The 144,179-nt window shown below is 43.1% G+C and overlaps 1 protein-coding gene across 1 annotated transcript; it reads left to right on the top strand.

Annotated features, from left to right (window-relative positions):
* Positions 1 to 33,584: 33,584 nt before the first annotated feature.
* Positions 33,585 to 90,271, top strand: CLEC19A (C-type lectin domain containing 19A). The gene is made up of 5 exons (XM_075284775.1): positions 33,585 to 33,742; positions 38,424 to 38,589; positions 42,692 to 42,785; positions 45,080 to 45,212; positions 86,860 to 90,271. Exons 1-5 carry the CDS (start codon positions 33,634 to 33,636, stop codon positions 86,937 to 86,939), a joined length of 582 nt encoding a protein of 193 aa, XP_075140876.1. The 5' UTR covers positions 33,585 to 33,633; the 3' UTR covers positions 86,940 to 90,271.
* Positions 90,272 to 144,179: the final 53,908 nt, after the last annotated feature.

Below are 144,179 nucleotides of genomic sequence, written 5' to 3'. Positions count from 1 at the left end.
ATCAAATTATACTTACCAAGTCCACGAGTGAGGGTCAGGCTGGATCCTCCGAGAAGTCTTCTCCTTGCAGCGTCCCCGTGGCATCTTCCGGCTCTGAATTCACTCTGCCAGGCATCGGGCCTGGGCAGAGCCGACTGCGCATGCCTGCACTACAAGCGGACATGCGCAGTCGGCTCTGCCCAGGCCCGATGCCTGGCAGAGTGAATTCAGAGCCGGAAGACGCCACGGGGAAGCTGCATGGAGAAGACTTCTAAAGGTAGGAGAAGAACCAGCGTTGATTGGCCGACTGTATAGCATTCGGCCAATCAATGCTGTTTCTGCATTGAACTTTTACATTCGAACAGAGAGTGGTACTCGATCGAGTCCGAGTATTTCGAATACCGTAGTATTCGATCGAATACCTACTCGATCGAGTACTACTCGCTCATCTCTACCAGATTGTAATTCCTGATACCCCAGCTGTGTTGTGATGGAAAACTGTCTCTCTAAAGTGCAGGTGTCTCTCTGCTTTGAGGTGCTCTCCTCTTTTGCTCCCCTCTCCATAGATATCTATTGTATAGATTTCATCAGTGGCAGAAGGAGGCAAATACGTGAAGAAACAGACACTTTTTTTTCCAAAAGAAAGTCTATTACAAAGTTTGCTATCTCCATCTGGACTACGGATTTATGAGAAGATAAGAAAAGTATCCTGACTCTTTAACTTGACAATGCCATAATAGTTTACTGAAAAATTGGTTTGATAAATCAGACAACTCGTTTAAAATGTCTCCAGATAGGGAATTCATATCAACTGACGGGTTCCACATAATACAGGTAAGCTCGAGGACAGTAGCTCGCTTAGTTACAGCTGGAATTTCAGCTTCTAGAAAGGAGAAGAAATACCACTGGAAAAATTATTAGCAAGACAGTCTGTGCTACCATGTGAGATCTGATTACACGCTAAGCTCCGAGGACTCACGGCCTCCTCCAGCCGAGAGAGTCGGACAATTTAAGCAACCTTCTTTTTATCTGAGTGGGCGACATTTCACATAGAAATAGGCCACTTTAAGTGCTCCACTGGGTATGAACCTAATTTAGAGATATTGATACTGCTGCCTCAGTTGGTAAAAAGGAATTGCTGGGAAACAGTCTGAGGCATTCACATAACAGACTTATGGATAGTGCACAAATACAGGGTCAATGTACTGTCTATAATGTATATATGCATATATACGTATAATTGTTCAAAAGTTTTAGGCAGGCATGGATAAGGTTGCAAAGTGAGAATGCTTTCAGAAACAAGTGTTAATTGTTTATTTCGAAAATTTTAGTTGTACTAAAGATAAATCTAAATCAAATCAATACTTGGTGCAACCATCCTTTGCCTTCAAAGCAGTATCAATTCTTCTAGGTACACTTTCACATAGTTTCTGAAGGAACTTGGAAAGGAGGTTGTTCCGCACATCTTGGAGAATGAAGCATAGATCTCCATGGATGTAATCTTGCTCCAGTCCTTCTTCTTCTTCATTAATTGCAGACAGACTGGATGATATTGCTCAAATACTTCTGGCTGTATGGGGGCTATATCATCACTTCCAGCACTTTTCCTCTAAAGGGTGGTCACTCTGCAAAAATTGTTCAGGAAGGGTTTGAGGAACATGACAGAGTTCAAGGTGTTGACTTAGCTTCCAAATTCTACAGACCACAATGCAAGGGATGTGCTGGAAAAAGTAGTCAGATCCATGGATGATCCAAGAAATTAAAGCTCATTTTCTTTCCAAGTGAATGAAGCAGACCTGCTGTTGCAACAACCCCGTGGCGAAATCCAGGGAGCATGGAAGTAGTAGTCAGTCACAGTTGGGCCCACAGTGTCTGCAATAGGTTTGACCAACCCCCCAGTACTTCCTGTAGTAAGCCTTCCTGAGCCTGATGGTGGTTGAAGTGACCTTAATGCTTAATGTGGAATACAGGTCTCAGGAGATTATTTTGAATGGTGCAACAATTCATGGTTTACTTGAATTAAAGCAAATAACAGCAACAGCAAATCTCTGATGAAATGCAGGCGCATTTCTTAGCAAGCACAATGCTGGAGCTAAGAGGTAAGAGGAGTAAAGGTTCTCCCTGGGCTCAGTCAGTATCTTCCTTCCTTTCATAATCTCTGTAAAAAGTGTGCTCTCAGTCGGCAATGCACAAGCTGCAGGTCCTAAAAAGCTTGGCCAACCTTACCAGAAGAGGAGAAGGGGAGAGACAGAAATATGAGGAGTAGAGATGAGCGAACAGTAAAATGTTCGAGATTCGAGATTCGTTTCGAGTAGCCCCTCAATATTCGACTACTCAAATCGAATATCGAACCCTATTATAGTCTATGGGGGGAAAATGCTTGTTTCAGGGGTAGGCAACAGTCGATCAAATTACACTTACCAAGTCCACGAGTGAGGGTCAGGCTGGATCCTCCGAGAAGTCTTCATCCGTGCAGCTTCCCTGCGGCGTCTTCCGGCTCTGAATTCACTCTGCCAGGCATCGGGCCTGGGCAGAGATGACTGCGCATGTCCGCACTACAAGTGGGCATGCGCAGTCGGCTCTGCCCAGGCCCGATGCCTGGCAGAGTGAATTCAGAGCCGGAAGACGCCGCGGGGAAGCTGCACGGATGAAGACTTCTAAAGGTAGGAGAAGAACCAGCGTTGATTGGCCGACTGTATAGCATTCGGCCAATCAATGCTGGTTCTGCATCGAACTTTTCCATTCGAATAGCGAGTGGTACTCGATCGAGTATTTCGAATACTGTAGTATTCGATCGAATACCTACTCGATTGAGTACTACTCGCTCATCTCTAATGAGGAGTATACAGAATTAAATGAGTCATTTTTTTGTGAGGAGGAGGGTGGATAGTAATTCCTGATAACCCAGCTGTGTTGTGAAAGAAAACTGTCTCCCTACAGTGTAGAAGTCTCTCGGCTTTGAGAAGCAGTAAACAGGGATGCAGTTATCCTTCTGGATGTGTGAAAGTAGGGTCCCAACACGTCTTAGTAGAAGAATGTACTTCACACGAGTATAGTGAACTTCATCACTTTTTATTCGTAGGTATATACAGTGTAGAGTTAACGTTTTCCGTCGATAGCGACCTTCTTCAGACGCTACATAAATGTAAGGACAAAAATGACAAGATATTACAAACTAATTATCAAATGTATATAATAAAGCACCGTGAAAACAAAGAAAACCAAAAAAAAAAAAATCAAACAAGTGATACAGCACACCAATAATCATACAAATGTACAAAAGTCATGCATGGAGTTCATGGAACAGCAGGTACGTATAACATGAACTTCCATGTGAAATATAAATTGTAGTCAAGAAAAGGTACAAAAAAATCATATCTAAAGTAGGCAATGCATGTAATGATGTAAACTCACTTAGTGTCAGGCATAACTATGTGGTACTGTGGGTAAATACAGTAGTCTCATGTAATGTTGCAATTATATGCATAATATATCATCTGATATATATCTATAGCACGGTACCACGGGAGTTACACAGACATATCGGTAGAAAGGCTGTATATTGATGTTACAGTCTTGTATATGTACAATAAAACAGTCATAAACCACAAGAATGAAAGCTAATACTTCAGCAAGAATAGGCTCGTTGTCCAGGGGACGCTTACCTCACGAAGAAAACCCAGTTTGGGGCCGCAGGTAAATAATTTGCCAATGGTAACGTTGGTGGAGTGGTATCCCAGCCAGTAGTGCACCGATTTTAGAAAAAGCTACTCAACGAGCCACGGAATCCGCCTGAAGAAAGGACAGCTTGCTTCTTAGTGGGAAAAAGAATGCTAGCGGTCTCCATAGACCACCATTGTGAGGGGGCAGATTATGACGTGGATTACGCGCCATAATCCGCCCCCTCTGTGTCCATGTGAACGGGCCCTTATTGTTATCACAGGGTTACCAGGTCTGACAGCAAACAAACCTGTAATCTAAGTATGCCCCCTCCCCCCCTAACAAACATGATATGCCAGAGCACAAGATCAGGAAGTGTTGTCATGTGGATACAAAAACTTTTTTTAAGGGAGGTCTGTAACATCTACCTCTCATACACATAAAGCACTATACTATAGCTCACCATTATTTGCTACCATTAGTAATTCTTGTGATCTTGTAGACGTAATGATTGAACAGCGTGAAACAGAAATTGTAGCAGTGCTGAAACTCCTTAAGAACAGCAGTTGAAAGCCAAGAAATGTAAGGGAGTGTTCAAAGCAGATGGATGGAAACCTTTGAAGAACACTTACATCAGAGATAGGTAAAAGAACATTAAATGTAGATGGAAAATAAACAAGAAATTACTATATATGGATGATATCAAAGACAAAATATTTAGCAGCATTATAATGCCTGGGAGACTTATTGGCACAATATCGTGGTATCAGCTTCTCCCTCTAGTTGTCAAAACCAATGTTTGAGATAGAAACAGCAAATCTTTTAAAGAGGACCTTTCATCACTTGGGGCACATGCGGTTTTATATACTGCTAGAAAGCCAACAGTGCGCTGAATTCAGCGCACTGTCGGCTTTCACAATCTGTGCCTCAGGTGAAGAGCTATCAGTGCCGATACTGTAGCTCTTCACCGTCAGAAGGGCGTCCCTTCTGACGGTGAAGTCAGTCAGGAACGCCCTTCCTCGCAGCAGTGCCTATAGCGCTGAACTGTGAGAGCGGGGAGGAACACCTCCCACCCCTCCTGATAGTGCTCAGCCATAGACAAGTACTGGGGGAAGCTTCCTCCCCGCTCTCACAGTACAGTGCTATAGGCGCTGCTGTGAGGAAGGGCATTCCTGACTGACTGTCAGGAACACCCTTCTGACGGTGAAGAGCTACGGTATTGGCACCGATAGCTCTTCACCTGGGGCACAGATCGTAAAAGCCGACAGTGCGCTGAATTCAGCGCACTGTTGGCTTTCTAGTTGTATATAAAACCACATGTGCCCCAAGTCATTAAAGGGGCTCTATCACTGGGAAAAGTCATTTTTATCTAAACACATGCTTGCATAGGCTTTAGAAATGCTATTTCACACTTACCTTTTGTATGTAGATTGCTTCAGTGGTCTCTGAATAAGTCCGTTTTTATTCATATGCTAATGAGCCTCCAGCCAGTACAGGAAGTTCCCAGCAGCCTCCTCTCTCCCATTATCTTCTATGTGTGTGAAGCAAACAGGAAGCGAGTCATCAGCAGCAGCAGGAGCCGTCTCCCATAGAAGACAATAGGAGAGGTGTGCACCTTCTATCGTGCACTAGTCTAATTAGCATTAGAGATGAGCGAACAGTGTTCTATCGAACACATGTTCGATCGGATATCAGGGTGTTCGCCATGTTCGAATCGAATCGAACACCACGTGGTAAAGTGCGCCAAAATTCGATTCCCCTCCCACCTTCCCTGGCGCCTTTTTTGCACCAATAACAGCGCAGGGGAGGTGGGACAGGAACTACGACACTGGGGGCATTGAAAAAAATTGGAAAAAGTCATTGGCTGCCGAAATCAGGTGACCTCCATTTTAGACGAATAGTGGATTTCAAATCCGGGTCATATGAGAATGTGAACTTTGTGACTATGAGACAGGGATAGCTGTACAGGCAGGGATAGCTAGGGATAACCTTTATTTAGGGGGGAATGTTATTAAAAATAACTTTTTGGGGCTCTATCGGGTGTGTAATTGTGATTTTTGTGAGATAAACTTTTTCCCATAGGGATGCATTGGCCAGCGCTGATTGGCCGAATTCCGTACTCTGGCCAATCAGTGCTGGCCAATGCATTCTATTAGCTTGATGAAGCAGAGTGTGCACAAGGGTTCAAGCGCACCCTCGGCTCTGATGTAGCAGAGCCGAGGCTGCACAAGGGTTCAAGCGCACCCTCGGCTCTGATGTAGGAGAGCCGAGGGTGCACTTGAACCCTTGTGCACCCTCAGCTCTGCTACATCAGAGCCGAGGGTGCGCTTGAACCCTTGTGCACACTCTGCTTCATCAAGCTAATAGAATGCATTGGCCAGCGCTGATTGGCCAATGTATTCTATTAGCCTGATGAAGTAGAGCTGAATGTGTGTGCTAAGCACACACATTCAGCTCTACTTCATCGGGCTAATAGAATGCATTGGCCAGCGCTGATTGGCCAGAGTACGGAACTCGACCAATCAGCGCTGGCTCTGCTGGAGGAGGCGGAGTCTAAGATCGCTCCACACCAGTCTCCATTCAGGTCCGACCTTAGACTCCGCCTCCTCCGGCAGAGCCAGCGCTGATTGGCCGAAGGCTGGCCAATGCATTCCTATGCGAATGCAGAGACTTAGCAGTGCTGAGTCAGTTTTGCTCAACTACACATCTGATGCACACTCGGCACTGCTACATCAGATGTAGCAATCTGATGTAGCAGAGCCGAGGGTGCACTAGAACCCCTGTGCAAACTCAGTTCACGCTAATAGAATGCATTGGCCAGCGCTGATTGGCCAATGCATTCTATTAGCCCGATGAAGTAGAGCTGAATGTGTGTGCTAAGCACACACATTCAGCACTGCTTCATCACGCCAATACAATGCATTAGCCAGTGCTGATTGGCCAGAGTACGGAATTCGGCCAATCAGCGCTGGCTCTGCTGGAGGAGGCGGAGTCTAAGGTCGGACCTGAATGGAGACTGGTGTGGAGCGATCTTAGACTCCGCCTCCTCCAGCAGAGCCAGCGCTGATTGGTCGAGTTCCGTACTCTGGCCAATCAGCGCTGGCCAATGCATTCTATTAGCCCGATGAAGTAGAGCTGAATGTGTGTGCTTAGCACACACATTCAGCTCTACTTCATCGGGCTAATAGAATACATTGGCCAATCAGCGCTGGCCAATGCATTCTATTAGCTTGATGAAGCAGAGTGTGCACAAGGGTTCAAGCGCACCCTCGGCTCTGATGTAGCAGAGCTGAGGGTGCACAAGGGTTCAAGTGCACCCTCGGCTCTCCTACATCAGAGCCGAGGGTGCGCTTGAACCCTTGTGCAGCCTCGGCTCTGCTACATCAGAGCCAAGGGTGCGCTTGAACCCTTGTGCACACTCTGCTTCATCAAGCTAATAGAATGCATTGGCCAGCACTGATTGGCCAGAGTACGGAATTCGGCCAATCAGCGCTGGCCAATGCATTCTATTAGCCCGATGAAGTAGAGCTGAATGTGTGTGCTAAGCACACACATTCAGCACTGCTTCATCACGCCAATACAATGCATTAGCCAGTGCTGATTGGCCAGAGTACGGAATTCGGCCAATCAGCGCTGGCTCTGCTGGAGGAGGCGGAGTCTAAGATCGCTCCACACCAGTCTCCATTCAGGTCCGACCTTAGACTCCGCCTCCTCCAGCAGAGCCAGCGCTGATTGGCCGAATTCCGTACTCTGGCCAATCAGCACTGGCTAATGCATTGTATTGGCGTGATGAAGCAGTGCTGAATGTGTGTGCTTAGCACACACATTCAGCTCTACTTCATCGGGCTAATAGAATGCATTGGCCAGCGCTGATTGGCCGAATTCCGTACTCTGGCCAATCAGCACTGGCTAATGCATTGTATTGGCTTGATGAAGCAGTGCTGAATGTGTGTGCTTAGCACACACATTCAGCTCTACTTCATCGGGCTAATAGAATGCATTGGCCAATCAGCGCTGGCCAATGCATTCTATTAGCGTGAACTGAGTTTGCACAGGGGTTCTAGTGCACCCTCGGCTCTGCTACATCAGATTGCTACATCTGATGTAGCAGTGCCGAGTGTGCATCAGATGTGTAGTTGAGCAAAACTGACTCAGCACTGCTAAGTCTGCATTCGCATAGGAATGCATTGGCCAGCCTTCGGCCAATCAGCGCTGGCTCTGCCGGAGGAGGCGGAGTCTAAGGTCGGACCTGAATGGAGACTGGTGTGGAGCGATCTTAGACTCCGCCTCCTCCAGCAGAGCCAGCGCTGATTGGCCGAATTCCGTACTCTGGCCAATCAGCACTGGCCAATGCATTTCTATGGGGAAAAGTTAGCTTGCGAAAATCGCAAACTGACAGGGATTTCCATGAAATAAAGTGACTTTTATGCCCCCAGACATGCTTCCCCTGCTGTCCCAGTGTCATTCCAGGGTGTTGGTATCATTTCCTGGGGTGTCATAGTGGACTTGGTGACCCTCCAGACACGAATTTGGGTTTCCCCCTTAACGAGTTTATGTTCCCCATAGACTATAATGGGGTTCGAAACCCATTCGAACACTCGAACAGTGAGCGGCTGTTCGAATCGAATTTCGAACCTCGAACATTTTAGTGTTCGCTCATCTCTAATTAGCATATGAATATAAACGGACTTATTCAGAAACCAGTGAGGCAATCTACATACAAAAGGTAGGTGTGAAATAGACTTTCTAAGGGCTATGCAAAGGTGTGATTAGTTAAAAATGACTTTTCCTAGTGATAGAGCCCCTTTAAAGGTCCTCTTTTATGACAGGGTTATTTCAGATACCTGTGGTCACCACTAGTGGGAGCTCAAAGCATACTTATTTATCTAACGACTATAGAGTTCAGAGCTAGTTGCATACATCCATTTGCAGTTATCCCTATTGGTGCACTAGCTGCATGCCATTTATCTCATTGAATACTCTCAATCATCTCATTAAAATTAAAGATGCTGGGTCAAGCATTTCTGACCACTGCCGCCATTCAAACTGGGGTACACAACACCCCCGTTCTCATGATCAGGGTCATTGCCATGCAAGCCATGCAAGTGTTTACCCCAAAATACATATAAATCCATAATAAAAGGAAATTAAGGCTTTGCAGGTGTTTATCGCATTTAATACTTGAGATGTGAGATTCTGTTCAGATCGAATTTTCCAAAAGTTTCGGGCTCGACCTGAACCCAGAAAACACTATTATACTCTACTGTCTTTTCATACCCCTGAACATAATAAGTGATGGTACGCCATCATAACCAACAGTTATACCTATCTTGCCTCACTTCTCCTGGGCATACACCTGGCATCTGGTGGTCCTTCAAGGTCCTCTTCTGGCCTCTGGCTGATTGTATGTATCCCAGGGTCACCACTGAGGCATGTGATTGCATTAAAGCACCATGATATAGGCACACCCCAGTGACCGCTGGCTGAGGCCTGTGATTGATCTAGCCAAGCGTGATGTCGACCAGAGGCCGGAAGAGGATGCTGGGGACTGCCGAAAGCCACAAGAATTCACAGAAGAGGTAAGGCAAGGTAAGTATAACTGTTATGTTAGTGCCCCTCCCAGGGGCTTCCGCTCTAAAGTGACCCCAGAGTATAATAATAACATTTCCAGTTTATGCACAACAGCTCCTCCTGAAACAAGTTGTAGAGCCAAACTTCACAAATATTTGTCAAAATGGATCTTGTGCGGTTCACCCATCTCTAAAACATGGGGCTTAAGTGCCCTGATTTTTATCAGCCAGAAGTTGGTAAGTATTCCACCAATCACAGTAGGTGCACACTGCTTGGTCTTGTGAATGTCAATTCAACCACTGCCGTATGGTAGGATCACTGTCACAACCAAATCTCCATATTATTAATGCAATGCATTATGGTGTTTAATAGAGAATTACGAATTTGCATAAAGTCACAACAAGCTACAGAATACTGAGATTATTTGTACTGTCGTACTTGCCTAATGCCCTGGCACATAAGTAGTTAAGTGATCGAAAGAAGCATCCACGGGAATGCTTTTACCATTGTTTGTGTATTTATTATTGTCATGAGAACACTTTACGGTAATTGCATTTCTATGAACACATGCTGCTTCTATCATTTATTGGTAATAATCCATTGCCTTCCATTTTACAGGAATTTTTCTATAGACAATTTTCAAGTCAACATTTCCCTATGTGTGCATCTTTCCAGCTGGAAGGTGTAGACCGTATTACATAAGTTGACATTATTCATACCAAAGGGTAAAAAAAACAACAACACTTTTTACATTCTTTTTGTAATTAAAGTCTTTTTTTTTTTTTTTTTTGGTAGAGTTGGAAGGGACCTCAAGGGCCATCGGGTCCAACCCCCTGCGAGTGCAGGTTTTCCTAAATCATCCCAGCTATATGTTTATCCAGATTCCGCTTGAAGATTTCCATTGATGGAGCGCCCACCACCTCCCGTGGCAGCCTATTCCACTCTCTCACTACCCTCACTGTCAGAAAGTTTTTCCTAATGTCTAATCTATATCTCTTTCCCTTTAGTTTCATCCCATTGCTTCTTGTACTTCCTTGTGCTAATGAGAATAGGGTAGATCCCTCTGCACTGTGACTACCTTTCAGATATTTGTAGGCTGCTATTAAATCTCCCCTCAGCCTTCTCTTCTGCAAACTAAACAATCCCAGTTCTTTTAGCCGCTCCTCATAGGACATGGTTTGCAGACCTTCCACCATTTTGGTTGCTCTTCTCTGGACTTGCTCCAATATATCGATGTCTTTCTTGAATTGAGGCGCCCAGAACTGTACACAGTATTCCAGGTGTGGTCTGACCAGGGAAGAGTACAGCGGAATAATGACCTCTCTTGATCTAGATTCAATGCTTGTCTTAATACATCCCAGAATTTTATTAGCCTTTTTTGCAGCAGCACCGCACTGTTGGCTCATGTTGAATTTGTGATCTACTATTATGCCCAAGTCCTTTTCCCCTATGCTATCACTTAGTTCTATTCCTCCCATACTATATATGTTTTTTACATTTCTGTTACCCAGATGTAGAACTTTGCATTTGTCCCTGTTAAATACCATTTTGTTCGCCTCAGCCCATTGTTCCAGTGTGTCTAAGTCCTTTTGAATACACTCTCCTCTCTAGTGTTGGCTATTCCTCCTATCTTCGTATCATCTGCAAATTTTATGAGTTCCCCAATAATTCCATCGTCCAGATCATTTATAAAGATATTAAAAAGTACTGGGCCCAGAACAGAGTCCTGCGGCACCCCGCTTTTGACTTTCTTCCAGTTCGATGAGTAGCCATTTAGTATTACTCGTTGTGCCCGATCATTAAGCCAGTTGTGAATCCACCTAACTGATTTTTTGTCAAAGCCATACTTAATCATTTTTTCAATAAGAAGGTTATGTGATACTTTATCAAATGCCTTACTGAAGTCAAGATATACTATGTCCACGGCATTCCCTTGGTCCAACCATTCAGTGATTTTGTTGTAGAAGGAAATCAGGTTAGTCTGACAAGATTTATTGGTCCTAAAGCCGTGCTGGCTGTGGTTAATTAATGCCTTCCCATCCAGGTACCGAAGTAAATGTTCCTTGACAATTTGCTCAAAGATTTTTCCTGCTATCGAGGTCAGAATTACCGGCCTGTAATTTCCTGGATCGTCCCTTTTCCCCTTTTTGTAGATGGGGACAACATTTGCCCTTTTCCAATCTAAAGGGACCACTCCTGTTTCCCATGACTTACCAAAGATTATAGCAAGGGGTTCTGTTATTTCCTCTGCTATCTCTTTCAGGACTCTAGGGTGTAAATCATCTGGTCCTGGGGACTTGGTTTCCTGTAACTTGGCTAAGTGCTCTCTTACCAGACCTTCGCTTATAGTCCTCCTTCCCCTCATCTCCATCACCATTAATGTCGATATTTCCATTAGTTTCTTGGGAGAAGACGGATACAAAATATGAATTTAGTAGCTCCACCTGCTGTTCCACCATGTTAACTGTTTCTCCTTTGTCATTCTTCAGGACTCCAATGGTCTCCTTCACTTTTCTTTTGCTTTTAACATATCCCCAAAATCCTTTTACCTTACTCTTTGCCTCTTTTGCAAGCTTCAATTCGTGATCAGTCTTAGCTCCTTTGATGCTTGTCTTGCAGAGTCTGCAGACTGCTGTGTACTCTTCCTTAGGTATAGTTCCCATCTTCCACTTTTTGTATGTTTCCTTTTTCCTTTTTAGCAGGTTATGTAATTTTTTGGTCATCCATCCTGATATTTTTAGGTGCTTCCCATTTTTCTTCCTTCTAGGTATTGTTAGTTCCTGTGCTTTAATGATTTCCCTACGGAAGATTTCCCACCCTTCATGTGCATTTTTGTGCTTAAGAATTTTGTCTCTTCATCTCATCTGAGAAGTTCATATGGGAATTGACAGTGCTGGGAAACATTCCCTCCCTGAGGAAAAGGAGACGATCTACTCTCAGTATTCACTTAGGCCCATTGCACAAGGGACAATGTGGAATGGAAAATCTGGCCCATACATCGGCCCATTGGGTGTCAATGGTGTAACTAAAGTATTGTGGGCCCCAGTGCAATCTCTGACTGGGCTCCCGCCTCCCACGTTTTTGAGATGGATGAACCTCACAAGATTCATTTTGACAAATATTTGTGAAGTTTGGCCGTACAACTTGTTTCAGGATGAACTTGTTCTGCATAAACTGGAAATGTTATTATACTCTGGGGTCTCTTTACAGAATATTCTTTACAGTGGGGGCTATGGGTACTGCCGCGGTGTTCCTTAGACTTCAAAGGGATACAGCTATAGTACTCACAGCCGCCATTACCAAGAATACAATGAGAGCAATACAGGCATATATATGGGAAATAGCTGATCTCAGATGATCTAAAATTGATGAACCAGCTTAATGCTAGGCCATCAACTCTTAAAAGATGAATAACCCCTTTAGGCTAAGGACCCCCGTTGTTGAAAAAAAATTTATTTTTTTTTGCAGCGTTTATTTTTAGCCAAAGTACAATTGCTTACTTTATGTTATGCATTGTTTTTGTAGCCAGTCATGGGTTTGGCTAAAAAAAAAAACAAAACAAAAAAAAAAAACAGCAAAAACTGCAACAACAAAAAAAACAGCTCTTCCACAAAGTGGGGCCTTAGCCATAAAGGATTGTTCCAGTGTCTTGGTATTAATCACCTATTCTCAGGGCAGGTCATCAATAAGAGATCAGCTGGAGGTGAGACCAAAACCCAGGACTTCTGCTGATTAGACGTTTGAAGGGACCACGGCACTTGTGCTAACGCCATGACCCCTTCACATTGCATGTTGTCTGTTTTATAGTAACCATTTGATGTAATTACATCCTGTTCCCTTCTATGGGATATCAGCACGACCATTATAAAATTATAGAGTGTGATATAAATAGTGAAGAGGTCAAGGCGCCCACAAAAACACTGCAGTCCCTTCAAACTGATAATCAGAAGGGGTCCCGGGCGGGCCCCCACTGTTTTCTTATTGATGACCTGTCCTGAGAATAGGTCATCAATAGCTTGTAAATAAAATAACCCTTTACAAGGGTTATTCATTGAGGGTCCCCACTCCAGCCCTTAATAGTGGCCAAGGAAAAGCTGATTCCCCAGTAACTGTCTCACTTGTTAATATAATACATCACTGGCCACTGAGTGCTGCTGCCTGGAGAATTCAGCAGAGATGATCTCTTCTGGCAGTGATGTATTATATTTACAGATCAGACAGATATTTCTGCTGCCGAACGTGTAGTATCTTTAGAAGGGGCTAGTGGTCATGGAATCAGGTTTGTCCCGGCTGCTGTCATGATTCTGCTGGGCCCTGGCCAACTCCTGCTGGCCGCGGGCCTTGTCACGATCACACACCCTTCAACTGCTTTCATTACCAACCCAGTGTGAGTCTCCCTGCCTCCCTCCACTGTTCCATACTGTATACAGTACAGACAGTGAAGTAATGGGCATGCAGTAACTCCCAAAATCATAGATCACTATGATACAATTAGTTCCGGTCTGGCTTGCCCTGTGTGCATGGGATCTTAACATGAAACCTGCTGGGTCAGAGGGTCAGTAGAGTAGAAAAGTTAGGGACTGTTGCTCAGTGGTCAAAGGTGTTTTCAAATGAAAGTAAATGCTGTATTTCATTTGGAAATCGCAATCCCAGAGTCTGGAGGAAGAGTGGAGAGGCCGCTGTACACAATCCAAGCTGCTTGGTGTAAAGTTTCCACAATCAGTGATGGTTTGGTGAGCCATGTCATCTGCTGGTGTAGGTCCACTGTGTTTTACCAAGGCCAAAGTCAGGGCAGCCGTCTACCAGGAAATTCTAGAGCACTTCATGCTTCCTCTGCCCACAAGCTTTTTGGAGATTAAATTTTCATCTTCCAACAGGACTTGGCACCTGTCCACACTGCCAAAAGTACCAAGACCTGGTGTAATAACCACAGTATCACTGAGCTTGATTGGCAGCAAACTCGCCTGACTTTAACCGGTTAAGGACCGCCGTACGTAAATTTACGGCCTGCGGTCCAGGTACCTAAAGACCGGACTATTGTAAAAATACGTCCTGTCTTTAGGTACCTATTTCGCGGGGGGAGGGGTGCGGGGAGGATGGGGGTTAGGTGTTACTAACACCTAACCCCTTCCTCAATAACGTCCAGTCGGAACTGAGTCCGACTGGACGTTTTAACCCTTTCGATCGCGCTGTGAAACACCACGGCGCGATCAAAAGGCATCCGCCGACAATTGAAGCTGATCGGCACCCCCCGCGGCGAGATCGGAGGGTGCCGATAGCAGTAAAAGGTAGTCTGGGGTCTGGCCAGTGACCCCAGACTGCCCGGAGCCCCCACATACCTGGTGATCCTGCCAGGACCTTCTGATGTCAGGCTGTGCGTCTACACAGCCTGACATCCTGCTACGGAATGCCATGTGGGACACCTGCATGCTGTGTCTCACATGGCATTCTATATCAGCAAAGTATTGCTGATTGAAGTGTCCTAAATGGACACATGAAAAAGTAAAAAAAAATGTAAAAAAAATAAAATGAAGTGTATGAAAAAAATTAATAAAGTTATAAAGCCCAAAAATCCCTTTTTCTCAATAGAAAATGAATTATATAAAAAAAGAACTAAAAAGTAATAAAAACAATGCATATTTGGTATTGTCGCGTCCGTAACAATCTGTACAATAAAACTGAAATAATATTTAATGTACACGGCGAACGCTGGAAAAAAAAAACGGAAAAAACTCGCCGGAAGTAATGATTTTTCGCCATCTCACCATACAAAATATGCTATAAAAAGTGATCAAAAAGTCATATGCATCCGACAACAGTACCAATAAAAAGCGCAGGTTGTCCCGCAAAAAATAAGCCCTCAACCAACTCTGTCAACCGAAAAATAAAAATGTTACGCCTCTTAGAAGATGCGATGCAAAAAACATTGATTTATGTCCCCAAATGTGTTTTTCCTCTGCAGAACTAGTAACACATAAAAAAATACTATAAATGAGGTATCTCCGTAACCGTACCGACCCGCAGAATAAAGGGAAAATGTTACTTATACTGTACGCTGCATGGTGTAAAATTAAAAAAGTAAAACTCAATGCCAGGATTGATTTTTTTTTTTTTAAATCCAGCAAAAAAGGGTTAATAAAATGTATTCAATAAGATGTAGACACCCAAAAATGGTGTCATTACGAAATGCATCTCATCCCGCAAAGAATAAGCCCTTATATGGCCGTGTCACCAGAAAAATAAAGAAAATATAGCATCTCACAATGTGAAGACAAAAACCCTCAAAAATCGCCAAATTATTAGAACACAACTGGGTGCGTCATGTAGGGAATATATAAGCTGTGTGAGCGGATATCAGGGGACACCCCAGATTTACAGCTTATGAGGGAACAGACACCAGAAGTGACCCCTAAAGTGACCCCCAGAGTGACTCCCCCAATCATAGGAGCTACGGGGACATAGTAGGGAATTTGGTGTTTGCAATGTCCTCCGCACAGCTTATACATTCCCTCTTCGCCATCCGCTGTGCAGTCACGTCCGGGATACTAATACTCACTACACCCCCTGATAAATTCTTTGAGGGGTGCAGTTTTCAAAATGGGGTCACTCCTGGTACCCCATGGAATCCACTTTTCTGGTACCTTACAGGCTCTACAAACATGACATGGCGTCCAGATACCAAACATCTGAATCTGTACTCCAAAAGCCGCATAGCGCTCCTTCCCTTCTGCACCCTGCTGTACGTCCAAACTGCAGTTTATGACACATGTATGACACATGTATGACACTGGTGTACCCCGGATAACGGACATAATGTCATATGTGGGTATAAACTGATACTAGGGCACAGCCGGACACAGAAGGGAAGAAGGGTCATTTGGTTTTTGGAGCACAGACAGTTTGGTTTTTGGATGCCATGACACTTTTGTAGAGCTGAAACGCCAGTAATTTGGAATCCCCTGATAAATTACCTTATTTTGGAAACTACACCCCTGAAGGATTTATCCAGGGGTACAGACAGCATTTTTAACCCCCAAGTGTTGCTATAACTTTATATATATAACTATAACTGTAGTGGATTGTGAGAGGTGAAAATGACCATTTTTCCAGGAATACGTCCTTTCAGTGCGTAATATGTTGTGCCCACCTTGTATCAGAGATGAACGCTCTAAAAGCTGTTGTGCCTGGGATACCCGTTTAACAGTTTTTGGAGTGTCTCTGCTGACATAAGTCGGGCACAACATGTTGCACACTGAAATGGCAAATCTGTAAAATTTTCATTTTTAACTTCTCTATCAGTTGCGATTTCATTTCTGGAAACTAAATAAATGCAACACTCAAGGGTTAAAAATTCTCGCTACACCACTTGATAAATCCCATCAGTGGGGTAGTGTCCAAAATAGGGTGACATGTCTGCGGATTCCACTTTATTGGCAATTCAGGGGCTTTGCAAAAGTGGCAAAAAAAACCAAACTGTGCTCCAAAAACCAAAATAGCGCTCCTTCCCTTCTGTCCCCGGCTGTGCCCAAACAGCCATTTCTACCCACATATGGCATTAAGTACGTTATCCGGGGTACACCAGTGTCATACATGTGGGCATACACTGCTATTTGGGTACCCAGCAGGGTGCAGATGTGAAGGAGCAATATGTGCTTTTGGAGTGCAGATTTAGATTCTTCGTTTTTGGACACCATGTCACATTTGCAGAGACCCTAAAATTGCCCCTACAAAATGGGGTCACTTCTTGGTGAATTCCAGTTTACTGGAACCTCCAGGGCTCTGCAAAAACATCATGGCGCCCAGAGGGTCCCTCTAAATCTGTACCCCAAAAGCTAAAACGCACAGTGGTCCTTCCCTTCTGAGCCCTGCTGTGTGCCCAAGCAGCAGTTTACACCCACATATATAATTTTTTGACCCCCGGGATGGCCCACTTAATAGTTTTAGGAGTGCAGGTCTCTGACAACACAAAGTGGGTGCAACGTATTGGGCACCGAAATGGCATATTTTTAAAAATTTCAATTTTCATTTTGTACATTAATTTTTGGGAAGCATTTTAGGCTCAAAATGATAATACCCCTTGATACATTCCTTGACAGGTGTAGTTTCTAAAATGGGGTCACTTTTGAGGGGTTTCCATTGTATTGATACTTTAGGGGCTCTGCAAATGCGACATGGCACCTGAAAACTATTCCAGCAACATCTGCCCTCCAAAATCCAAATAGCGCTCTTTCCATTCTGAGCCCCAGCATGTACCCATACAGCAGATTTTGGCCACATATGGGGTATTTCCGTGTTCAGAAGAAATTGTGTAACAAACTGTGGGGGGCTTTTAATTCTTAAACTATTTGCAAAATTAAAACTATGGCGCTAAATGGACGATTTATTGGGAAAAAAAGTAATTTTTCATTTTCACGTCCCAATGTTAATAAAATCTGTGAAACACCTGTGAGGCCAAAATACTCACTCTACCCCTAGACAAATTCTATGAGGGGTGTAGTTTCCAAAATGGGGTCACTTATAGGGGGTTTCCACTGTATTGGTACTTTAGGGGCTCTGCAAATGCGACATGGGACCTGAAAAATATTCCAGCAAAATCTGCCCTCCAAAAGCCAAATAGCCCTCTTTCCATTCTGAGCCCCACCATGTTCCCATACAGCAGATTATGACCACATATGGGGCATTTCTGTGTTCAGCAGAATTTGTGTAACGAACTTTAGGGAGCTTTTTCTCCTTTATCCTCTTGTGAAAATTAAAAATTTGGGGCTAAATTGACAGTTTGTTGGAAAAAAAGTAATTTTTCATTTTCATGGCCCAATGTTAATAAAATCTGTGAAACAGCTGTAGGGTCAAAATGCTCACTCTACCCTTTAATATGTTCTGTGGGGGGTGTAGTTTCCCAAATGGGGTCACTTTTAGGGGGTTTCCACTGTATTGGTTCTCTAGGGGCTCTGCAAATGCGACATGGCACCTAAAAATTATTCCAGCAAAATCTGCCATCCAAAAGCCAAATAGCGCTCCTTCCATTCTGAGCCCCGCCATGTTCCCATACAGCAGATTATAGCCACATATGGGGTATTGCCGTGTTCAGGAGAAATTGTTTAACAAACTGTGGGGGGCTTTTACTCCTTTATCCCCTTGTGAAAATGAAAACTTTGGAGATAAAGTGACATTTTAGAAATTTTTCATTTACACATCCCAATGTTAGTAAAATCTGTGAAACAACTGTAGGGTCTAAATGCTGACTATACCCCTTGATGAATTCTGTGAGGGGTGTGGATTCTAAAATGGGATCACTTTTGGGGGGTTTCCATTGTTTTGGTACTCTAGGGTCTCTGCAAATAAGGCATGGCGCTGAAAATTATTCCAGCAAAATCTGCTGTTCAAACACCCAGTGTCGCTCCTTCCCTTCCATGCACTGCCGTGTGCCCAAAAATCAGTTTACACCCACATGTGGGGTATTTCTGTGCACGGGAGAAATTGCACAATAAACTGTCAGATGCATTTTCTCCTTTAACCCTTTGTGAATGTGTTAATTTTGGGTCTAAATGAATGTATTAGTGAAAAAAAATGAAATGTCTAAATTTCACTGCCATATTATTTTTATTCTTATGAAATGCTTAAAGGGTTAACAAACATCCCAAATGCTGTTTTGAATAATTTGAGGGGTGCAGTTTTGAAAATGGGGTAATTTATGGGGGTTTCTATTATACAGGCCTTTATAATTACTTTCAGAACTGAAGTGGTCCCTAAAAAATTGGTTTGGAGAATTTTCTTGTAAATCTGGAAAATTGCTGTTACACTTGTAAGCCTTGTGACGTCCAAAATAAATTAAAAGACAATCAAAAGATGATGCCAATATAAAGCAGAGATATGGGAGATAATATTTATTCATGTATTTGGATGGTATGACTATCTGCCTGAAAAGCAGAGAATTTCACATTTTGAAAATTGCAATTTTTTTCAAATTTCCATCAAATTTCCTAGTTTTTTTATAAATAAATGCAAAAATATTGATTAGTGTTTACCACTAACATGAAGTATAATGTGTTACGAGAAAACCATCTCAAATTCATTTGTGTAAGTTAAAGCGTCTCAAAGTTATTGCCATTTAAAGTGACACATGTCAGTTTTGAAAAAAGAGGCCTGGTCTTTAACATACTTTTGGGCCTGGTCCTTAACCGGTTAACCCCATAAAGAATCTATAGGGTATTGTTAAGAGGAAAATCAGAGACACCAGACCCAACAATGCAGATGAGCTGAAGGCTGCTGTCATATGACCTGGGCTTCCATAACTCCTCTGCAGTGCCACAGGCTGATCGCCTCCATGCCACATTGCCGCATCGATATCATCATTCATGCAAAAGCGGCCCCCACCAATTACTGAGGGCATTTACTGTCCATGCTTTTCATTTGGCCAACATTTCTGTGTTACATTATTTTTTTTACAGTTGGTTTTATATAATCTAATTTTCTGAGATAATGACTTGGGTTTTCCTTGGCTGTAAGCCATAAACCTCAACATTAACAGAAAGAAACACTTGAAAAAGTTCACTCTGTAATGACTCAGTATAATATATGGGTTTCATTTTTTAAATTGAATTACTAAAAAAAAAACGAAAACCTTTTTCATGATATTCTAATTTATTGTGATACCCTAGTAATTATATGAAAGAATGTTCATAGCAATAAAAATGCTAAATATATGTTGTATGAAATTAACAATAAAACTATAAAATAATTACATAAAAAAGGAGGAAATGTTCAAAAAAAAAAAGTCATACAGTAAATATTAAATAATTAAATACAATAATTAAATAAATGAAATGTTTCCACCCTATATATTAAATACAAATATAGCGAAAACAATAAATAAAAACAGCAAAGAAATAAATAAATAGATAAAAATAAATGCACCATCAAAGAATGTCTAGGAACTGTAAACAACACATATTATTAAGAGGGTTTGATCTCAACGGCTATTGTTTATAAGGTTGGAGTGGTCTGAAAAAACACATAGACCACCCATGCAGTGAAGAAGAACTCTACACCCTGAAAATATAGGTTATCTCTAAACATTCTCTAGGGATTCATTATGTCTAATAACGGAAACTGAAATCTGGTCTATTGGGGTCACCACAAAGCCATTGCAGTTGCACTTGTGATAGACTGAGGCATGCCTGACAACGCTATGCTTTATATATCCATTAGTAACATTTGTACTATATTTATTAATGTGTTCCCCAGATACTGGAGCCCACACGGGAATTCCAAGACATTGATTACATAGGTGCAAGAAGCATTGAGGATAGCCATCAGTTACTGTCCGTTATAAATCTGTTGCAATAGATTGCAATGTTAAAAAATTAACGGACACTTGCTGTCCATTTTTTCTAACGAACAGAAAAGTCCTGCATTTAGGATTTTTTGGTCCACTGGAAAAAAACAGACTTCTGATGGATTGGGTGTAAACAGACAGTAACCGACACAAGATAAATCCCATTGAAATGAATAGAAACTTTAATGGATCTCTGACGCTTCAGTTAGTGTCCGTTGCTAAAATCTTGTAACGGACAATAGCTATAGACAATACTGACGGTCACCAACGGTAGTGTGAACGCCCCTGAACAGGGACATTTTCCTTCCAGTTTTTTATTTAAAGTGGAGGCTATTGTAATCCAATAGACTATTACAGTCTACTGCCTTAAAAAAAAGCCTGGGTGTGGATATGGCTGTCTTCTTCCCCAAGGACAAGGTACTCAAATTCTTTTCCCACAGTTTTTCCAGACAAAATAATACCAAATTGGTTGTTATTCAGGTAAGATTTGAATTTGTTAATGGACTCATGTGACCCACTCCAAATTATGATGAAATCACCTACGTACCTTTTGTAGTATATTATGCAATGGAAACAGGGATGATTATTGTAAATGAATAATTTCTCAAACTTCCAAATAAAAAGGTTTGCAAAGCTCGGTGTGAACCTCCTCCCCATGGATGCTCCACAAACCTGGAGAAATACCGTAGATGGAAAATGGAAAATATTATGTTCCAAAATAAATTGGATACTTTTGAGTATGAAACTCCTGTGGGAAAAGGGCATGTGCGAGTCAGACTCAAGAACTGTAGAAATGGCTACTAAAGCCTTGTCGTGGGGAATATTACTTTATAAAGATGACACATCAAGTGCGATCCATTTATAGGTTTATTTCCAGGTCATAGGAAGGAGGTCTTCAGTCAAACATGCCGAATCCTTAAAGGGGCTGGCCACTTTAAGACCAATATAAAGAGACAAATGTTATTGTTTGTATAATAAAAGAATATACTGTACAATTTTCCAATATACTTTCTGTATCCATTCCTCACGGTTTTCTAGATCTCTGCTTGCTGTCATTCATTCTGTTACTTCTAGAGGATAAAACTCTGACCATGGTCATGTGATTTACGGTCCATGGTCATGTGATGAGTATTCATTTCACGTGATATTATTATACAAACCATAACATTTTTTTCTCAGTAAGATAGGAGGGTAATTTGACTATATGTGTCTGCAAGAACATGTCTATATATTGGGAAATGTTGCAAGTTATCAGCCTCCCAGATCAGCTCACCATGTGCTCTTACTCCTGCCTGTCCTGCTCGCCTTGCCTCCCTGTTCTGTTCCTGTTTTCCTGGCCTCCATGTATGACCCTGCTTGCTTCCTAGACCACCTCTCCTTGACCTCTGATTCGGACACCTCGTGACCTCCACTGTATGACCCGGCTCTTCTGACAACTCTCTTGCTGCACCCCCTGTTACCTCATGACCTCTAGTGTACCAAACCTGGCTTGTTTGACTACGTCCTGACTACCCTTGGACCTCCTGTGTACTGACATGGCCTGTACAACTGTCCTGTGGTGCTTCTGCCATCCCCTGGCAATCACTGGAACGGCACTCAACTCTACTGACCAGCTTCTCCTATTTCTTCACCCACTGAGGTGAGTGGTTTTCAGGTTTTCTGGTTCCACTGCAACTTGGGGTGCGCTGAATGGGCGATGCTCTCTGGGCGGCTGCGTTCTGGGTCCCAGAATTTACCAAGTCCAACTCCACCATCAGGAGCTCAGGTGAAGACCTCTAGGGCCTGGTTTCATTCTTGTTTGGAGAGCATTGGTTACTCGGTGTTGTTTTGCCTTGGTGTATGTGGGATTTTGGTTGCCCGGGACTAACGGTCCACTATTGTTGTACTAGATTCCTAACAGTAAGCTTTTCTGTCCTGAACCCCACACCCTTGCTCGCAGTACGAATGACTAATTCCTGGCTTGATGTAAGGCACCATAGACCTCTTTTCTCATTAGAATTATTAGAATTGTTCAATTTCTGGGATTTGAATTTGTGTAGGCTTCTAAAATTGGCTACCACTAGGGAGTAAAATGCTACAATGTTACTCCCCCCCGTGTTAGACCATATAAAAGGTGGATTTTGGTTGGAGTTGGGTGGTGAAAGGGGGCAAAAGACATTTCTTTTATGGTCATTACAAAATCAAATCCAGAATTATGTGGCTTGCCTACAACTGAAAAGTGTCTAGTTAAAGTAAGATTTGTAATATAAGTAATGAGATTGATAAATAAATCTACACCAATTGTTGGTAGCAGAAGAAGAATCCTTTGGATAGAAGGCTCACTTTAGCTGGAGTTTCTTGTTTGGCCAAAGGACTGAAAAAAATCTGAAATTTTTGTGTGGTGAGAAGTTTCCCGTATGTGGTACATGGCTACTGGTGTGATAACTGGAGATAAGCCTAAGAAAGACACAGATGTATTAAACACAGAGATGTTTTAATGTTCAGATGTGTCAGCTGATGTGACAAACTCTTCTATCAGGTTCTTAAAAAAAGCTCACATATGGTGCTTCTTGGGGAAAGGTAGTGGGTAGAGATGAGCGAGTAGTGTTCGATCGAGTAGGTGTTTGATCGAATACTACGGTATTCGAAATACTCGTACTCGATTGAACACTATGCTATACATTCTGCCAATCAACGCTGGTTCTTCTCTTACCTTTAGAAGTCTTCTCCGTGCAGCGTCCCCGCGGCGTCTTCCGGACAGAATTCACTCTGCCTAGGCATCCGGCCTAGGCAGAGCCGACTGCGCATGCGCAGGCATGCCCTCGCATGCGCAGTCGGCTCTGCTCAGGCGTCGGGCCGGGCAGAGCCGACTGCACATGTCTGTGCATGCGCAGTTGGCTCTGCCTAGGCCCCAATGCCTAGGCAGAGTGAATTCCAGCCGGAAGAAGACACGGGGATGCTGTGCCAGGAGAAGACTTCAAGGAGAATCCAGCCGTCACTCGTGGACTTGGTAAGTATAATTTTATCGAATTTTGCATACCCCTGAAATGAGCATTTCCCCCCATCCTATTAATATTATAAAGGTGAAAGTTTGTGAGTTTGGATGTTTGTGGGTTTGTGTGTTTGGATGTTTGTTCCTCAATCACGCAAAACCCGCTCCACCGATTTGGCTGAAATTTTCCACAAACATAGTTACTACACTGGATTGCGCATTAGATTACTTTTCGTCACAATGGCGTAAATACGTTTTTCCCAGGACCCCCACAAAACACAAACACATCACTATCTCTGCAATCTCACACACTTTGGACCATAGCAAGCCACAAAATTCATATTACCCTCTACAGCAGAGGTCAGCAACCCCTGGCACACGTGCCAAGAGTGGCACTCCTGCTATATTTCACTGGTATGCCAGCAGCACAGGACCTGCAAGAGTTAAATGAAGTCCAAGCGTCCCTTCAGTGCTCTGCTAGAGCTGAGGTATAAGGACACTCCCCTTTGAGAGGGGTGCAGGAAACCCAGGGGGTGGAGCTTAATCGCTCAGTCTCTGCCTGCTATAGTGATCTTGCCATTTGCACCCTGCAAAGATTCCCTGAGGAGGACAGGAAGCTGCTAGCAAAGTGAAACTGAAAAACACACAGTGTCAGGATCTTGTTTTATTGAACTCTTTTTTGCCAGCAGTCAAAATGGAGTCTTTTGTGTTTCCTGTCTGTGACTTACCCTGATTTCCTGATTTCTCGATTATTTAGCATGTGTGTTCTGATTACCCAGTTGCCTGAGTATTGGTTTCAGAAGTCTGTCTTCTGCAAGGTCCTCAAGCTTAAACTGACTGTTCCAAGTTGGTTAGTTACCTGCAAGTTGGTTGCTACCTGGAACCACTACCCCCAGCAAGTCCTCCTGCTACTAAGACTTTGCTATTCACCTGGTCCACAGGAGCCGTGGAACTACTGATCCCAGCAAGCCCTCCTGCTACAAGGACTTTGCCACCCACCCGGTCCCAAGGAGCCGTGGAACTACAGCCTCCAGCAAGCCCTCCTGCTGAGTATAGGACCACTGCTTCCGGCCAAGCCTCCCTGCCTTCCACAGAACAGACTGTAATTCAATTTGTATATTACTATTGCTAGACTCACTGTTCCCAGCCATTGGTCTCTAGAAAATAGAAAGGGTATTGTGACACACAGGTACATAGGATTACTGTTCTCATTAATGTCCGGCATTTGGGGTTATTAGTTTAGTCTTAGTAACTCCATGTGCCTCACATTAATAGGAATAAACCCCATCATGTCCCTCATATTAACCCCTGTGTGCCTCATATAAAGGTTACTACTATGTGAGACATGGAGGTACTAATAAAAGACCTCAATAATGAAGATACTTAATTATTACCTCCAAGTCTCTCACATATCAGTAACTCTTACACAAGGGTTAATGCGAGGGACATAATGGGGTTAATTGCTATTAATAAGAGGTGCATGGAGTTACTGAACTGTCATACACAGGGCCAGACTTTATGTTGCTTGCTCAAGAGTATCCTGTGCCCAAAACTTACATGTACTGGCGGAAAATAACAAATCATACAATGTCGTATATCGAAGTATATTCACTTGAAATACCTCTGTCCCAAAGACACTATGTACAGTTTCTCAGAACACCATATAGCAGCTGAAGTACAAATTAACTTCAACACAAAAGTCTCACGTATTCTCAGAATTACAGCAAAAACAAGATACAAAGTTACATTCCATATCCCATACCTTATACACAGTACTAAAACCTTACCCGCGCCTGTATATACCCACTTCTACAATCACCGCAGACGAAGTCGCGGGTACCAGCTAGTATACGATAATGGGGTTCGAAATCCGTTCGAACAGTCGAACAGTGTGCGGCTGTTCAAATCGGATTTTGAACCTCGGACATTTTAGTGTTCGCTCATCTCTAGTAGTGGGTGCAGGGGATGATAAGATGGAGATGTCATCTTTGTGTGCAAGTTGACATGGTTAAAGTGAGTAGGTGGTAGAGAAATGGATGTGGATTAAACTACCTCAGAAAATGTATTGCTTAAATGTGATGAACGGGTAGAAGGAAGATCTACTGTCAGAATATGTGATGAAGGAATTATGGTTGTTGTATTCTGAGGAATCTTGTTAATTTGAACTATAAGGGAAGCTCTTTGGGGGTATGTAGGCCTGCTGATAAATTGTCTTTAATGGAATTGGATTTAGTTGATCCCTTTACGAGAAAGCTTTGGTAAAAAGACACTTTACTGTAGGCTCATCAGGGCTTTGATGATACAGCTAATGCCTTACTATTGTTGAAGGGATTGGTGTTGGCTGCCTTGTTGGTTGGTCTGGATATTTGCGAGTTGAGCCAAAATTTGATGTTATTTACATGACAATCTAACCAGTCTTTTTTTTTTTTAGCTTTAGAATTTATCTTTCAATATTTAATGTTCCCTTCTCATTTTGATAAATTTCACAGTGACATGTATTGTGCGGGGATTTTAATAAAAATCACCATTTGCACGATTTGGGTGAGCACAGATCTTTTCTTCTTCCTTTGATGGTTGTTTTACAGATTATTCAGAGCTATCTTTGACTGTGCTCTAAGGACGCTAAGTACCCTTTCCTATGGCAACTTTAACCCCAAACTTGTCAAATTTATGCTTTAATTGATGTGACCAATCACAACAATGCAATGTGAGAGGCCAGCTATAGTTGTTCTCCTAACAGCTCTCGCTTATACCTCATGATATTTTTTTTCCCATACAGGATTATACTATGTGCCACTTGGTTCTGTTCTCTTGTTATTTTTAAAAGAATGATGCCTTTGTTATGTTTGTCAGGGCCACGGATATGGAGAATATTAGATGGCGCAAGTCTTCCTACTGAAACCACCTCTTTTTTCATCTCTGCACCATCCCCTGTGCAGTGGGAGTTGATCCTTCCATTCCACTGACCTTGGCGCATCTCCGTTCCCAATAAAAATTGCTAAATTGGCTACGGCCTTGTGTTGGCTGAAGAAACCCCAGAGTATAATAATTTATTGCAAAGCATGGCGCTGAAGCCATATTAGTTAATCTGAGATTAATCCTCAATTTGGGATATATCTGGCTGAATCTGGGTTCTGACAAAGCAGTTTGCCCATCTCTATTTCCATGTCATGAGTGTCACCTTTGAGTTGTCATAGTCTAAGGGTCTGTGAAGCATTTGTAATTTTTTGTAATCTGACAATCTTTGGTAATTTTTTGTAATCTGAGGCGCACTGGTACACCACTAATCATTGTTACTCTTCCGACCACATAGTATAATAATCAGAGCCCACCTCTCTTGGGCCTTTCTCAATGTCTTTCTGAGTCCTGGGTGACATCAGCAGTCCAAACAATGAGGCCTGTGATTGGGCCTTGGTGGTCACATGAGGTTCTTCGACATCATGACACTTTGACACAAGCATTATGACATTGACATGCCTCATGTGACCAATGATGCTCAATCACAGACCTCATAAGTCTCCAAGGACCGCTGACATCACTCAGGTGGGTGGAAAAGGACCAAAGATGCCACGAGGGATACCTGGAGAGGTGAGAAAAGGTTAATACAACTATTTGTTATTTTTCAGCACCTTCCCTGGGCCTATACTTGTTATACTCTGAGTATAATAATAGCACTTCCAGTTCAACAAAACTGGCTCGCAAATCTCAAGTGGTCGCTAGGGTTGAGCCGATTTTGACTTTTCAGGATCGATTTTAAAATCCGATTTCCGATCATTTTTCATTCAAACCCGATCTCGATCCCAATTCCGATCCCAATGCAAGTCAATGGGATTTTTTTTTTAATCGGAGATCGGATTTTAAAAGCAATCCTACCCCCTCGTGTCCACTTACCTCCAGAGATGGCTGGTCCTGTGCCCCGTGCCTTCATTCTTCGCCTCGCTGCTGCTCCACGCTGCTTTTCTTCCTTCGCTGCCCCCTCCCTGCCAGGTTAGGAGAGTGTGGGCGGGTTAGGAGAGTGTGGGCGGGTACTGGAAGGGGAGACGTCACGTCTCCCCGCCCTGTACCCGCCCACACTCTAAGCCACAAGCCCTGCCTACCTAGCACTTTAAACACTAACCTGGGAGGCGGGGCAGCGAGGCAAGAAGAAGGAGGGCACTGAGCAGCCATCTCTAGAGGTAAGTAGCTGCTAAAGATTTAGTTTAGCCTTCCAGTCGACTGAATGGAGGCAGCCAGCGCACAGGGGGTTAAGGCTGTGTGTCGGCTGCTTCCATTCATTCCTATGGAACTGCAGCGGAGCCTTCACACTAAATATACATCGTATAGTCAGTGTGAAGGCTAAGCAATGCATTGTGGGAAAAGTCACCGTTCTCGATCCCACATAAAAAGATTCGGAATTCCGATGGCGATCGTGAAATTTTCTCGATCACCGATCGGTATCTGATCTTTTCCGAACACAATCGCTCAACCCTAGTGGTCGCCCATCTCGATTGCAAATACTACGTAACCTTTTCAACCTTAAAAGTCTGCATTATTTGTAAGGGAGATACATACTTAATAATTATGGGGGAAATTGAGGAAGCGCCTAATTCTTTGCTAAGTTATTAGTTCATACATAAATCAATGTGCTTAAAAGTCACATAATATTGTATCATCTAATGTTGAAAAGACCACCAAAGTGGAAGTTGTAAGTTTCATTTAACTCCTGTAACTCACCATGAGTTACCAGAAACCCTATATAGAGGGAGTGTTGAGTGCCACCAAAGATATATGGTTAAATAAAGCACTTTTACACTTCTAGGACCCATATGCTGTGTCACCTCTTATCTGACTTTGTCTCAGTTTACAGTATGTTACTCTCTACTTCATTCTATAGGCATCTGCAACACCCACTTCACTCCGCTGCATAGTCCGATAATCAGTCCCATTCCACTTCATGTTATCACCGGCAACCTAATGCAGACTATTTGTGTTCCCCATCTGGTTCTATGCATGACAGTATCTAAATAGCATTTTATGGGCTCTTTCACAAACTTAGAATTCTCCACAGGGATATGTCATCATATACAGAAGGATATGTGGTGAGGAAGCTGTAAATATACTGTGAAATATCTGTTCGTGCCAATGCAACATTGCAACAAACTATTGAAACCTATTTTAGCACTGTATGGCACAAATCTGCTGTGGTGGATCCTCCCTTGCTTTGGTAATATTTTCTATAAAGTGTAACAACTAAAAATTAAATTTTACACTATGCCAAGTATTAGCTCCCTCTGCCACCCCAAAATATTGCAATTTTTGACATTTAGTGAAATCTCCTGCTTTGGTTGGTGCGTGATTTCTGAGCACTGCATTCATGGCTACTCTATCAAAAATGTCCCATGCATAGGAGCCCTGTTTACTGGTGAAGCAACCAGGTAGCAAGAAATTGTAGGCCTCTAAAAGGTGATTAATTCTATTTAAAAATGAAATTTTCTTGCCCAGGTATATACACACGTGGACAAAATTGTTGGTCCCCCTCGTTTAATGAAAGAAAAACCCACAACAGTCACAGAAATAACTTGAATCTGACAAAAATAATAACCAAACTACACGTTGACAAGCCACAAAGCTTCTGGGAGAATGTCCTATGGACAGATGAGACAAAAATCGAACTATTTGGCAAGGTTCATCAGCTCTATGTTCACAGATGGAAAAATGAAGCTTGAATCTTGAAAAGGACGCTGTCCCTACTGTGAAACATGGAGGAGGCTCTGTTATGTTCTGGGGCTGCTTTGCTGCATCTGGCACAGGGTGTCTTGAATCTGTGCAGGGTACAATGAAATCTCAAGTCAATCAAGGGATTTTAGAGAGAAATGTGCTGCCCAGTGTCAGAAAGCTTGGTCTCAGTCGCACGTCATGGGTCTAGCAAAAGGATAATGACCCAAAACACACAATTAAAAAACACCCAAGAATGGCTAAGAGGAAACATTGGACTCTTCTGAAGTGGCCTTCTATGAGCCCTGACCTAAATCCTATTGAGCATTTTTGGAAGGAGCTGAAACATGCCGTCTGGAAAAGGCCCCCTTCAAACCCAAGACAACTGGAGCAGTTTGCTCATGAGGAGTGGCCCAAAATACCTGCTGAGAGGTGCAGAAGTCTCATTGACAGTTACAGGAATCATTTGGTTGCAGTGATGTTGTGCAACAAAATATTAAGCTAAGGGAACCATCATTTCTGTCCAGGCCTGTGTCATGAGTTTTACTTTGTTTTTAAAAAAGTTCTGTTGAAGTGAAAAGCAATGCCTGACTTTCATTTGTTCATTTTCATCAATTTTTTATTTATTATTACTTGTCAGATTCAAGTTATTTCTGTGACCATTGTGGGTTATTCTTTCATTGAACAAGGGGTACCAACAATTTTGTCCACGTGTGTATATATGATCTCACAAGCAAAAAATCTTCATACTCGCTATTTTTCCACAACTACACTAGTATATTAGTTCTATTCCTACAGCACTCTCACCAGTAGTTTGGACTATGAGTTGTTAGTGTCCTCCATAATAAAAGATGGATTCCTCATAAGAGGCCATACTAATAAGAAACTTTACGCCTTATCAGAGACAAGCTAAAAATGAAATGCTATGGTAGAATGGTGATTTATAAAGATCTGGTCCAGTAGAGTAGTCTACCACATCCCTAGTAACCCACAGTTTTTATAAAACACCTTTGTGTTATTACCTTGTTGCATCACCTATGTGCAACAGGCTACAATCTTCTTTGTGATTTTGCATGTTATTCCAGCTGCTAAGCAATGCTGTATAGTCTAAAATGCTGGAAAATGTCAGACTTTACATGACATGTGGTCCTGGTTTACACCCTGCATATTCAACATGCAAATATAATCACGGAAACATGTTCAGGTATGTGAAGGGTGAACATCAAGCAGAAGTTTGTCACATGGAGCAACTGGCATTCATCATAGGGATTGCCTACGGTGACCTTGCTTTTACATATATTATATCATGTACTGTATTTTGGATCTTCTGCAAAGTAAAGAGGTTCAAAATGTTAAATGGAATTTAAAGGTTTTTTTTCTGGGCTTGGAAAAAAATTAGCCGAGGGAAAGAAAATGCCATAAAATAAAAAATAACTATTACTCACCTGATAAATCCCCTGCCTCTCCAGTTGCACCACTCCTGTGTCCCCACTGGTCTTTGTTCCTTTTCCGTCTATTCCGTACAGTGGTGATGTCTCGTAGACCTGTGTAATGACTGAAGCCAATCTCAGATGTGATGCTGGCATGTGGGGTCACATATCACCCCTGCCATTGGACATGGTGGGAGGGCAAAGCGAAGGAGCAGAGCATAGATATTTATTAGGTGGGTGATGGCTTCTTTATGGCACTTCCTTTAGCCTATTTTTTTTTACAGTATTGGAAACTTCTTTTCCATTCACTTTTTGGATATGACTTGCTTTCTCCTGCTCTCCTTCCCTTCCTTCATCTGTCTTTACCCGTATCTCTCCCTTCCTTTCTCTTCCCCTTATCCCACATGCCAGCTTATTTTTGGGTCATCATAACTTTACATTCTCTCTAGAATATTGTGAGGTGTCCTTCTCTTTAGACATAGAATATTTACAAGCTTGTACCTTCAAGACTGCTGATATGTTCCTTACTATAAGGATTTTCCACAGGTTTGAGCTCATCACAGAACTTCTCTATTGTCAGGAGATAATTCTAACAAAGATGGATTGGGTCACTAAATGAGAAATTGTGGGCATAAAAACATCTGTGAAAACATTTTAGGTAAGTTTGGAAAAAATGCTGCAGAATGTTTTCTGAACTAGAAGTGTTATAGTTTATTATTGTAAGAGAAATCTAAATCCCATCACTATTTGGTGTGACCTTTATCATTTTACCTTCCATCAATTCTTCTCTGTACACTTGAAGACAGTGAAGGAACTTGGCATGGAGGTTGTTCCAAACATCTATAGAATTTTCCGTGGATGTAGGCTAGCTCCAATTCTTCTATCCCTTCATGTAATCCCAGACAGACTGGATGATGTTGAGTTCAGGGCTCTGTCAGGGCCATATTATCACTTTCAGGACTCCTCCTCCTTGTTCATTCACTTCGTTGTGTTAAATAAGAAAAATAAACTGTTAACACTTCTATTTCTCACAGCATTCTTACCTTGCTGAATTTTTCACACCATTTTGTTATTGTTGTGATGAACATACTAAGGAAACACATTTATTGAAGAACTGATATCAGGGCCTCAATTCAAGATTGACCTTGTACTACGCGAGATCGTACCGGCCGAATTTACAAACAAGTTCAATATTGTGAAATATAGACAAAAGATTACTCAAAGTGATCCACGACTTGTGAGATACTATAGCAAAAATGTCAGTAACCAACAACAGATGACTGTACAAGAGAACTTAAACCGGGATTTTGTTGAATGGTGCCAGCAGAACCACCTCAGGATTAATGCTGGGAAGAACAAGGAGATGGTGGTGGATTTTAGTAAACGAAGAAGTGCTCCGACCCCGGTGGAGATCCAAGGGACATGTATTAAGATAGTCAGGACCTATAAGTATCTGGGTGTGCTCCTCAACAATAAACTAGACTGGGCTGATCACCTGTATGTGCTGCACAGAAAGGGTCACGGCAGGCTCTACCTGCTCAGGAGGCTGAGGGCCTTCGGAGTCCAGGGCCACTTCTTAGGGCCTTCTTCAAGTCTGTGGTTGCTTCAGCCATTTTTTTCGGTGTGGCCTGCTGGGGGAGCAGTATATCAACCAGGGACAGAAATAGACTTGACAGGCTGATCAGAAGGGCCAGCTCTGTCCTGGGGAGCCCCCTGGACCCAGTACAGGTGGTGGGTGACAGAAGGATACTGTCCGTGGTGACCTCCATGTGTGAGAACAAATCCCACCCCATGTATGGGACCTTGATGGCACTTGGCAGCACTGTAAGTGACTGTATGCTTCACCCCAAGTGTGAGAAGGAGCGCTATCGCAGGTCCTTACTTCCAACCACGACCAGACTGTATAATCTACATCAGTCCAAGCGAAGATCACTCTGCACAGAGAACTAATGATTATGATGATGACCATGAAGTTTTCCTTCTCTCTTCCGTTCCTTAACTGCTATGGACTCCTAGTATATCTTCTCTTCTCAGCATATGTGTGCCTACGTCTGTAATATATTACTGTGTATTATCCTGTATCTGTATTACTATGCTGCTGTAACATGCTGAAATTTCCCCACTGTGGGACTATTAAAGGATTATCTTATCTTATATACACAATACGTTTTCTATGGTGGACAGATCCTGCCCTTTCAGTCAAAGCTGGCTGTGAAACAGCCCAGAAAAGATCCCACACAAGTGATCACTAAATAGGTTGTGCCTTTACTTTATTCGAATATACATTCATTTATATGACGCATGTTGGGGACCAGCCCTGTCCAATATTTTCGGTCATCATTTGGCATCATATCATATGGCCTTCACTTGTAGATGAGTAGATGGATGCCAAAGGTTGTATGCAAAGACTAAAAGTGGCACCGTCCAACAGTATACAATGTATTAGCACTTTGGTACAAACCAAGCAATCCCAAAAATTTTGGAATCCTTTTGTGATTGGGTATCATGATGAACAGCCACCATGTAAAACCTTCACAGTATGGAGGAAACAAACTGCCCGACAAAATCCAGTAAAAAAGTTACTAACGTGTCAACTGCAATTATGGCTAAATAAATACCATAGATCTTCCTAATTCCCCATCCTAAGGCTAACAGATTTGTCATGCAAGTCACTGTGGGGTTTGGGCCACACTTACAAACTCAGTGATTGTATTACATTGAAATTCCTCTTCACAAATGGCTTGGGTCAAAGGGTCATTTCTTCTAAGCTAAACCATGGACCTAGTGGGGCAGTGAGATTTCACTGTTCGGGAGCTGGTAAAACACTAGGAGAAGTCCGTCCAGCCTATCCCACAAGTGGTTGACACTTTGGAGGGGTGTGTTCTGCATGAGGAGTACATCTGCTGTAGGAAACTTAATGTGCACAGAAAAGCCTTCCAAGTCTGACTGCAACACTTTTTGACATCTCACTGAAGCGGTCTTAAAACCTGAAAATGAGGCACTGTCTGACTGCGTCCCTGCAATGGGACATGCTCACAGCCCTTGCATTAATCATACTAACAGCACAAGCTTTCCCCCAGACCGAGATTAAACTCAGTCAAGGTGAGTGCACTCCTTTTTTATTTTTAGGACCCTACATATTGAGTTAATATTCTATAACTCTGTCACATAATACTGACATGGATTCAGTCCATCAGTTGCTGCTACAATACTTACCCTCTAGGGTTGCTACTGTATATGGAATGCTTTAGTCTCTTTGATAATATAAGTTTCTTATTTATATCTTTTTTTATCATTAAAGTTATTTCCAATATTTTCCAATGGCAACATTAATATATGTTGATATGATATATTTGTATTATTTCAGACATAATGAAATGAGCTCAGTTTAGGCCATTGTATGATATGGGAAGTTGTATCACTATGCAACATATGTAGCAACGCCATTACACTGAAAGGTCTTAGTTATTAGTGAAGCTCCATTTTTCAAGTTTAAAGTAACAAAAGGCTATGCCCTATTGAAGTGTCTACTGTATATAGCAATTATTGTGACTATCCGCTAATGGGGGTTTATATCACTATGGCTATCCTCTAATGGAGTCTTTAAATAGTAATTATTATGACTATCCTCTAATGAAGTGTTTACTGTATATAGGAATCAATATGACTATCCACTAATACAGTGTTTACATAGAAACTGCTATGACTATCCTCTAATAAAGCATTTATATAGGAATCACTATGACTATCCTCTAATGAAGTGTTTATAGTGGAATCACTCTATGACAATCCTCTAATGGAGTCTTTACATAGGAATCATTATAACTATCCTTTAATAAAGCATTTATATAGGAATTACTATAACTATCCCCTAAGTGTTTACTGTTTATAGGGATCACTGCGACTACCCTCTAATGGAGTGTTTATATAGAACTAACCTCTAATGAAACATTTATATAGAAATGCATGACTAGACTCTAATGAGACATCTATATAGGAATCACTATGACTATCCTCTAATACAGCGTTTACGTAGGAATCACTATGACTATTCTGTAATGAACGGTACCATACAATATATAATATATGACACAGTTATAATATGTATATACAGTATTTTATTAAACATAGTCAAAGTCTTTTCAATTCATCAGGGTCCTACAAAACATGAGTATTGTGTTGTTTATATTTTTTATAATGGTAAGCAATGGCTATAGTACTGTACAGTTGTGTCTGTTTTTGACGTATATTTAATGATACTCTTCAAACTTGTACACTGAATGTAATCCCTGAACACAGTGTGAATAGAGCCTAAGCTATTGGTCTCCTGCCGAACTCAGTAGAGGATGTGGTTGGTCCATGGATCTGTTCTTGAGTGAAAAAGTCAACCATAAAGAAAGTGAAATTTCCCACAACTGTGTGTGTGATTATTATTGAAATGCCACTGCTTGGAAAGGAGGCAAAGTATTGATAGAAGGGATAGCTGGTCATACAATGAGGCTTTCAAAACTATAAAAATGTGGCCAGAGAGAGGAAATCTGTTGATCTTTGTTTACCTGGCTACAGTAAGACATCTCTGTCTGCTCACATGTCAAGCAGCCAAATGTGTCATACACCACTAAGGACATCATTGCTGCAATCAGCAAAACAAAGATCATTGGAGACCTCGAGATTGATAACTGATGAATATAGATTCTGTTGTGTGTTTATACTATTCTTTGCCCCTGGTCACATTTTCTAGGATATCAGAAAACCTCTTTATGGCTAAGGCCCCACATTGTGGTAAAACTGCTTTTTTGTTACAGATTTTATTGTGTTTTTATCAGCCAGAGCCAAGAGTGGGTTGAGCAGAAGGGAGAAGTATAAGAGCTTCCTTTATATTTCCATTTGCTTGGAAAAACCACAGCAAAAGTTGCAACAAAAAAGCAGCTTTTTTGCTACATGTGGCCGTAGCTTAATATAGTCTTTATAGTGCTGTAAAAGTGGACTTTGACTTAATTTGGATATATAAAAAACGAAAACTTGATAATCTTCAGTAGTTGATACCTTTTTAACAAACATTTTCCTTATACTTAATTTGGATACTGATGTCTTGTGTTTTCACCATTGTGTCTACAAAATTGACAGATTGGAAACACAACTATCTCAAGCTGCTCATACACTAGAAATATTAAAATGGCTACATAACTTGCCAGTCACAGTTGGCTTGTTGTTCTGCAAACAATTACATGTGTTAAAATGCTAAATTGTAGACAATTGGACAATCAATTTCCACCTATAGCCAGCTACTTGTAGACCCAACCCACTGTGAATTAGAGGGATTACCCAACGTACAAGGGCACTGGATAATGGATAGTTTTCCAATTGCTGGAACTCCCACCACTGATATCTCCATCGATCACAAAAACAAAGTCCCATGTTCCTCAATTTGAAAGAAGCACATGTTCTCCATGTTCTCTGCATTCAACTCTTTTAGTGTATCAAAGATAGCTAAGTGTTCTACTTGGCTGTCTTCAGCAGTCCCATCGAGTGTAATAGAGCAGCATGGGACATAACAAGTGGCATCATTGGGTGTCTTAATGATATTCAACTTTATACTGAAGCCAACAGGGTTTACCCACCAATGCAAATTAGTCCCTATCCACCAGCTACGGAATAAGTAGCAGATTGGGATGAAGAGAGGAGTCCAACCACTGGAACCCGCACCATCCTCTCAGTGCTGTACTATCTACATAGGTCTCATAGGAAAAAAATGGAGGAGGAGTGTGTCTGCTCAAATACTACTCCATTCACACTTAGGTGCAAAATTTCCTGTTTTTGTTTTAGTGGGGGTCCTGACGGTTAGGATGCCACTGTTCTGCAACTTGTCCTGTCTAAGTTTCATTGGCAGGCAAAGCCATACAGTCAATACAGTACAGTATGCAGGGGCAATAATATATTCAAGTGAATTAACTTGAAACAAAGAATCCTCTAATGGACAATGTTATTTTAGGAACATGGTACAGTAGTTTAGAAGGTGTTTAGTTACCATTTGTGTAAAATATTGTACATGTTATTATGCCTTGATTTTTGCTTGCCTTCTAGCAGCCAGCATAAATCCATCACATCCCAAGGGACATTTTCAGTATTTCCAAGAACATTTGAGACAGACAAAATGGAACGTAGAGAAATAACATACAGAAATTTACAGCTAGCAGAACCATCTTAATCTCGGGTACTTCTGAATTAGAGAACTTAGAAGAGGAACACAAGTGTTTGGAGGATTTGCTTGGATATTTCTGGATCTATGCCATTACTAAGTTTGTCAACATTTCAGTTACGAATATTGGCAGCAATGCAAATTATATGTCATATTCTCTCAATTTTACTTAAAGAGCAAGTGACACCAATTTATAAACATAGCAGTGATAATGTTATCAGAAGATATGTGCAAATTACAACATCCATCTATAATGGACAGATGTGGCTAAATCTATTTATCTATTTATCTATTTATCTATTATATTCTGTATTATATATTGTGAAAACTTTCTTGAGATGACTGCTCAAAATTTCATTGAAAACTGACTTCTAGAGGGGCGACCCTCTCAAATTAGAATACCAAGATATAGTATATAGGATACAAAGAAGCTGAAAAACCTTGACAGAAAGATTTAGTCTAGGTGGGTGGATGGTCTTTTCAGAGAGGTGGTCCTATGGAGAGGCTTCATTTATTTATATGCTAACAACTTCTATGGGATCATAACTTCAAACCAGCTACCATGAAGACCACCTGAGATACTAAGCCAGTGCCACATAGCTAGGAAATTCTACATCGCTTTTGGCAGTCCATCATTTCTTCTCCAGAAACTGATAAGCTCCATTGGTCCTTTAAAGGGTATTCCCATAACCCTTGTTCACCAACCTACAGGCTCTGTGCTCTGTTCACTTCCTGGTTTTCTCGGCACATTGGTGGGCGGGATTTCACTTGCTCTGCTGCTATGTTTGCAATTAGTAATGAGGGATTGGTTGTAAATGCATTACCACAGTATGAAGCTGATGTAGCTGAGCTGGATTTGAGTCAGCTTGCATTACATACAGTGGTACCGGACTCCCTATCTCAGCCTTATCAGCCAAATTCAATTAAACCAGCTGATAAGTGGAAGAGCTAAAGATAGAGTTCAGAAATCCCGGAGCTGTCACCTCCCCTATCTGAGGAGCTCTGTTACTTGTCAGACATAAACAGCTCAGAGCTGCTGCTGAGCACTCAGCCCCTCCCTCTTGAGAGCAGGCAGCTCTGTCACTTGGGAAATGAGCAGATAAGCCCATTGGCCATAGAAACTGAGTGTAAACAATGAAGTGAATAAATTAAGATAACGGCCAAACAAAGCAGTTTTGATAAAGCAATGTATTTAGGAAAAGTCTTAAATCCACATAAACTAGCAGTATAGAGAGGATCCTTGTTATGGGACAACCCCTTTAACTTTACTTTAATGCCAAGTGGTTAGGGCTGTCCGGTAACATAAGATGTCATAAGAATGTATCAATGTCATGTACAGTGAAACCTCTCCAAAAGACCACCAATTTTATGACAAACCCCTTACCCAGAAATATTTTGCAATAAGATTATTCCATTAATTTAGAAGGAAAACAAGCCTTGAGGCTAAAAATGCAGATCTGTTTTGCAGCAGCTGTAGTAAATGTAATGGACACAATGTATACAATATATACACATGATGTAATATATGACTGCTCTGAAATAATAAGGCTGACAATATAATCGCTTTCTCTTTTTGTGTCTCAGCTTTCACAGATATCAGCCAGCCATATACATGTCCTCTGTTTTGGACCGAGTATAACGGGAACTGCTACAGGTTCTTTCCAATAAATAAAACATGGGCAGAAGCAGACTTTTACTGTGCTGAGTTCTCGCTCGGCAGGACGACTGCCAAATTAGTTTCTGTCCACAGGTATTGTATATAGCCGCTTCTCTGCAGGAGCCAAAATATGAGTGATGTTTATTACTTTCAGCTTCTATCAACTACGTATATAATGTGCATCAGCACTGCAAAGGCATAAAACAGCTCGACTTTACTTCTCCATAGTTACCTTTGCTTGCAATAACTGATGTCTGTAGAGTTCTAGACAATACAATGGGAGATTTGGGGAGGAATTTAAAGAAACAGTCCAGGAAATATTTATATATCATGCCTACTGCATAGCCTGATGGTCCATGAAGGACTCAAAGACTCAAGTTTGGTGGACTTTGTCATGGACTGCCCCATCATGCCCTGAACTTTATGTAACACAGAGTATTGGTTTTGCTGAAAGAGTTCCTTTAACGTGTAGCTAAACTTTTGGACAACTTTTGATTTTCTGGCAATATTTTTGTCATTAATAGAGATGAGCAAACACTGTTCGATCGAATATCAGGCCGTTCGTATTCCAATCGAATACCACGAGGCAAACACTAAAAATTCGATTCCCCTCTCACCTTCCCTGACGCTTTTTTTGCACCAATATCTGCGCAGGGGAGGTGGGACAGGAACTACGACAATGGAGGCATCGAAAAAAAAAATAAAATAAAAAATAAAAAAATCGGAAAAAGTAATTGGCTGGCTAAATCAGGTGACCTCCAATTTATACGAATGGTGGATTTAACATTCGGTAAATTTAAGACTGTGAACTAGGTAGGGATAGAAATCCCACTGGATTCACGAAGAATGCTTGAATGTGTGTTTATTTTAAAAAAGTATACATTGCTTGGTGCAGTAAACGTTTTTGGCCTTTCTAGGCCTTCTTCAGACTTGGTATAATATATGCAGTTGATCCGTGGTGAAGTGTAACTTTGTGCAAAGCACAGAACTTAGGGCCCGCCTGATGTTACGGGACACGTGCTGGTGCAAGGCTCAACTCACCCCAAGGGCCAAAAACACTGCTGGTGAATTTTGTTCAATTCCAAAGGACTCTGTGTTTAGATTTGGCTCAGTCACAGCTCCAGAACATGCCTTGGAAGGCAAGGTTTCCTATAGTGGCTCCATCTCAGCAGGATGATGATGATGATGGTGATGATGATGATGAAGCTTGGTTAAATCTGGTGTCGAAAGGGAAAGTGGTTCCTGATCTACATCTAAAGTACTGGAGCATGTTGTTTGGACTATTAACACCTGATCAGAACCCTGTAGAGGTAATGTAGAGTCCGATATTAGAGGACCATTACCGGTAGTAGTGGTTGCAGCCAATTCTCCCCCTTTGCGGTCCTCTAAATAAAAGTTACCCCCAGGACTTGATGCCAAAATGTTATAAATTTTCCAATCAAAATCAAGGTCAATGTCTGGTTCCTCACTCCAATCCACTGCATCAATCCCACACAATGAGAGTGATTACCACATCACACACACAATGACAGTTCAGGCTGGGTACTGTTGAATTTCCCATTGCCTATTCCATCTGTGATCGTCATGGGCAATGTGATTTAAAGGGGTGCTTGGTAATGTTTCTTTAGCTTAAAATTTGGGTTTCTGTCCATCCAATTTGGGAGGAAAGAAGGTTTCCAGGTATTTTTCAACTTTCATAGTGGTTTTTTGAGTGTGGAAAGTGTTCAGTTGATAGGTTGTGATGGTGGGGTAAAAACTGTGACTTGGGCGTGTTAGATGCCCCCATACATGCTTCCCCTGCTGTCCCAGTTGCATTCCAGAGGTGTTGGCATCATTTCCTGAGGTGTCATAGTGGACTTGGTGACCCTCCTGAGTCGAATTGTGGGTTCCCCTGAAACAAATGTTTTTCCCCATAGACTATAATGGGGTTCAATATTCGTTCGAATAATCAAACATTGAGGGGCTATTCAAAACGAATAACGAATATTGAATATTTCACTGTTCGATCATCTCTATTTATTAATAAATTTTGGCTCCTTTCTGTGAAATCCTGCATCCAGTTAGTGAAACACAGCTACTCAGTCAGAGGCAGGAACAGCTCTCAATATGGTATAAAGAGATGCAGGATTGCACAGAAAGCAGCCAAAACCTGTAGAGAAAGTACATCATTAAATTTATTAATGACACAAATACTACTGGAAAATCAAAAGTTGTCCAGAAGTGTAGTTACGTTTTAAAGTAGAGACTCCACATTATGGAATCGCAGTGTTTTATATTTCAGGTGCGGTTGTTCGAGCCAAAGTCAGGAGTGCCTTGAAAAGAAATTGAAAATTTAAAGTAAGCTCTTAGACATTTCTCTTCTGTTATATTCACTTGTGACTTTCACTCAAAAACACTCAACAAAATCTGCAACAAAAAAGCTGCGTTTCCACAATGTGGGGCCTTAGCATAAAGCGGTTTTCTCATCTTGTAAAATAATGATGTTCACTAGGATGATAATGACTGAGATTTTGATTTCTGGGACGACAGCTATCCTGACCCATTGTTGGTGTAGTGAAATATCCCTTTCTATATATTTCCTGCATAGTCAGGTGACCACGAGTACCCATGAGCAGGGAAAATAAAGAAAGGGGTGCAGTCCTACCACCAATGCTGCAGCCGCCTTCATTCTCAGGGCCAGTGGGATCAGTGGTCAGAGCAAATCATGAGCAGATAGCTCCTACTATAGACCAGCAATTCCCGACACCTAGGAGTGCCTTGGAAATCCACCAGGGGCCTACAACAGTCTGGTTGGGAAGATGGCCATATGCATTTATGCAACATTATGTGTGTCCTTAGGATAATTTTTGTCTTTCGGTAAAGACTAACAGAGAAAAAGGCACAACACCAAAACTGTGTCTCCTTAATTCTCAGGATAAGTAGGGGTCCTACTATCTCCCACCAATAATAATGTTATGGCATATCAAAGTGAAATGTGATCATTATTATGATGGGAGTAACCCTTTAAACAATATGTTTCCATTTCATTACCAATACAATGTATATGAATAAATATATTCTACATAAAATATATAACTTTTGACATACATTGTATGTTGTACTGGTCCCAATTTATAGCCCATATTATACTCCAGAGCTGCATTTACAATTCTTCAGGTCATAATATCTCATAATAACCTATTTTCAGTGTTTTAGTTTTTGATAAGAAATAAGTTTCTACTTGTGTAGTAATCTACTACAACAAAAAACTAACTTGTCTGTTGAATTGTAGATACGTCAATCAGTCAGTCATGCTGACTGTTGCCAATTGTATTGCCAATGCTCTACGCTTGTGAGCATACTGCCTTTCCCTGCAGATTTAGCTGCCTGGTTTCCTCTGTGAGTGATCCTATTCCTTTAAGGATTATTATACTTACCTGCTCAGCTTCCATTCATACCCGACATGTAGGTTTTTTCTGTCCGCTTGAAAAGTCAGACATCTTTACGAATGGACACTTAAGGACAGGCACGGAGTGTAAAACAACACACCCGATGTCCATTTAAATGAATGAAAAATGTCACGGACACAGCTAGTGTCCGCTGCTAATGTCCATGCAAGATTTTGAATGGACATTCGCAGTGGACACTACCTGTCGGACACTGACGGTAATGTGAACGCTCCCTAAGCCTACATTAACATAATGAAATTTTCCTGATCCTTAGCAACCTTCCAGAGTCCCCACAGCAAAGCTCATATTCCCATATGGGGATTAAAGGGTGAAGACCAGGGAGTCTGCATAGACAATGCTCCAAGCCATACTGGTTTGGTAGCACAATGGGCCCACAATCCGCTGCCCATTACACCAGTGGTGTCCAGAATGAAGCTGCGGGCTGCAAGACAGAAAGTCATGAAAAGTCAGGCAAAATAAGTAATGTAATAGATTTACAAAGTTATGCAACTTTCTATGTAGATTCAGACTCAGTATCAAGGTGGACTTTGATATTTTAGCGTCTTACATAATGAATATTCCTCTAACTGTGCATGTTTTATGTAACACAAATAATTAGATCCAAACGATAAGGTATCGGTATACAAAACATGACAGCAGAGGTACCAGGGTCTGCTACTTGGGAAAACCACATGTGTGAAGGACGCATGGATGTATATAAGATGATATAGTGCTACCTAACAGTTTTGTATGTTTTATCTTCTCAGCTGGGAAGAAAATATTTTTGTGTTTGATCTTGTGAACAGCCAAGTCCCAGGAATACCCACAGATATCTGGATAGGATTAAGTGACAGAAGACAGGTATGGATCATATTAGACAGGTATACATTAGTGTTGTCCTTCTATTTATACCCCTTATACCTCTTCTAGTGCACCATTATGGCTGTCAGCTGAGCTAATCCCCGCAAATTTCTCTATATTGAACCCATACTAACCCACGAGTCCTACCAACCTCCCTTTCAATCCCTACCCAGCAACATAACCCCACTCCTCGTAACCTCATCCATTGACCATCTGTGGATAGATGACATAAGACACACCCATCACCTCATGCCCAGGCCTTCCTCTCTCTCCAGAAAGGCTGCAGATACAGAACCCATATTGCAGCTGACTGATGTGAAGCGCATGAGCCTGGTGCCTGGAACAGCAGGATGACCATCACCGACACCAACAATACTATGGACCTGTTCCAATATCTGCCAACATCAATGAACAAGGTTCTGGCGTAGACCTGTCAGAGTCCCCACTCAAGCCAATGACTATGGCTTGACACCCCTCACAAATTAGGCAAGATGATGTTTTCAAAAGTACCCACAAGTATCTCATACCTTCCAGAGTTTCCATCACACAAATGACCAGGTACCATCTGGGCTCTCCTCCACTATGCTGATGAGCAGGTACCATCTGGACTCGACGACCCCACAGTAAGACTAGCTGATGTGGTGGGGGTTTCAGGTGGATTACGCATGGATGGAAGTCATCTCCCTTTTACCCAACATGAACAAAAAGTAGACACCGAGCACACTCATAGTGCAGATAATCATAAATATTCTGTGGCAATTTGAAAAACCCACAAGTGACAAATAGACCTGATTGGCCTCTCACCTAATGTGACTGTGATCCCGTTCACAGTTACGTTTAGAAGATTGATGACTAGGTGGAGGGAGCAGCACGTCACAGGAACACCAATAGGAAAGGACCAGGTGTGAAAGAAATTTAAAAAAACAAAAGGACCGCGCTCACAGGTCAATAGATTTATTGGGAAAAAACTGGGGTGCACCCCAGTTTTTTCCCAATAAATCTATTGACCTGTGAGCGCGGTCCTTTTGGTTTTTTACATTTTTACCCAACATGGGCTACACTGAGACAATGCACCCACCAGAAGGCACCATGACGTACTGTTCCTACCCTGCAGCCCCCCATCCGAGGAGTGAACCCCTTATCCTTCTCCTCTGGACCATACTACCTGTACCACAAACCCAACATTTTCATTGTTGCTGTGTTTGTCATGTACTGCCGTATTGCTCTGAAAATGCCATACCTACTTTGCTTTACCCCTATCCCCATTCTCCTGTGCTCCTTGCTGTATTGACTGTTTTGTGCCATACTTTCTGCACATCCCACCTCCCAATTTTTTTTGCTGCTATGTTTGTGATGTAATGCTGTATTTCCTTGAAATTGCCATACCTCCATCTTACTTCACCTTACCTATACCAAAACCTCATTTTGTGTTGCACTCCTTGTACCAATCTATCTATTTAGATTATCCTCAACTAATTTTCTGGTGTAAATTATAGCCAATTCCCCTTCCCAGCCCATCTTCATCCCTGTCCCACTCTACCAACTTTTTTTTTGCAAAACAGCAAGTGTGGTTCTAAGTGGGAATAAAAATTGTGAATTGACCTATCTATCTGCAGTGCTGGGTTCTGGTGATCGACTCCCTTTAAAGGATAAATAAACTTTTCAAAAACTTTTGACATGTTATAGAGACATGTTGGAAGGTTTAATGAGTGGAAGTCTGGGTGGTGAGACCCTGTTGGTAGAGTAACTAGTTGGAGTGCACCTTCATCTTACTTTGGCTCTTCTCTCTGCTGATCGTGCAGTGCAGTGATCGTGAAGCTAATGAAAGTTTAAGGGTATGTTCACATGTTGGATTTGGCACTGATTTCTGCCCCAATTTTACACCCATTCTTTACAATGGAAGGCAGAGATCAAAGGAGGATTCTGAAAAAATAAGAATCCTGCTCGATCTTGTCAGGGATTCTGCAGTGCAGGCACTCATCTGATCAGCTCCAGTCAACTGAGGCTGATCAGCGAGTGAAAACCTCAGCGGGAAAACCAAGAAAATAAAGAGGAATCTGAGATAAAAGTCTGTCTCAATTCCTCTAAATTTTCTGGTGTGAACAGGGGACTCAGATTACAGTCTTAGTCTTCAGCTTTGCAATAAGAACTGTACCCTTTGGTGGTGCCACAAACTAAATGCTCTACCAGGTTTCCCTGCAGAATGCCATTGTCGGTGACCGCCTGTGACAACCAATTCTCCATGTTTCTATCTAATGTTTTACTTTGTATCATTCATTGTATTTTCTGTAAAGGAAGGTGAGTTTGAGTGGACAGATGGCACACAGCATGACTACAGTTATTGGGATGGAAATCAGCCAGATGACGCCAGCAACAGTTCCCCAGAAGATGAGGATTGTGTACAGATATGGTACAGATACTACAGTGGTAAGTGCAGTAGAAATTTCATAGGATATTTTTAGGAACACAATGACGGATATATTGTACTGCTATTAACCATTAGATGTGTATGGTTTGTATGTTTTATGGCAGCATGGCTCTTGTGTTAACAGAAACACCATTTTTTTGTGTAGAAAGGAGATTAGTTAAGTATGCAGGTTAGATGTCATATCTAGACATTGACAAGTGTCCGCACCTTGTAGAGTTGTATAGTGCGCACAGCTGACTGTCTTACTCTACAGCCACACCAAGTACGTACATAATGGTACCACATGGCATTTTCTGATGCATTTCTTGTCCATAAGTGCCAGCACATTAATAACATTTACACAATATTTAATAGGATCTATAGCTATATTACACAGAGATGTAATAGGGCCACCATATAGGTAAATGAGTGGACTAGTGTTCCTCTATATTATTTTTATTTCATAGAGAGCTTTTTCATATAGATGTTGTGGCATAGAGCAATCCGACTGTATATGCATGTCATACGTTCCAAAATTGACAGCCAAATCACCAGTAGATGCCCTTAGGGTGGCTATGACCATTTGGAGGAAACCATGGTTGCAATTCTTACCCCCTTCTGTGACATGGGTATGCATCATGCCCCATTTTTGTGAAGTGACTCGCACAAAATGACAGAGAGTCCAATGGATGCAGGAGCATTCCACCAGGTCCAGGAGATTTGACAGCTCTTCCAGGGCTCTGGGAGGTCACCATTTTTTTTAGGAGCCTCACTGATTTTTCAGGGGAGTTGGCAAGTATGGTATGTGCAGGCAGGGGCATAGCTGTAGTGAATCACCAATAGCAGTCACTACTGGACCCGGACCCTGAGGGGTCCTGAATGATCCTTCTGCCACATAAAATATACCACTGTTCTAAATGGAACAAGGTAGGTAGGGGAGCCATTACAGATTTTGTATTGGGCAAAAACACTAAGTCTCTGAATGCAGATATTGTCCCTAGAAGCATTAGAGCAAATTTCATATACCAGTCTTAATGTGACTGGTGCAGGGAACAGGAGATTAATGAAGAGCATCACTCTACTGGCATAGATTTTCATTCTAACTCATGCCAGAAAACTGCTGGATGTGGCGTAGACCAGGTTTTGTGGCACATGTTCGGCAAGATAAGACTTTGTGCCAAATGTGCACCTCAATACCGTGCCTCTACGCCAGAAAACTGGCATTGAGGAAATGATGAATTCCCCAGCTGTAAATGCTCTATAAACTGCCAAACAATCACAGTGCATGTGAGAGTGTATGAGCCCTTATCAATGAGTTTACGCAAGTCGCAACAAGTAGTGTCCGCTGTAGCTGCTACAATACCAGGGCCTACCATCCTACGTTATACCATATTCATCTATATTCTACTGCACTGTTCTGTACCCCACTACTAGTGATAGATATACGAAAAATAAATTATGTAGGTTTACAGTCCAATAACGCATAAACTGCATTGTATAAAGCAACCAATCAGGGCCGGTTTTAGACAAACTGTGGTCCTGGACAAAATTAAAAGCGAAGCCTCAAATGCTGATATACCAACAACGCCATCACATTTCTATTAGCAACCCCTTTAATAATGCCCCCTTTCTGTCTCCAAAATAATAAAAACCACCCCTCCCACACACAATTCAAATAATCACCATTGTACCGCCTAATAGATTTTTCCTGCTGATAAACGGTTTCCCATATCAGTAATAGCCCCCCTCTCAAAAAATAGGGCTCCAATATAAATAGTCCCCCTTATTAATAATAGCCCTCTCATAAAGAATAGTTCATCTTATATATAATAGTCCACATTATCTCTATTAGCCCTCTTATAAATAATAGCCCCTTTAACAATACCCTACTTATAAAGTTTCCCTCTTTTAAATAAAAGTGACCACATTATAATAGATTTTAAATAGTTCTTCCCTTATAAATAATAGCCCACCTTATATGTTTCCCCCTTATAATAGCCCCCGTATATATAATTTCCTCTTATAATAGCACCTCTTATATATAACAGTCCACCATTATAATATCCCCCCTTATATATAATTCCTCTCTTATAATAGCGCTCCTTATATATAATAGTTCCCCTTCTATAGTAGCCCCCTTATACCTCTTATATATAATGGTCCCCCTTTATAACAGCCCTCTTATATATAATAATTCCCGTCTTATAATAGAGCCCCTTACGTATAATAGTTCTTCCATTAGAAATACTAGCCCCCTTATATTTAATAGTTCCCCCACTATAAATATTAGCCCCCTATAAATAATAGTTTGTTCCCTTAGCAGTTAATCCCTTTCCTTTACCAGAAAACAAATATTTTACTCACAATGAGCAGAGCAGCCAAAGATTCTTCCTGTAGTAGTGGAACAGGTGGCGCCATGCAGTGATGTCATCACGTCCTGTGCGCTACTGGGAGTCTTCTATGGCGGAGCAGGGACTTTTCAGCTCCCTGCTCTGACATAGGATTAGGCAGTATTGGCGTGCACAACACAACACACCGATACAGCTGTGGAGCTCCTGGGATTCAAGTCAACAGGGTAAAAGCCTAATGGTCCAAATCCCAGGGGCCCCGGGAAATTGCACAGGTTGACCCCCCCTAACGCTGGCCCTACATCCAATGATTTATCTATGTTATTAGGAAAAATATGCTGCATTAGGGGACAGTGCCAAGGTGAAGGACTATCTTGCTGCACTCTGATATCTCTATTGATAATCATTTGAAGAACCATTACCCACGAGCTTCATGTAGTGTCTGAGCAATGACGTACCTACCAAGGAGACTGGGAAGGCAATTGCTATGGAGTGCAGGAAAGAATGAGCCCCCGATCCCTCTCACAACACTTCTGCTTACTGCTTGCCAGCTGGACTTGTGGACTCTGTTTTTATCGAATACTTTAATTACTGTTTTTTTGGAAGGGGAGTTAAATTCTGACTTTTGCTATGGGTTGCCATGATTTCTATACACACTCCTTCTTCTGATCCATGCTATGGCAACCCTTGACCATCTACCCTGATATCGCTATTATTATTTATTTTTTTAAAGTATTTTAATAATGAGCCACATATTCATGACCACAGCTGTTGTCCAGATGTGTGACCATCTTCTAAGCAGACATGGTTCATGTTACCCGCTTATCTGTGCAGAAGTTCATTCGTATCATCAATAACTGGAACTTACAGGGGTCTGACATGGTTCATGTGTAGTTTCAAGCATGATTGAAAAATAATGCAATATAGCAAACAGACATTGAACTGAGGGGTCACAGTAAGCAACAGTGTTATATTGAAGATAATAACATTTTGCAGAGGCCACAGTACATATGATATTAGTGTACTTGTGGTTATTAGTACACTGTATCATATTAATGGGGTTGTCCTCATTTTCAAACACCCTATTAGTGATTTCTGAATTGATAAAGGGGAGTTACAAAGAGTGTGTCTGACTCTGGATGACCCATGAGGTGTCATTACATGAACCATTCACTGATTTTAATGGGAACTGTGTAATGGTTTTCTTCACCCTGCGGTGGCGCTGCAGGGATGTTCAAACACTTGCTTTTGGATTCTTCTACATATAATGGATTGATGGGGTTTCATGCAGTGAGACATCATGTGATCATTAACAGTCCAAAGAAGAAAGCGGCACTATCGCTTAAAATAAAAAGTCATAGGTAGATCTTGTAATTTAAGCATCATGTTCAAGCGGTCCAATATAAATCTTCAAAGTGGTGCTCAACATCCCTTAATAGACGAACAATATCAGAAAAAGTAGAAGGAAATAAACCGGGGGGCAATGGGGCCACACGGTGGCTCAGTGGTTAGCACTGCAGCCTTGCAGCGCTGGAGTCCCGGTGTTCAAATCCCGCCAAGGGCATAAAACCATCTGCAAGGAGTTTGCATGTTCTCCCCGTGTTTGCATGGAATTCCATCCCATATTCCAAAAAAAGACATACTGATAGGAAAAAATGTACATTGTGAGCTCTATGTGGGGCTCACAATCTACATTAAAAATAAATAAATAAAAAAAAAATAAACCGGGGGGCACTCAGCCATCTGAAGATATTTCTTAAAACTTAGTTTCCTTTATTAGAACATAGTAGTTAAAACAAACCAGGAGGGAGAAATGACATACAATGGCGTGGGAGACACCATGTGATTAACTTATGGTCAGGGGATCATTGTGGACAACTTTCCTTATTACCTACCTTATACTCCTGTCATATGCACCCCTTCATGGGGACTTATGGGGCTCAGCACATAGGTGGTTGTATACTTCAGGGCACACTAAGGAATGACAGGAATAATAAATAGCGAGATTTGGTCTGGGGTCTGAATTAATTTAGATTTGGGGATTACATTTTTTTAAAGTCTTGCATGATATCTGATTTTATTTATGGATCTGCTCTCAGGTTAATGCCATCATACTGCATTTTGGACTTATACAGTATATCTACTAATATATCTGATAACGTGTGTGGTACAGTTGTTGAAGCCAGAAATTTTGACCATTTGTTGGGTCGGGAAGGGAATTGTACTTCAATATGGCACAGCTATGTACTATGTACTATGCATACCTCCCAACCATCCCGATTTCCGCGGGACATTCACGATTTCGGTGTCCTGCCCCGCGATCCCGGTTGGCGGGAGGTATGTCCCGATTTCAACTCAGATCTGCGTCAGGACGCAGATCTGAGTTGAATACATATGCGACTAAAGCAAGGAGCTGCCACAGCTCAGCTCCTTGCTTTGCCGTGGCGCTCCAATTAGTGGCTGTGTAAGCGCGATGTGATGATGTCACATCGCGCTTACAACTCTGTGAGTGAAACTGCGGAGAGAGCAGCGAGGGGAGCGAGGAAAAGGTGAGTATAAGTGTTTTTTGTGTTAAACATTGAAGTGGAACATAATGAAGGGGGTCCATGAAACTGGGGGCAGATGAAGGGGGGGAACGGCATGAATCTGGGGATGGGTGGAGATGGGAGGACATGATTCTGGGGGCAGAGATGGCGAGACATGAATCTGGGGGCAGAGATGGGGGGACATGAATCTGGGGGCAGAGATGGGGGGGCATGATTCTGGGGGCAGAGATGGCGGGACATGAATCTGGGGGCAGAGATGGGGGGACATGAATCTTGGGGAAGAGATGGGGGGACATGGTTCTGGGGCAGAGATGGGGGGACATGAATCTGGGGGCAGAGATGGGGGGACATGAATCTGGGGCAGAGATGGGGGGGACATGAATCTGGGGCAGAGATGGGGGGACATGATTCTGGGGGCACAGATGGGGGACATGAATCTGGGCAGAGATGGGGGACATGAAACTGGGGGAGAGATGGAGGGGGGACATAATTTACGGGTGACTGTAGGAGGATTATACTGTGTGGGGGCAGATAAAAAATGAATGAGAATGAGCATAGTCAACATAAAAATGGGCAGGGCTAAATTTGCCGTATGCCACACACTTTGTCCCTCTTTCAGTTCTTAAAGTTGGGAGTAGAGATGAGCGAACAGTGTTCTATCGAACTCATGTTCGATCGGATATTAGGCTGTTCGGCATGTTCGAATCGAATCGAACACCGCGTGGTAAAGTGCGCCATTACTCGATTCCCCTCCCACCTTCCCTGGCGCCTTTTTTGCTCCAATAATAGCGCAGGGTAGGTGGGACAGGAACTACGACACCGGTGACGTTGAAAAAAGTAGGCAAAACCCATTGGCTGCCGAAAACATGTGACCTCTAATTTAAAAGAACAGCGACGCCCAGGTTCGCGTCATTCTGAGCTTGCAATTCACCGGGGACGGAGGTTTCCGTCCAGTTAGCTAGGGCTTAGATTCTGGGTAGGCAGGGACAGGCTAGGATAGGAAGGAGAAGACAACCAACAGCTCTTATAAGAGCTAAATTCCAGGGAGAAGCTTGTCAGTGTAACGTGGCACTGACGGGCTCAATCGCCGCAACCCAGCTTTCCGCGGATCCTGAATGGAATACAGTGACAGTGTATTCCCGTATACCCGATATATACCCCCGATACCCGTTCCAACGGTGTGCCCCCCCCACCTTCACCCCAGAAATACCCTGCAAGTCCACTAGCAATAGAATTGGGGCTATATACACCCACTATTTTTGCTACTGCCATATAGTGCCATTGTCTGACTGGGAATTCAAAGAATATATTGGGGTTACATATCACTTCAATTCCAGGGAGAAGCTTGTCAGTGTAACGTGGCACTGACTGGCTCAATCGCCGCAACCCAGCTTTCCCAGGATCCTGAATGGAACACACTGACAGTGTATTCCCGTATACCCCATATATACACCCCAAATCCCCGTTCCAACGGTGTGCCCCCCCACCTTCACCTCAGAAATACCCTGCAAGTCCCCTAGCAATAGAATTGGGGCTATATACACCCACAATTTTTGCTACTGGTATATAGTGCCATTGTCTGACTGGGAATTCAAAGAATATATTGGGGTTATGTGCACCCACAATTTTTGCTACTGCTATATAGTGCCAGTTTCTGACTGGTAATTCAAAGAATATATTGGGGTTACGTGCACCCACAATTTTTGCTACTGGTATATAGTGCCATTGTCTCACTGGGAATTCAAAGAATATATTGGGGTTATGTGCACCCACAATTTTTGCTACTGCTATATAGTGCCAGTTTCTGACTGGTAATTCAAAGAATATATTGGGGTTACGTGCACCCACAATTTTTGCTACTGGTATATAGTGCCATTGTCTCACTGGGAATTCAAAGAATATATGGGGGTTACGTGCACCCACAATTTTTGCTACTGGTATATAGTGCCATTGTCTGACTGGAAATTCAAAGAATATATTGGGGTTATGTGCACCCACAATTTTTGCTACTGCTATATAGTGCCAGTTTCTGACTGGTAATTCAAAGAATATATTGAGGTTACGTGCACCCACAATTTTTGCTACTGGTATATAGTGCCATTGTCTCACTGGGAATTCAAAGAATATATGGGGGTTATGTGCACCCACAATTTTTGCTACTGCTATATAGTGCCAGTTTCTGACTGGTAATTCAAAGAATATATTGGGGTTACGTGCACCCACAATTTTTGCTACTGGTATATAGTGCCATTGTCTCACTGGGAATTCAAAGAATATATTGGGGTTACGTGCACCCACAATTTTTGCTACTGGTATATAGTGCCATTGTCTCACTGGGAATTCAAAGAATATATTGGGGTTACGTGCACCCACAATTTTTGCTACTGGTATATAGTGCCAGTTTCTGAGTGGAAATTCCCCAAATAATTTGGGGATTCATTCACCCTACATCTCAGGCTCTTGCCATATTCACCCAGGTTGTCAGTGCTGCACCAGCTCGTTCCCAGACAGCTCGGCCCGAAAAACACGTTACCTATATAGAGGATTTGGACAATGAAGACAACATGTTCTAAATCCAATGTCTGCACCTTCTCCAGAATTAAAATAAAGGCAGCGTTTGACTTTCAAATAGCACTGCACAAAGGAAGATCTTATCAGCTTGTCTCATGACATGCTACTAAAAAGTGTCATTTGTGTATCTTAATGTAAATATAGTTGTATAAGCTTTTTGGGTTTTAGGCACTGCCAAGTTATTTATTACCACCCGCTCCCTTATAATGATGATGACGCCAAAGTCACTGTGGGTGTTCAGAGCTCACAGCTTTGGTTGACATTTGTCTTGCTCTCTGTCGGTACCAGCTGTCTTTTTGGATACCGTAAAGTTATGTTGACTTTATTAACAGCTATAGAAGCTTTAGGCAGGTTGTGACGGTGTGTAACCCTAACAACACTAAGTGGGATACACATTAATAGTCAGTCTATGTACGCTAAACGTATCACTGAAGTAATTTTTTTTCCCTCTCCCCTAATATAAGAAAGAAACAGACATTAGACCTAGACCGGGGTTCGAGGCTTGTAAAAATCCAGTATTTGTTCTTCATGATGTGAAATATGTGTTGAAAAGCAACCCAAGATGAAGTCAGCCATGTGTGCCAGTGTGTTACTTGGCATGCCTTTGCTGGCCCCAACTGTAAGGGTCACTCTCCATTTCCTCCATTTTCCACTCCCCTTCACACCATTTGTGGTGAAGCAATGGGATGCACTGAAGTGCACCCTCTAGCCTCGTGTGGGACAGGGACATCAGATGCCACTCCAACCCCCTTGTCTTCCTCCGCCAGCCAACGGTGCGAAGATGAGAGGAGTGTGCTCTGAATGTTTTCTGCCTAGCAGAGGCTAGTTCTCACTTACGAAAATGGCCCCACTTTGACCTGTATATCAGGCACCATGGTGTAGGTTTCAAAGAAACATGGCACCAACAAGTTGAAAACGTGGGCCATGCGTGGACCGTGTTTGAGTCTGGCAAGCTCCAGATCTGCTACCAGGTTCCAGCCATTATCACAGGCGCAAAAATGCCAGGCCCCAGGTGTAGCAGGGAAAAAAAAATGCCATCTCAGCCAGGATGGCATCCCTGACCTCAGAGGCACTGTGCTGTCTGTCCCCCAAGCTGATGAGCTTCAGCACCGCTTGCTGACGTCTCCCCACACCAGTGTTTTAGCGTTTGCCGCTAGTAGCTGGGGTGGAGGTTGCAGCGTCGTAGGGTTTCAGTCTACTCCTGCCATGAATTTTGGCCTGGGAGAGGAGATAGGCCACCCCAGTTTGCACCCGGGGACCAGACTCCACCACATTCACCCTGCCTGTCATTAAAGATAAGCACTGCAGCATCCCTGACCACAGGCGCTTGTCCATGTGTCGGTGGTCAAGTGGACCTTGCAGCAAAGTGCAGAGCTCTGGGCCCGACTGATGTTATGGGACACATGCAGGCGCAAGGCAGGGACAGCACACCAAGAGAAGTAGTAACGGCTAGGCCCAGCATAGGGAGGTGCCCCAGCTGCCATCTGCTGACGGAAGGCCTGGGTCTCCAGAAGCATAAACAAACACCAACATCTCCAGGGCCAGCAGTTTATCGATGAGGCTGTTAAAGGCTTGGGCATGGGGGTGGGTTGTGTTGTACTTCTGCCTGCAATGAAAAGCTTGGGAAATGTGGAGTGGCTGGGAAGAGGCGCATGATGGTGCAGGCCAAAAGGGCGCATGAGGGTGAACTCCCCAATGTGTCAGAGATAGGTGTGTAGGTGTCCTTGCATCATATACTTGCACCATATTTGGCTTTGGAAGTTAAATTTGTGCCAAAAAGTGGTTAAGACAGCGATCCATCAGCTACTCCCGTTACACTGTCTAGTGAAATTACCATCTTTGGAAGTGGACCACCACTTGTAAGATCCCAAAGGAAGCAGGCAAGAGATGTGCAGTGCAGAAAAAAAGATGAGAAAATAAGTGTAGGCTGTAGAGCACAGAGGGATCGGAGAGGACAGAGCTGGTGTCGGCCAGGTATTCCCACAACATGCGCCTATACTTGTCCCTCCTGGTGACACTAGGCCCCTGAGTGGCAGTAATTTGTCCAGGGGGGCCATTAACGTGTTCCAGACCTAGGAATAAGTCTTCCAACAGGGTAGAGTTTTGCATGCCTTTGCTTCTACCCACTGTTTTTGCTGCTTAGCTTCCCTCTACATCTACACTGCTTTAGCCCCTAAACATCACCCCAGTTTATGCCTTTGCTTCTACCCTGTTTTTTTTGTTGAATTAGCTTCCCTCCACATCTACACTGCTTTAGCCCCTAAACATCACCCCAGTTTATGCCTTTGCTTCTACCCTGTTTTTTTTGTTGAATTAGCTTCCCTCCACATCTACACTGCTTTAGCCCCTAAACATCACCCCAGTTTATGCCTTTGCTTCTACCCTGTTTTTTTTTTTGTTGAATTAGCTTCCCTCCACATCTACACTGCTTTAGCCCCTAAACATCACCCCAGTTTATGCCTTTGCTTCTACCCTGTTTTTTTTTGTTGAATTAGCTTCCCTCCACATCTACACTGCTTTAGCCCCTAAACATCACCCCAGTTTATGCCTTTGCTTCTACCCTGTTTTTTTTTTGTTGAATTAGCTTCCCTCCACATCTACACTGCTTTAGCCCCTAAACATCACCCCAGTTTATGCCTTTGCTTCTACCCAGGTTTTTTGTTGATTTAGCTTCCCTCTACATCTACACTGCTTTAGCCCCTAGACATCACCCCTGTCCATGTGGGGTCGGTGGCCTCGTCATCCACCAACTCCTCTTCCAATTGCGCACTGGCCCCTTACTGCAAACCGCACATGACTACAGCTTGCCCTGATGGCAACTGTGTCTCATGATCCCCACTTAGGTCCAGACAAGTCGGTGGCGGGTCCAAAACCCCAAAATTGGAAGGAAATGGCGGATGCTGCAGTATTTCTAACACCTGTTCCTGGTGCTCGGGCCTGGTCTGTGTTGTACCCTGCACCCTGCTTAACGCAGCTGCCATATCCGACGTTGTGCTGAGCGCATGCTAATGTTTCGTGTCCAGTGCAATGGATGGGATGGGATTTCACATAAGTCTGCCACCCATGGCCACTCATGGTTGAGCAACTGAGGGAGTTGACTTTGACGAACCCGAGGGTTTTGGAGTTGGAACTACATCAAAGGTCTGTGCTGCTCACACACTCTGCTCAACACATGATATGTTTAGTGCCAGCAGTGTGGAGACGTCGCACAACAGCCGTTGTTCCAGCAGGTACAGGCGTTGTAGGAGTGCATAGAGGCTAGCAGCGGCAACTATAGACTTTAAAAACTATCCGCACAAGCGCCACACTTTCACCAGTAGCTCAGGAACATTGGGGTACCTTTTTCAAAAGATTAGCAGCAATGAGTTAAAAACGTGGCCCAGGCATGGAATATGTTGCAGGCTGCCAAGCTACAGAGCCGATCCCAGGTTACGGCCATTATCACACATGACAACATGCCTGGGCCCAGGTGCAGTGGCAAAAACCACATTGCTGTCTCATCGAGGATGGCATGACTCACTTTGTAGGCAGTGTGCTGTCTGGCCCCCAAGCTGATGAGCTTCAGCACGGCCCGCTGACGTCTCCCCACACCAGTGTTGCAGCGTTTCCAGCTCGTAGCTGGGGTCAATTTAACAGCGGAGGAGGGTGGTGTTTCAGCCCTCCTCCCAGAAATGTTGTGTGGGGAGACAAGTCAGGCCACCACATTTTGCGACCCGGTCCACGCCTCAACTACATTCAACCACTGTGCCAAAATTGAAAGGTAGCGTCCCTGTCCGCATGCACTTGTCCATTCGTAACTGGTCACGTGGAACTTTAGGGCTAAGCGCTGAATTTAGGGACCGCCTCATGTTTGGGGGAAAGTGCTGGTGTGGACGGCACAGTGCGGTGGCGCAGTAGACACTCTGCCCAAAAAGGGCAGAGTGTCCCCCAGCCGGGATTCCAACATCTCCTGGGCCAGATTTCTTGAGATGAGGCCGTTGAAGCCTTGGGCATGTGGGTGGGTTGCGCTGTACTTTAGCATGAAATGAAAGGCTTGGGAGATGGGGAGTTGCTGGGAAGAGGCGCATGATGGCGCGGGCAAAAGGAGAAATGGCAGGAAAAGGTGAGGATGAGGGTGAACTCCCCAAAGTGTCAGAGGCAGATGTGGAGGTGTCCTGGCTGCTGGTCTGGACTGCAGCGCCAGCCCTGTCAACAGTGGGAGAGGCAGTGGCCGCCAGGCCAAACGAGGAATATCCTGCGCTTGCTCTCACCCACTGAGCCCAGGGCTTGCCTTCCAAATGATGGCACCCGCAAGAGGTGGTGAGATTCCTCTCTGCAGATCTCCAACCCATCTTGGACTTGCAAATTGCACTAAATTTGTCATGTAACTGACATGTATATGATGAGTCTATCCATTGTCTGTTCATTTTGGTGAAAGTCAGCCTGTCAGCTGACCGACAGCTGTGCTTGTCAGTGATGATGCCACCGGCTGCTTGTACCCCCAGTTTTTGCTGCTTAGCTTGCCTCCACATCCACACTGCTTTTGCCCCTACACATCACCCCTATCCATGCCTGTGCCTCTAGCCATAAGTCTGCCACCCATGGAAACTCATGGTGCAGAAAGTGAGGGAGCTGACTCTGAGGAACCCTTGGGTTTTGTAGCTGGTACTCCATCAAAGGTCTCTGCTGCTCACACACCCTGCTGAACATACGGTATCTAGGGTTAGAGCGTGTGGTGACCTCGCACAACAGTAGGTGCTTCAGGCAGATGTAGGCCTTGCTGGAGTGTATTGCGGCTAGCTCCAGGTACTGTAGACTTGGGAAAGTGGGTGTCCAAGTGCCACACTTTCACCCTTAGCTCAGCTAATTTGGGGTATGTTTTTAAAAATCATTGCACCACTACATTGAACACGTGGGCCAGGCATGGAACGTGTTGGAGGCTGGCAAGCTCCAGAGCCCTCCAACAAGACAAAAAAGCCTGGCCCCAGGGGCAAACAAATTGCCATCTCATCCAGGATGGCATCCCTGACCTCAGAGGCAGTGTGCTGTCCGTCTCCCAAGCTGATGAGCTTCAGCCCAGCCTGCTGACGTCTCCCCACACCAGTGTTGCAGCGTTTTCAGCTCGTAGCTGGGGTCAATCTAACAGCGGAGGAGGAGGGTGGTGTTACAGCCCTCCTCCCAGGAATGTTGTGTGGGGAGACAAGTCAGTCCACCACATTTTGCGACCCGGTCCATGCCTCAAGTACATTCAACCACTGTGCCAAGATTGAAAGGTAGCGTCCCTGTCCGCATGCACTTGTCCATTCGTAGCTGGTCACGTGGATCTTTTGGGCAAAGCGCTGAACTTAGGGACCGCCTCATGTTTGGGGAAAAGTGCTGGTGTGGACGGCACAGTGAGGTGGCGCAGTAGCCAGCAGGCCCAAAAAGGGCAGAGTGTCCACAAGCTGGGACCCCAACATCTCCTGGGCCAGAATTTTTGAGATGAGGCCGTTGAAGCCTTGGGCATGTGGGTGGGTTGTGCTGTACTTTAGCCTGGAATGAAAGGCCTGGGAGATGGGGAGTCGCATTGCAAAGTGTGTAAACCACACTCAGTTTGTCCTCGACCTATACATTTAGAAATTATCTCCCCCAGCGAGGAACGTGGCCTCGATGGGGGAATTTTTCTAAGGAAGCTAGAAAAGAGGGCATCTTGGGCCTTGCTGGCTCAGGTCTAGCTTTTGTCATGCAGCTGTCTTCTGCCTCTGGACATCCCTTTGCCTCTAGCCACCATTTTCCCTGCTTAGCTTGCCTCCACATCCACACTGCTTTTGCCCCTAGACATCACCCCAGTCCATGCCTTAGCTTGTACCCCCAGTTTTTGCTGCTTAGCTTGCCTCCACATCCACACTGCTTTTGCCCCTAGACATCACCCCAGTCCATGCCTTAGCTTGTACCCCCAGTTTTTCCTGCTTAGCTTGCCTCCACATCCACACTGCTTTTGCCCCTAGACATCATCCCTATCCATGCCTCTGCCCCTAGCCATAACTCTGCCACCCCTGGAAACTCATGGTGCAGAAACTTTGGGAGCTGACTTTGAAGAACCCTTGGGTTTTGTAGATGGAACTCCATCAAAGGTCTGTGCAGCTCACACACCCTGCTCAAGATATGGTATTGTAGGGTTTCAGCGTGTGTGGATGACGGACAACAGCCTGTGTTTATACAGATGTAGGCCTTGCTAGAGTGTTTTTAGGCTAGCAGCGACTCCTGTGCACTTGCAAAAGTGGGCGCACAAGCGCCGCATTTTCAACAGTAGCTTCGGTACATTTGGGTATGTTTTCAAAAAACTTTGCACCACTAGGTTAGACGTGGGCCAAACATGGAACGTGTTGGAGGCTGGCAAGCTCCAGAGCCGCTACCAGGTTCCAGCCATTATCACAGGCGTAAAAATGCCAGGCCCCAGGTGTAGCAGGGAAAAAAGAATGCCATCTCAGCCAGGATGGCATCCCTGACCTCGGAGGCACTGTGCTGTCTGTCCCCCAAGCTGATGAGCTTCAGCACCGCCTGCTGACGTCTCCCCACACCAGTGTTTTAGCGTTTGCCGCTAGTAGCTGGGGTGGAGGTTGCAGCGTCGTAGGGTTTCAGTCTACTCCTGTCATGAATTTTGGCCTGGGAGAGGAGATAGGGTACCTCAGTTTGCACCCCGGGACCAGACTCCACCACATTCACCCTGCCTGTCCTTAAAGATAAGCAGCATCCCTGACCACAGGCGCTTGTCCAAGTGTCGGTGGTCAAGTGGACCTTGCAGCAAAGCGCGGAACTAAGGGCCCACCTGATGTTGAGTGACACGTGCTGGTGCAAGGCGGGGACGCCACACCGGGAGAAGTTGTGACGGCTAGGGACGGCATAGTGAGGTGCCACAGTTGCCATCAGGTCCGGGAAGGCGGGAGTTTCAACAAGCCGGAACGCCAACCTCTCCTGGGCCAGCAGTTTAGCGATGTTGGCGTTCTAGGCTTGCGTGGGTGGGTGGTTAGCGGTGTATTTCTGCCGGCGCTCCAATGTCTGAGAGATGGTGGGTTGTTGTAAAGAAGCGCCTGATGGTGCCTTTGATGGTGCAGGAGAAGGAGATAAGACAGAAACAGGGGAGGATGAGGGAGAAGTCAACAAAGTGGCGGAGGCAGATGAAGTGATGTCCTGGCTCGTCCTCTGGAGTGCATCGCCAGCACTGTGAGCAGAGGCAGTGGCATGAACGGCGGGCGACGTTTGTCCTGCCGTTGCTGCCTGCCACTGATTCCATTGCTTGGATTCCAAATGACGGTGCATTGAAGTGGTGGACAGGTTGCTCTTCTCAGGGCCCCTACTTGATTTCGAGAGGCAAATTGTGTAGACGACACTATATCTGTCCTCGGCGCATTCCTTGAAAAAACTCTACACCTTCAAGAAACGTGCCCTCGATGGGGGAGTTTTTCTGGGCTGGGTACAAAAGGGAACATCTTCGGACATTCTGGGTCTGGCCTGGCTTCGGCAAAGCAGCTGACCTCTGCCTCTGGACATGTCTCTGCCTCTAGCTACCCTTTTTGGTGCTGCACCTGCCTCAACATCCACACTACTTTCCCAGCTTGACATCCGCCTTGTCCAGGTGGGGTCGGTGTCCTCGTCGTCCACCACCTCCTCTTCCAACTCCTGTCTCGCCTCCTCCTCCTGCACAATGCGCATGTCAACTGGCTGCCCTGACAGCAACTGCGTCTCATCGTCGTTGATGAGGGTGCGTTGCTGGTCATCCGCCACCAAATCGACCGGAGATGGAATGGAGGAGACTCTAGTGTTTGAGCATCTGGACACAGATACTCGTCTGTTAGGTCCGTGGAATCGCGAAATGGAAGGGCAGGTTGCGGTACAGTCAAAGGAAGGGAGAACAGCTCTGGGGAGCAGGGACAGTTGGGGTTATTGTTCTGGGAAGATTGGGAATTTTGGGTGGAAGGAGGACAAGACTGTTGGGTAAGAGGAGGTAGAGGCTGACTGGCTGGTGGACAATGTGCTTTAAGCGTTATCCGACAGCCATTGCAAGACCTGTTCCTGGTTCTCGGGCCTACTAATCTTTGTACCATTCAGCCTAGTTAATGTGGCACTTTTGTGCAAAGCGCAGAACTTAGGGCCCGCCTGATGTTAAGGGACACACGCTGGTACAAGGCTCAACTCACCCTAAGTGCCAAAAACACTGCTGGTGCAAGGCTCTACTCATGCCAAGGGCCTCAATCTCTGCTGGTAGCTCAGCTTAAGGTCCTGTAACTTTGTTTGGAAGGGCTCATGTTAAGGGCTAGAAAAGTGAATTTTGGAAGGTCTTACCACATCACACACACACACACACACACACACACACACACACACACACACTCAAAATGACAGTTAAGGGTGAGGGCTTTTGGAATTCCCATTGCCTATTCCATTTGTGGTTGTCATGGGGAACGTGATTTAAAGGGGTGGTTGTTACTGTTTGTTGAGCTTAAATTGGGGTTTGTGTCCATCCATTTTGGGAGTAAAGAAGGTTTCCAGGTATTTTCCCACTTTGATAGAGGTTTTTTTGAGTGTGTAAAGTGTGTAGTTGTTAGGCTGTGATGTTGGGGTAATAGAGGGTCTTTGGTGTGTTAGATGCCCCCAGACATGCTTCCCCTGCTGTCCCAGTGTCATTCCAGAGGTGTTGGCATCATTTCCTGGGGTGTCATAGTGGACTTGGTGACCCTCCAGACACTGATTTGGGTTTCCCCCTTAACGAGTATCTGTTCCCCATAGACTATAATGGGGTTCGAAACCCGTTCGAACACACGAACATTGAGCGGCTGTTCGAATCGAATTTCGAACCTCGAACATTTTAGTGTTCGCTCATCTCTAGTTGGGAGGTATGTACTATGTACGGTAATCTCGTCTTATAGTCACTCTTCATTTTTTATCTGTATCATACATCTTCCTGTTAGACCAAATATATATTAGTAAAATTTAGGGGAGAATAACTCCAAGATCAGACTATACCAAGTTCATTAGTAGTCTGTTACCATAGCGACACATTGTGCAGCATGGGAACAGTTTTAAAGGAATCCTATCATTAAAACTAATTTTTTTCTGCCTACCACGTCGGAATAGCCTTAAGAAAGGCTATTCTTCTCTTATCTTTAGATGTCTTCTCCGCGCCGCCATTCGGTATATAATCCAGTTTTTGTCGGTATGCAAATGAGTTCTCTCGCAGCACTGGAGGCAGGCCCCAGCGCTCACACAGCACTGGGGGAGTCCTCAATGCTGCGAATGAACTCTCCAGCGCCACCTCCATCTTCCTCAGGAACGGGTCTTTTTTGTGTCTTCTTCCGGCGATGGCTTCAAACTTCTAGGCCTTGGGCAGTCGACTGCACATGCCTGCCAGCCACAAGAAAATGGCCGCTTACAATACTGTGTAAGTGGCCATCTTCTTGTGGCCGGCAGGCATGCGCAGTCAGCTTTGCCCTAGAAGTTTGAAGCCAACGTCCGGAAGAAGACGTGAAAAAAGACCTGTTCCTAAAGAAGATGCTGCAAGAGAACTAATTTGCATACTGATGAAAACCGAACGGTGGCGTGGAGAAGACATCGAAAGGTAGGAGACGAATAGCCTTTCTTAAGGCTATTCCTACGTGTTAGGCAGAAAAAAATAGTTTTAATGATAGGATCCCTTTCAGTTAAGATTCTCTGCAAAGATAAGGATTTTTGCATTTTAGATGCTTTGGAGTAAAAAAAAAAAAAAAACATTGGTTGAGAAGATAGACTTAGCCTTTAAACAGTTAGAACAATTAGAATCACTAGATAAGTTAATTTTGTAATTACTAATTAACCCCTTGATGACATCTGCCATACACATACAGCGGATGTGTGCTCTGGAGAAATGGCACAGGCTCAGGAGCGGAGCTTGTAACATGGGCAGCAGGTGCCTGACTGTTATACAGCAGTCATCTGCTACTATCAGCTGAGATTGGTGACAGCCATAGTCAATTGTAATCATGGCATCTAAGCTTCTGGTATAACTACTGTATATGGTGAACAATATAATGGGAGAGGGGGTACAACTCCCAAAATTAGCACCCACAAAAAGATGGACTAAAAAGTGATCAAAAGTTGTATGCCCTCCATAAGGGTATCAATAAAAGTTATAAACACGTTATGGGTGCCACAGTATGCCAATGTCAATTTATTTTTTCATTTTTTTTTAAAGTAGTAAAGCTTAAAAAAAAACTATAGAAATTTGGCAATACATATACATTGGGCAAACAATAGAAACAAGACCCCCCCCAAAAAAAAAAAAAAAAAAGAAACAATAGAATATGTTGTTTTTTTTTCCTACTCGAACCCACTCACTTTATGGTTTTACAATACATTTTATGAAAAACTGAATGGAGCCATTAGTCTGAACCTGGCTCCAACTTCTACTCACACTCTGACTTGGGGGGGTATATCCTCAGCCTGAACGACCTACTTTGCGCTCCTTACGGTGGAAAAAGATCCCAATATTGTTATTGTTGAACAGAGGTTTAATTTAAAGATAAAGCGTTTCGGGGTTTACTAGTACTGCACGTACCACCCCTTCATCAGAAACCTAAACTCGCTGGAGATTTTCTACATATGGCGGTTTACTCCTCGCTGACCTACAAGATCTGATGAAGGGGTGGTACGTGCAGTACTAGTAAACCCCGAAACGCGTTATCCTACTAATATTATAAATGTGAAAGTTTGTGTGTTTGGATGTTTGTGAGTTTGGATGTTTGTTCCTAAATCACGCTAAAACGCCAGCTATAGACTCACACACACACTGCCTGCCATTTCCTGCCTCAACCTGCCTGCACACTCCTTACTGTCACCTCAGGAGTAGCCCTCACTCTACTCACTCACATTTACATATAGCTTTCCACTATACATACACAATACAACACATCACATTGTAATTACATGTATCTCCTATCACTGCTATATACAGTACCTGATACATATATACTCCTGTACACAGGCTGTATATACTATATAATTACATGTATCTCCTATCACTGCTATATACAGTACCTGATACATATATACTCCTGTACACAGACTGTATATACTATATATTACATGTATCTCCTATCACTGCTATATACAGTACCTGATACATATATACTCCTGTACACAGGCTGTATATACTATATAATTACATGTATCTCCTATCACTGCTATATACAGTACCTGATACATATATACTCCTGTACACAGGCTGTATATACTATATAATTACATGTATTACCTATCCCTGCTATATACAGTACCTGATACATATATACTCCTGTACACAGGCTGTATATACTATATATTACATGTATCTCCTATCACTGCTATATACAGTGCCTGATACATATATACTCCTGTACACAGACTGTATATACTATATATTACATGTATCTCCTATCACTGCTATATACAGTACCTGATACATATATACTCCTGTACACAGGCTGTATAACACATCACATTGTCTGTATCACAACATACACAATATAACACATCAAATCACATTTGCTAGCCCACCAAACTTTTTAAAGCACTTTTACAGTTTCACACGTCTGTGTCCGCCCAATACTCAACTCACAGCAGACGAAGTCGCGGGTAAAAGCTAGTCAGTGGCGTAACTACCACCATAGCAGCGGTAGCAGCTGCCACAGGGCCCGGGACATTAGGGGCCCGGTGACAGCTGCTACCGCTGCTATCATTATGCTCGGAGGTCTTTTCGGACCCCCGAGTATAATGATCGGGGCCCCTTGTTGGTGGAATACTTTCCATCAACAGGGGGCCCCGAAGCTGCAGCAACGGCTGAGACACAGGAGCTGCAGCTCTGGCTCCTGTCAGCGCTGCAGGACGCTCTCCCTCTCTCCCCCTCCCTTTCTCTGCTGTCCTCTGCCCACCAATGAGAGGAGGAGGCGGGGCTTATCCCTGCCCTCCAGCACAGAAGAGAAGAGGAAGAAGCTGCTCTAGGAAAATGAAACTGAAGCTACACAGGTACGTACTGGGGTTACTTATTACTATCAGGCATTTGGGGGGATTACTTGTGTTTTAGTAACTCCATGTGCCTCATAGTAATAGCAGTTAACCCCATCATCTCCCTCACATTAACCCCTGTTTGCCTCACCATAAGAGTTACTGATATGTGAGACATTTGGGGGTAATAGTAATGAAGATACTTTATTATTACCTCCATGTCTCTCACATATCAGTAACTCTTATGGTGAGGCAGACAGGGGTTAATGTGAGGGAGATGATGGGGTTAACTTCTATTAATATGAGGCACATGGAGTTACTAAATTGTAATGCACAGGACCAGATTTTTTTTTATCCACAATTTGTCCTGGTATAGCGGTCAGCGGTGACAGTATTTAGTCCTGTAGGGGCCACTAAGGGACATAATACTGTGTGCAGGGGGCCACTATTGGGTATAATACTGTGTGCAGGGGCCACTATTGGGTATAATACTGTGTGCAGGGGCCACTATTGGGTATAATACTGTGTAATGGGGCCACTATGGGGGATAATACTGTGTGCAGGGGCCACTATGGGACATAATACTGTGTGCAGGGGCCACTATTGGGTATAATACTGTGTAATGGGGCCACTATGGGGCATAATACTGTGTGCAGGGGCCACTATGGGACATAATAGAGCGTGCAGGAATGCGTAGGAGGGACTCGGTCGAGATCTTCGGTGTCGGGGGGCCCCATGTCAAAAGTTCGCCACGGGGACCCGCCATTCCTAGTTACGCCACTGAAGCTAGTCTTTATATAAAACCTCTGTTCAACAATAACAATATTGGGATCTTTTTCCACCGTAAGGAGCGCGAAGTAGGTCATTCAGGCTGAGGGTATACCCCCCAGTTCTATTTTCAATACATTATCGACCTGAGTGTCGAAGGAACCGAAGACGCTGCCCTATTGAGACGGTGAACCAATACCTAACCACTCCTCCTGGCAAAATTAAGGGGTGCTTAACTGGTTTATATGGTTACAAAAGACTGTAAAAACCAAAATCCTATTTAGCGCGGTCCAATCTTCTAATAATTTGTATTTTTTTTGTATCTGACTTCTTCATAAATGGGTCAGTCAGGGTCAGTCAGAAGCAGAAGTATGGGCAAACTGAACAATTTTGGATTTGTCCACTTATGAAACATTTGCAGTGGGTTTACCAAAGCATTAAAACAGCCCTGTTTACATTTGAAGGACAGCTCCCACGTGTCCATAGGCCACTTTTGTCCATGAAGACTTCCAGGCCTGTCATAGGAATATAACTATGTAGTGAAAGTCCCATAGAATGCAATACAGTTGAATTGCAGTTTATGGGACATGCAACCCAAGCCTTGCAGGTTCAAGCTCCCTAAGGTGGCTAATAAAATAATTAAAATAAAAATAATAAAATATAAAAATACTAGCCTTTGCCCGCGACTTCGTCTGCGTGTTATTGGCGTGGATGATCTGCCTATATTCAGAAAATTGCTGTCTATGATTTGCCTGCTCCAGCGTTTCAACAGCTCTTAAGCTGTCCTGCTGCTGAACTTGTTCCTCATGCCGTGCCTGTGATTGTTCGGCATCTCAGCAGCTTTCTGGGACACCATATAATGAGCGTGTTGTATAAAAATAATAATAAAATATAAAAAAACAACATCTTATGCATCCCCATATATAGACATATACCGAAGCTATGGGTGTAAGAATATGGCAATTAATTTTTATTTATTTTTATTTTTTTTTTTGCAAAGTTTGGGATATTTTAAGGGGTTGTGAAATATAAAAAACTATATAAAACTGTATCCCTGAAATTGTAACGACCCATAGAATACAGGTGACGTGTCATTTTGGCTGCGCAGTGAACTCTGTAAAAACAAAGCCCATAACAAAGACGCACAAATGCAGTTTTTCTCCAGTTCTACCCCAGTCTGATTTTTTTCCGGCTTCTTAGTACATCAGATGGAATAATGAATGGTACCATTACAGAGTACAGTTTGTCCCGCAAACTTTAAGCCCTCATATGGATGGTGGGACAAAAAAAAAATTGAAAAATGCCTGTGGTGGGAAGGGGTTGATAATTGAATAATATAATATACAACAATTAGTAATTATATTTCCGACTCTGACTCCACCTAAAACTGGCCCCAACGCCATCATCACAGCCTGGCTATGACCTTGGAAATTGGGGAGGAAAAAAATAAATAAAAATAAAAAAAATTAAGTGCTCCATGGCTTAATATAAGCATCTTGTCTGCTTGCAATCCTAGATGCATTAGAATTAGAGATGAGCGAACACTAAAATGTTCGAGGTTCGAAATTCGATTCGAACAGCCGCTCAATGTTCGTGTGTTCGAACGGGTTTCGAACCCCATTATAGTCTATGGGGAACAGATACTCGTTAAGGGGGAAACCCAAATCCGTGTCTGGAGGGTCACCAAGTCCACTATGACACCCCAGGAAATGATGCCAACACCTCTGGAATGACACTGGGACAGCAGGGGAAGCATGCCTGGGGGCATCTAACACACCAAAGACCCTCTATTACCCCAACATCACTGCCTAACAACTACACACTTTCCACATTCAAAAAAACCTCTATCAAAGTGGGAAAATACCTGGAAACCTTCTTTACTCCCCAAATGGATGGACACAAACCCCAATTTAAGCTCAACAAACAGTAACAACCACCCCTTTAAATCACGTTCCCCATGACAACCACAAATGGAATAGGCAATGGGAATTCCAAAAGCCCTCACCCTTAACTGTCATTTTGAGTGTGTGTGTGTGTGTGTGTGTGTGTGTGTGTGTGTGTGTGTGTGTGTGTGTGATGTGGTAAGACCTTCCAAAATTCACTTTTCTAGCCCTTAACATGAGCCCTTCCAAACAAAGTTACATGACCTTAAGCTGAGCTACCAGCAGAGATTGAGGCCCTTGGCATGAGTAGAGCCTTGCACCAGCAGTGTTTTTGGCACTTAGGGTGAGTTGAGCCTTGTACCAGCGTGTGTCCCTTAACATCAGGCGGGCCCTAAGTTCTGCGCTTTGCACAAAAGTTCCACATTAACTAGGCTGAATGGTACAAAGATTAGTAGGCCCGAGAACCAGGAACAGGTCTTGCAATGGCTGTCGGATAACGCTTAAAGCACATTGTCCACCAGCCAGTCAGCCTCTACCTCCTCTTACCCAACAGTCTTGTCCTCCTTCCACCCAAAATTCCCAATCTTCTCAGAACAATAACCCCAACTGTCCCTGCTCCCCAGAGCTGTTCTCCCTTCCTTTGACTGTACCGCAACCTGCCCCTCCATTTCGCGATTCCACGGACCTAACAGACGAGTATCTGTGTCCAGATGCTCAAACACTAGAGTCTCCTCCATTCCATCTCCGGTCGATTTGGTGGCGGATGACCAGCAACCCACCCTCATCGACGACGATGAGACGCAGTTGCTGTCAGGGCAGCCAGTTGACATGCGCATTGTGCAGGAGGAGGAGGCGAGACAGGAGTTGGAAGAGGAGGTGGTGGACGACGAGGACACCGACCCCACCTGGACAAGGCAGATGTCAAGCTGGGAAAGTAGTGTGGATGTTGAGGCAGGTGCAGCACCAAAAAGGGTAGCTAGAGGCAGAGACATGTCCAGAGGCAGAGGTCAGCTGCTTTGCCGAAGCCAGGCCAGACCCGGAATGTCCGAAGATGTTCCCTTTTGTACCCAGCCCAGAAAAACTCCCCCATCGAGGGCACGTTTCTTGAAGGTGTAGAGTTTTTTCAAGGAATGCGCCGAGGACAGATATAGTGTCGTCTACACAATTTGCCTCTCGAAATCGAGTAGGGGCCCTGAGAAGAGCAACCTGTCCACCACTTCAATGCACCGTCATTTGGAATCCAAGCAATGGAATCAGTGGCAGGCAGCAACGGCAGGACAAACGTCGCCCGCCGTTCATGCCACTGCCTCTGCTCACAGTGCTGGCGATGCACTCCAGAGGACGAGCCAGGACATCACTTCATCTGCCTCCGCCACTTTGTTGACTTCTCCCTCATCCTCCCCTGTTTCTGTCTTATCTCCTTCTCCTGCACCATCAAAGGCACCATCAGGCGCTTCTTTACAACAACCCACCATCTCTCATACATTGGAGCGCCGGCAGAAATACACCGCTAACCACCCACCCACGCAAGCCTAGAACGCCAACATCGCTAAACTGCTGGCCCAGGAGAGGTTGGCGTTCCGGCTTGTTGAAACTCCCGCCTTCCCGGACCTGATGGCAACTGTGGCACCTCACTATGCCGTCCCTAGCCGTCTCAACTTCTCCCGGTGTGGCGTCCCCGCCTTGCACCAGCACGTGTCACTCAACATCAGGTGGGCCCTTAGTTCCGCGCTTTGCTGCAAGGTCCACTTGACCACCGACACTTGGACAAGCGCCTGTGGTCAGGGATGCTGCAGTGCTTATCTTTAATGACAGGCAGGGTGAATGTGGTGGAGTCTGTTCCCCGGGTGCAAACTGGGGTGGCCTATCTCCTCTCCCAGGCCAAAATTCATGGCAGGAGTAGACTGAAACCCTACGACGCTGCAACCTCCACCACAGCTACTAGCGGCAAACGCTAAAACACTGGTGTGGGGAGACGTCAGCAGGCGGTGCTGAAGCTCATCAGCTTGGGGGACAGACAGCACAGTGCCTCCGAGGTCAGGGATGCCATCCTGGCTGAGATGGCATTTTTTTTTCCCTGCTACACCTGGGGCCTGGCATTTTTACGCCTGTGATAATGGCTGGAACCTGGTAGCGGCTCTGGAGCTTGCCAGCCTCCAACACGTTCCATGTTTGGCCCACGTCTAACCTAGTGGTGCAAAGTTTTTTAAAAACATACCCAAATGTACCGAAGCTACTGTTGAAAATGCGGCGCTTGTGCGCCCACTTTTGCAAGTGCACAGGAGTCGCTGCTAGCCTAAAAACACTCTAGCAAGGCCTACATCTGTCCAAACACAGGCTGTTGTCCGTCATTCACACACGCTGAAACCCTACAATACCATATCTTGAGCAGGGTGTGTGAGCTGCACAGACCTTTGATGGAGTTCCATCTACAAAACCCAAGGGTTCCTCAAAGTCAGCAACCAAAGTTTCTGCACCATGAGTTTCCAGGGGTGGCAGAGTTATGGCTAGGGGAAGAGGCATGGATAGGGATGATGTCTAGGGGCAAAAGCAGTGTGGATGTGGAGGCAAGCTAAGCAGGAAAAACTGGGGGTACAAGCTAAGGCATGGACTGGGGTGATGTCTAGGGGCAAAAGCAGTGTGGATGTGGAGGCAAGCTAAGCAGGAAAAACTGGGGATACAAGCTAAGGCATGGACTGGGGTGATGTCTAGGGGCAAAAGCAGTGTGGATGTGGAGGCAAGCTAAGCAGGAAAAACTGGGGGTACAAGCTAAGGCATGGACTGGGGTGATGTCTAGGGGCAAAAGCAGTGTGGATTTGGAGGCAAGCAAAGCAGGGAAAATGGTGGCTAGAGGCAAAGGGATGTCCATAGGCAGCAAGGGCAAAGATGCAAAACTCTCCCGTTTCAAGAATTTTCCTGACTTGTTTCCCCACAAAACATTCCTGGGAGGAGGGCTGAAACACCACCCTCCTCCTCCTCCGCTGTTAGATTTACCCCAGCTACGAGCTGAAAACGCTGCAACACTGGTGTGGGGAGACGTCAGCAGGCTGGGCTGAAGCTCATCAGCTTGGGAGACGGACAGCACACTGCCTCTGAGGTCAGGGATGCCATCCTGGATGAGATGGCAATTTGTTTATCCCCGCTGCCCCTGGGGCCAGGTTTTTTAGCTTGTTGGAGGGCTCTGGAGCTTGCCAGCCTCCAACACGTTCCATGCCTGGCCCACATGTTCAATGTAGTGGTGCAATGATCTTTAAAAACATACCCCAAATTAGCTGAGCTAAGGGTGAAAGTGCGGCACTTGGACACCCACTTTCCCAAGTCTACAGTACCTGGAGCTAGCCGCAATACACTCCAGCAAGGCCTACATCTGCCTGAAGCACCTACTGTTGTGCGAGGTCACCACACGCTCTAACCCTAGATACCGTATGTTCAGCAGGGTGTGTGAGCAGCAGAGACCTTTGATGGAGTACCAGCTACAAAACCCAAGGGTTCCTCAGAGTCAGCTCCCTCACTTTCTGCACCATGAGTTTCCATGGGTGGCAGACTTATGGCTAGAGGCACAGGCATGGATAGGGGTGATGTGTAGGGGCAAAAGCAGTGTGGATGTGGAGGCAAGCTAAGCAGCAAAAACTGGGGGTACAAGCAGCCGGTGACATCATCACTGACAAGCACAGCTGTCTGTCAGCTGACAGGCTGACTTTCACCAAAATGAACAGACAATGGATAGACTCATCATATACATGTCAGTTACATGACAAATTTAGTGCAATTTGCAAGTCCAAGATGGTTTGGAGATCTGCGGAGAGGAATCTCACCACCTCTTGCGGGTGCCATCATTTGGAAGGCAAGCCCTGGGCTCAGTGGGTGAGAGCAAGCGCAGGATAATCGTCGTTTGGCCTGGCGGCCACTGCCTCTTCCACTGTTGACAGGGCTGGCGCTGCAGTCCAGACCAGGAGCCAGGACACCTCCACATCTGCCTCTGACACTTTGGGGAGTTCACCCTTATCCTCACCTTTTCCTGCCATTTCTCCTTTTGCCCGCGCCATCATGCGCCTCTTCCCATCAACTCCCCATCTCCCAAGCCTTTCATTTCATGCTAAAGTACAGCGCAACCCACCCACATGCCCAAGGCTTCAACGGCCTCATCTCAAGAAATCTGGCCCAGGAGATGTTGGAATCCCGGCTGGGGGACACTCTGCCCTTTTTGGGCAGAGTGTCTACTGCGCCACCGCACTGTGCCGTCCACACCAGCACTTTCCCCCAAACATGAGGCGGTCCCTAAATTCAGCGCTTAGCCCTAAAGTTCCATGTGACCAGTTACGAATGGACAAGTGCATGCGGACAGGGACGCTACCTTTCAATTTGGGCACAGTGGTTGAATGTAGTTGAGGCGTGGACCGGGTCGCAAAATGTGGTGGCCTGACTTGTCTCCCCACACAACATTCCTGGGAGGAGGGCTGAAACACCACCCTCCTCCGCTGTTAAATTGACCCCAGCTACGAGCTGGAAACGCTGCAACACTGGTGTGGGGAGACGTCAGCGGGCCGTGCTGAAGCTCATCAGCTTGGGGGCCAGACAGCACACTGCCTACAAAGTGAGTCATGCCATCCTCGATGAGACGGCAATGTGGTTTTTGCCACTGCACCTGGGCCCAGGCATGTTGTCATGTGTGATAATGGCCGTAACCTGGGATTGGCTCTGTAGCTTGGCAGCCTGCAACATATTCCATGCCTGGGCCACGTTTTTAACTCATTGCTGCTAATCTTTTGAAAAAGGTACCCCAATGTTCCTGAGCTACTGGTGAAAGTGTGGCGCTTGTGCGGATAGTTTTTAAAGTGTATAGTTGCCGCTGCTAGCCTCTATGCACTCCTACAACGCCTGTACCTGCTGGAACAACGGCTGTTGTGCGACGTCTCCACACTGCTGGCACTAAACATATCATGTGTTGAGCAGAGTGTGTGAGCAGCACAGACCTTTGATGTAGTTCCAACTCCAAAACCCTCGGGTTCGTCAAAGTCAACTCCCTCAGTTGCTCAACCATGAGTGGCCATGGGTGGCAGACTTATGTGAAATCCCATCCCATCCATTGCACTGGACACGAAACATTAGCATGCGCTCAGCACAACTTCGGATATGGCAGATGCGTTAAGCAGGGTGCAGGGTACAACACAGACCAGGCCCGAGCACCAGGAACAGGTGTTAGAAATACTGCAGCATCTGCCATTTCCTTCCAATTTTGGGGTTTTGGACCCGCCACCGACTTGTCTGGACCTAAGTGGGGATCATGAGACACAGTTGCCATCAAGGCAAGCTGTGGTCATGTGCGGTTTGCAGTAAGGGGGCAGTGCGCAATTGGAAGAGGAGTTGGTGGATGACGAGGCCACCGACCCCACATGGACAGGGGTGATGTCTAGGGGCTAAAGCAGTGTAGATGTAGAGGGAAGCTAAATCAACAAAAAACCTGGGTAGAAGCAAAGGCATAAACTGGGGTGATGTTTAGGGGTGAAAGCAGAGTAGATGTGGAGGGAAGCTAAGCAGCAAAAACAGTGGGTAGAAGCAAAGGCATGCAAAACTCTACCCTGTTGGAAGACTTATTCCTAGGTCTGGAACACGTTAATGGCCCCCCTGGACAAATTACTGCCACTCAGGGGCCTAGTGTCACCAGGAGGGACAAGTATAGGCGCATGTTGTGGGAATACCTGGCCGACACCAGCTCTGTCCTCTCCGATCCCTCTGTGCTCTACAGCCTAAACTTATTTTCTCATCTTTTTTTCTGAACTGCACATCTCTTGCCTGCTTCCTTTGGGATCTTAGAAATGGTGGTCCACTTCCACAGATGGTAACTTCAATAGACAGTGTAACGGGAGTAGCTGAGGGATCGCTGTCTTAACCACTTTTTGGCACAAAATTAACTTCCAAAGCCAAATATGGTGCAAGTATATGATGCAAGGACACCTACACACCTATCTCTGACACATTGGGGAGTTCACCCTCATGCGCCCTTTTGGCCTGCACCATCATGCGCCTCTTCCCAGCCACTCCACATTTCCCAAGCTTTTCATTGCAGGCAGAAGTACAATACAACCCACCCCCATGCCCAAGCCTGTAACAGCCTCATCGATAAACTGCTGGCCCTGGAGATGTTGGTGTTTGTTTATGCTTCTGGAGACCCAGGCCTTCCGTCAGCAGATGGCAGCTGGGGCACCTCCCTATGCTGGGCCTAGCCGTTACTACTTCTCTTGGTGTGCTGTCTCTGCCTTGCGCCTGCATGTGTCCCATAACATCAGTCGGGCCCAGAGCTCTGCGCTTTGCTGCAAGGTCCACTTGACCACCGACACATGGACAAGCGCCTGTGGTCAGGGATGCTGCAGTGCTTATCTTTAATGACAGGCAGGGTGAATGTGGTGGAGTCTGTTCCCCGGGTGCAAACTGGGGTGGCCTATCTCCTCTCCCAGGCCAAAATTCATGGCAGGAGTAGACTGAAACCCTACGAAGCTGCAACCTCCACCCCAGCTACTAGCGGAAAACACTGTAACACTGGCATGGGGAGATGTCAGTAGGCCGTGCTGAAACTGATCAGCTTGGGGGACAGACAGCACAGTGCCTCCGAGGTCAGGGATGCCATCCTGGCTGAGATGGCATTTTTTTTTCCCTGCTACACCTGGGGCCTGGCATTTTTGCGCCTGTGATAATGGCTGGAACCTGGTAGCAGATCTGGAGCTTGCCAGACTCAAACACGGTCCACGCATGGCCCACGTTTTCCAACTTGTTGGTGCCATGTTTCTTTGAAACCTACACCATTGTGCCTGATATACAGGTCAAAGTGGGGCCATTTTCGTAAGTGAGAACTAGCCTCTGCTAGGCAGAAAACATTCAGAGCACACTCCTCTCATCTTCGCACCGTTGGCTGGCGGAGGAAGACGAGGGGGTTGGAGTGGCATCTGATGTCCCTATCCCACACGAGGCTAGAGGGTGCACTTCAGTGCATCCCATTGCTTCACCACAAATGGTGTGAAGGGGAGTGGAAAATGGAGGAAATGGAGAGTGACCCTTACAGTTGGGGCCAGCAAAGGCATGCCAAGTAACACACTGGCACACATGGCTGACTTCATCTTGGGTTGCTTTTCAACACATATTTCACATCATGAAGAACAAATAATACTGGATTTTTTCAAGCCTCGAACCCCGGTCTAGGTCTAATGTCTGTTCCTTTCTTATATTAGGGGAGAGGGAAAAAAAATTACTTCAGTGATACGTTTAGCGTACATAGACTGACTATTAATGTGTATCCCACTTAGTGTTGTTAGGGTTACACACCGTCACAACCTGGCTAAAGCTTCTATAGCTGTTAATAAAGTCAACATAACTTTACGGTATCCAAAAAGACAGCTGGTACCGACAGAGAGCAAGACAAATGTCACCCAAAGCTGTGAGCTCTGAACACCCACAGTGACTTTGGCGTCATCATCATTATAAGGGAGTGGGTGGTAATAAATAACTTGGCAGTGCCTAAAACCCAAAAAGCTTATACAACTATATTTACATTAAGATACACAAATGAAACTTTTCAGTAGCATGTCATGAGACAAGCTGATAAGCTCTTCCTTTGTGCAGTGCTATTTGAAAGTTAAACGCTGCCTTTATTTTAATTCTGGAGAAGGTGCAGACATTAGATTTAGAACATGTTGTCTTCATTGTCCAAATCCTCTATATAGGTAACGCGTTTTTCGGGCCGAGCTGTCTGGGAACGAGCTGGTGCAGCACTGACAACCTGGGTGAATATGGCAAGAGCCTGAGATGTAGGGTGAATGAATCCCCAAATTATTTGTGGAATTCCCAGTGAGACAATGGCACTGTATACCAGTATTAAAAATTGTGGGTGCACATAACCCCCATATATTCTTTGAATTCCCAGTCAGACAATGGCACTATATACCAGTATTAAAAATTGTGGGTGCACATAACCCCCATATATTCTTTGAATTCCCACTCAGACAATGGCACTGTATAGCAGTATTAAAAATTGTGGGTGCACGTAACCCCCATATATTCTTTGAATTCCCAGTCAGACAATGGCACTATATACCAGTATTAAAAATTGTGGGTGCACATAACCCCCATATATTCTTTGAATTCCCAGTCAGACAATGGCACTGTATACCAGTATTAAAAATTGTGGGTGCACATAACCCCCATATATTCTTTGAATTCCCAGTCAGACAATGGCACTGTATACCAGTATTAAAAATTGTGGGTGCACGTAACCCCCATATATTCTTTGAATTCCCAGTCAGACAATGGCACTGTATAGCAGTATTAAAAATTGTGGGTGCACGTAACCCCCATATATTCTTTGAATTCCCAGTCAGACAATGGCACTGTATACCAGTATTAAAAATTGTGGGTGCACATAACCCCCATATATTCTTTGAATTCCCAGTCAGACAATGGCACTGTATACCAGTAGTAAAAATTGTGGGTGCACATAACCCCCATATATTCTTTGAATTCCCAGTCAGACAATGGAACTGTATAGCAGTAGCAAAAATTGTGGGTGCACGTCACCCCAATATATTCTTTGAATTCCCAGTTAGACAATGGCACTGTATACCAGTAGTAAAAATTGTGGGTGCACATAACCCCCATATATTCTTTGAATTCCCAGTCAGACAATGGCACTGTATACCAGTATTAAAAATTGTGGGTGCACATAACCCCCATATATTCTTTGAATTCCCAGTCAGACAATGGCACTGTATACCAGTATTAAAAATTGTGGGTGCACATAACCCCCATATATTCTTTGAATTCCCAGTGAGACAATGGAACTGTATAGCAGTAGCAAAAATTGTGGGTGCACGTCACCCCAATATATTCTTTGAATTCCCAGTTAGACAATGGCACTGTATACCAGTAGTAAAAATTGTGGGTGCACATAACCCCCATATATTCTTTGAATTCCCAGTCAGACAATGGCACTGTATACCAGTATTAAAAATTGTGGGTGCACATAACCCCCATATATTCTTTGAATTCCCAGTCAGACAATGGCACTGTATACCAGTATTAAAAATTGTGGGTGCACATAACCCCCATATATTCTTTGAATTCCCAGTCAGACAATGGCACTGTATACCAGTATTAAAAATTGTGGGTGCACGTAACCCCCATATATTCTTTGAATTCCCAGTCAGACAATGGCACTGTATAGCAGTATTAAAAATTGTGGGTGCACGTAACCCCCATATATTCTTTGAATTCCCAGTCAGACAATGGCACTGTATACCAGTATTAAAAATTGTGGGTGCACATAACCCCCATATATTCTTTGAATTCCCAGTCAGACAATGGCACTGTATACCAGTAGTAAAAATTGTGGGTGCACATAACCCCCATATATTCTTTGAATTCCCAGTCAGACAATGGAACTGTATAGCAGTAGCAAAAATTGTGGGTGCACGTCACCCCAATATATTCTTTGAATTCCCAGTTAGACAATGGCACTGTATACCAGTAGTAAAAATTGTGGGTGCACATAACCCCCATATATTCTTTGAATTCCCAGTCAGACAATGGCACTGTATACCAGTATTAAAAATTGTGGGTGCACATAACCCCCATATATTCTTTGAATTCCCAGTCAGACAATGGCACTGTATACCAGTATTAAAAATTGTGGGTGCACGTAACCCCCATATATTCTTTGAATTCCCAGTCAGACAATGGCACTGTATAGCAGTATTAAAAATTGTGGGTGCACGTAACCCCCATATATTCTTTGAATTCCCAGTCAGACAATGGCACTGTATAGCAGTATTAAAAATTGTGGGTGCACGTAACCCCCATATATTCTTTGAATTCCCAGTCAGACAATGGCACTGTATACCAGTATTAAAAATTGTGGGTGCACATAACCCCCATATATTCTTTGAATTCCCAGTCAGACAATGGCACTGTATACCAGTATTAAAAATTGTGGGTGCACATAACCCCCATATATTCTTTGAATTCCCAGTCAGACAATGGCACTGTATACCAGTATTAAAAATTGTGGGTGCACGTAACCCCCATATATTCTTTGAATTCCCAGTCAGACAATGGCACTGTATAGCAGTATTAAAAATTGTGGGTGCACGTAACCCCCATATATTCTTTGAATTCCCAGTCAGACAATGGCACTGTATACCAGTATTAAAAATTGTGGGTGCACATAACCCCCATATATTCTTTGAATTCCCAGTCAGACAATGGCACTGTATACCAGTATTAAAAATTGTGGGTGCACGTAACCCCCATATATTCTTTGAATTCCCAGTCAGACAATGGCACTGTATACCAGTAGTAAAAATTGTGGGTGCACATAACCCCCATATATTCTTTGAATTCCCAGTCAGACAATGGAACTGTATAGCAGTAGCAAAAATTGTGGGTGCACGTCACCCCAATATATTCTTTGAATTCCCAGTTAGACAATGGCACTGTATACCAGTAGTAAAAATTGTGGGTGCACATAACCCCCATATATTCTTTGAATTCCCAGTCAGACAATGGCACTGTATACCAGTAGTAAAAATTGTGGGTGCACATAACCCCCATATATTCTTTGAATTCCCAGTCAGACAATGGAACTGTATAGCAGTAGCAAAAATTGTGGGTGCACGTCACCCCAATATATTCTTTGAATTCCCAGTTAGACAATGGCACTGTATACCAGTAGTAAAAATTGTGGGTGCACATAACCCCCATATATTCTTTGAATTCCCAGTCAGACAATGGCACTGTATACCAGTATTAAAAATTGTGGGTGCACATAACCCCCATATATTCTTTGAATTCCCAGTCAGACAATGGCACTGTATACCAGTATTAAAAATTGTGGGTGCACGTAACCCCCATATATTCTTTGAATTCCCAGTCAGACAATGGCACTGTATAGCAGTATTAAAAATTGTGGGTGCACGTAACCCCCATATATTCTTTGAATTCCCAGTCAGACAATGGCACTGTATACCAGTATTAAAAATTGTGGGTGCACATAACCCCCATATATTCTTTGAATTCCCAGTCAGACAATGGCACTGTATACCAGTAGTAAAAATTGTGGGTGCACATAACCCCCATATATTCTTTGAATTCCCAGTCAGACAATGGCACTGTATACCAGTATTAAAAATTGTGGGTGCACATAACCCCCATATATTCTTTGAATTCCCAGTGAGACAATGGAACTGTATAGCAGTAGCAAAAATTGTGGGTGCACGTCACCCCAATATATTCTTTGAATTCCCAGTTAGACAATGGCACTGTATACCAGTAGTAAAAATTGTGGGTGCACATAACCCCCATATATTCTTTGAATTCCCAGTCAGACAATGGCACTGTATACCAGTATTAAAAATTGTGGGTGCACATAACCCCCATATATTCTTTGAATTCCCAGTCAGACAATGGCACTGTATACCAGTATTAAAAATTGTGGGTGCACATAACCCCCATATATTCTTTGAATTCCCAGTGAGACAATGGAACTGTATAGCAGTAGCAAAAATTGTGGGTGCACGTCACCCCAATATATTCTTTGAATTCCCAGTTAGACAATGGCACTGTATACCAGTAGTAAAAATTGTGGGTGCACATAACCCCCATATATTCTTTGAATTCCCAGTCAGACAATGGCACTGTATACCAGTATTAAAAATTGTGGGTGCACATAACCCCCATATATTCTTTGAATTCCCAGTCAGACAATGGCACTGTATACCAGTATTAAAAATTGTGGGTGCACATAACCCCCATATATTCTTTGAATTCCCAGTCAGACAATGGCACTGTATACCAGTATTAAAAATTGTGGGTGCACGTAACCCCCATATATTCTTTGAATTCCCAGTCAGACAATGGCACTGTATAGCAGTATTAAAAATTGTGGGTGCACGTAACCCCCATATATTCTTTGAATTCCCAGTCAGACAATGGCACTGTATACCAGTATTAAAAATTGTGGGTGCACATAACCCCCATATATTCTTTGAATTCCCAGTCAGACAATGGCACTGTATACCAGTATTAAAAATTGTGGGTGCACATAACCCCCATATATTCTTTGAATTCCCAGTCAGACAATGGCACTGTATACCAGTATTAAAAATTGTGGGTGCACATAACCCCCATATATTCTTTGAATTCCCAGTGAGACAATGGAACTGTATAGCAGTAGCAAAAATTGTGGGTGCACGTCACCCCAATATATTCTTTGAATTCCCAGTCAGACAATGGCACTGTATACCAGTAGTAAAAATTGTGGGTGCACATAACCCCCATATATTCTTTGAATTCCCAGTCAGACAATGGCACTGTATAGCAGTATTAAAAATTGTGGGTGCACGTAACCCCCATATATTCTTTGAATTCCCAGTCAGACAATGGCACTATATACCAGTATTAAAAATTGTGGGTGCACATAACCCCCATATATTCTTTGAATTCCCAGTCAGACAATGGCACTGTATAGCAGTATTAAAAATTGTGGGTGCACATAACCCCCATATATTCTTTGAATTCCCAGTGAGACAATGGCACTGTATACCAGTAGCAAAAATTGTGGGTGTATATAGCCCCAATTCTATTGCTAGGGGACTTGCAGGGTATTTCTGAGGTGAAGGTGGGGGGGCACACCGTTGGAACGGGGATTTGGGGTGTATATATGGGGTATACGGGAATACACTGTCAGTGTGTTCCATTCAGGATCCTGGGAAAGCTGGGTTGCGGCGATTGAGCCCGTCAGTGCCACGTTACACTGACAAGCTTCTCCCTGGAATTGAAGTTATATGTAAGCCCAATATATTCTTTGAATTCCCAGTGAGACAATGGCACTATATGGCAGTAGCAAAAATAGTGGGTGTATATAGCCCCAATTCTATTGCTAGGGGACTTGCAGGGTATTTCTGGGGTGAAGGTGGGGGGGCACACCGTTGGAACGGGTATCGGGGGTATATATCGGGTATACGGGAATACACTGACAGTGTATTCCATTCAGGATCCTGGGAAAGCTGGGTTGCGGCGATTGAGCCCGTCAGTGCCACGTTACACTGACAAGCTTCTCCCTGGAATTTAGCTCTTATAAGAGCTGTTGGTTGTCTTCTCCTTCCTATCCTAGCCTGTCCCTGCCTACCCAGAATCTAACCCCTAGCTAACTGGACGGAAACCTCCGTCCTCGGTGAATTGCAAGCTCAGAATGACGCGAAGCTGGGCGGCGCTGTTCTTTTAAATTAGAGGTCACATGTTTTCGGCAGCCAATGGGTTTTGCCTACTTTTTTCAACGTCACCGGTGTCGTAGTTCCTGTCCCACCTACCCTGCGCTGTTATTGGAGCAAAAAAGGCGCCAGGGAAGGTGGGAGGGGAATCGAGTAATGGCGCACTTTACCACGCGGTGTTCGATTCGATTCGAACATGCCGAACAGCCTAATATCCGATCGAACATGAGTTCGATAGAACACTGTTCGCTCATCTCTAATTAGAATCTGTTTACCTATATAATAGAGGTGATTTACATGCAGTCCGCCCCCCAGTAAAGTCACATCTGTATTCCTTTACCATCTATAAATCTTAATGCAGAAAATGTCTCTTGGCTACCTAATAACAGGTCATGCTGTCTGCACATATGTAACCAATGCACTCTTCAAGAAATTCTCCCTCCTTGGTGCACATCCATTAACCCTTTCCACACCCTGCAGACTACACTCCCATTGCTGTGTCACTGCTAGATGACAGCCATAGATATTTATCTACCGCACTGCCTTCTTCTGCTTTCATTGTGTGATATTCTAGAACATTCCAGGTTTTAGTTTTAGAAGCCTGTTATCATAGAGGGTGACATTATGTATCTGTGCCAATGCAATCTGCATCTGAGGGTGGATGTTTGACACTTCCCTATTAGCATATTTCATCTAAAGGTTACTCATTTGCATACCTCCCTTTAGATCACTGGAATTCAGAATTGTGTCACTTTTTTACTCATTTCCTTCCAAAATCTATTAAGCGGGTAATATTAATTTGTCATGACCAGGCTTGTGATATGCCGCTGTCTACCGCAGAGCAACTGTTTAGTAACGGACAGTAATAATCAGATTATGGCGTCAGGGGATTCATTTTGCTCTTTTTGATAGTTATTTATTTATTTGTATGTAGATTGTGAGTCTCATATAGGGATTGCAACATATATACTCGAGTATAAAATGAATTTTTCAGCACAGTTTTTGTGCTGAAAGCCCCCCTCGGCTTATACTCGAGTCAGCAAAAAAAAAAAAAAGTATTTTATTTTTTTTGGGGGGTGGGGAGGGGGGGTCTATGACCAGTCACAATATCCATGTATACAATCTCCCATAAAATAGTGTAAAAAAAATGCTTTAAAAAATAAAAAAATAAAAGTTCTAAATCCCTCCTTTCCCTAGAATAGATAAAAAAGTAGAAAATGACTGTGAAACACATACACATTAGGTATCCCTGTGTCTGAAAGTGCCCGGTCTACTGAATATAGGGGATCTGCAGTGCTCCTCCACTGTCGGAAACGGGTTAATAGGAGCACTGCAGATACCCTACATTCAGCCAGGCTGAATTCCAAGTGAGGGAAAAAAAAACAGTCCTCAAGCTCAGGGAAGGGGCAGACAGACAACCAAAACACCCCCTCCCCTTCCCCAGCACCCAGCAACTACTGAACCCAAAAACTCCAACTATTTTAATTTTTGAAATTTTACAGTAGCTGCTACATTTCCCCCCTAGGCTTATACTCTAGTCAATAAGTTTTCCCAGTTTTTTGTGGTAAAATTAGGGGCCTCGGCTTATACTCGAGTATATACGGCACATTTTTTTTTCCATTTTAAGGGTGCATTCACACTGAGTAAACGCTAGCTTATTCTGAACGTAAAACACGTTCAGAATAAGCGGCGTCTAAAGCAGCTCCATTCATTTCTATGGGAGCGGGGATACGAGCGCTCCCCATAGAAATGAATGGGCTGCTTCTTTCACTCCGTGCAGTCCCATTGAGGTGAATGGGGAGTGCCGGCGTGTACGCTCCGGCATGAGCAGAGCTTGCCGTATACGCCGGCACTCCCCATTCACTTCAATGGGACTGCACGGAGTGAAAGAAGCAGCCCATTCATTTCTATGGGGAGCGCTCGTATCCCCGCTCCCATAGAAATGAATGGAGCTGCTTTAGACGCCGCTTATTCTGAACGTGTTTTACGTTCAGAATAAGCTAGCGTTTACTCAGTGTGAATGCACCCTAAGTATGTCTTTGTAGAATGGGAGAAAATCCATGCAAACACGGGGAGAACATACAAACTGCTTGCAGATATTGTTCCTGGTGGGATTTGAACCCAGGACTCCAGTGCTGAAAGGCTGCAGTGCTAACCACTGAGCCACTGTGTTGCCCCTTTTTTTTGGTATTTTGTTATTATTAAAGGAATATCTAGGAATATCTAGTTTGTCACTTTAAGTTATTAGATAGGAAATAACCAAGAAATGAAAAATGGAATGGCCATTTTATGTAAGAAACAGTGCCACATTGTCCTCAGGCAGTGTCTGGTATTGCAGTTCAACCATGTTGTCTTAAATGGGGTGAATTGTATCAGGCACAACCCCAAATAAGCGGAACATTGCTTCTGGAAGTAAAGCAGACATTCATTTCTAAACTCATTCATCTCTTTCCAATGGAAATAATTGGCTGCAACCAGTGGTGAACCTAGCCTTTCTGCTGCCTGAGGTGGATGACAGAAAGCCCCCCCCCCCCCCCGCCGGTCTGAATAACAGGGGGGGGGGCTGCTAGTGGTAACATTACAGTGAATACAGTGGTGCAGTGCGTAACATTTTGTGACTTACCGGAGACGTCTCTGACTAATCGCTCACATTTCCCATCTCTTCCCTCTGGATTGCCATGACCACTTCTTCCAGCTGTGATTTGTCTCTTTAAGGTTTGCAACACAGACATCTTTGACTCCTCACTTCTCCAGGCACCTGACCCATATTGTCCTCACCTACACAACGCCCCTTAAAGAGGACCTTTCATGGGTTGGGGCACCTGCGGTTTTATATACTGCTGGAAAACCAACAGTGTGCTGAATTCAGTGCACTTTCGGCTTTCACGATCTGTGCCCGGTGTAAAGAGCTATTAGTACCAGTACCGTAGCTCTTCACCGTCAGAAGGGCATTCCTGACAGTCTGTCAGGATCATCCTTCCTCACAGCAGCACTTATAGCGCTGTACTGTGTGAGTGGGGAGGAACGTCCCCCCAGTACTCGTCTATGGACGAGTACTATCAGGAGTGGAGGAAGCTGTTCCTCCCCGCTCTCATACTACAGCGCTATAGGTGCTGCTGTGAGGAAGGATGTTCCTGACAAACTGTCAGGAATGTCCTTCTGACGGTGAAGAGCTACGGTACCGGTATCAATAGCTCTTTACACAGGGCACAGATCGAGAAAGCCGAAATTCAGTGCACTGTTTGCATCTGAGGTTTTTTGTCATATAATAAAAACATGATGTGAACCTAGCCTAAGTCACACTGTTAGAAAAACAGCATAGCTACATGTGTTACAATTCAGTTCCGTTTTTCCATCGTTTTCAGTTATAGAATAACATATAGCAGTGCCACTTGACACAAGTCCTGACCTGTTGAACCTCTCGCTATAACAACATATCTGAACCGGCCTTATGAAGGCTCCCAGGCTTGTCTGTCGATGGTTTGTATGACAGGCTGGTCAAAAATAAAAAGAATTAAAATTTCATATCATATCTGGATTTATAGATTCAAATAAATGATCTCAGGTAAACTACAGAACCAAATCAAGTCCAGTTAATGAAGTCCTATAGGAAGGGAACTGGTCAGCAGGTATACATACCATAGAATATGGCAAAGACCAAATATGCCCAATACAGGCAATTTAGTAGGCAATGAGTTATTACATCAGTAAAGGTTATGGATACTCCTAAGCTCTGATCAATTAGATAGTCAGTGAGCTCAGGCCTGCTTGAAAAGAAGGGGCAGTATATTGAGTCAGCAGTGTATTGCACCATAGGCCCTAAACCTTCTGCAATTTTTGGGGACAGACCCTTCCTTTGTATACAATGTGGTTACAGGGGAGAATAGTATTAACTAGTTTTCATATGGACAAGGAAGGAGAGTGAAGGAGAGTGAGGATCCATCCATCATACTGCAATTGTCTTCCTGGCGAGGAACAATAATTCACAGAGAAAAATTCTAGTGTGGTGTAACTACATTTATTCATCTAGAATAATGAAGAGGCAACTATCAGATAGGAGAACTATACTCTATTTCCAAAATGATTGTATATTAGGGCATTCTCATACCAGGTGCCAGAAATCTGAATGAGCATGAGGGCACCTAATACACCCCACGAGATGCCAACCCAATAAATTGGAGGGTGTCTGATAGCTTTTGTGCACCATATAGACTTGAATTACTATTATTATTTTTTATTAACGAAGGGGGAAATGTAAAGGGCTGATTCTAGGAGGTCCTGGAAAGTCTCATCTGTGAGGCCAGGGATAAGAGTTCTCCAGTATGTCGACACAAGTGTGTGAGATTGAGACACCTCACCTTGAATTAAATGAACATAACACCCAGAAATGACCCCCTGAGGTCCCTGAGACCGGAGTACTCCTAAAAGGGGATAGTTGGAGATCATTGTGTAAGGTTGGGTAAACCGGGTGTCTAATCTGAAGGAATTTTAAAAACTGGGTTCTCGGAATATTGTGTGTATTACTCAGGGATTCAAACATTGTATGCCCTGCCCATAGAAATCACCAAGGGATACTTTGTCGTTTGTGCCCATGATGGGGCATCAGGTAGACTAAGTAGCTCTGTCAGATTGGGGTTATGCCATAATGGAGTCTCTGTATATATATCTAGCGTCATGATATGAGACGCAGAAGGGAAAGCAGAGGTGACATGAGCAGAAGCAGGGATCATAAGCATATAGGGCCTGTTACGTGCTGGGGTTATTCCAGCAAGTAGTGGCCTATTAAAAAATAAATAAAAAAAAATTCAGGGTTCCACGGCTCACCATTCATGAGCAATCAGTGTAGATGTGCCCATTCTGATTTTAGTACATAGATATTGTTATTATTTCAGAATTCTGACATACATGTGTGAATACATTAAACTTGTGATATATATTACAAATATCACCTTGACACCAACCTGTAGACATTTCTAAAACCTTGTCAGTCATCTAACAGTCCATCAGGTGTAAAACAGAAAATAGTAGACGGAAAATGGGGGAGAAGGGAGATGCAGCTTCAGGAGGAGCTGTTTTCTGGATGCTAGGTGCCATGATATTTACCGTATTTTTCGGACTATAAGACGCACTTTTTTTCCACCAAATTTGGGGGAAAAAGAAGGGTGCGTCTTATAGTCCGAATGTGGCGCCTGGCATCTGCTGTACTAGAGAGACGGATGCCGGCAAGGGATAGATGCAGGTGCCGGGGCCTGAGACATCGCTGCGCTCCTCTGCCCTGCATGAAGCCAGCAGCGGCAGGAGTGATGCTATTCCCCTCCTCCGTCCCCCCGCCGCTGGCTTCATGCAGTGCAGAGGAGCGCAGCGATGTCTCAGGCCCCGGCACCTGTGATGGCGTCTATCCCTCGGGTCAGTATCGGTGGCCCCTTCTCCCCCGGGGCCGGTCCCCACCGGACCCGTACCTGTGAAGTTGCAGGCCGGCTCCTGCGCGGCGATATCGCAAGAGCCGACCTGTTCGGGTGACAGCCGGGAGCCTAATGAGGCTCCCAGGCCTGTCACTGCTATATATTAGTATTGCGGCTGGGTCTATGACCAGCCGTAATACTAATATTCAGAATGTCCCATAGACGGCAATACAGTTGTATTGCCGTCTATGGGACTTGCAATCAAGCGACAGCAGGCTCAAGCCCCCAGGGGGGAACAAAATAGTAAAAAAAAAAAAAGCTTTAAAAATATATAATAAAAATATGAAATAAATAAAAGTTCTAAATCACCTCCTTTCCCTAGAATATATATAACAGTAGAAAATCATATATCATAAACCGCCGGGTTTTTTTTCAATACAAGGTGATCTAAGCAATAGATATTCCCCAAAATGGTAAACTAAAAAGTACATCTGGCCCCGCAAAAAACAAACAAACACTCTATGCATCCCCGTACAGCTGCAGGGTCACCTGTCAATGTGGTCTTGCAGCTGTTGCAAAACTACAACTCCCATATATTAAATATTTTACCATTTTTTGCTTCAAAATTTTTTTTCCCTATTTTCCTCCTCTAAAACCTAGGTGCGTCTTATAGTCCGAAAAATACGGTAGATATAGATATGTATAATCTTTGCCAAAAATAAAAAAGGCAAGCTATGTAGAATGAATAGTTGCACCTGTATAGATGTGAGAAAAATCGACATAACATGACATGATAGAATTTATATACTTTTATACAATATATATATATATATATATATATATATATATATATATATATATATATATATATATATATTCTATCTAATTTATACAATTTATACAATTTGCTTTTCTCTCAACAGCTCTACGTTCCTGGAATGACAACAGCTGCAACCGTGAATTTCCTTTTGTCTGCAAGATCCCCTCTTTGCCCCATATGTGACAACATATCGCTTGCTTTGAAGAATTTTATACAAATGTTTACTCTGGGAAATTGTACATGACATTACATTCACTACTTAATTTAAAGCAAAAATGGCAACACAGAATATCTATATTTTGTTTTACAAAAATTCAGCCCACATCACGGAATTCCCATGAAAATGGTCTTTAAAAAACAATTCAAAAAGAGACTAATAGATCAAAAGCAGGGCCTGATGTCTGATATTATTAATATGTCTATAATTATAAACATCCTATTTTTTATACATTAAAAATGATTGAAAAGATTATTAGCAATTCATAATTTTAAAAAGACAGTGGCGGGGTAATCTGGAGTAGTATATGTAAGGGGGGTAGAGACCTGAAGGCTTCTATGTGTGCACTGACATGCCAATAAAAATTCTGTGTAATTAATAGGGTGTATAAAATTTGTGGTACAAATCCAATCTGACTTATAAATAGCAAAATTGATGTTGTGGTTTGGATCAGAAAATAAAGGAACAATATAAATGGAATATTATAAAGGCAATAATTAACTACACTTACAGAAATACTGCATAAATGTATTAAATCCCCTGGTATTTGACATTAATTCCCTTCATGTTTGACATTAAATCTGATATTACATATTAGAGCCCCTGACATTTGACATTAAATCTGATATTACATATTAGAGCCTCTGATATTTGACATTAAATATTCTGATATTATATATTAGTTTCGCTGATATTTGAATTTAGTTCCCCTAATATTTCACATGGGATCCCCTGATATTTGACTTTAGATCCCTTGACATTTGAACCCCTGATATTTGACATTAATTCTCATAATATTACACATTGAATCCTCTGATATTTGACATTAGAGCCCTTGATATTTGACATTAGAGCCCTTGATATTTGACATTAATTCTCATGATATTACGCATTGAATCCTCTGATATTTGACAATAGATCCCTTGAAATTTGACATTAACTCTCGGAATATTTGACATTCAAACCTTTGATATTTGACATTATATCCCCTGATATTTGACTTTATATCCCTTGACTATTGAACCCCTGATATTTGACATTAATTCTCATGATTTTACACATTGAATCCTCTGATGTTTGATATTAGTTCCCTTGATATTTGACATTAGATCTAGAGATGAACAAGTACTGTTCGGATCAGCCGATCCGAACAGCACGTTCCATAGAAATGAATGGATGCACCTGGTACTTCCGCTTTGACGGTGGCCGGCCGCTTAACCCCCCGCGTGCCGGCTATGTCCATTCATTTCTATGCTCATCTCTAATTAGATCGTCTAGTATTTGACATTAATTCTAAGAATATTTGACATTCAATCCTTTGATATTTGACATTAGATCCCCTGATATTTTTTTTGAGATTTCTCTAGATTTTCTGATAGTAAACATTAAACCCACTGATATTTGTTAATGAAAACTGAAGTAAAAATGATCGTATCCAATTAACAATTTACCTTTAGTCAAATTTTCCTGATCTGGAAAATTTCCCATTCGGTGATAGATCCCTGCACCCTGAGATTAGTCAGTGGCATCTTCTAAGTCTCTCACTAAATGAATGATTGAGAGCAATATATACACTGTATATAAAGCCCACTTGGGTTGGATTGTATTATTCGACAGTAAAACATATAGTGAATGGCTAGGATCTGTGACTAAAATTGATTTATCACATCCTAAATTCATTTATATTTTGAAGACACAACAGAGAAGAGATTAAAAAAACAACAACAACAGTGGGCCCATTGTGTTCTATAAAATTTTATTAACAAACCACCATAACTATATATAAGAACCAGGCCAAAACAAATACTATGTTTTAGGTGAAATTATTGGCCTTATAAAAATTATAGGGTGATAAAACTATATGTGCTCGGTGGATACACCAACTAGGTGAGCAAACTGATAAATGGAACAGCTCTATGTGCCAACTATACAAAGTTGCGTAGACCTAAATAACCAAAGGGATTGGGACAGAGGTATGTAACTGAAAATGGATAAACTCCTAGCAAAAAGAATGAGAGAAAACTCTCCAAAGGGAATATTTCTTCAGTTTTATCATTTTATTGCATTTTATATTATTTTTGATAAACACAAAAGATAAAGGAGATGTCAGCACATATTATTACTTGGTCAGAACCATCTCAGTCATGAACATACCTATAATCTCAGATACCATTGGCTCTTTTGGATGTCTTGTACAAGGAGCAGATTTCCACATCATTACTGCTCAAATAGTACAATTTTTACATCGTGCTATAATTAGATATGACCGGTCGCCTATCCGGACTTGTCTGCTTTAGGAAATATTTGTATTTCATGAAATAACAATTCTGAAGCACATTTAATAGCTATTACCATTGCTTTGTTAAAGGGGTGTGAACCTACACAGTCTAACACTGTCTGCACTGAGTAGGGATACACCCCCAGTTGGTACACCCAATTGTCAATTTATTCGCAAATGTCTAGATATCTTCAAGTCCTCTTTTTTGTTTCAGTAAAATAAAAATATGTAACTTTTCAAATAATCTTAACAATTAAAAATATTCCCAACATTTTCGTAGCAGATCTGTGTCTCCACAGTAACAGACTACAGGCAAACCTTGTGTAGTCAGGTCCAGCTGTCATATTACCTTCCATTATTTCCCTACCACTTACATAGTATATTTTATTAAGTAGTAGAGGACAGATGAAGGTGACAATTTTTTTTTTTTTTTTTGCAAAACTGGACTTACCTATACACTTATGGTAAATATAAATTCAACAGTGCTGCTAAACCTATTTATGGGTTATTTGCTCAGTTTAATCACAATCGTAAAAAAAAGTTTATAACGGCAAAAAAAAATGTATACTTTTCTATGGGTCCAAAAAAACTCTTAATTTCTATATGGCAGCCCCAATTATTCTGAAGCACTTGACCATTTACTGGAGTGTAACACTTTGTACCATGTATTCTATTATGTCTGTAAAAACCTGAACAACATTGTATACGATAGATGGATCGGAATAAGACCTAGGACCAAAAGTGGTCACTGGTCCCTACTACAAACACCCAGACTATGGTTATTGTAATAACATGGAGTATGCTATCTATCTGTACTGTACGTATTGCAATGTACTTTTTTACATCTGTGTATAACTCAAATATGGGCAACTTTGTGTCATGATGGCTTATCATAATTTATATCTTCTGAATGTTACCAATGAATGTCATTCTAAATACTACTTCACATATTAGCACAATACTGATTTTTACAATACTAAAGAAGCTTTGGGGCTCAGAGTTGTTCATCCTGGTATAAATGATCCAACTTAAATAAACAAGTATTTCCTCATACTGTACTCATACTTATTTTCTTGGATGTTTTTATGATTAAATTTACCTGATCACCCAACATCTCTGCTTACAGGCAAAGGCTTAGGTGGGTAAAGAGCTCTACTTGTAGGCATTGAAACTAACAGCTAACACCCTGATCCTTAACCCTCCCCCCCCCCCCATTGGAGTTGAGCTCTGGTGGCAGTTTTAACCCCTTGGATGTCGCAGTCAAACATGACTGCGACATCCAAGGGGTTCCGCCATCCAAAATGTCCCCTTAGTACCCCCGCAGGTTCCAATATATAGTTTCTGCAGCCTGGCACATACCTGGTTGATCCTGCTGAGAAATAAGGCAGTCAGCCTATGTGTCTGTGATTTTTTTCCAAATTTCCATCACATTTCCTTTTTTTTTATAAATACAAAAATATTGCTTAGTGTTTACCACTAACATAAAGTACAATGTGTTATGAAAGAACAATCTCAAAAACACTTGTGTAAGTTAAAGCGTCTCAAGTGTCTGGTCCTTAATGCACTTTTGGGTTGTGTCCTTAAGGGGTTCCTCCACCACCAACTGGTTGTATTGTTCAATAGGTGCCCTTTCACCGATTTCAGAATAGTTGGTATTTTTTCTCTATTCCCCACCATCCCTGAGCAATAGTTTCTGTTAATTTCTGTATCATATATGCTAATTAGGCTCTCTACTTAGGGACCACCCACCTGATGATAGAGAGTCTAATAAGCATATTTAGCACTTAAATTAACTGCACTGATTCCCCAGGAATAGCACAGGCTCTGCCAGGACTCATGTTGGTGACTTCAAAAGGTGTTCTTTGTTCTCTGCCCCTAAAATTCATTAATGAATTATTCTGTTGTACCTTTACCCAAAGATATCTTATCTTCAGAAACACATGAATTGGTAAAAAAGAAAGGCAGGTCATTTAAATAATCTATAAATAGCCCCTCCCCAATGGTAACCTAGGCAAATGTTTGCTTCATTTATCCCTCATCTTTCCTAAATTATTGGTTCTAGATTCAGAACTTCTTAACATAAGTGTGGGAAACTGGGCACAAAGAGATTTCACCTGTTTGCATAATATATGGTGGAACTGAAGAATTTTTTTATGGATAGCGGGGTCTTGCATTAAAAAATCATAAAAAAGTTGGTAAATAAAGTGTCACCTTGGTCGTCTCAAAGAGGTGGTCTTTTGGAGAGGTTTCACTGCGTTTACATAGCAGCAGTAAGAGGCCTACAACTTATGCTAAGCCTTGATTTAGTCAGGAAGAAGATGAAGCACCGCCAACGCCTGTCATTGCCTTGGTAGATAAAAGATTTTTATAATGAAGAACAATACATGGAAATATTCCTGACTAGAGATGAGCGAACACTAAAATGTTCGAGGTTCAAAATTCGATTCGAACAGCCGCTCACTGTTCGAGTGTTCGAATGGGTTTCGAACCCCATTATAGTCTATGGGGAACATAAACTCGTTAAGGGGGAAACCCAAATTCGTGTCTGGAGGGTCACCAAGTCCACTATGACACCCCAGGAAATGATACCAACACCCTGGAATGACACTGGGACAGCAGGGGAAGCATGTCTGGGGGCATAAAAGTCACTTTATTTCATGGAAATCCCTGTCAGTTTGCGATTTTCGCAAGCTAACTTTTCCCCATAGAAATGCATTGGCCAGTGCTGATTGGCCAGAGTACGGAACTCGACCAATCAGCGCTGGCTCTGCTGGAGGAGGCGGAGTCTAAGATCGCTCCACACCAGTCTCCATTCAGGTCCGACCTTAGACTCCGCCTCCTCCGGCAGAGCCAGCGCTGATTGGCCGAAGGCTGGCCAATGCATTCCTATGCGAATGCAGAGACTTAGCAGTGCTGAGTCAGTTTTGCTCAACTACACATCTGATGCACACTCGGCACTGCTACATCAGATGTAGCAATCTGATGTAGCAGAGCCGAGGGTGCACTAGAACCCCTGTGCAAACTCAGTTCACGCTAATAGAATGCATTGGCCAGCGCTGATTGGCCAATGCATTCTATTAGCCCGATGAAGTAGAGCTGAATGTGTGTGTTAAGCACACACATTCAGCACTGCTTCATCACGCCAATACAATGCATTAGCCAGTGCTGATTGGCCAGAGTACGGAATTCGGCCAATCAGCGCTGGCTCTGCTGGAGGAGGCGGAGTCTAAGGTCGGACCTGAATGGAGACTGGTGTGGAGCGATCTTAGACTCCGCCTCCTCCAGCAGAGCCAGCGCTGATTGGCCGAATTCCGTACTCTGGCCAATCAGCGCTGGCCAATGCATTCTATTAGCCCGATGAAGTAGAGCTGAATGTGTGTGCTAAGCACACACATTCAGCACTGCTTCATCACGCCAATACAATGCATTAGCCAGTGCTGATTGGCCAGAGTACGGAATTCGGCCAATCAGCGCTGGCTCTGCTGGAGGAGGCGGAGTCTAAGGTCGGACCTGAATGGAGACTGGTGTGGAGCGATCTTAGACTCCGCCTCCTCCAGCAGAGCCAGCGCTGATTGGCCGAATTCCGTACTCTGGCCAATCAGCGCTGGCCAATGCATTCTATTAGCCCGATGAAGTAGAGCTGAATGTGTGTGCTAAGCACACACATTCAGCACTGCTTCATCACGCCAATACAATGCATTAGCCAGTGCTGATTGGCCAGAGTACGGAATTCGGCCAATCAGCGCTGGCTCTGCTGGAGGAGGCGGAGTCTAAGGTCGGACCTGAATGGAGACTGGTGTGGAGCGATCTTAGACTCCGCCTCCTCCAGCAGAGCCAGCGCTGATTGGCCGAATTCCGTACTCTGGCCAATCAGCGCTGGCCAATGCATTCTATTAGCCCGATGAAGTAGAGCTGAATGTGTGTGCTTAGCACACACATTCAGCTCTACTTCATCGGGCTAATAGAATGCATTGGCCAATCAGCGCTGGCCAATGCATTCTATTAGCTTGATGAAGCAGAGTGTGCACAAGGGTTCAAGCGCACCCTCGGCTCTCCTACATCAGAGCCGAGGGTGCGCTTGAACCCTTGTGCAGCCTCAGCTCTGCTACATCAGAGCCGAGGGTGCGCTTGAACCCTTGTGCACACTCTGCTTCATCAAGCTAATAGAATGCATTGGCCAGCGCTGATTGGCCAGAGTACGGAATTCGGCCAATCAGCGCTGGCCAATGCATCCCTATGGGAAAAAGTTTATCTCACAAAAATCACAATTACACACCCGATAGAGCCCCAAAAAGTTATTTTTAATAACATTCCCCCCTAAATAAAGGTTATCCCTAGCTATCCCTGCCTGTACAGCTATCCCTGTCTCATAGTCACAAAGTTCACATTCTCATATGACCCGAATTTGAAATCCACTATTCGTCTAAAATGGAGGTCACCTGATTTCGGCAGCCAATGACTTTTTCCAATTTTTTTCAATGCCCCCGGTGTCGTAGTTCCTGTCCCACCTCCCCTGCGCTGTTATTGGTGCAAAAAAGGCGCCAGGGAAGGTGGGAGGGGAATCGAATTTTGGCGCACTTTACCACGCGGTGTTCGATTCGATTCGAACATGGCGAACACCCTGATATCCGATCGAACATGTGTTCGATAGAACACTGTTCGCTCATCTCTATTCCTGACTAATCTTGTTGGATTTCAGAATAGTCGTGACTCGAGCGCCTTCACAATAGGCTTTCCTTGAACTCTTAACATGATGATAGTTTGAGCAAATGTATGCAACCCAGTTCATCTTTCCACAGAATAGTCTTTATTTCTTGGAAAGCTACCTACTCTAGAGTGCTGGGATTCAGTGGGGGATAGAGCGTTAATGCCGGTGGAAATTTATTCAGCTATCTGAACTATGCGCCCTGGAAAATGTCTCCACTATTATATAGCAATTTATTATTGTTTCTGTGTTGGCCTAAGAACACTGTGCAGAGATAGGAGGTCTAGAAGACCGGCTTTTATATTGAAATATTTTGCCATAAGGGAATGTGAAAATTCACAGTAGTAAAGCATGTAATATGTATTGTTGGCAGTGAATTGCTGAATTCAGAATGAAGAATGCTTATTTGCTGGGTCACAAAGGTTCTCTAGAATAAATAATATGTGATCTCATATTAGGTTTCCATGAATGCATGAACACATGCGGCTCAGTAAAAAGTAAAAAAAGAAATAAAAGCTATCACCATATATAAAAATATCACCTGTGCAATCCGCTCCTGTACTGGGTAGATGCACATATGCAGATTGAGCTAGCTCCAAAAACCTTCAGTACAAGGGATGAAGAATGTCACCATTGAAAGCAACATTAGTCTTTATTATGGTGAACTACTAATAACACTAACAATAGTATAAAGACAGCACAGTAATGTCCCCACACACATAAAAGGAAAGTTTATCTACTGTGTATTGCACTTCATATGATATCAGGGATAGAGATGGGCGAAACTCTGAAGGTATGGGTGGTCTGAGACCAAGATTAATTTCAAATTGAACAAGATTATATGAGACACGTCATAAATTGGCTTAAAACATAGTGTAGAATACTGTCAGGGCTCCTAGGAGCCTATCTAATTTCTAGCTCTCTAAGGCAAACACAGCTTAAGTTATGTCAGAGAAAGTGACATTCTTATACTCTGGGGTCTCTTCAGACCCCAGAGAATAATAGGTGGTTCATTATGAACCAATTCACCCATCTCTAGTCAGGGGAAAGAATTACATTCTGAGTTTCAGTGCCAGGTCCTTATGGATTATAGATGTAAACTTCTGCCTGAGGTGCATTCTCTTCTCCCCATTGAAAGCATACAAGCCCTAATATGCACATTCATGGGGAGAATAGCTGTCAGATGAACAGGCATTTGGCAAACGGCTATTTAAGATGTATGAGCACCTACAGTCCTTATAGTGTGGAACTACAATGCATAGTGGTCAGCTTTTGAAGCCTGTGTATCTTATAACAGACATCTTGAATTTCCTAAGCACCAAAAGAAAAATCTGTAACAGGGCCCCACTGACCATGTGCTATTGATAATACTGGTGTCTTCTTATGTGGTAGGGGGTCTTATCACTAATACTCATGGCCTAAGTATGAAGGCTGACTCATTATATTCTATAGTTATATCCATGTAGTGTGCCACCCCCATCACTCAAAGTTAAAGGGGATAGGATAGGTTATCAACTGGAGATCTGTGGAGGTTCGACACCCATGACCCTCACAGATCAGCCTATTGAAGTGCAGTGGAAGTACCTTCATGCTGCTTCTGCTTCTCAGGCCATTTGAAATCATGTTCATTGGTTTCATGACCTGATCACCTGATCACAACTTCAAGTGAATGGGCTGAATTGTGATACCAGGCGGAACCAAAGTACAAATGCATAGCACTATGCTGGGAAAGTACTGAAGTGGATGCAATGCTCACGTGAACACTGAGACATCTTCAAACAGCTGATCAGCAGGGGGCCCAAGTGTCAGATTCCTGATGATCTTTAATTGATTACCTATCTTAAGGAAAACCCCTTTAATAGTGGTTCACGAGTTAAAAAAAAGTTGAGGACGTGGTGCAGACCAGAATGATCGTGCGTGGTGTGTCATCTTGGTGCTTATTTTTGATTTAGGTCTTAATGACTACATAAAATCGCCACTCAATACTACCAGACAATAGACATAGACAATAGAAATTATGGAAACTGGAATTCTGGATTTAATACTCTTTAGTTATTATTGCTAGTTTGTTGTATTTCTCTAAGTAGTAAAATCAGCGCAGACAACTGACCTATCACTTGGGTGACTTCACAGCTTTGTTTCCATAGATACTTTTGTAAATGACAAATCATATTGATTTCTTCCCGCTTTTCTTTTCTATACTAATAAGGATGGACTCGGCTTTTTAGGCGCCAGCTGTCTTAAATGAGCCTGAAACAAGAAAGAGCTAAAATCTCTGAAAAACAAGATTGCACGTAGAGATATTAGCAAGAACAATGTGAAAGAACATTTTACAGGTCCCAACAAACTTAACACTTCCTAAACCTCACAACTTAATATTTATTACAGGGGATGTTCTTCGTAATACAGTATCTGTATTAGGACATCCACATCCTATTAATATTATAAATGTGAAAGTTTGTGAGTTTGGATGTTTGTGGGTTTGTGTGTTCGGATGTTTGTTAGTCAATCACGCAAAACCCGCTTGACCGATTTGGCTGAAATTTTCCACAAACATAGTTAATACACCCCATTGCGCAATAGGCTACTTTTCGTCACAATAGCGCACATACGTTTTTCCCAGGACACCCACAAACCCCAAACTCACATCACTATCTCTGCAATCTCACACACTTTGGACCCCGATTTGGCTGAAATTTTCCACAAACATAGTCCCTACACTCGATTGCGCAATAGGCTACTTTTCGTCACAATAGCGCACATACATTTTTCCCAGGACCCTTTGGATGTTCGGATGTTTGGCGGTCAATCACGCAAAAACCGCTCCACCGATTTGGCTGAAATTTTCCACAAACATAGTCACTACACTCGATTGCGCAATAGGCTACTTTTCGTCACAATAGCGCACATATGTTTTTCCCAGGACCCTTTGGATGTTCGGATCTTTGGCGGTCAATCACGCAAAAACCGCTCCACCGATTTGGCTGAAATTTTCCACAAACATAGTCCCTACACTCGATTGCGCAATAGGCTACTTTTCGTCACAATAGTGCACATACGTTTTTCCCAGGACCCCCACAAAACCCAAACTCACATCACTATCTCTGCAATCTCACACACTTTGGACCATAGCAAGCCACAAAATTCATATTACCCCCTACAGCAGAGGTCAGCAACCCCTGGCACACATGCCAAGAGTGGCACTCCTGCCATATTTCACTGGCATGCCAGCAGCACAGGACCTGCAAGAGTTAAATAAAGTCTCTGCTACAGCTGAGGCATAAGGACACTCCCCTTTGCGAGATGTGCAGGAAACCCAGGGGGTGGAGCTTAGTCGCTCAAGTCTTTGCCTGCCTGCTATAGTGATAGCTCCTGCCGAAGCTGCTAGCAAACTGAAAGTAAGAAACACACAGCTCTCTTCCTTTACTTCCTATTCTCATTACTGTCAGGCATTTGGGGTTATTAGTTTAGTGTTAGTAACTCCATGTGCCTCACATTAATAGGAATAACCCCCATCATGTCCCTCATATTAACCCCTGTGTGCCTCATATAAAGATTACTAATATGTGAGACATATGGAGGTACTAATAAAAGACCTCAGTAATGAAGATACTTAATTATTACCTCCAAGTCTCTCACATATCAGTAACTAGAGATGAGCGAGTACTGTTGGGATCAGCCGATCTGAACAGCACGCTCCATAGAAATGAATGGATGCACCTGGTACTTCTGCTTGGACGTAGCCAGCGCGCTTAACCCCCCGCGTGCCGGCTACGTCCATTCATTTCTATGCGAGCGTGCTGTTCGGATCGGCTGATCCCAACAGTACTCGCTCATCTCTATCAGTAACTCTTACACTGGGGTTAATGTGAGGGACATGATGGGGTTAATTGCTATTACTAAGAGGCACATGGAGTTACTAAACTGTCATGCACAGGGCCAGACTTTATGTTGCTTACTCAAGAGTATCCTGTGCCCAAAACTTACATGTACTGGCGGAAAATAACAAATCATACAATGTCGTATATTAACCTGAAATACCTCTGTCCCAAAGTCACTATGTACAGTTTATACCAACACCGTATAGCGGCTGAAATACAAATTACATTCAACACAAAAGTCTCATGTGCTCTCAGAATTACAGCAACAACAAGATACACAGTTACATTTTATATCCCATCCCTTATACACAGTACGAAAACCTTACCTGCGCCTGTATATACCCACTACTACAATCACCGCAGACGAAGTCGCGGGTAACAGCTAGTCATATATAAAAGATAGCTGATCTAATGTGTGTACAGGTCCCTGGTCAGAGTCCATATAAAATCTATCACAAATGTAGCAATGCAATGAATCTGCTAGACAATGCAGCCATGATGGTGTGCCAGGTCAGGCTGTGTCCTAAACACATTGGAACATTTATTGGTTATTACTAGAGATGAGCGAATAGTGCTCGATCGAGTAGGTATTCGATCGAATACTACGGTATTCGAAATACTTTTACTCGATCGAGTACCACTCGCTGTTCAAATGTAAAAGTTCGATGCAGAACCAGTATTGATTGGCCGAATGCTATACAGTCGGCTAATCAACGCTGGTTCTTCTCCTACCTTTAGAAGTCTTCTCCGTGCAGCTTCCCCGCGGCGTCTTCCGGCTCTTCATTCACTCTGCCAGGCATCCGCTTGTAGTGCGGGCATGCGCAGTCGTCTCTGCCCAGGCCTGATGCCTGGCAGAGTGAATGAAGAGCCGGAAGATGCCGCGGGGACGCTGCAAGGAGAAGACTGCTCGGAGGGTCCAACCTGACCCTCACTTGTGGACTTGGTAAGTATAATTTGATCGAATGTTGCCTACCCCTGAAACGAGCATTTTTCCCCCATAGCCTATAATAGGGTTCGATATTCGATTCGAGTAGTTGAATATTGAGGGGCTACTCGAAACGAATATCGAACCTCGGACATTTTACTGTTCGCTCATCTCTAGTTATTACCTAGTAATAATAATAATAATAACATGTCACTGACCAGGCAATAATCTGCAAAAGCATCCAACAGTGATAAGGTAATATTGCTAAAAATTAAATGTAAGAACACATGGCCAGTTTTAGTAATGCAGTTTTAAAAGAAAAACCAGGCATGGATCATAAAGAGTGAATAATTCAGGTTTGTAGGGTCTATGTGCATTGATGCACGCACCCCTCACTGTACATGATAGTCTCTAAGGGGTCTGAGTTATGCACCTGTAGGCACTTCATGTGCCGCCATATAAGGTCTCTATACTTATACTGACAAATGAAACTGTACTATGACATTTCAATGATCCCGGACCCCTGGCCTTAAAGGGAGTCTCTCATCAGAACTCGGGTCATCAACCCAGCCCTGCAGATAGATAGGTTAGGGTCACCTCAGTCAAACAGTGTTCCCCTTATTACCATAATCACTGCCTTTGTTTCCAAGATATCACTGTTTCTATCAATATGCAAATTAGCTCTTTGGAACAAAGATGACATTGCCACTTAGCTCTTTGAAGTAATCGCAAGACTCTTATTTCTCCAAAGAGAAACTATCTATCTGTGGCTGGGTTGACATGTTAGATTCTGGTGGCGGACTCCCTTTAAGGGAGTATGTACACATTGTAGGGTGTCAGTTTGCTGAAGAGGGTGCTACAGATGTCCTACTACTCAGTGCTTGCAACAGCCAGAATCTTATTTGTATAGCAGTGTTAGGCTAGGTTCACATCTGCATTCGGGAATCTGTTTGGGGGGTCCACTTAGGTATCTCCGAACAGAAACCTAATCTACTTAAAAAAGCAGTTACCTGTTGAAACCTGCAGACCACACAGACTATAATGGGGTCCGCCAGGTTTCCGGTTGGTTTCCGCCTGAAATGGCTTAAAATACGGAGAAGGAGAAAAGAATCCCTGAATAGAGTTCCAGCGCTGGTGTGAGCCCAGCCTTACATTGTATAGCACTTTTATTAGATTACATTATATATGACACTATTATCTGACTACTGTATGGTGATATTTAGATATGATATGGCATCTCTACTCATGAACTGTATATTCTTCTTGCAGTATGTGGTGGTGGCAATGGAATATACTGGAGCATTGATATTTAGGCAATTGTATGAAAGTACTTATGAACGTACAGTATGGCCTTGTTATTACAGGAGGTATAATGATATAATATATTAATAGGTACTATAAATGATAGCCATTTTTACACTGTATTTATTTCTATTTATTTAACACATTACAGATATTGTCAGCACAAAATTCCGCTCTCAGTCTAAATTCCCTATCAGTATGTCTTTGAGGTGTGGGAAGAAACTGAAGTACCTTCAGGAAATCCACGCAAACATGGGAGAACATACAAACTCTATGCAGATGTTGTCTTTGGAACCCATGAGCCCAGCACTACAAGGAAATGGTCCTAACCAATGAGCCACTGTGCTGCCTTTTATATGCAGGGCAGTACTCTTGACACCACACATCATGAGGCCTGCCCTCAATCGAACATACCATAATGTTTTATCTTGTCATTCAGAATCCATGACCTTCACTTACCATGTGTCACCTATACTACTGTTGTCTTCTTATGTAATAGGGACCAATTGGGCCTCTCAGGCTTAAAGGGCACAAATGCTACTGCTACTTCTACACCTTGAATGACGTCTCTATTATGTCCCTAGTATCTCATAATTCACCTGTTATTTCGGCAATGTGATAAGGTTTTACTACTGAAACTTTAAACCAAGATATTTTGGCAGGTTGATGTCTAGTCGCAGTTGTTGTTGATGAGTAACAGTGTTGGTGAATATGACCATATTCATATTGGTATGATATGAAAAGACGGTAAAAAAATTCCGCTCTTACTGGCCAAGGACCCAGGAGACGTCCAGATATAAAATTTAACTTTTATTCATAACGTATAAAACAGTTACAAAAAGTAACCATGGAGTTAATAGAGTAGAAAAGTGCTACACGTTTCGGTACACAAGTACCTTCGTCATGGCATACCAACATACTAAACTCCAGGCTATTTAAAACACATAAGCCCTAAAAAACTCCGCCCTTAATTGTTAACCCACTATTAACCAACTACTAATGTAATACAAGGAAAACCTGAACATGATATAAAGAACACATCATTGACATTATTCTTATTTGTTATACATAACATGATTTTAATACAGTATATGTTCCTCAATATTGCATTTACCTCCATGTTATGGTCATCCCCAGCATCCAGAATGCAAGAAAACATATCTCCTTGTCTATATCCTCTCAAGTCACGTGATCGCATCAAGCATCACGTGACTCCTATTCATTCATATTGCCACGGAGGAGACTGCCCCCTTCTAATCGCCTATCACATGACCGGAGAAAACATCACATGATGTAAAAAGCTATATTTTTAGTGTGTGAATAAAATACATGTCCCGCATTATCCCACACAAGCTAATTTGTGAATATGTTACATGTATCAAATATGTCTAAGTCCCATAAGAATGGAAATATATTAACACTAAGTCAATTAACAAAGGAACAACTTATTAGGGTACAATGAAAAGTCTTTATTCAATAAATATACGACAAATCAGAACGTATATTCAATCCCTGCGGGGATCTAGTGCCTAGGCACATAATCCAATGTGCTTCTCGCAATAACACTTTCTTTTTCCAGTCTCCTCCACGCGGCGATCTATGGACCTGTTCGATAGCATAAAATTTGAAACATGTTAAATCACCATGATGGATTGTCAAAAAATGTCTAGATGCATTAGAAATGCCATCTCCACTTCTAGCATTATTGCAATCAGATATGTGTTCTGCCATTCTGATTTTGAGTGACCTAGTGGTACAACCTACATATAACAGATCACATTGCGTGCATTCAATAATATAGATCACATGGGTGCTATTGCAGTTTAAAAACGTTTTTATGTCATACGAGCGTTTTCTATCGCTACTTAGGAAAGTTTTGGTTTTCTTACCATATTTACACATATTGCAGCGATTACCACCACATGCAAAAAATCCTGTTAAATCCAACCATGTTCTTGTACCACTTCTGTCTTTACTGCAAAATCTACTAGGGGATAACATATCACCAATGGTCCGCCCCCGTTTTGCTACAAAGCGTATTCCTTCATCCAATATTTTATCCGTAATTTCATCAACCATTAGCAACGGTAAGTTTTTTTAAAAAATATTAATAACGTCCGTGAACTGAACACTATAAGGTGTCGAAAACACTAAATTAGATGTACTTTTGCTTATTTTATTAGAATCTTTGAGTAATTCGCCTCGAGATCTTTTATTAACTATATTTTTAGCTCTTGTTAAAGACCACTCTGGGTATCCTCTAGATCGTAACCTATTCAATGTAATTGCTTCTTGTTTACTATATTCACTATCTGTTGAACATGCTCTACGGGTGCGAATTAACTCCCCCACCGGAATTGATCTTATTGTGTGGTTTGGGTGATGGCTGGTTGCTGACAAAATTGAATTCCCTGATGTGGGTTTTCTAAATAAGCCTGTATCTACTCTACCAGTAGCATTGTTTCCCCTAAACTAACATCCAAAAATGATATTTCATCTGAATCAACAGAAAATGTAAACTTTAAATTCAATTTGTTAGAATTCAAGTATTCCACAAACTCTGGCACGGCCACTACATCACCCGCCCAGACGATGAGGACGTCATCTATGTAGCGGCCGTACCAGAGTATACTGTCATGAAATGGGTTATTTAAAGAAAAAATATTCAATTCCTCCCACCAAGATAAATATAAATTGGCCAGAGAAGGTGAAAAGGACGCCCCCATAGGGGCTCCTCTAATTTGTAAAAAATAATCCCCATCATAATTCAAAAAAATTATGCTGTAACAAAAATAACGTAACTTCCAAAATATACTCACTAAGTACCTCAGAAAATAAACTGTATTTCGATAAATGAAATGCTAGTGCTTGTATAGATAGATCATGTGGAATACAGGAATAAAGTTGCTGCACATCGCAAGTAACCCAAGAAGCACCTGGTTCCCATACGAAATCCTCAAAAATTTGTAACACTGCCTTGGAATCGCGTACAAAACCCGGTGCACGCAACACCAAGGACTGCAATAATTTATCCAACCAAACACACAAACTTTCATTGATAGAACCAATACCAGCCACGATTGGTCTTAAAGGTGGCGGTCTCACTTTTTTGTGTGTCTTTGGTAAGCCATGAAACGTGGCTACCACAGCATGTTCAGGAATGAGAAATTTAGATTGAGCCTCAGAAAAGATGCCCAAATCAACACCCTTCTTAACCAAATTTTTAAGTAACTTCAAAAATTCTACAGAGCTGAAAAACATACTTTTTTGTATATTCATATTGGTATGCCTATGGAAAAACATAGTTCATAGACAGAAATTTGGGTGTGACCATTTGAAGTTAAACATTAGTCTAGTTTGTTACCATGGAATTATCTGGAGACATCTGGAGCTGCCTCACTTTGCTGCAGTAGGAATTTCCAGGTCGATGAGAAAGGTTTGTATGGGACCTCACCCATCCCTTGAGTGAAAACAAGAAATGGCCATTATGACTGCACAAGGGAATTGAGCTCTTCTCTTACACTCGACCTCCAGATGTTCTTTTGACTTTTCTTGGACATTTCGCAGCAAGGAATGTCATTCAGTAACTCTAGAAGGTATCCGGTTAATATCCATTTTTCCTTTATGTAGCTCCTAATGCACACCAAAATGGAATGTAATCATGTTAATGCTCTAAAGAACAGGATTTTAACACTTTAATTCCTACAGGATACTATAGTACTTTTGTCAAAGTGAAAGTTCAGTGAATCCAGTGTAGGGGATTACAGTTATACCATGGATCATTACCGTTCTACCAGGACAATCATATCAAGGCCTCTGCCACATAAGGCACAAGTACTGTAAATGGAAGGTAAAGGCCTTGTTATGGATTTTGCATTAGAGCATAGGTGTTTCAAATTTTAGACCTAAAGACTGTACATATAAAATGTATTAAAATATACGTATATTGCACCTAAGTATCAATATGTAATACGTCAGAAATCTCAGTGCTGAAAGGTTTCCAGAATAAATAAAATGAAACTTACCGTATATACTCGAGTATAAGCCGACTTTTTCAGCACACTTTTCATGCTGATAAAGCTTTCCTCGGCTTATACACGAGTCAGGGTCCACGGAGCACAGAAAACTGGAAGGACCTGGAAGGGGGAGGTCCTTTAGTGCTACTGCTCTGTGATTGGCTTGTCATGAGGTCACGTGACTGTGATGTCATCAAAGGTCCTGTAGCCACTGGTATGTAACATCTGCAGATAAGGTCGAGTCTAAATCCTAGTAGTTCCGCCCACACCAGAGTCCGATCACATGGTCATGACGTCATCAGAGGTCCTTTAGCACTTTAGGATTTAGCATCTACCCTGCAGATGAGTGGTCAGGATTCATTGTGTCTTATGGAAGATGTCTGTTGTATGGAGGAGAGGACACTACAGTAAAGTGACACACAGGGACCTTCCTTTAGTTACTCTGCCTATTAATGTCAGGCATTTGGGGTTATTCATTTAGTTTCAGTAACTCCATGTGCCTCACATTAATATCAGTTAACCCCATCATGTCCCTCATATTAACCCCTGAATGCGCCATATAAGGGTTACTAATATGTGAGACACATGAGGGGACTAATGAAGGACCTTAATTATGAAGATACCTAATTATTACCTCCATATGTCCCACATATCAGTAACTCTTATGTGAGGCACACAGGGGGTTAATGTGAGGGACATGATGGGGTTAACTGCTATTACTATGATCCCCATGGAGTTACTAAGCTGCAATGCACATGACCAGACTTTTTATCTGCAATGGTGGATTTCCCCCCCTCGGCTTATACTTGAGTCAATAAATTTTCCCAGTTTTTTGGGGGGTAAAATTAGGGGTTTCGGCTTATATTCGGACCAGCTTATACTCGAGTATATACAGTAACTTTTATTAATGCTAAGTAAAATAAATCCACTATATGTCAAGGTATTTGTTAGCGACTGACGCTTCAGTGTTGGTTTACACCTGACCGCCACTTGGGGTGTGTGAGATATAACAAATCACTTCAGCCAAGAAAATGTATTAGTTATATTAATACTGTAAACATTAATGGAAGATTCATGGTGCTTCTATTTTTATTCTTAAAGCATCTCAATTGCCCCCAAATTGACAGATTAGATGTTATAGAATGGTGGGACTGTTTGTATGAACAATTCTACCATCCAGTATTTCTAACTATAAAGAGTATGGCTACCCTAAGCTATCTTTACCCCGCCCCCCTTCCCCAAGGAAACCTGGAAGCAAGTTTCCAAATTCCCTGCAGCGCCACTAAAATCTAAATCAACTTCTACCCAGTTCACATTAAATTTAATCAGTGGTCAATGTCACCCAAAGATATTTTTGGGCCTCAGGAAACACTCTTTATAGCTACTTTCCAGTCCAGCTTATTAATGTAGGTCCCAAAGGGTGAACTCTTTTTATTAATTCACACCACCATGTGTAAAAAGGACCTTTCACCACTTGCATTCTTTTATAGGTACGATTGTTCCCAGGCAATCATGTGTTAGTTTCAGCACTCAGTATGCTAGTTAGGCTCTCTACTGTCACATTGGCATTCTCTGTCAGTCTGCTCCATCCCAGGACTGCCCACCTGAGAGTAAAGAGCAGAATTAGCATATTGTGTGCTGAAACTAATAGCACCAATTGCTCAGGAATGGTGAGGGATAGAGAAAAAATTCAAAATTTGAAAGAATCCCGGAGGATGCAAAAATTGGAGTTAGCGGAGGTGGTGAAAGATCCTCTGTAAATGTCTCCTACAGGTCAACATCTGGATTATGGCTATATTTCCAATAAAAAAAATATATATATACAGTATACATATTAGGAAATTACGGTTTACTAAGTTCCCGGGCATACTATTTTATTTATGCATACATGTATTTCTAATCTTAGGAAATGAATTAATTGAACTGGAAAGTAAAGGCCAATATCTTACTTAGCATATGGTCAAACAGCCGTGGTGACTAGGAATAGATTTGCTTTGGGACCTGTTTATTATAGATTGTGATTACTGAATTTCTCTTGGGTTTATTTTGTGCTACTCTTTTAGTACGGTGAGTCACATCTTGAGCTCTATTCAACATATTCCATCATTGCGAGTGGATCCTTCTCTATAACAAATTGTTGTGAGATTCATATAAACATCATTCTTGGCAGAGATCTTTATAGCCCCATTTTTGGCCACAGATTGTATTTTTTAGTGGAAAAAGAACATACAAGAAGCAAATTACAGATTATAAAACCGAGGGATTGGTGCATATATTAATACCACATAAACAACAGTGATTTTATAGATCTGTGATTTTCTTATAGAAAGTTGACATTTTAGGATGTCAAATTGAGAAGGATTAGAAATATCAGCCATTTTTCTTCCAAAAGGAGAGAATCTGTAATGAACACAAAAGGACTGAATATTAAGGCATTTCATACGCCAGTCTTAATAAAGCCCCAACAGGACAAGGCTGAGTTATAAAAAGGTTCCCTGCAGCCTCTTTGTAAATCAGACGCACTCCCATGTGCCAGAATAGAGATCCATGCAAGTAAGAGACTGGATTCCATTATAACTGATGTGAGTTAGGTGCTTTCATGCCTGCGCTCATTGTCCAGTTTGAGCAATCCAGATGGTTTCCGTCTTCTGCCCTGCGAAAATGGACAGGAGACAGAAACCCAGTGGTCAGTTTTCAAACCCATTCACTTGAATGGGTTTACAAAGGTGACTTCCCGTGTGCGTCTTCTGCCTGTCCCCGGGGAAACCTTTTTTTTAGCTGGACAAAAAGTTGGACTTGCAGGACTTTATGTCCAGTTAATAAAACCGGTTTCCCTGCAGACAGGCAGAAGACATACACAATTTATACAAAGACATTAAAGGAGTATTCCCATCTCGGGCCACTTTGAGTGAAGAGGAGGCCAAGATTCATGTCTCCATTCACTGTAATGGGAGTGTTGAGGATAGCCAAGCAGACAGACTGAATGGATAACTGAATGGATAGAGTTTGGCATGAGCAACCACCATCCCACCCATAGTGGTCGGGAAGGGGGTCAGTGGGACCTGTATCTATTGGTTACTATGATTGTAGTTATCATTTTACAGCGAGCAGTGTTCTGGCTAGTAAACATATATTACTTATCATATTCTTAATTTACTATGGTTTTCCAATGTCCACAGAAAATATTGACTGTACGTGAATTTTGAAGAAGTTGCCCAGAAAATAATAAATGATCTTGGCAGTCCTGGGGGCCTTGCTACATATTTTGTATTGGGGCCCAGGAGTTTTAAATTACGCCTGTTTAATAGTAGCATACAGAACCAATTTTCTAAAAAATGCATAACAATTGTATCTAAAACATAGGTATTATTATGGTAATTATTGTTATTATTTTATATTATCCCTGTACACTTAATCATGATAAAATGGATTACATAGTTTTTGTTCAATCTTAATCGATTACCTGAAGATGTTTTCGTAGAATTTTCAATGCCTTAATTTCTTAACAACATATGAACATAGTTACTATGCTATGGAGGGATCTTTTTTCGACTCATCATTCTATACATTACATGGACAGCCCATTCATTTCAATGTGAACAGTATAATGTGTTCTTTCCTCTGTGATGAAGCTGCAGATAAATTGAACACTTTTTGCCATGTTCTGCTGCAGCTTAGATCTGCTCACTAGAGGTCCCATCAACAGGACTCCATTTCATTTTTTTTAGGAGAACATTCTAACACAAGGCTGGTCCAAAGCAGATAAAAGCCTTAAAATCTGTTTTATTTCATGTAATGACTAGAGCTAGATGAACCTTGCGAGATGTGATTCTGAAGAGACCCCAGAGTATAATAGTGATATGTGGGTGGTGAACCCCAAAAACTTCTTTTGGAAAACTTGAGTTTAATCCAGTTTGGTCCAAAATGGTTTGCTCATCTTCATCTTTAGTAATGACACTGGTAGGCTTTGTGCACACTTGTGTCTTGGATTTAGTTTATAACCAACCCCAGACCAATCACTTGTACAAACCACCGTAACCCTATGGACCTCATAGATTTACTTTGTGTCCATTGGTTTGATGAGGAGAAGAGAATATGCAGTTCATTCCCCATCAAATCTATGAATTTGGAGGCTACACAATGGATCCTGTGACACCAATTTGAACTCAGTATGTAATTGTAGTCTATTGATCTGATCCGTCATAAGATAGAAGACAGCTTTGTCTCATTTTTTTTAATTATAGTGAACAGTGTTTAGCTGTACACAGAATTTACTCCACATTCATTTGTCATTCTATTAGTCTTTCAGCTCGTTGTTCTGGTCCTATGAACGATAAGAACATTAGACTGATGTGAACTACGGTAACCCAAATTTTATTGTGAGGCAATTATTTATCAAATGAATAAAATATTGACCTCAAATATTACTTCTTGATATTCCTGTACTGCAGAAGAAACATTGTGATTCATCCCTTTTGGCTCTCTCAGTTTGGCCTAGCAAATGTATCTAGAGTTGAGAAAGCCACCTTCAGACACCTTTGGTAGTAGCTTGACTTCTTTGAAACCAAAAGATTGAGAATAGTAAAATTCGACATGGCTGTCCCTTCTTAACCCCATTGTCTGCCAACAAGGGATTCCAATATACATATTAGGCCCCATTCACACGGGGCACGGATGGCGGATTTTGGTCCTGATTCTGACGCGGAAAGCCGTGTCAGAATAGGGCCAAAATCCACCTGCCACGACTGTCGCTGCTTCCGAAAGTCGCGGCTTTCCGCTCCGGAGTAGGCACAAATGAATGGGTCAAGTCCGGAGCATACTGCTGCGAGACGGACGCCGCAGCTCAATGAGCCGCGGAATCGGCCTGAAGAAAGGGCTGCTCGCTTCTTTTTTCCATGATCGGAAAAAAAGAGCGCTAGCTGTCTACATAGACCCCATTGTGAGGGGGCGGATTATGATGTGGATTCCGTGTCAAAATCCGCCCCCTCTTGCCCCGTTTGAACGGGGCCTTAGATGGGTTGGTTGGTTCTGCAAAAAGCGACAACTTTGATTGACACTCAATTAATGTCTATGGCTGCCTTTATCTGGACATGATATACTCTGGTCTGAAGCCTTTGATTATAAACAGAAATGTTTTCATATACAGGATCGTGGAAATAACAAGAAATGGAAACACTAAGTATATTAGAAGTGACATAAATTAGAATTATACAACTAAGAGATTTTTATTCCTCTTTTTTTATTTCCCTTTTATTAAGTCTGCTAGAAGTGTAAAAGTCTTTTCATGCATGGCCTCAGGCTTAGTTATATTAAGCACAATGTAAATGATTTTCTCTTACTTCATATTCCCTCATAGATCACATTGCCTTTTGTCCTTGTGTCACCCTTTCCATTGACACAGGGAATATTCAGTGAAAACTGCATGAGCTGGCACATAAAAGACTATATTGGCAGGGAGTGGCACTGAAATGCGGCCATGTCTAGGACCAGACTCTGCCTTAACACCATTGCTTTGAAACTGGAATCTGTACAATTTTGGGATGTTTTCAGAACACTTAAAGATGATTTTTAAGAAGTATTTAAATGATTGTGCCAAAAGGTGTATAAAAGTATTTGCTCAGAACCTCCTTCCTCTTTAAATAGTCAGATTTCTCCTGCTCTCGTCTTTCTTTGCACTGAATCGAGGAAGTAATTTATTTGGATTGTAAAACATGACATTATACACATGGTATCTTAGTGGGAGCTTGCTGTCACTACTGTTACTATAGAAGATATTTGGTCGGTACACAATTCATTCCTCCAATGAATACTTGGTGCCAAAATACATTTAATAGCAAAATAATCTAAGGAATGGTTTTCTGAAATTTTAGACATGTGCAACAGTTTCAGCATTTTTAACTAAACATGTAGGAAATAAAGTTTAAATGGTCACTAACTTTTCAGACAACTTAGTCTCATTTAATAGACCAAAATGTAATGTGATTTATTTTAGAATGTTGTGGTGTTCTGCCTTAAAAACCTCACTAAAATGGATGCCACTAGGTGTCTCTCTCTTTCCTAATTTACTGATCACTCCCTGTTGCTAGGGCAAGTCTGTCTTTAGAAACCAACAAGCTCAAGGCAGGAATACAGGAAGTGGAAGTTCAGGGGTAGTCTTCTCTTCATAACCTCAGCATTCTCTGTCTATACACTGCACAAAGAGGAGTCTGCAGCTTCTCAAATCTCACAATGAGTGTAAGGAGAGTGTCTAGTGCAGCTAGTGGACAGATAACAAGCAGCTTATGTTATTTTGCTCAGATTTTACTTCTATGTCGGGGATCATTTTAGCTGCATCATAACCTATATTTGCTGTTCATTGTTCCGGTATCTACTATATTATGTTTACTTTGGTTTTTCTTACTTGCTTTTTAACAATTTTTCTGGTAACTTCTGGCAAAAATACATGTAAAGAAATCTTTAATAGTAATACCTGGAGAGGGGCAGACTTCTCTGTATTGTACATACCTTCTGCCTCAGAATGAAATCTAAAATGTGGTGCAGCCATAAAAGGGCAATTATCATCAGAAAAACTCATAGGACACCACGTATGAAGGCTTATAAAGCCAGAAAACAGAGTGCCCAGCACATATTTCAACTTCTGATGAAAACTTTGGTACCCTTTGCCTATTATCATATCTGAGATGCTGCTGATAACCTCTGCTGTAAAAGAAAATCACTTCAATAGAGTGCCAGTGACCTGCAAGTTATGCATGTGCTTTCTTCAGCATAGCTTGTAGAAGCACTGAATGTGATGGCTTCCCTATTTATTCTTTTGGTAAAGCAGCATAATTGGGTACACAGCCATGCAACTATTGGCCATTATACCTGAAGGGAAATGACCAAGATGCACAAGAAGCAATCCTATTGCAGCTCTATGCACTGTGTAGTGGTGCTGCCAAGGGAATTGCAGTACCCATCCTATTACTAGAATAGGAGTAGCCTGCAGTCTCATCCCGTCCACTGCTGTAACTCCTGGTGCCCTGAAGCTGCCAGAAAAGCTGCTTTGTATGAGGTCTTATTGTCAGAAACCCCATAGATCTCATACTGATACCTTAATCTGTGGATAGATCATCAGTATGAAAAATCCATTTGCAGCCGAAAAACCCTTTTAAATTATATTATTTCCACTTCAGAAACTGGTGCAGATGATCTAAGAAACACTCTGATCCTTTTGGTTTATTATAGCTGCCATTGTCCAGCAGCATCTGCTTTGTATGACACAGATATTGCTAATTACAGTTATCTGAATGATCAGAACTGACCGAATCCTCAGTAAGGGATAGAGACAGAAATAATTAGACTCATATCTTTGGCTATCCCTTTGTCAGACAATGATGTATTGAAATGCTTGTGACTGCCATACAGTTCTATCACATCATTCATACAAAGGATCATTTCCAATTACCACTTATTCCTCTGGTTTAGGTACTTTAGAATTTTCTAGAATATTAATATTTACCATATGTTATCTGTATATGGAAATACAGTTATAGCCCAGGTCTCTGTATCATACAGTTTGGGAGTCACGTAGCATGCCAGCTAACAATAACCATCCTTCCCCATGGGTTATTTAAGGAATCTCTGTGTACTGTAGTTCTATGTGTGGGTAGCATCGTATAGATCAGAAGAAACTTAAAGAGGACCTTTCATGTCCTCATGTATATGCAGTTTTATATACTGCTAGAAATCCGACAGTGCGCTGAATTCAGCGCACTATTGACTTTCCCAGTATGTGCCTCCTGACTGGCAATATCGGGGCTGTTAGTTTCAGCACCGATATCTCTCCACTGTCAGAAGAGCATTCCTCACAGCTCTGCGTCATTGCTGAAACTATATTTCTATTCCCAAAGCACATAACGGAAAAGCTAACAGTGTGATGAATGCTTTCTAGTGGTATATAAAACTATATATGCATGAGCAATCCTCTTTAAGGGGTTCTTCCCACAAATGATATTTATGGCATATCCTCAGGATTTCAGTGTATGGAGGGATCCATGAACATGGACAAAAATAGGACATTACCAATATTTTGACAGTCCGTGACAATGGACCATCAACATCACTGGCATGTGAATAGTCCCCATTCACTGACAAGAAATTTAAGAAATGGACATCACACAGCCGTTAATCACTGTCATGTAAATCTAGCCTTATGCTAATGCGACCACCCCGGGAGAACCGTGCAGGAGGCTGGACTGTCACGGTGACCTTATAGGCACCAGAACTCCCAGGAGAGGTGCACAGGGAAATAGGCAGAGTCAGTTAGATGTGACGCCAGTTGGAGTATTGAGACACCCGCTGGTCCCTGGGCTGGAGATGGTGATGTGGGTGCCAGTGCTCTACTCCAACAAAGAGCTTTAGCCCAGGGCTTAGCTGTAAGGAAGGCAATGTCCAGGCCAGGATCAGTAGAAGTGCTCACTGCTTTATTGTAACAGGCATCTGCTGGTCACTTGTCCTGTAACAGTGAGCTGTGGCACAGTGGCTTGTAGCTGGATGACACCTTCCCATGTATTAGCAGAGAGTCTAAGATGTCTGCAGATCCAGCTTCTGGCTTACTGCAGGGGCTCAGTTACCTTGTAGAGGTAGGTGCAGGCTGCCAGGGTTATAGCTCTGCTTAGCCTGATATAATCCTGTCCTCTTACTGATGGTGATGCAGGGCTCTGTCACAGCTTCTCTGTCCTGCTACTGCTGTGGAAATCCTCACAGCACAGTGTCTGAAACACAAGATGGTCACTGCCACACTTCTTCTTCCCTGGCTCTTACAGAACACTACTTCCTCTCCCTGCTATGACTATTTCCTGTTCCAGCTACAGATCCACTCACCATAGTGTGTGTTGCTATGGAGACCACAGCTCACTAGGACAAGTGATACCAGAGAACAATAGCTTAACAACATTACACAAATGAATACAGAATAAACATGGCAACACATACAAACTATCATAACATGTAAGGCACTTCTATGGCCAAATAACCATTAGTAACTCCTGTGAGGGGGTTACATCCCTCCCTTCTTGAATGTAGCACGTCCTCGGGCTACCAATAACACAGAAAACAGTCAATGGCTTAAATATCCCATAGTACAAAGTAAATGGAATAAACGTTAAATGGGTTAGGAACAAATAATAAACATAGAGGTAGAACTTTGGGCAGTCCAAGCATGGTGTCGCCACTATGGCACCAGGTATATGGCTTATTTGTTGAAGTGAAGATAAACAACAGTCTCCAAGGCAGATGATCAGCTGAAATGTACAGTCTACTATGGCTGATCTTGGCAAGTTCCTTTAAGGGCTGTAGCGAGCTGATGGTTTACCCTTGTTTACCCTTTGGGATCTCCTTTGAGAAATTGTTTCAGACTCTGAGGCCTCCTCTCTCTCAACAGGGAGTACCTGAGTATCCGGAGTCTCTGATACAAAGTCATCTGAGGAAATGGAGTCACTTGTTTCCCTTGACACAGAAGGAGTCTCTCTTTGCAACGGTGTAACCGTAGGTCTCACAAAGAAGTATAAGTTAGGGGAAGCCAGAGCAAGTCCTAATTCTGTACCATGTTGGCCAGGAATGGGTATACAGGGTAATGTCCGTCTTGGTTGTGACAGAGCGTGTGGAGTAGCTGGTAACCGACGGGTCACTCTAGGACTTGTATAAGAGGAGGGACAGACTTTGAGATCATCTCTAGACACTAACTGGGATGGACCTTCTCCATCCTCTGGAACAATTTTACACACTTTAGGGTTATCATGTGGTGCCTCTTGGACAACATAGGCGTTGTCTTCCCAACGATCCTCTAACTTATGATGCCTAACATGTCGTTTTTTTAGGACCTTATCTCCAGGTTGCAAGGGTTGAGCATTTGCTCCTTTGTCATACTGGAGAGCCTGTTTGTGTCTAGCCTGGTCCAGAGATTTACACACAAGTTCCTGAAGTTCTCTATTAACCCTTAGTCTTTCTGCTACCCAAGTGTCATTTGGTAAAGGTGGGGACCTAACCTCTGTAATCACTCCCATTTGGTGATCAGCGGGGAGCTGTCCTAACTGTCCTCTAAGGAGGTATGCAGGAGTGTACCCTGTGGAATCCTGTCTGGTGTTATTATAGATCTCAGTGATCTCTGGCAATAGCTCTGGCCACTCAGATCGTTTTTCACGGGCAACTGTTCTCAGCATGTTGATAATGATTTGATTGGCTTTTTCACAAAGCCCATTACCCTGGGGATGGTAGGCTGTAGTGCGGATCTTTTGACACCCATAGAGGTTGCAGAACTCTTGAAAAAGCTCTGACTCAAATGCAGGACCTTGATCAGTAAGGATCTTTTCAGGATAACCGTAGGGTCGCCCAAAATGTCTTTGGAATTCCCGAGCTGCTGTTTTACCAGTGAGATCTTTTACTGGGACTACAACCATGAATTTTGAAAAATGATCAATCATTGTTAGTGCATAAGTGTAACCTGACCGACTTGGAGTCAACTTGACGTGGTCAAGCGCTACTAACTCTAGTGGTCTGACTGTGACAATGCCCTGTAGAGGGGCCCGTTGGTTAGATCCTCTCCGCAAAGCACATTGTGCACAATCCCGGCACCACTGTTCAATTTGAGGGCGCATTCCCACCCAGTAGAAACGATCCTTAATGGTTCGTTCTGTCTTTTGGGCATTGAAATGTCCTGACTGATTATGATACGCATCCAAGATCAAAGGAGCGTCTTGTCTTGGTATCACAATCTGAAACACTCGCTCATGGGTACGAGGATTTACATAATGGCGGACCAGTTTTCCCTGCAGATAGGTTAAACGACCGCCGTTATGTAAATCCTCGTACCCATGGGAGTTCTGGTGCCTATAAGGTCACCGTGACAGTCCAGCCTCCTGCACGGTTCTCCCGGGGTGGTCGCAGTTGGCGTCACGAACAGGATTTCTGTGCCATTGAAAAAGAAGGGAGGCACTTGAGCTGCTGGCAGGAAAAAAAAGGATCTGTGACTGCGACACTGTGCAATATCGCCATCTTGGCCCTGCATCGCAACTGCGACCACCCCGGGAGAACCGTGCAGGAGGCTGGACTGTCACGGTGACCTTATAGGCACCAGAACTCCCAGGAGAGGTGCACAGGGTAATAGGCAGAGTCAGTTAGATGTGACGCCAGTTGGAGTATTGAGACACCCGCTGGTCCCTGGGCTGGAGATGGTGATGTGGGTGCCAGTGCTCTACTCCAACAAAGAGCTTTAGCCCAGGGCTTAGCTACAAGGAAGGCAATGTCCAGGCCAGGATCAGTAGAAGTGCTCACTGCTTTATTGTAACAGGCATCTGCTGGTCACTTGTCCTGTAACAGTGAGCTGTGGCACAGTGGCTTGTAGCTGGCTGACACCTTCCCATGTATTAGCAGAGAGTCTAAGATGTCTGCAGATCCAGCTTCTGGTATACTGCAGGGGCTCAGTTACCTTGTAGAGGTCGGTGCAGGCTGCCAGGGTTATAGCTCTGCTTAGCCTGATATAATCCTGTCCTCTTACTGATGGTGATGCAGGGCTCTGTCACACAGCTTCTCTGTCCTGCTACTGCTGTGGAAATCCTCACAGCACAGTGTCTGAAACACAAGATGGTCACTGCCACACTTCTTCTTCCCTAGCTCTTACAGAATACTACTTCCTCTCCCTGCTATGACTATTTCCTGTTCCAGCTACAGATCCACTCACCATAGTGTGTGTTGCTATGGAGACCACAGCTCACTAGGACAAGTGATACCAGAGAACAACAGCTTAACAACATTACACAAATGAATACAGAATAAACATGACAACACATACATATCATAACATGTAAGGCACTTATATGGCCAAATAACCATTAGTAACTCCTGTGAGGGGGTTACACTAACAGAGTAGCTCATGAGCAAAAGTGTAACAATGTTTTGTTCTTTTGACTTTCAGTCTCCATATCTCACCATTCACTACACCTTCGATCGTGAGACAATGAAGATCATCTTGGCTATCTCATACATAAATGTGACTTGCAACTATTTAGCATATGATTAGTTATGTAGATTATTGTCATGAAACTGCATTGTTACTGTTTTGCTCTTGATGATGAAAAACTCTTTTCCTTCTTGTATATGACAAATTACAACCTGTTCTCACATTCCCTAATAGCTCAGTTTGTTATTAGGATGATTCTCAAGCAAAAGGTCCCTGTTTCAAAACAAGGATCAGCCATGAAGAAGATTTCACATGAAAAGAGAAACATCATGCAGTTCATTGACAATGGTCTCTCAGCTATGAAAATTGCCAAACTGCATCATGTGAGTGCCATGACAGTTGGAAGAATATGAAATAAAGTCTGCCCATCAATTCAAAGGCCAAGATCGGAGTCAACAAGTCAGCTCATCACAAGGCCTATCAGTCCTAGCAGGACAAACAAGGCACTAGGGGTAGCTTCTATGTAGTGAGATCACAGAACTCCATGCAAGCGCCGTGTGACGCGTCTTATACAAGTCTGGAATGGTGTCCCGAAAAAAAGTATAAGAATCCTTGACCTTAATATCGTCACAAGAAGCGTTAGCTCAAGTTTGCAAAAAAAAGTGGACTATAGAAGACTGGAAACAGGTGATTTGGAGTGATGAGATGAAAGTCAATAGACTGGGCTCAGATGGGTGCAAAAGGATATGGAACAGAGATGAGCGAGTACTGTTCGGATCCGCCGATCCGAACAGCACGCTCGCATAGAAATGAATGGACGTAGCTGGCATGCGGAGGGTTAAGCGGCCGGCCACCGTCAAAGCGGAAGTGCCAGGTGCATCCATTCATTTCTATGGAGTGTGCTGTTCGGATCGGCTGATCCGAACAGTACTTGCTCATCTCTAGTATGGAAGAAAAAAGGGAAGAGGAGGCTAGTGGACTGAGAAACTGAAGAAAATGTCAGGGCTGGTGGAGGAAACCTGATGATATGGGCTTGTTTCACTGCCAAAGGCTATGGATACTTGACTAGGATTGATGGTGGTCACAAGTGATTGAATATATGTGAGTTTTTTTACCTTGTGGTTTCACATTCACATTCTTAAGAAAGGAAAAAATATTTTTGTACCGTGTTAGCCAGTGGATATGAAATATAAAAAACTAAGAGACTTCAGTAGTTGATACCTGTCATCATTTTTAGTTAGCCATTAAAGGTGTCAACTACTGAAGACTCACAATTATTTATATTCTTGAGAAAGGCTTATATATACAAGGTGAAACATTGCTGTTATGAGGCAATAAAGTACCCTCATTTTTTCACATAATTTTTTATGGTGCTGTCTGATTTTGGTTTTAGTTAGATAATGAGACAATAAGATAGATGATAGATAGATAGATAGATAGATAGATAGATAGATAGATAGGAGATAGATAGATAGATAGATAGATAGGAGATAGATAGATAGATAGATAGATAGATAGATAGATAGATAGATAGATAGATATGACAGAAATATATACACAATGACTTGAGCTCATCCTTGTTTGCGGTGATCACTTATATACAGAGTTACCGTCATTATCAGGAAACATCTGATGTGGACTTGTACTGAAGATAAGATCCTAAATACAATTGCACTTTGACCACATTTCTCAGTTGACATTTTATTAACATCACATTTCAGCTCATTGAAAGGAATTTGAAAGCCTGACTCATAGTGATCAATACTTTGCTATATACGGCATATACAATACTAGACTCAGAAGATAACAAAAGGATTTGCTATCAACCAATGACGACACCAGTCTCATGGGTTTCTTATGAATCATCCCTTTGAGGTAGATAAAAGTACAAACATATATATAGCAACCAGGGACTTGGAAAGTCTGAGCAAAGTCTCAGGTCTGTGGACCATATGATGATGCAAATAACTGACCTCTGATGTTTTTCTGAAAACTGAAATCTCTGAAGGAAACCTCTACCTTTTATGTCACTTTAAGGTCTGAAATTCAGTGTTGATTATTTCTTGTAGCCCTAAAGCTTAGTGTACGCTTTTATAAAAGAGAGCTCCAAATCCCTTTCATAGACAAAGGCTCTGCACACCTTTGCCAAACCTAAAATAAAAATTTGCCAATGTATGTACTTTATGAAATAATAGATAGCTGTGGTTTGTTTCTTAAAAAATCTCCCACCGTGTTTCTTCTGTAGCTTGTCCATATTTACAGCTTATGCAGCCCTAGATAGTAAGACTGGTCATGGCCATAAAAACCCATTTACTATTACTAAGTATTGTCACTATTTGCTTATTTTCAGTGATCACAGGAAGAGACAAAATAACCAGGTTATTGGCATAGACAGTGACCTATCTGAAGTGAGATCACAACTATGTTCATGTGAAAGCAAATGTGCCAAAGTAGGGGTTCAAGAGTATGAATACAAGTTAATGGAGAGAGAAGACATCTCTGCCGGGTCCAATTAGTTATGGAAAAGGGTGTGAAGGGCGCCATTTAACAATAAACTGCTGCAAGATGGAAGAAAAGGTAACAGAGCCAGGATTACATGTTAGAGGCCAGACCAATGTAACCCAGTAACACATGCTTGGTGGCTTTTGAAGACAATATGGTAATTATAAGCAAAGATATGGTGAATGAAACCCACCTAGTCTGTGTGGGTAATATACTGCAGGTGGGAAGTCATCTGACTTCCAACAGGCAAGTTTTTTATGTAAGGTCTACATTGTGGGGGAGTGGGAGAGAGGTCTCTAAAGCTGAGGCCCCAGGTAGCGGAAATGCAGCTGCGGTTTTTTGAGCCAAACTTAGGAATGGCTAAAAATAGTGGGAAATATATAGGAAGTTCTTATTGTTCTACCATCTGTTCAATCCATTCTTAACTTTGGCTCAAAAAACCACAACAAAATCTGCAACAAAAAAAGCTGCGTTTCCACAATGTGAGGCGTCAGCCTAACTGGAACAGCAGGAGTAGTCCTTACCATCCTTGGGTATGACCAATATGTTGACATGATGAAAGTCAGTATTGAGACAGTGCCCAGAGATGAGCGAGTTTAAGAGGACCTTTCATGTCCTCTATCATTAACAATGGTATATAACACTGGAACGCTGACTGAATTCAACGTACTGTTAACTTTGCTGTTATGTGCCCCGGTTGCAGAGGTATTGGGTGTCATTGGTTTTTGTACAGATATCACTGCACTTACAGGAGGGTTGGCCTTAATGCTCAGTGACATCAATGGGTGGTCAGGAAGGTCCCCTCTGCTAACAGTATAATTCTATACAAATGTACCATTGTAGGGCATTCCTCACTGCCCAATGATGACACTAAGCTTTGAGGCTGGCTCCTTTGACAGTACAGTAATTTCGATGCTGAAACTAATGACACTGATATCTCTGCAACTGGGGCACATACCGGCAGACTTATTATACTGGCAGATTTATTTTTTCCTGCAGGTGTTATAGGTCTTCTTTGAATTAGGTGCTTATGAGCCAGCTCAACTTTGGCAATGCACAAGATGAGAGTAGTATATTGTGAGCTGCACTCCATAAAATGTACCTCGAATTTCGTAAAATACACAAAGCATTTATGAGCTGGAATTTTATGAGCATGTGTTTATGCATGGTTCTGAAAAAGATCCCAAGGGGTATGCTAGTTAGAGAAGTGGTCTATTGCCATGCTGAAGTCTCCCCCGAGGTGCTCATTAAATAACATAGGAGAACCCATGAGGCAAAAGCAAGGACAAGTCAGGGAAAAAAATGTGTTGGGTAATTCAAAAAGAAAAAGTAAAATGTAGCAGAAGGGGAAGAGAAGATTGATTGGAAAGGGACAGAGGCAAAGTTCAGGAAGTAATAGAAAGCAGAGGAATTTGTGTTCTAACAAAATATGAAGGTTCCGAGCTCCAACTAAAAGTTTGTAATGCTCAGTCCCTTTAGTTGGTGGTAAAAGTAGACAAACCTAGAAAGACAAGGTTCTCAGTGTCATGGGACTTTCATAGCATTAAAACTGAGAGTGGTAAGATAGTTAAGTAGCCAGGGACCACAAGGGCTGAAACTGTGCCCCAAAGATAACAGGGGACAAAAGGAAGCTGGTAGGGCCAAGTGACTCCTGTCACCGGGAGTGATGGTTGGGGACATAGTTCACAGGGAGGCCAGCACAGATACGAGTGACCTTAGCCATGCACCTTCAATAGATCTTGGCTAACAACTGGTCAGGAAAGGAGGATGAAAAGACCAGATGATCAGATTTGTAAGAGGAAGAAGCAACCCATGTGGTGGAGGCCCCTTGGGAATCCAAGATAGTAGCTTGGGTGGACCCTAGGCACATGCTCATAGTGTTATATAAACTAATAAGAAATAAATATATATCCTTGTACCGTGTTAGCCAGTGGATATGAAATGAAAGAAATTTTTTGAGAGAAGTCCTCAGTAGTTGATACCTTTTTTAATGGCTAACTCAAAAAGTTTTTTGATGACATATCGAGTTTCGGGACTACTATAAAGGTCCCTTCATCAGGATGGTATAACACAATGTCTGAAGGTAGGCATATATATACAGAGAAATGGAGTGTTAGATGCAAAATAGATGGAAATAGTAAGAAAATACTTGGGGATTCTGATTTGCTGGTTCCATATCTTGTTTTGAAGCAGTTATGTCACTATAAATAAATCATCATCTCTAATAGCAGTCTTCGTATGTCTTTCATTCATGATAGAGAATAAGAAGAGTGGCATTCTACACAAATCAATATGAGAATAAAGACAAATTTGGAAGGGGAGGTAAAAGTGCAGAACCCTGCAGAATAGAACTGGAGATGAATAATTTATGAGAAATATTGCAGGGCGAAAAACAGAAGACCGAATCTACCGTATGCAACAGTAAAGCGATTTCATGTGTCACTCCGTGTTAAATGTAAAACTTCTGCCTTACGAATGTACTTGGCTGTGTGTAGTCTCCAATGTTACAGCTGTCTCAGCTGTGTGCTTTGTTCATAAAGTTTGTGTGAGGTTAGAAAAATACATGGCAAGTCTAGTCATTTGCGGCAAATGTAATGATGACCATGAAATGACTGTGATCAGAGCTGTGATCAGGTCAAGTGACCGATGAATGTGACGTCACACGACCTGAGAAGCGGAAGCAATGCTTGGAAAGCACCACTGCAACTTCTAATAGCACATTTACAGGGGTCCCACTTGTCAGGCCCATCACTGATATTCAATTGGTGACCTATCCTAAGGAGATTTTGAGAAGAAAAAGATAAACTCATTTCTTGGTAAAAGTGTACTATTAAACATGAATTGAACATATCTGCAGGACTTCACACAAGATCCCTAAGGCGTAAATGCAGCTTTTTTTTGTAGCAGATTTTGTTGCGTTTTTTTGAGCCAAAGCCAGGAGTGGAATGAGCAGAAGATAGAAGTATAACAACTTACTATATAGTTCCTATTCCTTTTGTAGCCATTCTTGGCTTTGGCTCAAAAAACTGCAACAAAAAAAGATGTGTTTCCGTAATGCAGGGCCTCAGCCTAAAGAAGGAGACATCTAGACAGGGATTCCTCTTACTTTGATCCCTGTAGCTTGTACACAAAGGACTAAGGGTAGGTTTCTTTCTTTCGTTTTCTTTCAGGTATTATGTAAAGTATTACATCAGTTCTGGAAATAGACAAGCCAGGTGGCTCTCTGCTTCCAATCACACAATTTTGTGTAATATCTTCAGAAAATCCCAGTCTGGAGAATAAGGGAATTACTTCTGATTCTGCAGCTGTGAGAAGTAAAGCAAACATATTGTCAGGGATCCGAAAAAGGAAAATATGAGACTCTGCTTGAAGAATTCTTGCCAAACTTCAAAGTGTATTATATATTAATATGATCTCATTAGAAAGTCAATCGGTCTTCTGCTAGAGGTCAGCTATCACCCATAAAAAGCAGAGAAGCTTGTTCATTTCAGTGTCTACAGTCATCAGCTGCATCGTGGGGACTTATTACTTTAACCCAGCCATATGACGCCAATTGTCATATCTCTCTTGTGCCCTTGTGTGATTCGCCAACAGTTTTCACAGTAAACAAACCCAGTTGCTAGTAATGTCCTCCAGCTTATCCAAACGTATGTTAGATGCTAGACCAGTGTCACCATAAGGCTTCATTCGCACCAGCTTGAAGCAGCTGCTTGTAGACTTGTGACATTTCTTGCAGTAGAAGCACAAACACATGGTAAGCACACTAATCCATTCATTTTTTTGTCCACACACCGATGTATTATCACAGGCCTATATATTCGCCACTGAGTCTGGGACAAAACTCAGGACAGGTTCTACACCTGTCTGTATTTGTAGCTTGGGGTCATTAAAAGCAATGAATGTAGCCATAGAGGCACAAGCAGCACATTGTGTCATCCATGTGGCATCTATGGTGTTCAATCATGGCCTGGCTATGTGATCATGCTATACTAGATATGTCAATAAATATTTTGGAAGCCAATATTTGCTCACTAAGGACAGTGATTCTGGACATATTCAAGAAATGATGTAGAGGAAAGGAAAGTGGTGGTAAACTTAGAAAACACTGTAAAAACAGAAAGGGGCTGCAGAGGTAGCCGTTGCCCCTAGGCCCTGGGATCAGAGATCCATCTGCTATATAAGAAGACACCAGTTAATATAAATGGTAAGTGAAAGGGTCTGCTACAGATTTTGCCTTGGGGTAATTTGCGCTGGAGTAACCCCCCCTAGAATCTATCAATAGAACATATTCTTAGAGTCACCATTACAGTTTATAAAGGGGCTATGACTTGGGATGTGCTGAGAGTGATTTGCTGGTACCTATTGTAAAGATACACACCATTTACCACAGTGCATGTGATGCACATTACTATGCAAACAGAATTTTCTGCAAAGTAAACATATGACTCCTAGTCTTTCCCCAGTGTAAACAGAAAACTTGTGCATTATGTACAAAGTAGCGCACCATCTGCAGACACAGCATCTCTGTTATGTACACTGGGTGCCAGAGACTCCATGTGGTCCTCATATCACATGTTGAAAAAACTCATGGTGCGTAAGATCTACTCCTTTATTGATCCAAATGTCTTCTAGTTACATTATACCCCTGTATCTCTGACTACATGGATATTCTTTGTAAACCCTTCATCTAGTGCATTTGATAAAGAAGCTATGGAAAAGCAAAGCATCAGGCATTGTCAAAATAAATCACCAATGACTGTAATGAGGAATAATAATAATATATCAGAAGTACTAAAAACCATTGGTTGTTACTAAGACAAATTGGAAATGATTAGTGTTCCTGAGCTAAAATGTCCATGTCCATTTGCATCAAAGGCTTTACAGCTTACAATAATGTGAATGCAAATTACCCAATCCATAATCCAAAATAACGCGGCGTATACGATCCAGGCTCCCATTGAATTCAGTTATATCTGAAGAAGGAGCTCAGAGGAAGCTTCGAAACTTCATATTTTGTCATCATTATGAGTTAGCCATTAAAAAAGGTATCACCTACTGAAGACTTGCAAAGTTTTTTTGTTTTTTATATTGAAATCAATGGGAGCGTATATGGCACTCAAAATCTCACACAGCGTATATGTGCCAGATCACGCGGCACGTTACTCCGTGTGAATGCACCCAAAGGCAGCACAGATTGTCTTGTATGCTAATTTACTGACATACTAGGCATAAAAAGTTAAAAAAATTTTTTTTGTGCAAATCAGATTTTTGCGCAAAAAAAAAAAAAGACATGTTTTCATTTTTGCACCAACCTCATCACTTTCCTGAAAAGGGGATTTAGAGATAGTATGAAGGGAGTAGTGCCATCATCTCTGCCAGATTTATTATCATTTAGGCACAAATCTGGCATAAATGATGCAGGAAATAAACGCCAACTATGACCTAGCAAAGATTTCCCTGAACGCATACAGTCCAGTGGAAGGTGCACCATCATTTAGGAGGAGGTATGCGCCTTATCATAAATGAGGCGCATGCTCCATCGGTGATCAGGTGATGGAGACTGGCATTAATAACGCCATTCTTCAGAAATCTCACCCACAGCTGAAAAATTTTGAAAGGCGGCTCAGCCTTGGAGTAAGAGAAGTAGAAAGGTTGTTTCACCAAATTGACTGCCATCTGACCTATTAGTGGGTGTTGGGAGCAGTGGCTATGTGAAGGTATGCACACACAAGGGACAGGCTCTGGACAACCAAGACAGACCACAAATACAAAAAAGTCAACAAACACAAATGGATCCCATGGTTTCCTTGTTCACCATCATCATCCCTGTCTCTGCCCTGACCATTTCCAGATGCCAAGCATGATTTGGTGTCACTATGCCTATTACATGTCTTGCCAATGACAGCCAGCCACTGCTGCCTTTTTTACAGTGTTGTCGTGAATGCTACAGATTGGAAATGTGCCATCTTTAGTGATGATTCCAAGGTCGGTTTGGGAGTTAACGTCAGTCAGGTTCAAGTATGGACGCCTCATGTTAAGCGCTTCAATCCTGGCTTTGTTGTGGAGCGACACACTGCCCCAAGTGCTGGTGTGATGATCTGGGGAGTCATCACATGTAACAATCAGCCATCCCTAGCTTGGACACTAACAGCTCAGCTATATGTTCAGGATATACCGTGGACACGTGTTGCCTCTCATGGCAGGGTTTGCAACCGACACAGCAAAGGTTTCCCAGGAATGTCCAACTTACAATACGTCTTCAGCCTGACCAGTTGCCAGCTTTATCACCATTCAAGAAGTTATGGGAGTAGACTGGACACCAACTTCAGTAACCTATGCATGTGCAGGATCTACAGGCCCGGCAGCAACATCTGTCAGCATACCATATGGTCCCTGTATCCCTCCAGCTCTTTTATTATGGGCTAGAAGAGTAATAGAGCCTATTTTCATGATGAAGAACATTTAGAAGAAATCTACAGATAGACCACCAAGGCAAATTCCTAGTCGTGGAAACCAGGGTGGTGTACAATCTTCTCCCTATTATCTCATATGAGGTAATGGCATTCAATGTTATTAGTTAACAGTTCCCCCGCTATTGAATCATCAGCATGTGCGTGTGTTAGGACATAATACAGATTGGATACACATTGCTGCTTTTGTATCAATGGCAGAACACATTCATTATCTGTCCCTTAAGACAAGCAAGTAATGAAGGACTCTCAGCTGAGCTGTGATATAAACTGTGGGGACAAGCCCTTATTCAGTTTGGAAGAACAAACTGGACTTGTAATCTTTCTATTTTCTACACCTGACTTGATCTAATATTTCCTGCTCAATGTGCCTATAAGTTGCATTTAAGCTACTGTGTGATTCCAACAATGCTTTGCCAGCAGCAGCTGAGCGAGCCAGCTGCATCTATTCTTCAACACAATGACATTTCTTCTTTGCTCTTTTTTTACTTTGAAATGTCAACACCAAAAATACAGTATCAATGAAGTTCCTGCCGTTTCCTCCTTTTCCAATTAATTAACCCCTTCAACATTTAAGCTTGAACAAGTACTTCTATGTCTTGTCTTTGGGTGTCAAAATATAGCTTCACTGGATTTCTTAAAAATAGTAGATGGGAGAGATTTCACTTAAAGAGTGCTTGTCCCTAGTTCTGAAAAGCCCAATGACATATATCATCTGATGGGTGCTCTCTGCATGAGCATTTTTGTATTTTGTTTATCTGAATCTGTTCAGCCATTCCAAAGGTATAAGCCCTTGTAGTGTTGATACTTAAGCTATACAGGCCAAGTGGGCGGTAACATTGCATAACATACAGAGCACCCCCAAAGAAACCCCCACTCGGATAGTAGACTCTAATTTACATCAACACTAACAAGGTTTATATCTGTGAAATGGCTGAACAGATTTGGAGAAATAAGCACCAAAATGTGCAGGGTGACGGTGCAGATGATCTACGTCTTTAGGCTTTTTAAACATGGTGACAGGTCTTCTTCAATGCAAAGAAAAGTGGTCATCAATGCAACTATTTGTATCCAACCAGATGATGTAGCAATACAAACGTGTTGCAATTCTTTAAGGGACTTTAGACAATCACTACCTGATCCCTTGACAGTACCTCTAGGAAGTCCCAACTATCAGACGTAACTTGTGTAAAATCTTGCTAGGAAGTAGAGATGAGCGAGTACTGTTCGGATCAGCTGATCCGAACAGCACGTTCCATAGAAATGAATTTATGCACCTGGTACTTCCGCTTTGACAGCGGCCGGCCGCTTAACCCCCAGCGTGCCGGCTACGTCCATTCATTTCTATGCGAGCGTGCTGTTCGGATCGGCTGATCCGAACAGTGCTCGCTCATCTCTACTAGGAAGTGTTCACTTTCCCTGCAGCACCACCACAGGAGAAATGAGGCATTACACACTGCCAATTCAAATCAATGGGTATGATTCATGCAGGACAGGACCGATTCTTCAGACCAAGAGACAAGCTTTGTAACTCCTTTTAAAATGGTAAATGAAATATATGAAAGAGAGAAGGCCCCACAGCAAGGACCAGAATGGACCTGTCATTACAGTACCAAATTTTTCCATGATCCTTGAGCCAACTCCTCAGCCTTTTTTTAACAATGCAGTTTATTCAAAGAAGAGATTATATGAAGGTTTTTTCCTCCCAGCCAAGGTTTCCACCCTTCTTTCCAAGGGTCCCTAAGCAGCCATATGGTCTCCCTGTATGGTATGTATACCATTGTTTACAGTCACTATAAGATAAGATAAGATATTCCTTTAATAGTCCCACAATGGGGAAATTTCAGTGATACAGTTTCATAGATGGTACAGTAGTATGGCTATACATGGCATATGTATACATAGATGGCAATACAAGAACAATTTATATTAATAAAGAGGACCTTTGACCACCTTCACAAAGTTTGGGTCATTTGATAGGCTGCTCCACTGGTTTCAGCACTCATGAATTTTTTTCTCTAGCTCCCAATCTTCCAAAACAATAAATGCTTTTAGTTTTGGTGAGTTTTTATAGACTCTGTACTGTCATCAGTGGTGCACTGCTAATAAGGTGGAGTGAGGGGGATGCCTCAGGTGGCACTACTGGAGGGGCAGCAATTTTACAATTAATTTTTTTTTACTTTTTTTTCCCTAAACTAGCCCAAGACAGGCCACTCTGAAAACAAAACTGAGCAGACTTGTCCTAGGCAGACTTGGACATCTGCGCCTCGGCACAGGCAGCAATGCTAAGACGTCATCACGCCTCCTGTGCTGAGATGCAGACGTCATATGCGCGATCGGGTGAAGGAAGAGGAGGCAGTGGCGGCGGCTCCATCAAGGCATTGCAGGTAGGTGAGATAATTTATTTTTTTTTAATAGGCCACTACCTGCTGGAGTATCCCCAGCAGGTAACGGCCTATTTACCTATCTATACCCATTCCTGGTCGTGGCCACGTCCCTGCTTCCCCTTCTGCTATAGTACGCAGAAGAGGGGAGCAGAAGCGGCTGTGAGCAGGAACGGGCCCGCGAACCCCAACAACTACCACTATTATTATACTCCAGGGTCTTTTCAGAGACTCAGGAGTGGTGAAGAAACATAAAAACAATGTTACTCACCTCTCCTGGATCCGGTGTTACTCCTAGTAGGCTTGAGGCCTTTATGGTAATGTTCCAGAAGTCACGTGGACCAGGCCGACTTCATTATGCGCCGTGATGCCGGTCTGGCCCATATGACATCAGGTCCCACATTGAAGATGGCCGAGAGCTGCAAGGAGTGCACCACAGCCCGGGATAGGTAAGTAACAGTGGTTTTTGTGTTTGTCACCTACCAAAATTTCCAATCATTATTCTCTGGGGTCAAAAAAGATCCCAGAGTATAATAATAGTTCATTGGTTGGCCACTATGCGGCATAATAGAGGTTGCAGTGGCTATAACGTGCCGTTTGTTAAGAGGTGACAACTGAGTCCTGTGATTGGCTGCAGTGGTCCTTTCACATAAACTACACAATAACTTTGAAGAGGGCCCCCTAAATCTATTAAAACGGCCGTTGCAAGAGTTGCTACTGTCCCTGAACCCTGTGCAACCTCAAAGGTTCCCTTGCCACATAGAATATAACACTATTCTAAGTGGCACAATGTAGGAATGGGGCCCTATTACAAATTTTGCATTGGGGCCTAAGAGCTTTAAGCTATGCCTCTGCTCAATAGCACCCCTATTAAACAGTCAAATTAAGAACTGGACAATCCCTTTACAGGGTTAAACAAGAACAGCATTTTTTTCATGTTACTTTATTTCATAGCTGCAAATACTTTCTCCTGAGTCATCAGACTAATGTATTGTTAATAGTAGACTCTCACAGAGCGTGGCAATTGCATTTGTCACTTATGTCCAAGCAGTTATACGATGCCGGTCCTGATGATATCCTTGAGCTTCATAATTCGTCACATTTATTCAGCAAGAAGCAGTTACTTATAATTGTTCCAAATTAAGTAACACGCACAGCACAGCAAAGTCAAACATCTCTGTCCATTCTGATACAAGACTATGGAGGAATGAACTGATATCTATAGACTGATTCAGATACAGTACACATAGGACCTTGGATGATATGTCTGGTAGGTGAGTCATGGTGGGCATCATTATCTGTGTCCGAATTGCAGCGACGGAACATTGACATTCCATCACTTCTTTCCTCTGCGTCTTAGCCCCGGATGAATGGGCCTGCTCAGCAGAAAGTTCCGAAGCCGTAGAATCCACAGCAAGATCAAGAAGGATGCAGAATTTTTATGACTCCTATTGAAAACAATCTACCATGGATTTCTACGTGCGGGGCCCTGCAATGTAATTGAGAAGATGGAGCATGGAGGAAAGATACTGGTTGGCTTGACTCTGCACCTAGATGTCATTTCAGCCATCCAGGGTGTCTATCCTATTAATATTATAAAGGTGAAAGTTTGTGAGTTTGGATGTTTGTGTGTTTGGATGTTTGTTCCTCAATCACAGCCAAACGACTGAATGGATTTTGGGGAAATTTCACACACACACACACACACACACATACACACACACACACACACACACACACACACACACACACACACACACATATTGCCCAGGAAAAGGTGATAGGCTACTTTAAATGTGGGTCACTCACCCCAAATCGTCACCAGGAAACTCCAAAGAATCCTCCGGCATGGCTGTAAAAGCTGGCATTCCGCCAGCGCTGGTCTGTGCTCGCACCTCCTATTAGTGCATGGCAGGCTGTGGGCAGGCTCTGGAGCCAGGGCTGCGGCACCATAGGTTGGGGGCTGAAGGTGGGCGTGCCGATTCAGCAGGGACACAGTGAGCAAGATGGCAGCAACCTACATGGTCCCGGCGCCGCAGCTATCCCAGGCCACCTACACACTTCGCGGATGGCTGCACCCGACATACCACATAACAGGTCAGTGCAGCGGGTACAGGGGGTTGGGGAGGGGGTGTCCCGGGGGGGGGGGGGTGTCCCTAGGTCAGTGTCCCCAGGGATCAACCACATTCTCCAGCTTCATGTCCCCCCCTACATCGGCCCCAGTGTAGTTGGACTCACCTAGCCACGCTCCCCCACCGCTCTTTCCGCTTGCTCACTGCACATAGGTGTCGGGTGGCTGGCTGCGTATGGCAGGTAGACTGCAATAGAGGCGCCGGTGTTCTGCAATGCACTGTATAATACCGGCACCTCTATTGCAGTCTACCTGCCTAGGCTGCAATAAAAGCGAAAAACTGACAGGCCAGGGAGGCAGCGCAAGGCTTCCAGCTGTCATAGCAACCTGACGCCGGCCCCCGTTCGGCCTCATATATGCCACATGCAACCAGCCGCCCAACAACTATGTGCAGTGAGCGAGCGGAGAGAGCGGCGGGGGAGTGTGGCAAGGTGAGTCCAACTACACTGGGGCCGATGTAGGGGGGGACATAAAGCTGGGAGCAGAGATGGGGGGACAAGAAACTGGGGTCAGAGATGGGGGGGACAAGAAACTGGAGGCAGAGATGGAGGGGACAAGAACCTGGGGACAGAGGTGGGGTTGACAAGAAACTGGAGGCACAGATGGGGGGACAAGAAATATAAGTGGTTCAGCGCCACCGCCAATCCACAGACGAATTAGCAGGTAACTGCTAGTAGTACTGTATATAAAAATAAACTGCTTTGTTTCTTATATAATCTCTCTAGTATGTTATACTGGACATAGCCTGGTTGCAATGCTGTATGAAGAACAATGAGTGTATTGTGGCATGCTGTCAAATGAGCCCCACTAGAGGATTCATTTGTTCAACTGTGGGCCAGGCCAAGCCTACTTTTGCCACACCCTTGTTCTAGGGCCTTGCAATGATTGGCTGTTGGTTGATTTATCAATGGGTGCGAAGTCACTCGAAGGTCCTAAACAGGACAATAAAAACTGTGCGCATATAAAAAATATTGGGGGAATTTGCTAGCCTATTTTTGCCAGTTTTCCGTTTGGGTGCAAATGTGGTGCATCTTTTCTGCCCATTCTTGTACAAAAGATGCACCGCTTCATTCCTTCTGGCTCCGCTCACAACTTTATATGAAAGTGGGTGGGGTGGAGACCAAAGTGGACTGGGACAGGGATGCTGTTATTGGAGTTTTTTTTGCTGACAGACTCCCTTTAATGCATTTCTTATTATACAACTAGAATCTCCCTTTAAGAGTACAACACTGATGTGTTAAGCTAAATTATTTTAACCATAGGCTCCTTATATAAAATCTTCCTTTCATTGTGAATGGTTCCCCACTGACTAGGATTGATTCTTTACAGGTCTGTTAAGAATTCCAGTCTAGCAAATTCCTTCGTCTATACTGACAGCTCAATTGAAATAGTTCTGGTCCAAGGTATGAAGAACTGCTGTCCCTGCATTTTTCCTGGTATTTTCATTCCTATGAACCCTCACAAGGAAAGTATCTGACGTCAGAATTCTCTACAGGACAACACTGTACCAAAATGTTTAAATGGAACCAGATGAGGGGAGTCTCAGATGGTCTCACCATGCACCCCTACAGAGGGAAAAAATATAAGAAATTTTTCTCTAATGTCGTTCACACATTCACTTACCAAACTCCATTACCAGTGTTTGAAGAGACAAATTGTAAGAAAATGATAGACCTGTATGATTGTTTCTCCCCGTCGCCCTTCTTAAAGCTACACTACGGTGACACAGCACATTCTGTATTTCTGGAATACATTTTCAGTCTATAAGATTAACTAGATGACAACAAAGAGAAACAGGAGCTCCTTTATTAAATCTTGTACTGCCTCTAGCCAGAAGCTGGGTGTATTTGCTCTGTATTACAGACTATACAGAGCTGGAACACAAACCTCCAATGCCTAAGAACAGAACAACATCTACGATTGTAGATACAACTGATTACAACAAGTTCTATGTCCACATGTTATTGTGATTTTTTCATTTGGAAATTATATTTTACGCCATGTTTCCTATTCCATGAAAGTGAATAAATATATCATCAGGATATGAAATCTCATCGTCATTATGTTTATACCTGCAAGTTCCAACCATCAGTGGTGCAGCTCTATGCCATTTCTGTAACTCCCATAGAAGTAAATTGGAGCTACTGAAACAGCATGAGCTACACTGTTTCCATAGCTCCACAGGTATAGAAATAGCATTGTCAGGAAACTTACTTCAACAATTATTTCTTTAAGGTTACAGTGGCAAAGGTTCTGCAATGTCAGAGCTCTCAGGTCTTGTCCAATTAGCAGCTGAGGAGGCCTATTTAAACTCCCTTCCTCCTCAGCCAGGGGCCTGCTATTATATAACCTTGTTTGGCTCTCAATCCAGACTTTGTGCTTCTTAGCTTCATACTGATCGCAAGGAAGTGATCCTTGGCTGTTACAGGAAAACCGCTATTCCAAAGATATAAGCGCTTTCCATGTAGATGGAAGTTAGGGTATACTAGCCAAGTGGGCCACAAAACTGTATGACACACAGCATACAGAGACCTGAGCTCTGAGAAACCACAATGTTACTGCTTGCCTTTCTAATATACCTTTATTTTATTCATCAATAACTGAGCCTATATCTTTGGAATGGCTGAACAGATTTGGATAAAGAAAACCCCAAAGTGCTAAGGGTGATAGGACCTATAGATGATGTAAGTCAATGGGCTTTTCAGACTTGGTGACAGGTTTCTGTAAAATCTGTATGGAAAATCAACCATTGGTGATTGGAAATGGCTAGACAAAGCTTTGAACCCCTCTCTATTAACCCTTTACCAGTTTGTATGCATACCTCCCAACTTTTGAAGAGTAGAAAGAGGGTCAAAATGCGCGCGCCGCTGCAAATTTGGCTCCGCCCACTTCTATGTTGACTCCGCTCATTCATTCTTCATGGGCTCCCACACAGTATAATCCTCCTACAGTCACCCGTAAATTATATGTCCCCCCTCCATCTCTCCCCCAGTTTCATATATACCCTTCATCTGCCCCTAGTTTCATGTCCTCCCCTCCATTTCTGTCCCAAGTTTAATGTCCCCCCCTCCATCTCTGTCCCCAGTTTCATGTCCCCCCGTCTCTGCTCAGTTTCATGCCGTTCTCCCCCCCTTCATCTGCCCAGTTTCATGTCCCCCGTCTCTTCCCCAGTGTCATGCCGTTCTTCCCCCCCTTCATCTGCCCCAGTGTCATGCCATTCCCCCCCTTCATTTGCCCCAGTGTCATGCAATTCTCCCCCATTCATCTACCCCAGTGTCATTCTGTTCTCCCCCCATTCATCTGCCCCAGTGTCATGCCGTTCTTCCCCCATTCATCTGCCCCAGTGTCATGCCGTTCTCCCCCCCTTCATCTTCCCCAGTGTCATGCCGTTCTCCCCCCTTTCATCTGCCCCAGTGTCATGCTGTTTTCCCCCTTCATCTGCTCCAGTGTCATGCCGTTCTCCCCCCTCCCCTTCATCTGCCCCAGTGTCATGCCATTCTCCCCCCTCCCCTTCATCTGCTCCAGTGTCATGCCGTTCTTCCCCCTCCCCTTCATCTGCTCCAGTGTCATGCCGTTCTCTCCCCCCTTCATATGTCCCCAGTTTCATGGGCCCCCTACATTATGTTCCACCTTAATGTTTAACACAAAAAAAACACTGATACTCACCTTCCAACCCTCTCCCACCGCTGTCTCTGCTCTCTCACTCATACACATAGTTGTAGGCGCCATGTGACGTCATCACATCGCGGCTACAAATGCCAGAGCGCAGCGTTAAAGCAGGAGCTGAGCTGTGACAGCTCCTGCTTTAAACGTCTATGTATTCAGGACATACCTCCCGCCGACCGGGTCCGCGGGACAGGACACCAAAATCGTGAATATCCCGCGGAAATCGGGACGGTTGGGAGGTATGTTTATGGTAAGGTCTTCACTGTCTAGCAGCCAAGCCAGTTTAAGCAGCTGCTTCTGTGTTGTCCAGACAGAGAATAAATTGATGCTGTATGCACAGAGAACTGGGCATGTGTGCTATCATCTCCATTCTATCTCTGACTGATGTAATGGTCAGCATCCTACGAAAGGTGGAACCCCGACCCATCAGACATTTGTAACAGCATATGTATAAACGTTTGCAGAAATGAGGTCGTAGTGGAATAGAAAATACTGCAGATACAAATAAGTACTGAGCCACTGATTCATTTTAGTATTATCCTAGTTACTGTTTTAGAAATATAGCATGGAGTGTGCAAGTCTTTTTATTATGTCAGATCCTCAGAAATCAGAGGCGGGCGGAGATGGAGATCAGGTTTAATTAACATGGAGCATCAAGTAATTTCCCCTCTCTGATAGCTTTCGGAGGAATTGTAAATTAATATTTGTGAAGTAAACACCTGCGTGAACGCTTCATCTGCGAGGCTTACTGCCGGCACCTGTGTAATCTTAATGTACATTTTTATGTTATTGATCTGTCTGGGGTAATAATAAGCAGAAAAACATCCATTCTCTCATTTTAAGTGTCCTGGATGGAAATCCACATGTGGTTCAAATACAGTTCATACTCTATACAATAGTTACATGGTACCTGCATGACGTAGACAGAATTTTAGTCTCTCCTTGTTTCATGACACTATTTGGTTAACCTTTTCATGACTAGAGAGCTGCTTAAATATAATTGTATCCGGGTTTTTTGTACATTTATGGTTTCTTTCATATACATGAGCCATTAACAGTGCAGTAAAATGGTCCTATAAAGCAAGAAGAATAAGAAATGACAGCATAGTAGACACACCCAATAATTACATGTTATTGGCGCCCCCTGGTGGTTATGAACTCATATAGAAACAAACTTGTCAGCGTAAAGTATTGAGCCTTTGCAGTCTAACGAAGGCACGTTCTATATCCTAGTGTATTTCTATTTTTGATTCACGTCCCATCCATGTGTCATCTGATTTTTTTGCGTCTACAACAAAAAAAACCCCGATGCTGTCCTCTTTAAATTTTTGGCATCGCCTTGCAATGAATCTATTGTAAAAAGGGATGAAACATAGACAGGCCACGGATAATGTCCCTGTGTTTTCAATTTTTTTCACTGAAGCATGGACGTGCATGGCCACGGTGAATAGATGAAGGAGTAAAAAAAAAATAGTCCATACAATAATTTTTTTCAGTCTTTTCATCTCTGTGATAAGCACAAGAAATGGGAATGGCTTCATTCACTGTAATGGGTCTGTGTGCGGTCAGCTTTTCTCATGGACGGAGAAAAAAAAAATCGTTCGTGTTTTAGGGCCCTTACGGCCTCATTCACACAACCACATCTGTTTGTATGCACGTTTTTCTAGTTGACAGTTTTTCTGCCCATTGAAAAACAGAAATGAATCCTCATTTCATTGAAATGAGTTAAAAAAACCTGTGCAAAAACGTTTGACGCACATCCGTTTTTCACAATTGTGCAAATAAGGCCTTAATATGTGGATAAAGATGATTCTAAATGTTTAATACGCCATAAGTAGGATGTGGATTTTGATATTGTTCTGTAGCAAAGCACAACTATTGTCCACTCTATTCAACGATCTCAGGTTTGGCAGAAATTACATGGGGTGATCAATATGTCGAACAAGTTCAATTTCTTTAACCTCCAGCGATCGGCTGCCATCACTAGGTAAACCAGAGAATTGGATATATAGCATAATTCATTTCAATAGACCGGGTCCACTAAAGCTCTTACAGAGCAGATCTGACTTCCCTCAGTAAGGCTGAGGCTCCACGTTGCAGAAACGCAGCTTCTTTTGTTGCAGATTTTACTGCGTTTTTTTGAGTCAAACCTAGGAGTGGCTACAAAATTAAAGAGAAATATATAGAAAACTCTAGAACTTTTACCTTTTTGCTCAATCCACTGCTGCCTTTGGCTCAAAAAAACGCAGCAAAATCTGTAACAAAAAAAGCTGCGTTTCCGCAATGTGGCTCCTTAGCCTAACAGAAAGGAGAGCCTTTGCCAAAAAGAACCTGTTCCCATTTCTATCACATACATATGTACAGAAGGGTTAATACATAAGACTTATCACAAAGAATGTTTACACTGCAGTCTGAAAATATTCAGCATTTATAGCAGCAGCAAATTGTATTTTAACAAATTCAGCAGCAGAAGTGTTGACCTGTGGTTTAGATTTTAAGGCTGGAGCCACACGGTACCTTTGGCAAGGACTCTCTTCATGCAAGCAAAGATTTTGCCCAGCTTCTCATGTTCGTGAAAGGAGTTGCAATGTAACACTGAGGTGGTTATAATGACTTCTAGTAGCAAAAAGTTGAACATTGTCATGGCACCCTTGTGTTGCAAAGCGACTCCTTTCATGAACATGAGTCAAGGAGTTACGTGGCAACATGGCAATCTTTGGTTGCAAGACAGGAGTCACAGTCACCGAGTGGCCCAGATATTTCCCCCGTTGCACCTCATAGGGTTAAAATTGCAACAAACCTACCACTTCAAATTCGACATTAATAACCACACCATATATGAGTCCCATGTGAACATACATGTCGGGTTTTTCTGTCTGCTTGAAAATTCGGACATCTTTGGGAACGGACACTTAAGGACAGGCACGGACTGTAAAAGAACGCACCCGGTGTCCATTTAAATGAATGCAAAATGTCATGGACACAGCTAGTGTCTGCTGCTAATGTCCGCACAAGATTTTGAACGGACATTAGCAGCGGACACTAGCTGTTGGACACCGACAGTAGTGTGAACGCTCCCTTACACTTTGATCTGATCTGTAGACTTCTGATATAAAAACTATTCATACAACATTGAGTATGGGTGTACAGACAGAGTCCAACGGGCAATGCTTAGTTAAGCCATTGCTGATGGGAACGTTACAGCCTGTTTTCTCTAAGGCTGAGGCCCGTGTTTTGGATTTCTGAGCCAAAGGCAGGAGTGAATTAAAGCAGAGGGTAGGAGTATAAGTACTGTCCTATAGATCTCCCCTTAATTTTATAGCCGTTCTTAGCCTATGCTCAAAAAAACTGCAGCAACATTTGCTACAAAAAAGCTGCGTTTCCGCAATGTTGGGACTCAGCCTAAAAGGAATTTTCATAGGTTAAAGGGTCTCTATCAGCAAAATTTTGCTGTATGAGCCCCACATATGCGTGAATAGCCTTTAAAAAGGCTACTCAGGCACCGCTAACCTTATTTTAAACCTCCGTCCCATTTTAAAATAAAACTGTAAAAACATATAGGTAAATCATACCTAAACGTGCACCCTGGACAGTGATGCACAATCCAATGTCATCTTATGGCACGCCTACCTCTTCTTTCAGCAACGCCCTCTGGTCCTGGCTCTTCCCCAGCTTCATCTTCTTCCAGCGGTTCAAATCCGATTGGTTGAAATCTGGCATGTGCGCAGTAGCGCTCCTTCCGGAGCTACTGCGCACACTCTGGTGCCATTTTTCTCAATGGCAGTGCCACCGGTGTGTGCACAGTAGCTCTGGAGGGAGCGCTACTGCGCACATGCCGGATTTCAACCAATCGGATTTGAACCGCCGGAAGAGGATGAAGATGAAGCCGGGGAAGATCCAGAGCCAGAGGGCGTCACCAAAAAAAGAAGAAAAAAGAGGTAGGCATGCCAGAAGATGACGTCGGATCGTGCATCACCGCCCATGGTGCACGTTCAAGTATGATTTACCTATATGTTTATATAGTTCTATTTTAAAATGGGACGGGGGTTTAAAGTAAGATTAGCGGTGCCTGAATAGCCTTTTTAAAGGCTATTCACGCATATGTGGGGCTCATACAGCAAAATTTTGCTGATAGAGCCCCTTTAATAACTTGTATTGCAAAAATGTTCCCCAGACACCACCCAACACAATAGCACAAAAAAGGGAGTTAAGATTGCAACATATAACCAATTTGGAGGATAGAAGAAAACTGTCGGACTGCTGCGTGTTCAGACCGCTGGAAATACAACTAATCCTGAGAAGGGCCTGTGTCCTTCATTTCAATGGAACTGTAGCATAGCATGCAAGCTTGTGTGTTCTTGCTCCATTTGAATACTATGGTACTGGTGAAGATAGACAAGTGCTGGGATGCCTTCTGCGGCATTTTCACCACTCTTTCTGGCTCCTATGGAAGGGGGGAACCTTTGTTCCAGGATCCTATATTGCAGATTCTTAGGTGCCAGCGGTGTTTCCGGCTGGCAGGATTTTCGGGTGCTCCCCACTGATGCAGCACTTTTAAGAGCTGCTTTTCTCAGGTTTTAATGGTATTAACATTTCAGAGGGCCAGGGCGGGCTCCTGGCCCTCTGTATATCTATTTTACGGCAGAATTATGTCTTTATTACCCAAGGCCTATGCTGTGGCCAGCAAGTTGAGGCGAGGCCAAGGTTAGCTCCGCCCCTTCTTATCATTTGGTGCCCTATTTAAACCTGGGCTTTGCCTAGGTATGGTGGCTTGCCCATAGCTGTCGCTGTCTATCTAAACGGAAGTCTCCCTGACTTCCAGTTTATGGCTCTCGCATTCGGCATATCCTCGGCCCCCCACACTTTCACAAAGGTAGTGGCTCCGGACATAGCCACCCTGCGCCTCCAAGGGATCTTTGTAGTTCCATACCTAGACGACTGGCTCATGAAAGTCAGAGGAGGTTCTTGTCACTCATCTGAGAACTATAGTGGCTTTCCTGAAAGAGCTGGGCTGGCCGGTAAACTGGCAGAAGTCAGTAGTGGTTCCATCTACCCGGATTCAATTCCTGAGTATACATCATAGATTCTCTCAGTATGAAGATCTCCCTGCCCTCTCCTCAGAAGGAGAAGATTGGTCGAGCAGTTCATCACCTGTCCATAGCCCAGAAAGTTTCTATCAGGACCGCCATGAGGGTCCTAGGTCTTATGTTGGCCGTGGAGGCAGTACCTTGGGCCCTGTGGCACATGTGCCCATTACAAGACGAGATCCTGACAGAGTGGAACCACAGCCTTCTGTGGCTAAGGAAGCCTATCCAGTTGACCATCAGTACCTATCGATCACTAGATTGGTGGTCTCAGCTAAAGGACGGGAGGTCCACGGTCCAGACATCCTGGATCATGTTGACCACAGATGCCTCCCTCACAGGTTGGGGAGCTTATCTGGGGGAAACTCCGGCAAGAGGGACCTGGAACCATCTGGAGAAAGCTCAGTCCTCCAACGAACTGAGTGCAGTGCTCCGGGCACTCCTGTATTTTGCTCCCCTTCTGCAAGGGAAAGCAGTAAACTATAACGGGGTGCTTGCTGCGCGCTGCCCACACAAATCATGCAGACAGGAAAGTAGATTGTGAACTACTTTCCTGTCCACATTATAGTCTAAGGGGATCTGTGAGCTTTTACTGCACAGCACTTGCAATTGCGTCCCCATGCGGACTCCCCTGAACGGAATACCAACGCAGATGTGAACAAAACCCTCAGCTGCAATACCTGAAACAACCCATGGCCACATATGGTGCTGTTTGTGGCAGAAAGTAGCTATGTTTTTCAAATTATGGACAACGCCTTTAATTTTCACCTTTCTACTTTTTTCTGAAGAAATTATTATGACGGACAAATTGTAAGTGCATTGTTCTTTCTTTAACATTGTGAGAAGGATATTCTCACAGACAAATGTTGCTGGGGATACACCAGAAAATGGTCGCTTCCACATAAACAGGCATGTGATAAGGATATTTGTTATCAAAAGAAGCTAATGAATATCAGTGTCATATAATGAGCGGCAGTGACGGAAGCGCAAAATCCCGACTGCTACACACACTGAGCTCTGCCGTGGCTGAGCAAACACAAAGACGTCCTAAGCAAACACAAAACAGACAAATGAGAGGCTGCAGAGTTTCCATAGCTACTACCGCCTGAAATGATGAGCGATAACATTAATAAATGTCACAAGTCACTGGCTGGGATGAGAGATTCAGGCTACACTGTCAGGCCTCCGAAAAATACATTGAAATTCTGCTACTAACTGCTTCAACAGTGTGAAAGATGTTAGTAATGGAAATAATGGGGTAATTCACCATCAGAATCATGAAATTGGAATTAGCAAATTATCCAACAATGCCACACCTGTCCAAAGATGGCGCTTGGTGTTGCCGCTCTGCCCAAATCACTTGAATAAAGCTCAAGCTGCTTTCATGCCAAGATTTTTGTTTCAGATAGTCAGTTTTTGCTTTTTTTATCTGTTTTAATGATTTTTCATGACTTCTCACACACACACACACACACACACACACACACACACACACATACAGTTAGGGCCAGAAATATTTGGACAGTGACACAATTTTCGCGAGTTGGGCTCTGCATGCCACCACATTGGTTTTGAAATGAAACCTCTACAACAGAATTCAAGTGCAGATTGTAATGTTTAATTTGAAGGGTTGAACAAAAATATCTGATAGAAAATGTAGGAATTGTACACATTTCTTTACAAACACTCCACATTTTAGGAGCTCAAAAGTAATTGGACAAATAAACATAACCCAAACAAAATATTTTTATTTTCAATATTTTGTTGCGAATCCTTTGGAGGCAATCACTGCCTTAAAGAGGACCTTTCACCACTTTTGGGCACATGCAGTGTCATATACTGCCAGAAAGCCGACAGTGCGCTGAATTCAGCGCACTGTTGGCTTTCCCGATCTGTGCCCGGTGTAAAGAGCTTACGGTGCCGGTACCGTAGTGCTCTATGGTCAGAAGGACGTTTCTGACCATTAGCCAGGGACGTCCTTCTGCCTCGCGGCGCCTATCGCGCTGTACTGTGGAGCGGGGAGGAACGCACCCTCCCTCTGCTCACACTGCTCGTCCATAGACGAGTATTATCAGGAGAGGGAGGGGGCGTTCCTCCCGGCTCCACAGCACAGCGCGATTGGCGCCGCGAGGCAGAAGGACGTCTCTGGCTAATGGTCAGAAACGCCCTTCTGACCATAGAGCACTACGGTACCGGCACCGTAAGCTCTGTACACCGGGCACAGATCGGGAAAGCCGACAGTGCGCTGAATTCAGCGCACTGTCGGCTTTCTGGCAGTATATAACACTGCCTGCGCCCAAAAGTGGTGAAAGGTCCTCTTTAAGTCTGGAACCCATGGACATCACCAAACGCTGGGTTTCCTCCTTCTTAATGCTTTGCCAGGCCTTTACAGCCGCAGCCTTCAGGTCTTGCTTGTTTGTGGGTCTTTCCGCCTTAAGTCTGGATTTGAGCTAGTGAAATGCATGCTCAATTGGGTTAAGATCTGGTGATTGACTTGGCCATTGCAGAATGTTCCACTTTTTTGCACTCATGAACTCCTGGGTAGCTTTGGCTGTATGCTTGGGGTCATTGTCCATCTGTACTATGAAGCGCCGTCCGATCAACTTGGCAGCATTTGGCTGAATCTGGACTGAAAGTATATCCCGGTACACTTCAGAATTCATCCGGCTACTCTTGTCTGCTGTTATGTCATCAATAAACACAAGTGACCCAGTGCCATTGAAAGCCATGCATGCCCATGCCATCACGTTGCCTCCACCATGTTTTACAGAGGATGTGGTGTGCCTTGGATCATGTGCCGTTCCCTTTCTTCTCCAAACTTTTTTCTTCCCATCATTCTGGTACAGGTTGATCTTTGTCTCATCTGTTCATAGAATACTTTTCCAGAACTGAGCTGGCTTCTTGAGGTGTTTTTCAGCAAATTTAACTCTGGCCTGTCTATTTTTGGAATTGATGAATGGTTTGCATCTAGATGTGAACCCTTTGTATTTACTTTCATGGAGTCTTCTCTTTACTGTTGACTTAGAGACAGATACACCTACTTCACTGAGAGTGTTCTGGACTTCAGTTGATGTTGTGAACGGGTTCTTCTTGACCAAAGAAAGTATGCGGCGATCATCCACCACTGTTGTCATCCGTGGACGCCCAGGCCTTTTTGAGTTCCTAAGCTCACCAGTCAATTCCTTTTTTCTTAGAATGTACCCGACTGTTGATTTTGCTACTCCAAGCATGTCTGCTATCTCTCTGATGGATTTTTTCTTTTTTTTCAGCCTCAGGATGTTCTGCTTCACCTCAATTGAGAGTTCCTTTGACCGCATATTGTCTGGTCACAGCAACAGCTTCCAAATGCAAAACCACACACCTGGAATCAACCCCAGACCTTTTAACTACTTCATTGATTACAGGTTTACGAGGGAGACGCCTTCAGAGTTAATTGCAGCCCTTAGAGTCCATTGTCCAATTACTTTTGGTCCCTTGAAAAAGAGGAGGCTATGCATTACAGAGCTATGATTCCTAAACCCTTTCTCCGATTTGGATGTGGAAACTCTTATATTGCAGCTGGGAGTGTGCACTTTCAGCCCATATTATATATATAATTGTATTTCTGAACATGTTTTAGTAAACAGCTAAAATAACAAAACTTGTGTCACTGTCCAAATATTTCTGGCCCTAACTGTATATATATAGGCAGCAGGTGACCAGGAGTCCAGCTCTTGCCAGCGAATGTGCCCTTAATAATGCATTGGCTGGAACTGAATATTGTTTGTCTTTCAGCAATTCACTTTTGGGGCTTTCACAATCAGCCACAACTCTACAGAATCGTCTCTCAATTCAAGAATGTTCAACCTGGTGGTGAAGAAGACTGGGCGCCCTGAAAATCGGCCTGATGGCAACCAAGACCATTGCTCAACTACTGCTCTTCTGTTTCCTAAACAAGTTGGTTCATGGACAATTGGTGCACTCTCTTTAAAATGCAAGGGGAGATTTTCTTATATTTTTCCTACTTTTCCCTTATTTTCGAGGATCCTTCAAACGATCAAGAAGGAAAATACAGACGTGATTGCAACAATTCCCTTTTGGCTCAGGAGAGCATGGTATTCCCTGTTCTTGTCTGAGGATAGGTCATCAATCTCAGAAACCAGATAACCCCTTTAACACTGCTATTTCTGTATATATTGTCAGGGTCTGGGGTTGCTAGGTGGGGAGGCATAGACACACAAGTCCAGTTTCTTTAGTCCAAAACAAAGGTAGAGTTTATTTTCACTCAAAAATATAGTGCAGCAACAAAAGAAAACAATACAAAAATAAATACCTGCCCGGCTAGGCTCTAACTAAACATAGAATAGGTTACCTCACCTACAATAACAGGAATCCAAAAGCCAGTAGAATCATACAGGACACAGCTCCAAAAATATGACCTCTCTCTTTGGCTCTCCATCCAAACTCTGCCCCCAGTCTGCTGCTGGAGCTGACTTCTTAAGCCTCCCTTGATAAGCAGACTCTCTGCAGCTGAGTCGCTGCTGGAACATCCCCATAGTGTGGACTGAAGGGGGGTGGAATGACAGGTCCCACTACCAACCTACCATTCCTGCCTACCTGCCATTCCTAAAAATCCAGCCCAGTAACCGGAACTCTGAAATAACCCTCAGCAGACAATAGTTATCTGCTAAGAAACGTTCTTCCTGGTGTTTTCTCATCTCACCCACCTTAGTAGTCTGGGTGAGATGTACACCCCCTCCTTTACCTGACCAGCCATCGGCTTACAATATTTATTTATGCATATCTGATCAGGAGATTAATCTCTGTTTCGCAGGCCCTGACCTCAAAGGCTCAAAACTACACCACTGAATAGGAGGCCATCCTTAGTTCTCTAGGCCTTGATCTCAATAGTCCTGTCATGCCAACATTCCTATAACAATCATTCACTCCCCTGCTGCTGAAGGCTAAGGGTTAGTTCACATCTGCATTTGGTAATCCATTCGGAGAGTCCGCATCGGGACCCCCCAAATAAAATACCAAACGCATTGGCAAGCGGTTTGCAGTGAAAGCACATGGACCCATAGACTATAATGGGGACCATGTGCTCTCTGCACGGTGTCTGCATGTAACATGTGGACAGAAAAGTACTTAGTAATCTACTTTCATGTCCACATGACTCGTGCAGGCAGCGAGCAGAAAACACACCGACCCCATTATAGTCTATGGGGCCCGTGTGCTTTCACTGCACACTGCTTGTCAGTGCGTTCGGTAGTCCGTTCAGGGGGTCCCCATGCGAACTCCCCAAATGGATTACCAAACACAGATCAATTATCAATTACCCCACCGAACCTACCGCCCCCACCCCATTTAAAATTGACCTATCAAGCCGATTTATTGAAAGCTTTTTGCAGGTGGAAGAATGGAGACACCCAACGCACTACAGACACCTGGACCTTTTCTGTAGAGTGCTTTGCGGTCTTCACATAAGCAAAGTACAGCTGATCAGAAATATTCAATGACAGCAGTCAATGTAGCTCTCTGAATAATCGGTGAAAGACACCTCGCTGTCACCATTAACAAGGTCTTTGCTGGTGCATCATTTCTGGAAACTGACTGCAACTCTCAGGCAACACTAGCAAAGGCCAATGGTGGTCCTGACCACAAACTTCCCAAAGCAATGAGCATGTGGAACCTGCACCAGCTCAAGTGACAATTACCAGTCAACAGATTATACAGTGCAAGTCGTACATCAATATAGTTCAATATGCAATACAACCTCTATGGCTAGAGTAAAACACACCATGTGAAACTACATTGAGGCCATGCCCTAGTTAAACAACACATGCAGTGTGGACAGCCACTGAGTCTCTCCCGCATCTATCTACACAACTGTAGGGTGGACTATGGGGAAAACAGTAACCAGGTAAGATGTGCATCCACGCCGTCCT

Source organism: Leptodactylus fuscus, chromosome 8 (genome assembly GCF_031893055.1).
Source record: "Leptodactylus fuscus isolate aLepFus1 chromosome 8, aLepFus1.hap2, whole genome shotgun sequence".
Taxonomy (NCBI): domain Eukaryota; kingdom Metazoa; phylum Chordata; class Amphibia; order Anura; family Leptodactylidae; genus Leptodactylus; species Leptodactylus fuscus.
The sequence above is the reverse complement of the archived record's forward strand: the minus strand, read 5'-3'. Positions and strand labels throughout refer to the sequence as shown.

Coding starts and splice junctions, on each gene's coding strand:
- CLEC19A (XM_075284775.1), top strand. CDS start 33,634: ATGAGGCACTGTCTGACTGCGTCCCTGCAATGGGACATGCTCACAGCC. Junction 38,590..42,691: donor AAATTAGTTTCTGTCCACAG/GTATTGTATATA, acceptor TTATCTTCTCAG/CTGGGAAGAAAATATTTTTG. Junction 42,786..45,079: donor GATTAAGTGACAGAAGACAG/GTATGGATCATA, acceptor TTTTCTGTAAAG/GAAGGTGAGTTTGAGTGGAC.